Source organism: Mesoplodon densirostris, chromosome 2 (genome assembly GCF_025265405.1).
Source record: "Mesoplodon densirostris isolate mMesDen1 chromosome 2, mMesDen1 primary haplotype, whole genome shotgun sequence".
NCBI classification, from domain to species: Eukaryota; Metazoa; Chordata; class Mammalia; order Artiodactyla; family Ziphiidae; genus Mesoplodon; species Mesoplodon densirostris.
The window spans coordinates 18366402-18484853 of record NC_082662.1 but is presented as its reverse complement, the minus strand read 5'-3'; the positions used below and the strand labels follow the sequence as shown (position 1 = coordinate 18484853).

Here is a 118452-nt window from a genome sequence, read left to right as displayed (position 1 = left end):
CAGCACCGAGGCGGGTGGGGGGGACACGGAGCCCGCACCGCGGACACCGACCCGCGGACACCGACCCGCGGACACCACCGCCCGCCGCCCGTGCGCACGCTCGCCCTCGCCCGCCCTTCGGGGGTGGCGCGCGCCCCACGTCTGCACGTGGACTCAGCCACCGCGCAACCAGCCACGGTTCGGACGCCACGCGACACCGGGACCCACGGACCCACCCGGGGAGGCCCCGCGTGGGCACACGCGGGCACACTCTCTCTTACACACGTGACCCTCAGGTACACGCGCCCCCAGAAAGTGCCTCGTGGGGTGATGCATACGCACTAGTTCACGGACAGAGGCTCAGAGGCAAACTCAGAAGCACTTTTAGTTAAACATTCTCTCCCCTCCCCCACCCCAATGACTGGGCACCCCGGGAGGCCTTAGAGTGCAGTGATCATGAGCTCAGACTCAGGGACCAGATGTTTCAATGCTGGCCTTGGGCAAGTTTCTTATAACTCCCTGAGTCTCAACTTCCATGTCTGTAAAACAGGGACAAGAGTATCTATGTCCTAGGGTGGTTTTGAGAATTATATTCAAGGACCCAGGTAAAGTGCCCGGCATACTGCCAGGCACACAGCCAGGTGGCCAGCTTGGATGATGGTGGTTACTATTCCCTGCTTTCCCCTCCCCTGACTTCATTCACTCCAATTCTGTTCCCAGGATTAGAGATCTCATCCTGGGGAGGCTGCAGTCTGTAGGGGGAGGATGGTGTCGTGGGGCTCCCTCCTGAAGCCTGACCTACCAGCCTCCAGCCCGGTGAGCACCTGGTGGGCCAAGGTGTCCAGGAAGCAGATAAGAGATCTGCAGCTCCTGGGGACTGGCTGGCAAGTGTGTGCCCACTGGGGCAAGTCTCACCACTGCTCTGCCTTTCAGCTGGTGCAGACCACTGCTCAGCCCCGTCTGAATACACTTCCACTCCTGTGTTCACTGGGGAAGAGTTGGACCAACGGCTGGAGGTTACATGGGATGATAAAGGCCATTTGGGGAGTGTGTGCTGTGTACCAGCCCCTGTTTTAGGCGCTTTATAAACTTGCGCTACTTTAAGCCTCACACAGCCCTGCAGGGGAGGTGCAGCTAAGGAAACCGAAGTGCAGAAAGGCCATCATTTGCCTTAGATCACACAGCTGGTTAAATGCCAGAGAGGTGCTCAGATCCAGATCCGCTGGACTCCAAAACCCACTTCTTTCCTGCGCGTCTTTCTTTGTTACAGAAAGGGGAAATCAGCTCGTATTAGGAGCCCTTTTCTAACAGCTCAGACCAACTGCCTCAAAGATGTAGTAAGCCCCCTGTTAGCCGAAGCGTTCAGACCGACACTAGCTAGAGACTGTTCAGGGATGCTGTGAAGGGGGCTGGGGTTCAGGGGAGCAGATTGGATTAGACCCGGAGAGGCAAACTCAAATGCCCATGTGAGACAGGCAGGCAGGCTAATGAAACCTGCCAAGGGAAGTGTTCCCAGCTCCAGTCAACGTTGCCCTGGGGGTATGAGCCCAATTTTCTGCGTTTTCAAGAGAAGCTGTATATCTGGAATTTTTATGTGGTGTCTCCTGATGTTTAAAGTTGGCAGCTAATGGAAACATTTTAATAACAAGTGTGTGCAAACCTGGGGAGAGGTGGCCACAGCCCGCAGGACTCAAGACCTTCCTTCTGGGCTTCTTGTAGACAGAAGAGTCCCTGGCTGGCACCTCACTCCTGGGCCACTGGGGCAGTGGGCAAGGTAGGGCAGAAAGATGCAGACCGTGCAGGATGCAGTCACGGCACTCATGGGCATCCTGTACCCCGGCCAGGGCTCCCAGAAATATTTGCTGGTGGAGGAAGCTTTGTTGGGGGCTGGGGTTCTGCATCCCCAGGTTGAGGTGGAGCCAACCAAACCTGCATTTTGTCCATTTTGCAGGTGAGGAATCTGGGGAATCCTTGAAGGACTTGGTGAGCATGAGGGTCTCTGTCAGGGGCCTGCTCCATATTCTGAATCGTCTTTGACAAAATAAATTCATTTCACCAAACGTTCTGCGGGCTAAGAGCGGTTTGCTTTCAGTTGTATCTCTGCCCCTCTGATACTCCCAGGACACCCCAGCCCAGGTGCACCCTCTCCTGGGCTCTCTCCTCCCACACCTTCCCCTCTGCTTGTCCGGGGTTTCCAAGTAGCAAGTTGCCAGCTTGCCAACGGGGAGGAAGAAGCCATCAGCGCCCCCTGCCAGCTTCACTTCACTTCACTCACTGTGCACCTCCCAGGCTGGACTCTGCATCCCTCTCTCATGGAATCCCTGCAACTTGGGGCTTTCACCCCATTTTAAAGGCAAAGAGAGTGAGGTTTGTGAGGGCCTGACTGACGGAGTGGGAAGCTCTGTGAGGCGCACGAGCGGGACCCGTGATGGTTGTGGAACGTGTCTCCTCTCCGGACTGGGTTCTGAAAGCCCACGGCAGGGTCCCGGCTGGGTCCTGTTGCATCCTCCTGGTGCACAGTAGGTGCTCTGGGGACGTTTGCTGAATGATCCAGCAAATCATGAGCAAACGGGCAGAAGCCCACACCCCGCTGACCCAGTGCTTGAGGCCGTCATTGCTGGAAGGCCGTTTCTGGGTTACAGAACACCTTGCTTTCTGGATTGCTGCACAGCTGTGCTAGCCGGATCTGCTACCTGAGCTTGACCTCAACTCTCCAGGGGGTGAATCTGAGCAGCGCTCACCCCCTCCCATCGGCACACTGGCGCCTTGGGACCTTACTCTATGGAGCAAGGTGGAGGTGGGGCAGAAAGGGCTGGACTTGACCAAGCAGGGAGGCCTCTGAGCCAGTCCTTTCCCACCTGAGGGCCCCTCCCTGACCCTTGTCTTTTCCTTCTGGGAGTTGGAAAGGGAGTTGGAAAGGGAGTTGCAGGAACGTCTGACAAGCCCATTACACTCTCCATTTCCTGGGATAAATACTCTCCCAAGAGTATTTCTGCTCATTGTACCTTTCTGAGCCTCAGTTTCTCCAACTATGTGAGAATAACGAGAATAATGCATAATGATGATATGCCACCAATTCAGAGGGTTGCTGTGAGGCTCATATGAGTTCACAGGTGCAAAGGTGCTTGGATACCTAGAAAGACAGCTAGGATTGGAAGGCATTCTGTACTTTAAAGGAGGGGGCTGGAGCCGGACTGTCCTGCACCCCGAGGGATGAGCTATGCAGGGCGCCACTTCGGGCACAGGTAGAGGAGGTGTCTGGCGGGAGGTGGGTGTGCGTGAGGTGGGTTGGGTTCAGTGGCCAGCGGTTAAACCCCGCTCATCCTTGAGCCACCCTAGCCCCTGCCCTGGATGTCTTATTGCCTCAAACTATCCACTCAGGGCCTAGACTCCTGCAGAGAAACACCACTCCACTGCCCCTCCTCACCCTCCTCCTGGCTCACTCTGTGAGGGGCCTGGAGGGGATGGGCATTCCTCACATTTGCATAGAAACTTCTTCCTCTCCCCCAGGCCTGGACGAGCCATTGGAGATCTTAGCCGGCTTCCTAACATGAAACCCATGTTGCTTCGCTTAGGGCCTCAGTTTTCCCATCTGTGACGTGCCTGCTATACCCGTTTTCCCGAGTTGCAACGGGCATGAAGGGAGCGTGGAGCTGGCCCTCCACTGGGCTGGTGCTGGGGTTCCAAGGTCATAAGATAGTACCCTGCCTGTGATGTGCTCCCAGGCTGGAGGGGAGGCAGCCCCCCAGGAACTAGTGAGGAAGTAGCTTACATTACATAGGAGAGATTCACCCGGACCACGGGGAAGGTGTTTAAACTTTGTACTTCTAGAGCCAGGGCAGGGGTGCCTAAGACAGCCCTGTCAGATAGAAATATAGCATGCGCCACATATGTAACTTAATTTTTTTTCTAGTAGCTATATTAAAAAGTAAAAATAGGGCTTCCCTGATGGCGCAGTGGTTGAGAGTCCGCCTGCCGATGCAGGGGACACGGGTTCATGCCCCGGTCTGGGAAGATCCCACATGCCGCGGAGCGGCTGGGCCCGTGAGCCATGGCCGCTGAGCCTGTGCGTCCGAAGCCTGTGCTCCACAATGGGAGAGGCCACAACAGTGAGAGGCCCGCATACCGCAAAAAAAAAAAAAAAAAAAAAAAAAGTAAAAATAGGTGGAATTAAGTGTAATAATATATTTGTTGAGTGCAATTGCCCAGTATGTAATATTCATTTTGTTAATCAATTCAGTAATTCAACAGCTATGTATAGAGCCCCTCCTGCAGGGCTGTGCCAGATGCTGGGAATAAGATGGGAGTGCCCCCCTGCTCAGAGTTTCCGTCTAATGGGGAAGGAGATCATTAAATAGGCAACTACAAAATCCCCCTCCACATAAGGGAATATTTCAGGAACTGTAGGCACCAAAACTTAAAATAAAATTTACAATTTAAAATATTTCAAAAAAAAAGTCCTCTTGAAGCAGAAAATACCGAATGTAATTCAGCCCTTTCTCAGGGGCTCAGAGTCATTGCTGTGAACACAGAATCATTGAATCTCCATGTGGAAAAAGACCTAGAGATGAGTTAGTCAAGCCACTGCTTGCGGGACAGTAGGAGACAGAGGTGCCTTCAGGGCCACAGAGATGGGTGGACCTATTTTCCCTTGTCCACTAAATGAGCCCGGGCTTCTCTGCTTAATAGCATTTCTGTCTCTTCCCTCACTCTCAGGCTGTCAGCTGCCTCTGCTCTCTGCTGTGGCGCTCCCATCTCTGACAGTTGCCAATTGCCCCCTAAATTGCTGCTTCGAATCTATTGTGGACTTTAAAAAAAGAATGTTTATTAGCATTGCATGTAAGGTAAGAGTCAACGGGTTCTAAGTGAGGGACTTTCCCATGAGTAAAGAACATATGAGGGCTTCCCTGGTGGCGCAGTGGTTGAGAGTCTGCCTGCCGATGCAGGGGACATGGGTTTGTGCCCCGGTCCGGGAAGATCCCACATGCCGCGGAGCGGCTGGGCCCGTGAGCCATGGCTGCTGAGCCTGCGCGTCCGGAGCCTGTGCTCCGCAATGGGAGAGGCCACAGCAGTGAGAGGCCCGCGTACCGCAAAAAAAAAAAAAAAAAAAAAGAATATATGAGATTGGTATCAATGGTTGTGGCTGTTCAGAGGTCTCTTCCGCTTATTCCTGGCTGGTCTCTGGATGTTTGTTCTCAGATTGGAGGGTAAATGAGGTGTTGTTATAAATACATAAGAGGCTTATTAATGACCAGGCATGCACAGACTAATTGCTTCCTCCTGTTTGCATATAATCAATCACTTCCACAGTTTGGAACCACTGGCCAGCAGCAGAACGAAGCAGGGAGATGACAAGATTGGGACGGGCCTCAAAGGTCTGGGCTGCTCCATCCTTCATGCTCAAGTCTTTCCTGTCCTGAAAAAACAGAACCAACCCTTCCTTTATCCCTCATCCCCCTTGGCCATCCCTCTCTCCTCCCCTTCCCAGCAAACTTCTTGAAGGAATCATCTGTCCTCACGGACTCTATTTTTTCCCTCTCTGTTTCTCTTTGTCCATTATCACCTCCACGGTCCCCCAAACACCCCCTGCCCAGATCCACACTCCGTGATTCTCTGTCCCACGCCTGGTCCTTGTCCGACACCACCGTCCACCCAGTTGTATGTGTCAGGAACCTGAGCTTTATCCGCCTTCCTCCTTCTCCATCAGCTGTGTACCCAGGACATCCTCAAGTCCTTTGATTTTACCACTCAAATGTATCTCGACTCCATCTGCCCCTCACTATGGCCAGCAGCCAGGCCTGAACCCCATCAGCTCCAACCGAGACACCTGCGGGGGCCACATCACTGGCCCCCGTGCACACTCTCTAAGCCCCTTCCGTCGTGCACCACACTGCAGCCAGAGAGACTGGTCAGTGCAAAATATCATGGCCGGGCCCTGCCCCATGCCCTCCCCTCGCCTGATTAGAACCTTTCCAGAGCCTTCCAGTACTCTGCTAGATAAAGACCCCAATCCTTACCATGCCTGCAAGGCCCTGTCCAGGTGGTCTGGACTCTGTCACCTCTCCAGGCACCACCGCCTCCCTGTCTGCACTTCCTCGAATGCGCGGTGGTGGTGCCCCCTCCCACGCACAGCCTTTGCCTCTGCAACTCTGTCTTTGGGACGCCCCGCCCCCCACCTCCAGTACCCCCTGCTCGTCCTCAGGGAAGCCATTCTTGAGCCCTGGCCCAAGTCAGCTTTCTTGCAGGACCTCCACACCCTGGCTCAGTTAGGAAACTCACCTGCACCTTCCTGTGGGAGCAGGGACCACCTCTGCTCTTGCTGGACTCCACATCCTCAATATCCAGCTTGTGACCTCTTCCATAAGGATTTTTGCCTTGGTCCTGGCACCTTTTGGGGGCCTGGCCCAGACCTGGAATGGGGGCTGGATTCTCTTTGCCACTACCTGCCTGTGTGACTCCAAGCAAATGACGTTACCTCTCTGGGGCGCTGCTCAACGTGGGGGAGGCCTCCAGGGGCTCTCGACATCTAGGATGATGTGGCAGAGTATTCGCTATTCTTATTCATCTTAATAACAGCCCTTGAAATAAGTTCTATTATTATCTACACTTTATAAATGAGGAGAATCAGGTGGGGGTGGCGGGGACATGATTTGTCCACGATGCCCCAGCTACAAAGCGGCAGACCCGGGATTCAAACCCAGGTCTGTGGTTCCAGAGCCCACGGGCTTCGTCTTGAGGCAGCTGGGAGAGGGGAGAGAGGGGGTACTCAGATGAGTGGGAGGTCCAGACTCGGGGTTGGTTGGCAGCGAGGGAGAGCAGATGCCATACTGGGCAACAATTTGTGGGTTCTCCCTGGGGGCGTGCTGGCCTTTCCTTGAGCTGTGTGTCTTTGGGAGGTCACTTCACCCCTCTGAGCCTCAGGTCCCAGTCTGAAAAATGGGACACCACCGCCTGCTCTTTAAGGTGTATGGTGATTTAAAGGGTGCCTGGCACACAGGAGGCCCTCATGCATCACAGCCCTTTACCCACTCCTCTCCACCCGGCCCCAGGACCTTCCTCAGGGAGGAGGAGGGATCGGGCTGTGGCTCATTATCAGAAAGAGGAGCATTAATATCCCTGATATTAAAAAATAACCTTATCATCATTCTGCCTGTCGGGAGGAGATGAGCCCCCGTCAGCGCTCTGACAGATGGGAGCAGCTCTCTGTGTTTGCGGGAGAGAGTCAGACAGAGAAGGAGGGAGGGAGAGAGACGCAGAGAGACACAGAGAGACACACACACACACAGAGACCCTGTGTGTGTGTGTGTGTGTGTGTGTGTGTGTGTAGGAGAATGAGAGTGCCTGGGTGACATGACTTGCCGGGGGTGGGTGTGAGTGTGGGGCTAGGGGTGGGTGAGTAGTGATGGCACCTCTCCAGAGCAGGGAATAGCTTTAGGAGGGTGACTGGGTAATACCCAATATTGAATGTATTGAAATGCTAAGCAGCTCTAAAGATCTGTGTCTGATTTTCATTAAGGCTGCTGAGGTAGAGGGTGTGACGGGAGGGGCAGGGGCTCCCTCACTGTCTGGGAAGGTCTGATTACAGGAGGCCGAGCCAGGGTCGTGACCAGCACCGAGGTCACTCTCACCCGCACCACGGCTGCCACCTTCCCAGCTGCCACGACCACTGCCTTCACCACGGTCACTGCAGCACAGGGGAAGCCCTGGCCCTACGTTGCTTGGTCACTGAGCAGCCTCAGTCACTGCTCCTCCAAGCCGAAGGGTGCCCCCCAGTGCCGCACCAGGCCTCCTTCCTGGGCCCACGTGCTCCTCTGTCATACGGGCAAGGAACCTGTTGCACTTTCTTTTTATTTATTTACTTTTTTTTTTTTTTTTTTGCGGTACATGGGCCTCTCACTGTTGTGGCCTCTCCCGTTGCGGAGCTCAGGCTCCGGACGCGCAGGCTCAGTAGCCATGGCTCACGGGCCCAGCTGCTCCGTGGCATGTGGGATCTTCCCGGACCGGGACACAAACCCACGTCCCCTGCATCGGCAGGTGGACTCTCAACCACTGTGCCACCAGGGAAGCCCCCTGTTGCACTTTCATCCCATTCTCTCCACCCAATTTTCTGAGGCCCAGAAGTGTTAGGATGGGGAGTGGGTGCTGTGCTGCATGCTGGAGGGGGGGTGCACACCAACAGCGCTGCGGGAACTGCTTGTCTGCCCGTACAGAGAGACCTAGAATAGATCCTTCCATAGCCATGGTGGCAACACCGACAAGCTACTGAAGAGCCCAAAGGAGGGAGAACTAAACAGGGCGGGAATGGTGTGCATGTGGGGAGGAGGAGGGGAGGTGTCACAGGCCCAGAGAAGGCAAACGATTTCCCCAAGGTCACACAGCCAGCAGCCAATCTGGGACCAGAACCCAATCTCCTGGCTCTTTGTCCAGTGCTATGGCCCTCACAGGAGGCCATCTCACCACAGAGCAGCCAGGACATGGAGAGGGGACCAGGCCGTGGGTTTGCTCCCATGCCAGCCTCAGGGACAGGTGGGGTGGATCTACGTGCTGCTTCCCAGTGGCAGGGGAAATGAGCAGCCAGAAGGGGTCGTCATCTATGAGGTGGCAGCTGGGGGCTGGATGCTTTGCAGGTACCCTCTCCAGTCACCCCACATCAAGCTTGCAGGGGTATCATACCATTTACTTTAGGCTCCCTGGAGGCTCGGAGAGGGAGAGCAAGCTGTCCAAGGTCACCCAGCCAGGAAGTAGCCGAAATGAGATGTGAACCCAAGGATATCTGACGCTCAAACCAGTGTATGTCACTCTCAGCCAGATGAGATGACTCCCTGGGGCGGGGTTCTTGGGAAGGAGACAGAGTGTACCTTGGAAGCTGGAGACCCATCTGTGGCTGGGGTCACTTAGAAGGAGCTCCCAAGAGTCCAGTTTAGTTTGTAATTGTCCCAGATGCAGATTTACTCCCTGGGATGTGACTGGAAGAGGGGGTAAGAGCCCAGGGCTGCCGGAGGCCCAGGATGTTTGAATTCCGGCCAAGCTGTTCCCGACCCTGGCCCAAGGTCATTTGTTCGGGGAAGAAAGACAGCTTCTCAGCCCTGTGCGCCCTGCCCTCCCTGCTCTGAGCTGGGAGCTGGGGGAGGCTGAAGGGCAATGTTCCTGGTGAAAGCAGATTACCCAGTGAGGGGCCGGCTGGGCAGGATGGCACTGTGGTGACAGGTCCATCAGGACCTCTCCAGGGGGATATTTCCTGGGGCTGCTGGTGACAGGCCTGGGCTGCGGAGGGAGTGCTGATGAGGGGGAGACAGCCTGGCCCCTCTCCTGGAGACAGCGATGGGCAGGGGCTCAGCCTCTCTCTGAGCCTCCTCCCCAGACGCCCAAGGAATCGCCCAGCCACCATCCCTGTTCTGGTTTGGGACCACCCAGTGAATCCATCCCCCTCTTTAACTCCATCACCTCCCTCTCTCCTTGCCACTCCTCCAGTCCCGCTTCCACCCGCAGGCAGGGTAATCTTTCTAAAGTACAACACTCCCCTGCTTACCAGCTGCAGCCATCCCACTGTCCCAGGAGAAAGCCCTGGCTCCTTGGCCTGAGAAGCGAAGCCCTTCATGGCCTGGCTTCTCCTCTTTGTGGTCACACCCTGCACTCTTCTCCTATCTGCATGGGGCCTTTGCACACGCCTCTGTCTCCTAACACCCACCCCTCGCCCTGCCACTTCCCCAGGGGGCCTAATTCTTCTTCTCCAGTAGGTCTCAGCTTGGACATAGCCTCCTCCTTGAAGCCTTCTCTGCACTGAAGCCCAGAAGTCTGCATTGGGTGCCCCCCTCCCAGTGTCCCTGGCACTTACCCCTCCATCATCCTCATCATCCTAACAGCTCACTGGGGTAACTTCTCAAGGTGTGCAGGGTGTGCGCTGAGTGTGTGTCCATGTTGCCTCATTCCATCCTAGCAGCCACCAGAGTGTGGTAAATGCCTGTTTGTCTGTCTCATCCACCTTATGATTACCTTGAGTGCCTTATGATCACCCACTTTATAAAGGAGGAAATGGGGGCTCCAGGTGGGAATGATGTGCTCAAAGGTACCAGCAGGTAAGTGGCTGCTGAGAGCCAAGAATTCAAGGATCCTGATTACCTATGTTCTAGCTCACATCCTACCCTTGGTATCTCGGCTTCTGGGGGCTGGTCCCGAGCTCTAGCTGGAAGTAGCCCTGGTAAGTCAGACTGTAGCCAGGGCCACCCCTCCCAGCAGCCCTGCGCCTCTGGGCCCTGACAGATCTGAGCAGCTTCTAGCTGGCGGCAGGAAGGGGCCGCTCTTCCCAGTGCGGCCGGGAATTCACAGCCCACTCCTCGGACTCTCTCAGCTCCATTTCTGCAACCCCTCAGCTGACTCTGGAGTTCTTGACCTCACCCAGCTGTGACCTCCTGGCTTCCAGATCGGATCTCGTCTCCCGCTTGGCCCGGATCCCCATCTCCACACTCAGATCTGCCTCTGGCCCAGCCCACCTCCAGCCTGCTGACTCTGCGCCAGCAGCTGGGGATCCCATCCAAGGCCCTGCCCTGCCATCCCGTCTGGCTTTGAACCCCAACATGGGAGCTCAGCGCTCTGACCCCACCTCCTCTCCCTACCACTGCCGAGGGGCTGGGGTGCTGGGGATGATGAAGTCGTCTCCGAAGGAGGAAGCTAAAGATGTAAACGAGCCCGTGAAATCCCGGATGACAGCCGTGACCACTGTGGCCATTAAACACAGAGCTTTAACGGCCCCCGAAACACACCTGGGGCGCTTGTCAGCAGCTCCTGCTGACAAGTCACACGTGCACATGCGAGCCGTGCACAAGTGTGCAAACGCATGCACGCACACAGGCTCAGCGAGCAGCCCACAAGGGTAGGATAGGGAACCCCGGCAGATGGTCTCAGCAGTCCCCTTGGTCTCAGGATGGGGAGAAAGGGGTGCAGGGTGGGTCCCAGGCATCTTTCCATAGTCTGCATCCCTCGTGGTCTCTTCCTCTTTCAGATAGCACTTTATATTTGCATAGCACTCACTCATCCCCTGCATCCTTCTGAAATGGCTTTGATGTGGGTCAGATGCGATCTAATATCCCCCCCTCCCCCTGCTTGTCCCACAGCACAGCCTCCGAATGCACAGCACAGTGCCTGGCACACAGCAGGCACGGGGAGATGTGTGTTGGCTGAATGCATTCAGTTGCTGTAGCCATCAGGGAGATTCCGAACCGAGACCCTTACGCTTTGTCTGAGGCTCATTTGGTTGACTTGAAAGCCCTGGATGGGGAGTCTGGACTCTGAGTTCTGGCCTTGACACTAACTCCTGTGTGACCTTGGCTTCTTGTATGACCAAGGCGTCCCCCTTTTTGGTGTCAGTTTCCTTATCTGAAAAGTTCTTGTCCTGCCCTGGTCATCGGAGCATCCGTGATGGTTGTCTGAATCACGTGGTGAATACTGGCTGGCTTGTGGGCCCTGCAGCCTGGCCTCAGGGCTGAGAAGGCTCTGTGAGGGGTGTTTCCTCTGTTGACAATCATCTTTGTTCACGTAGTGCTAAGTGCACTGCACGTAGTAGATAATCAGGGAAGTCTGGCTAGTCTGAACTCAGCCACCAAATCCTGTAAGAGTGAATTTTCAAGAAGCGTTCAGAAATCCCTTCTTCTGTGTCAATTCCCCACAGAGAGAGTTCTGTGGCCTGGATCTTGCTTACCTCTTCAGACGCAGGTCTCACCACTCCTCCATCCCCACACTAAGCAATAACCACACTGAACTTCAGTTTCCGCAGTCTGCCGTGGTTCCCCAGCGCCCCTCCGCCATTCCCTCGGCTGGCCCCCTCCTCTTCCCCTTGCCCTATCCCTTTGCCTGGTGAACTCAACTTCAAACTACTCAAACTTCAGGTGTCCAAAACGCCTTCCCTGCTTCCCCGCCCTGGGTGGGTGCGTCCTCAGGCTGCTCAGCCTCCCAAACTTCTGCCATCACAGAACTCATCTCTGTGACATGTCCATGCTGGGCGCCTTCTCCAGCCACCTTGAACTTGGGAGAGCTGGGGTGGTGTCCTCTCCAAGAGAAACTCAGGGTTGGGGGGGTTCTGGCATACACTCATGTCCCCCCACTGGTTCCCACTGCATGATTTGAGTGCCCTCCTGGCTCTTCAGGCAGTCGAGGGCCTGCCACATGTGGCTATTTCTGGGGCCAAGACCCCTCCACGGGACTGCTTGCCCAGTGGGCTCCACGCCTATGCCAGAGCCACGCTCAGCTGGGGACTGTGCTTCTACAGTGCCAGGCACAGGGCCGGTGCCCAAATGTCAGCCATGCCCTCCTGGGTGCCTTTTCCAAACACAGCGGGTCCCTCGCACATTCCCAAGGGCCTCGGGGCTCAATCTTCCCATCTCAGTCTCATGACTTTTGCCCTTTTCAGGGATCATCTTTCAGCCATAACGGGAAGAAGAGTCCAAGGACTTTTCAAGTTCCTGAGCAGAAAACTTCCTGTCCTTGCCGGTGGTAGCTTGTGACAAGACCAAACTCAAAGGATTATCTGCAGTGGGAAAGGTCAGACTGGTGGGGGGACAGCAATGGTGGAAAAGCAGGCAGGCCCGGCGGGCAGGGAGGGTGCTCCAGGCAGGCGGCGGGAATAGCGAGGGGCCCACAGACACCTTGTCACAAGGGCGGGCGGAAGGCTGCCGGGGAAACTGAAGTGCAGGCCACCAGCGAAGGGCAGGCTCTGGACAGAGCTCCAGACCCTGGGACTGGGGACGCAGGAGGGCCAGCAGAGGAGGGTGTGGGAGAGCCTCTGGGGAGGAGCCTGAGCTGCTTAACAACTCTGTAAAATGGGGATAATCCCAGCAGCTTCCTCCCAGGGTTGTTCTGAGGATGGAATGAGTGGACATAGACACAGCTCTGAGAGGCAGGCCTGGGGCGTAAGTTGGTGAAGATGCTGGTTGACTACCCACGCTTTTGCTCTGACTGTTGAAGTGATGGTGGTTATTTACTGAGCAGTGTGCTGGCCCTAGTCATGTGATGGCTCATTTCATCCCTGCCACACCGTGTGAGTAAATACTCTCACCCCGGCCCGTGGAGGAAGCCCCGAGGGGTGGAGTCAGCTGCCAGGGAGCAGGAGAGCGACGGGGCCCTGGAAGAAGAATCTGTGCAGAGTCCGCATCACACCTCCTCCCAGGGCCTCAGACTCTCCGTCCAGGACTCCTTCCTCTGTTTCTTGCTGCCTCTCCACAAGTCCATGGCGGGCTGATCCCCTGGGGAGAGGTGGGGAGCCTATGGGGCAGTGGGATCTCAGCCTGGTGAGGCTGGCGGCTGACCCAGGGAGCCCCCAGGGGGAACCATGTGACAGGGCATGTCTGGGGGTGGGGCCCCCACTCCAGGCCCGGGGATGGTGACCCTGCCCAAACCCTCTGCCCAGCCCTCATTTCCAACAGAGACTCATTTAAGAGCAATGACCAGCTTGCTAGGGGACTTCAAAGATAGTATTTGATGTGTTTTAGCAGCTTCAGCAAAACTCTGATTTGAATTTCAGGCGCTGGTGTGTGATTTCCTTGGTGACAGCTCCGAGGGAGGCTTGGGCTCGGCTGTCATCCAGCGGGGCCTCTCGCTGGCTGCCGCTGCCGCCACCCACATTCCCGGGGAGGAGAAACAGGAGGCTGAGAGGAGCCGGGGCTCCACTGAAGCTCAGGGAGGAGGAGAATAAACAAGTGACAGGGAGAGAGGGGAAGGGGGCGGCGAGAGCGGACGCAGAGGGAGCAGAGGGAGTGGGGGATAAGGAGGAAGAGGAAGAGGAGGAGGAGGCTGGAGAGGATGAGGGTGAAGCCAGAGACCTCGGGAGAGACAGAGCCCCAGCGATCAACCCTGAAAGGAGGGGAAAGAGAAGACCCAGAGGGAACAAGGCGAGAGAAGGAGAGAGGGAGAGAGTCAAAGGGGCAGAGAGACAGGCTGGGGGAGCCCAAGGACGGAGGTGGAGACAGAGATGCAAGGACAGGGGAGGGCAGGAAAGAGACAGGGAGGGGAGGATGGACAGACAGATCAGAGCGCTGGGGTGATGCTCGTTCACGAAGCGCCCAGGGCCAGGCCCGGGGCCCCGGGGTCCCAGCGAACACGTGGGGTGCCGGATCCCGGGTGTGTGGAGGGGTGCGTAGCTCAGGGCACTGGGTGGGGCAGGAGAAGAAAGTTCTGCTCCCAGACTCCCTCCGCCTCACACCTTAACTGAGGTGAGGGAGCTGAGTCCTGTGTCTCCCGATCCCAGGGTACTGCTGTGAACCCATCCTCCCTCCACTGCCCCGACCCCCAGCAAAGGGGCAGCTTGCAAGCAGGAATGATAATGCCTAATCCCAAGGCAGTGTGTGTCCCCCAGGGAGATTGTAGTCCCCCCTACCCAAACAAACACAAAGTCGCACATACGCATGATAGCCGGGAAGGAGAGGGAAAGGGAGAGGCAGAATGAGAGAGGGTTCAAGGAGCAAGGAAAAGAGTCACTTCATCTCTCTGAGCCTCAGTTTCCTCCTCGGGGAAAAATCAGGATCAGAATATCACACATCCCCCTGGGCTCTTGGGAGGGTAAATGCGATGATTCACGTAAAGGGTTTAGCCCAGCACCTGGCTCAATTTAAGGGACACACACTCAGAAATGGAACCTGGGTCCTGAGAGCTATTTTCCCCATGACATCACCCCCTCCTGGGGACGAGGAAGGCAGTGCCCTTCTCCCCTCCGTCCTCTCTTCCCATGCTGGGCAGAGAGAAGCCTTACAGGGCTGCGTGTACCTTCAAGCCCTCGTAGGACTCCCCCAGCCTCAGAGGGAGCTCTTGGTGTCACAGGCCCTATAGCTGCTGTCCAGACTGGCTCTCCGCAGGTGGGGAGGGATGGGGAGAGAGAAGGCAGCCCACAGGCCCAGGCAGGGGCCACAGCTCTCCTGGATGCGTGAGAGCAGAGGCTGGGGGTCAGGACAAGGTGAGAACTCCAGCCCAGCACCGTCCAATATGGCAGCCACTAGTCCCACGTGGCTACTGAGCACTTGAAAAGTAGATAGTCTGAACTGAGATGATTTAGTAGGAAAAAAATGTCAAATATCTCATTAGAATTTTTATATTGATTACACATTAAGATGAAAATAATTTGGATGTATTGGGTTAAGTAAAAGATATTGTTAAATTAATTTCACCTGTTTTTTTCTTACCCTTTTCACATGGCTGATAGAAAATTTAAAACGACACTTGTGGCTTGTATCGTATTTCTATTGGTTTCAGACCATCTGAGCTGGAAGGACCATTAGACATCCTAGAAGGGAAGGGACTTGCTCCAGGTCACACAGCCAGAAAGGAGTGTCCAGAAGATGGAACTTAGGTCTCAGGGACAGAATTGGGAAGACAAACACTAGTCTCCTCTGGTGTTACCTGGGCCACTGGACGGGATGAGAAGGCAAAAGTTCCAGGAGTTCTAACAACTGCGAGGTGGATTAGCACCTTGAAATGCTCCTACTACGGCCATCAGAAGATCTTGACCTGAAGCTCTCACCAAGGATGGGGGCCAGAGAATTAATGACGCCACAGCCACTGAAGGGTGTGCTCATTTAAAGAGGGGGGAAAAAAAGGCAAAGCTGAACTCTGGGCAACTGTGAAGGCTGCAGTCCTTACGTGCTTAATAAAAGGCAGAGTGGAAGTACTGCAAATAGGACCCGCTCTAGGCCTCAGGCCCTCAGGGACCCCGCAGAGGGCCGTGCAGAGAACAAAGCCAGTGTCTTCAGGCAGGAGACCGGGGCCAGTCCGTTAGCCTCTCTGGTGCCAGCTTGCTCGTTTCTGGCCTAGTGTCTGAGAGTGCAGCCTTTGGAATCCGATGGACCTGGACACTGGCTACCCTATCAGAGGCCCTGAGCAAATTACTACTTAACGACTCTGAGGCCCCACTTCCTCTCTGAAAAAATGTGCCCAGCTCCTAACTTCAAGGACTGCTGGGAGGATGGGTGGGTGACAGACGTGAAGGGCTCAGGCCCTCTGGGCAGATGGGCCTGGGAAGTATTCATTCGCTCAGCAAGTGCTTTCTGGGCTCCTGCCCTGTCATAGGCCCTGGGAATCCAACGGTGAGCTACACAGGCCAGGTCCCTTGACCCTACGCTGCCTACAGTGTAGGTGAGGAGACAGACCGATGAGTAGAGACATTTGTAAAAATGTAGATGGAGACAAATGCGATGAAAACGACTAAAGGAGGGTGAAAGGATGGAGAGTGATATGGGACCTTTTTAGGCAGGGTGGACAGGGGAGGCTCTCTGGGAAGGTGACACTGAGCTACAATGAATATTATTAGAATCCGAGAACCCCGGTGTTGGGAAGGTCCACCAAGGCTACGGGGCTCCCCCTGCCCCCACCAGGAAGGGGTGCTCTTCCTGCCCAGCTGAGATGGCAGGTCTGGCATTGGACTTCTGGGTCACAACCCCAGTTCCACCTCCTGGTAGCTGTGCGACCTTGGCTAAGTGCCTCCATTTCTTCCCCTGTGCAGTGGGGATGATAACACAGAACGAGGCTGTGCTGGCCTCCTGTGAGAGCCAGTGAGGCAGCTGGTCCACCCGCAGATCCGGACTCTGGCCCGGCCCTGTCCGGCAAGGCAGACCCAGAGACAGCGGCCCCTGGGGTCAGGGAAAGGCTAGGTTGCAGCAGAGGCATGAAGGAGGGCTTCCTGAAAAAGCTGACATCTGAGTCACAGCTCGGAATGCCTTCCAGCGGAAGCAGGCGTCGGCCAGGGAAAGGGGAAGGACAGGCACTCTGGCCTTCGGGACAGCACGAGCAGAGGCTCAGGGAGCGGGGGGCCGCTCCTCCTTCTCGCCCCAGCAGCGGGGTCAGGCACAGTGCGTGTAGGGCTGCTGGCAGTTTGATAACCTGGAGAGTGAGGTTTGAGGCCGGGAATCGTGAGTGATGAGGCTGGAGAGGCTGGCCAAGGTCACGTTGCAGAGAGCCCTGTCTGCCCAGCTGAGTCGCCGGGACTTCATCTTGGGCTCTCTCGGGGGTTGGAGCCAGGGCACGATGTGACCCCATCCATGTCCTAAGCAGATCCCTCTGACAGTTGCAGGTCTGTGAAGACAGCTGTATGGCCCCATGGGCCTTCCTTTTTCCAGCCTGGGATCTCCAGGGCCTCCGGCTGCCCCAAGCCCACCTCTTCAGCGTGTGCTCTGCTTGTAAACGGCGCCCAGAGAGTGAGGGATCGTGGCTCTCAGACGGACATCCCAGGGCTGCCCTGGCTGAGCATCCGGTGCATCTGCCTCCCTAAACCCACCCCTGTCTGTGTCTTCTCACACCCCACGCATGCCTGTTTTCAGCCAGTGGGTTCAAATCTTGGCTCCCCCACTTACTACCTGTGTGGCCTTGGAAAGTGACTAACTTCTCTGTGCCTCAGTCTCCTCACCTATAAAATGGGGAGGAATCTCCTCATCACGGCGGGGTGTGTGAGTAGATGAGCTCATGTGTCCATGGGCTGAGACTGGCGGCTCCTATGTGTCTTCCCATATCCATCACCCTTGTGAAGTAGGCGGGGGCGGGAAGAGATTGTACTTATCTCCCGTTTTAGAGATAGAGGATGCTGACTCAGTACATCAGGGGCACTGCTGGGACCAAGAGTCGGGTATTTTGGCACCTGGTCTGGAATTCTTTCCACCATATCTGCTTGCCATCAAGAGCAATATTTCAAGTTGAGGGATGGAGCTCTCATGGGAGGATTCCAGGCATCTTCCAGTGGTGATGTTATTTTTGAGCTGAGGGTCTGAAAGACGGAAATTCTCAGCCTCCCCTCAACCCATGCTTCACCCTGTTTACCCAAAGGAATCACTCTACATAGGCATCTGCTCACTCGGCCCCTGGAGGGGGAGCTGGGATCCAGCAGGCTGCCCTTGCCCAGAGCTACCTAGTCACCTGTCCAGCCCTGCTTGGCCCTGTCTGTGGAGCCTTCCTGACGCTAGAGCCCCATCCCCACTCCTACCCCTGGCCCCAGCACGGCGCTTGTCATTGGGTATAATGATTGCCTAGTTTCTTGCCTGTCCCACACTAGATTGTAGCTTAAGGGCAGTGTCTCTGAGCTTGGTCACCTCTGTCCCCAGCACCAGGACTGAGCCCTGTTATCGTGTGGCCAAATGAGTGTATGCTCCAAGCCCTGACCCTCCCTCCCTCCTTCTCTTAACCGGTGTTTCTCTTTTGGCTGTGCCATGTGGCTTGTGGGACCTTAGTTCCCTGACTGGGGATCGAACCCAGGCCACGGCAGTGAAAGCGCCGTGTCCTAACCACTGAGCTGCCAGGGACCTCCCCTCACTCTTTTTTTCATTATTGCTCCCCAAGGAGCCTTTTAAGACATCCTTTCCCCTAATCTCCATGCTCATGAAATTTTAATACCATAGATATACTGTATATTTGTGCATGTACTTTTCACATATCTACACTTTATACATGAAAAGAGTCAGATTTTTTTTCACTCTCCAGTTGCCAATTATCTTCCCCCTTAACCTTAACCCACGTCACTCGTAAGTTCTGTGGACTGCAAACCACACTGGCTAGGTTGACTTAATTGCTTCACCACAGTTAATCACTTCTTGGTGGAAGATGAACACAGCAAAATTTAGGTTAGGGCCCATTTTCTGGTCAGATGGGTGTTATGGGAACAGGAAGCCAGTGTGGACCCCAACCCGAGCTCCATCCACCCCAGCTGTGGGGCCCAGCTCAGGGGAGGCTGAGGGAAAGTTGGCCTCATGAGTTTATGGGGGGTCTGAGTTGGTTGAGCTCTTCAAGATTGTCTGGTCTGAACTCATTTTACCAAAGGAGAGATTGAGGCCAAGGGAGGCATGGGGGAGTGGGAGGCCTGGAGAATTTATAACCGGACTGTGAGCCTGATGAGGGGGGGACATGTCTTACTAATTCCTGTATCCCCAGCACCTGACACCATGTCTGACACAGGTTAGATGTGCAGGGCACGGTGGATAAACAGATGAACGGGTGGATGGATGGATGCATGGATGGATGGATGGACAGACAGGTGGAAAGATGCACAAAGGAAGGGCAGATTGTGACACCTGGGTCTCTGGAAGGCTCTGGTGATGCCAGGTGCCACCTGGGCCTCAGAAAACAAAATAGGAATGCTAGACAAGGTGATCACTAACGTCCCTGACTCCAGACCCACGTTCCAACTGCCTACTCTACATCTCTCCTTGGGTGTTTAACTGAAATCTCAAACTTAACATGTCCCCAAGTGAATTCCTTATTTTTCCTCCAAAACCTGCCCCTCACTCTTCTCCCCTCCACAGCATATGGCAACTTCATGCTCCCACTTTCAGACTGAAAATCTTGGGACTCATCCTTAAGTCCTCTTTTTTTTCTCAGATCCCACATCTAATCCATCAGCAAACCCTGTCTGCTCTACTTTCAGCATCTGACCACTCCTCACCAGCACCCTGGTCCAAGCCAACATCATTTTCCTTGCTTGGCTAACAAATGAGCCACTCAGAAACTTATTGAGGTTGCAGCCTTATTTTAATTTTTTATCTTTATGAAATTCTTCTGTGATGCAATATTGCAATAACCCCTAAGTAATCTCCCAGCACCCACCCTTTCTCCCTATATTTATTCTCTACACAGCAGCCGCAGCACTCGATCAAACCCTCCACTGACCAAACCCTCACGATGCCCTAGAAGGTCCTATGTAATCTGGGCCTGACTACGTTTCTAACTTGATCTCCTACTACTCTCTCCCTGGCCCACTCTGCTCCAGCGCACTGGCCTCCTGTGTACCCCTCACACTGGCCGCGTGCACTCGCCTCAGAGCCCTTGCATGGGCTGTTCCCACTGCTGGGGATGCTCTCCCCTAGACATTCACATGGCCAGGCTCTCAAAGCCATCAGGTCTTTGCTGGAATCATTTAATAAGTGAGGCCTTTCCCACCCCCCCTATCAAAACCTCCGCCATGCCTCCAGCCCCCCTGCCAATTTAATTTTTCTCATTGATGCTCAGCAATACCCAACAGACTACATATATACTCATTTATTGTCTGTCTCTTCTACTAAAATATGAGCTCCATGAGAGCAGGGATTTTATTCTGTTCTGTTCACTGTGGTGTCTCCAGCACCTAGAACCCTGTCTCAGCCACAGTGAGTGCTTAATAGATGCCTGTCGTCAAATGAATGAATTCTAGGAGGTTAGCGATGTGAGGGGTGTGGAAGGGCACCAGGCCTGTCTCGGGAAGCCTTAGGCATCACCTTTGTTCTCTGGCTCCTTCATTTGCTGCTTTTACTCAGTCGCTCAGTAGAGGCACAGGGCTCTATGGAGGGTTAAGACATGAACACAGACAGATACTGCATAATTCCACTTCTATGAGAAACTCAGACTAGCCAAAGTCAGAGACAGGAAGCAGAATAGAATGGTGGCTTCCAGGAGGAGTGGGGAATGGGGGGTGATGCTAACAGGAATAGGGCTTCCTTCAGGGGTGATGAAAATGTTCCATGGGGACACAGTTCAGTATGAAATGATGAGAAAGCTCTGGAGATGGACAGTGGTGATGGTTGCACAACAATGTCAATGTAGTTCACACTGAACTTTACACTTAAAAATGGCTAAAATGGGGCTTCGCTGGTGGCGCAGTGGTTGAGAGTCCGCCTGCCGATTCAGGGGACACGGGTTCGTGCCCCGGTCCAGGAAGATTCTACATGCCGCGGAGCGGCTGGGCCTGTGAGCCTGGCCGCTGAGCCTGCGCGTCCGGAGCCTGTGCTCTGCAATGGGAGAGGCCACAACAGTGAGAGGCCCGCGTACCGCAAAAAAAAAAAAAAAAAAAAAAAAAAAAAAAGGTTAAAATGGTGTTATGTATATTTTGCCACAAAAAAAAGTTATGAACACAAATTACCATATGATCAATATTGTGGGTCATACAGGGTATCAGAAAAGTCCAGGGGAAGACAATTTTGGCTGAGGTAACTGAAGGAAACTTTCTAGAGTGAGAGACATTTGGGCTGGGCCTTGAAGGATAGGGAAAAGAAGGGTGGAAAAGGCTGGCAGGGGGCATGGGTGGGTGATGGGGACAGCTTGGGCCAAGGCCTGGAGGTAAGCTTGCCCCTGAGTGTGTATGCTTGGCTGGGGTACACAGGGCTCCATGCTGGGAATCTTGAATCCCTGTCACTTCTCCCTTCCACCTGGCAGCCTGCGCATGAGCCCCCAGGAAGGCTTGTGGGGAAGCTTCTGACCAGAAGATGGGGATAACCTGTGGAATCCAGGGGATCCTATCTCCTCAGGCCTCCTTAGTGGTGGGTTGAGGAACCGCCCCCCCCCCCCCCCGCCATAAACCTGGGGTTCTGGTCTCGATTGCCCAGCCAGCCAGCCAGGCCTCTCTCTGTTAGTGCTAAGGCCACAGCCTAACTAAGGTCAGGGGTGGAACTCCGAGCAGGACTCCCTCCTCCTGTTACCCTGTGGGCATCAGAGTCCAGACTATGAGGCACAGTCTCCTCCTGCAACAGCTGGCCTTTCTGGGGTCAGGTCCAGGGAAGCTAAGAATAACCACTTATGGAGTCCCTTCTCTGCCTGGCACATAAGGGCCTTCACGGGTGTAATTTTATAACCTAAGATGCAGGCGAGGACTATTACCCTTCCCATTTCATAGATAAGGACAGTAAGGGCTCAGAGAGGTTAAGTGCTTTGCCCGGAGCCAGAGAGCTGGGAAGTGGCAGGGCTGACGTTAGACCACGTGACTCCACGGCCCGGACTCTCAGCCCTTGGGCTACCCTAGGCCCTAGGCTTGCTTCAGACCAGGGCTCGCAGGGCCACTGTGCTGATGGCCTTCTAATCCTGGGGCAGCTCCTCCCCACAAGCTCCAGGAAACTTCCCTCTCCCAGGCCTAGATGCTTTTGTCGCCCGCTGTGCGGGCGGTGGGCGCGGCCCCTCCTACTGCGAGGAGAGGCAGGGCTGTACAAGCTGGATGGCGCCACAGGAGGCTCTCTCTGGTATAGCTCTTGGCACCTGCGCCAGTGTCTTGGCCCAAAGAGGACACGTTCCCCTTCTTCCAACTTCTCTTCCTTGAGAGCAGGGCGACAAGGTACTGCTGGGGGTTGTGCGTGCAGCCCCGAAGCCCATCAGGGCCTTCCCTGTGCACTCGCCACATGGCAGCCCCTTGCCCAGCTCAGGCCTCACAGCTCTGTGCGGGCAGCACCAGGACAGGTGAGGAACCAGAGGTTCAGAGGTAAGTCATCACACAATGTGAAAGCAGCAGGGTCAGGCCCAGATCCTGATTTCTCTACTACTTGTGCTATATAAGGAATCATAAAACACCGGAGAAGGGCCCTTAGAGGTCATCTAATCCACTCGCTGGGGTGGGGCTGAAGAGACCTGTCCAAGGTCACGCAGCTCGTGAGTGACAAGGAATTTAGTTTTCCCATGACTCTCATTATAAACATGCTGGCATGTTGCCACATATCTTATTAGCTCCAAGATAAACAACACTTGCATTTAAGATTGTGGTAGGCTTTAAAAAAAATGTGTTTGAGGCCAGTGCCTTCTACTACAATAGTTGTCAGAAAGCCACAGACACACAAAGGTGAGCCTGTCCCCCCAAAGCATGCTTGGCCCCTGCCGCCCCCCTCCTGGACAGTGGACAGTGGCTGGTGCCCAGGCAGTGTGCTCAGTGCAATGTCTTCTCAAGGACAGGACAGGGAGAGGGCTTCCTGGCTGCCTCCATGGCACCTTCTAACTTCAGTTTAGCTCTGGTCTAGAGGTGGAGAGAAACAGGAGCAAGAACTGGGCATTTTGTATTTATACCAGCGTGACTCTTCCAGCAAGAGGTTACCCAGCTTGGACAAGTTTCTCTACCCTTTTGAGCATCAACATGCTCGTCTGAAATGGGGTAACAGTGACGTCACTGTGGAGGAATTAGCAGGATCAGTCACGATGGAGGTAGAGCCCCTGGTACGATAAGCGGTGTAGACAACGACGAGGATGAAGATGGAGGGGGGGGCACAGAGCAGCGATGGCACTAACTGTACGAGTGTAAAGCGAGGGACAGCCTCACTGAACGAAACTAAGTGTTCTGAGCCCCGCAGCCAATGTCTACCGCTCACTCACGTGCACCTCCCTCCTGACACGGCACCAGGGGAAAGGTCGTGGCTGTCGGAGTCTGACAGACCTGGGTTTGAATTTAGGCTCAGCCACTTCCCATATGACGCTCATCCCTGGGGCTCCAGCTAGTTGCCATCCAGACGGTAACCACTAGCCACACACGACTATTTAAATTAAAATGTAAAATTCGGCTTCTCAGTCACACTGGCCATGTCTCAAGTGCTCAAAGCCACATCTGACTAGTGGCTCCCACGTGGCACAGTGCAGAGTAGACCGCTTCCCTCATCACAGGGAGTCCTCTTGGACAGTGCTCACCTGTGCCCTGAATGTGGACACGGCGCCTGCACGGGGGATGCTGCACACAGGGCCTGGCAGGGCAGAGGGCCACAAGGGGCGCTCAGCCCGTCCCTGCTGCGAGCACTCTGGCTGAGTCCCGAGTCTCCTCACTCCCCTGGCCCCCGTTGTGCTCTTTCTTGCAGCGTGGATGTAATGCTGGGCCCAGCTGCTCTGACTGCATTTCTGCTACTGACTCTTCATGTGACGAAGTGACGGCACCTCCTGGAACTTCAATTTCTTCATTTGCAAACTAATAATTCATACCCCTCCAGTCTCAGAGCAATGCTGCCAGTCAAGCAAGTAAATGATGGCAAGTGCTCTGAAATGTGGGGACTATAGCGTCGCAGGGACAGCACAGTGAGATGGGGAAAGCCTCCATCTGGTGTCAAAACCGGATTGCAATCCCACCTATCACTAGCTGAGGACACTTAAGTCCTCAGAGGAGGCCGCGTCTAAATGCCTTCACTGTAAAAGGGTAACAATGAAGATACTGTAGACTTTCATGTTACTGAGAGGATCAATGATGTATCTGAAAGCAGCAGAGTGCTACTCAAGAGCAAGGCATCATGGGACCACTGCTCCTGTACAAAACGAGGGAGGCCCAGCTGAGCCAAGCATCTGCCACCTCCACTCCTTTCTGTGCTCCACTTGCCTGAGAGCCCTGCTCCCACCAGGTGAAACCTGTCCTGCTCCAGGCCAAGAGACCAGGTTGGGACAGAAATGGGGGCACCAAATGGGTCAAGACAGCCTGTTCTGCTGATGCCAGAAGAAGACACCAAGCCTGCTTGGGCCACATGGCCAGGTCACATCTAGGAAGCCTGCTTCCATCTGTGACGTGTCCCTTGGGCTGCAGGATCTCGCTCCAGGTGGCTCCGAGGTCCCAGGCATCCAGAGCCCAGCGCTGCTCCTGGGTTTGCTGCTCACCAGTCACAGAGCAGGTGTTCCCTGGACACCAGACAGGTGCCAGACACCAAGGAAATGGGGATGGAGAGGTGGCTAATACCGGGCCCTGCCCTCCAGGGACTCTGTCCGGCTGGCCCTCTTTTTCATGTTCCACTCCCTCACAGAAGTCCACCCTACCTGAGCTTCAGCAGCACCCAGTGGGGTCTCTACACTGGGATAGGACCACCCGAGGCTTTGGGTCCCTTGATAACATGAGTGGTATTTTTATTGAGCACTTCCTACATGCTATGATCTACACCAGAGTCTTACACGTGTTCTTTTCTTTTTTTTTTTTTTTTTTGCGGTACGCGGGCCTCTCACTGTTGTGGCCTCTCCCGTTGTGGAGCACAGGCTCCGGACACGCAGGCTCAGCGGCCATGGCTCACGGGCCCAGCCGCTCCGCGGCACGTGGGATCTTCCCGGACCCGGGCACAAACCCGTGTCCCCTGCATCGGCAGGCGGACTCTCAACCACTGCGCCACCAGGGAAGCCCCACGTGTTCCTTTTTTTTTTTTTTTTTTTTGCTGTACGCGGGCCTCTCACTGCTGTGGCCTCTCCCGTTGCGGAGCACAGGCTCCGGACACACAGGCTCCGCGGCCATGGCTCGCGGGCCCAGCCGCTCCACGGCATGTGGGATCTTCCGGGATCGGGGCACGAACCCTAGTCCCCTGCATCGGCAGGCGGACTCTCAACCACTGCGCCACCAGGGAAGCCCCACGTGTTCCTTTTAATCTCCACAATTCTTAGAGTTTTTACTACCTCCAATTTACAGATAAGAAAAAAAAAATCAAGGTAAAGAAAAGTTAACGTGCCCAAGCACACATCTAACAAGGGACAGAGCAGGGATTTGAACTCAGATCTGAATACTCTAAAACAGGACACTGAACCACTGCATTTTATATTGTCTTCTGATCCTGTATTCTCCAATGAAATGATTGCTGTTCTAGAAAACATTGTTTCCTTCAGGAGCCCAGGATAAGAGGAGAGATGGGGAAGGCAGAGAGGCCAAGATGCTTCCCTGAGCTGCCTGGTGGGGAACCACCCTCACCCACTTGGGCCAGGCCCAGTGCTGGGCTCAATGGGAGCCGAGGCAGGACCTGTAGCTGTCCTCTGACTCTAAGGAAGAGCCCCACCCGAGCCGTCAAGGGTCGACTGAGGATGGGTGACACTGTGAGGGGCAGTGGGGCACCCAAAAGTGACAGTTCCTAGGCCACAAACAATCTAGTCCCCAAACAAGGCAAAGAACACAACTCTTGCTGCTACTGGACACATTTCCAGCTGAGAAAAGCAGAGTTTCAGGCCTGGCAGGCTGTCTCAGGCAGGATGGATAGAGGGGAAGAGGAAGGAGAGAGGAGCCTGGGAGACATAGTAGGTCCATGACAACAGTCCAGGTGGCACAGACCCGTGGCTGAAGGACTGGGAAGTACGGCTGCCTAGGTATTTTCCGGCTACCTGGGTATTAAGCAAGAAATGCTTGAATGTAGCTTGGTGTTTAAGAGCAAGCTCTGGAGTCAGGCAGCCTGGATCACATCCCAGCTGTGCAGCTCACTGGCCACTTAACTGTCAAGTGGCTTTTCTGGTGTAGGTTTCCTTGCCTGTAACATGCGGTAACAACAGTACCTACATCATGGTGCTGGTGAAATAAAAATTACATAAAGCTCTTTGCCCAGTATCCAACACGTAGTAAGCACCTAATAACAGTAATTATTAATTATGAGAATATTTCTCAAAAATACTAATCCTCTCCCCAAAGAAAAAGACAAAAATAAAAAAGAAACACAGCATTTATAGATATTTAGGTCGTGTGTTTGGACTGGCATGGTGTTTTTGGTTTTTTTTTAATATTTATTTATTTGGTTGTGCCGGGTCTTAGTTGCGTTAGGCAGGCTCCTTAGTTGCGGCTCACCAACTCCTTAGTTGTGGCACACGGGCTCCTTAGTTGTGGCATGCGAACTCTTAGTCGTGGCTTGCATGTGGGATCTAGTTCCCTGACTAGGATTGAACCTGGGCTCCCTGCATTGGGAGCATGGAGTCTTATCCATTGCGCCACCAGGGAAGTCCCTGGAATGGTGTTTTTGGTACTTGTTTCTCATATACAACCCTTGCCTGGCCAACCAGGTTAACAGTCCCCTAGAAGCAGACATCACACACTATTTTAGCTCAATATGGCCCCAACCTCTACAGCATTGGGCATGGGTCCATGCACATAATAGGACCTCAGAGACTCCAGAACTTCAGGACTAAAAGACACCTGCTGTGCCAGGCTAACTGTGTGTGTGTGTGTGTGTGTGTGTGTGTTAAATAAAAGGATAACGCACAGCTCTTGCCCTTGAAAGGGTCACAGTTTAGCGAGGGAGGATCTTAAATCATCCTGTGACAATCTAATAATCCCATGCTCCCAAACCCACATGCACTCTTACCTGACATCTCTCTCACCACCCCCCCAAGTCATGCATGCATGCACATTTCCCCTCAGTTCCCTGGGCTCACAGGTAGCTCTAGCCCTGGCCTCTCTGGAAATGCTAGCTTTGGTCTGGACCCTGCGTGGAGCACAGAGGTTTCAACCTTAAGTGGAGTGAAAAGCCACTTGGCCCCATGCCAGCCTCATGGGTCCCCTTCCCCACCCCCTGCCCATTTTTATCAGACACTCCTGATGGCAGGTCTATGAAATCTCCCCTGGAGAGGGCTGTGGGTCCCTGGACTGACGTGTTTGATCAGCTGTTTCTGGTCTGCGCTGGGGGAACCAGTGCAAGAGCCGACAGGAGTGGTGTTTGATCAGAAAAGCTGGGAAGCTCTGGGCCCAGCTAGCTGCTGTTGGCCTTCTGCTACGCTCTCCTCAGAGGACAAAGAAAGGAGGATGTTCTGATGGATCAGCCCACAGGGAACTTGGGGAACCTGCTCGCTGGCCAGGGTGAGAGGTGGAAGTTGGGCTCTGCCTAAGCGCATGAGGGCTGGTGGGAGGAGCACTGCCCGCTCCTGGCTGAACGGCAGCAACACCTACCAAGCTCCCCAGGCTCACTGTCTGGTGCCAGGTATGTCAGGGAGACAAGTGTCTAGTGGACGTGGGACCTCTGCTCTGGTAGCACTGTGTGACAGAGCAGAGGACGGGACAGATGCACAAGGAAAAGCCTGGAGAACATTCACCAGAAGGTGAGCGCAGCTTCCAAGCCCACGTCCTAGATGCTCTCTTCTCAGTGAAAGCCTGAGTCCTGGAGTGTTTCCCAACAAAGGTCTAGGACGAGTCCACACTGAGCCATAAGCTATTTCTCTTTTTTCACCCAAACACACGCCCGAGTACCAGCTCATGGAGGGGAAGATAAACAATGAATCTGAGAGCTCCAGAGGCAAGGTAGGAAGGCCGGAAATCGTCACAAACGTAGTGCTTCCATTTCCCTCGCTCTCACTGGATGTGCTCCCGCCTGACATCCAGTCTGTCTTTCCTCAGACGTGACCCCTCAGCTGTGGCACCAAGGAGCTCTGAGAGTCCGGCTCCAACCCAGGAGGTCCTGTCCCCCCTCTTATCCCCGTCCACCCTGGCCTGGGACAGAGGCTCTGGGTTATTATATATGATGCAGCCCAGAGAGCTCCACGTGACCTTGGTCTGGGGCTCCCCTAGCCTCCACCCCAGGCCCTCTTAGGGTACCTCAGGCATCCTCCTTTCCTGCCCTCTCTGCCCTCTTCCCTCAGGTTCTTTTAAAGTGTTAGAAACACTAACAGACACCATCTATGAAGCGTCTATACTGTTAGCCATTTTACAGATGTTGCCTATCCTCCTCACTGTCATCATTAGGGACGACTAACCCAAGGTCACAGTCTGCTTAGAGGGGGGCTGCGAAGCTCCCCAGCCCGTGCACTTTGCACCGCGCTGCTCTGCCCCTTGCAGCCAGCCCCATGGCCCAGGCTTAAGGTAACTACACCACCGGGGAATCGCTCGGCCCACATCCTAACTCTGCTCAATCACTCCTGACCCACAGCAGCACTTCACTCTCTGAACACACACACTTTCATGGCCGGAGCCCAGCTGCCTGGGACACTCAGGATTATTGCTCCAGATACGACCGCTCCAGCCCCCTCCAAAGACACCACTTAGGCAGAAAGGCATAACTTCCTAAAGGCCCTGTGGGCTCTGGGCAAGGGTCAGGACTGTCCCAGGAGAAGTGAGCAGAGTCACCCCCAGCCCTGCCTCAGGGCGGACCTGAGCTTAGCGGCTGCAGTATATGATGCCCCCACCCCTGGCCTTACCTGCAGGACTCTTACTGCAGAAAGTACGCACATCCTATCTGTGTGTCTGCCTCTCTTGTCTCCCTGTTGGCTGTCAGCAACATGACATTTTCAGCTGTTCACCATGAATAAGTTTCTGCTTATTTTATAGTTATCTGCTGAGCACTTTGTGCTTTGGGGGCAGTTGAGATTCAAGAGATAAATGAAAAGTGCTGTTATAAAGATCCCTAAGGATGCAGAGAGAGGAAGATGAAAGACACGTAAAGGTGCAGGAATGAACAAGACACGTAAAGGTGCAGGAATGAACAACCTTCCCAGTGCTAGAAAGTGTAGGGAATGGCTGACCTGTAGGTGAAGGACTTTGTTAATTACAAGTAAAATTTTCAACACCAAATTTCAAACACCAAACATTAAACATTAAATCTAGGCTTTTAATTAGTACTACAATTCTGTGGGGTAAATACAATAATTTCCTCCATTTGTGAATGGGAGCTGGAAGGAGGGAGCTCAGAGAGGGTAAGTATCTCACCAAGGTCACACAGTCATAAAGTGGCATAGTTGGGATGTACCGAGGTTGGACACCAAAGCCTGTCTCTGAAACCCTGCACCATACTTGCTCCCTGGGAACGAGGGTTTAGAAAAATGAGACTCCACACGACAGGAGAGTTTTTTTGTCCTTCCCAGGCCATGCTAACATGGCCCACAGGTACACAGTAGCCCCTAGGAAACCAGGCCTATCAAGCCTGGTCCCATCTGACAGCTGCCCAGAACCAAAGAGAAAACAGGTTTATAGCATCACAGGCCATTTGAAACTCATGCGGCATAGTTTTTTTCAAAGTACATATTTTATTTACATATAGTGCAAGTTGAACACGAATAATGGTTTGTAATCCAATTTAAACAGCCACCGTGTGCTGGCTGACCTGGCCGGACATGTGCACCCTGTCCTGACCGCGGGTGGTAGCAGGTGTGACTGGCCTTTGTAAGGGAAATGATGCAACATTTCCATGATTTGGAAGCAATCTAAATTAGCCGATGGGATAAAATTTTTTTTTTTTCAACAATGTAATCCCCGAAGCACAGCAGCTTCTCCCTTCCTTACAGGCCAAGTCATAGGTGTAGCAAGTTTCTGAGTTCTGGCTGTGCTTCTGAGCTTTTGGCCCAAGTCCTACTAGCCCCAAGGTTTTCCATGGCAACAAAATACTCCTTTCAACCCCTAATTTTTCTTTCACTCCCACTTTCTCCCTACTTCCCAAGTATCCCTGCAATACACTAGGCCAAGCGGAGCAGGGCAGGGGCTGCTGAAGTCTTCCTTTGGGAGGACTGATTAAAGCATCCCAGGATTTTCTCCACCACTGTCCAGCTTCCTAGTCCCAATTCAATAGAAATATTGCTTGTCCCCTAGAACCATGCTAGGTAAGGCTGGCAGTTCCTCCAACCCTTAGTCAATTCTTAGATCTCAGGCACATGAGAGTTAAATCCCCCACCCCATATTATTAATAAGTAATCAGCCTATGGTGACCGCAACATCACCTGGGGTAGAGAAACTCTTTGGGCCCATCTCATCTTTCTCCTCGATTTACACCATGAGCAGAGAACAGGGCCCTTGTCTCCCCCATTTACCCCTGTTTGACTGGATCTATTTCACCCTCAGTCCGCAACTCTCAGGGCTCTTCCCTGGGGGATGAAGCTGAAATATATTCCATGGCTGGTGGGAGGGGAGAGTCAGACAGCTTCCTCAGAGAGGACTTGAATGACCAGGGAACCTGGCATTCACACTGTAGACTGTGGCACTTGCTGGACTCAGGTTTTATAAAATAAACAAGTCTCTGCCCCTTTGCTGCACCTCAGGCTCTGCTCACACACTTGCAGTCCCATCTTCCCAGAGCGATCCTCGCTCTTGAGCCATCTACTTGCTGTCTGTCTCACTCACCAGGGATGGGCAAATGCCGTTCCGTAAGTGACCCCCACGGAATCAGACTCCAGCTTGGAATCTGTCTGCCCTTTCCTCCTCAACAGGTGTTTCATAGGCTCTGGGAGCAGAGAAGAGTTGGGGTCTTACCGAATAAATACACGTTCCAACAAGTCCACAGACTCCTCTACACCACTGCCAGCGCCCCCAGGGTTCAGCCCTGAGGCCACAAGGGCAGCACCATGGCAACAAGGCAGAGACCACCACTGCCACATGAGAGCAAGTGATGTGGCCAAGGGGACCCCGATAACATGTCCTCCGTGGCAGCAATTCAGAAGGTCTCTTGGGCAGAAGTGGGAGAAAAGAATAAAATGGCCAAGTAGGGCTAGAAAAAGTCTTCCTACAATAAAATCCATGCTCGGGCGTCTCTAGGGAGCAGCACTGTAACAGCGCTGTTGATGCAGCAGCTTGCCGAGGTCCACTCAGAGCAGAGACGAAATTCAGGGCGGACCTTTCGCTCACGTTGACCAGAACCAGCACAGGCCTCGTGCTCCTGCTGGCTGTGCCACAGGGTGAGGGCGCAGCCAGCAGCATTATCTCACGGCTCTGTCTGCTCTTGGCAAAGTGAGTTGTGAGTCTGGTGATGCTGAAGAAAACGAGTGTCCTGCCACGATCTGGGTCTCCAGCAGAAACCAGAGAAAGGGTGCCTCAGTACTTGAAAGGATCTGGAAGTTGGGTTTAAAGCTTATAGCTTTCTTTATTCATAAGACTTTTTAAAAAGAAAAATCACTTTCCCCTACAGGTCCTCAGCAATTAATTTTTAAAATTTTGTTTTTTTTGGCTGGAAGAAGTTCTGATAACACTGCTATTCCCACCCACCCATGCACTTTTTTTTTTTTTTTTTTTTTTCTGTACGCGGGCCTCTCACTGCTGTGCCCTCTGCCGTTGCAGAGCACAGGCTCTGGATGCGCAGGCTCTGCGGCCATGGCTCACGGGCCCAGCCGCTCGGCGGCATGTGGGATCTTCCCAGACTGGGGCACGAACCCGTGTCCCCTGCATTGGCAGGCGGACTCTCAACCACTGCGCCACCAGGGAAGCCCCACCCATGCACTCTTATCTGCCGGGCTTGGCCTCCATGCCCTGTAAGCAGGGCTGCTCCACTCTTTCAATGGGTTTTATCTGGTGCCAAGGGGAGATTCGGTGCCATTTCATCACTTGCTGATCAAGAGCAATCCTGGTCTGACAGCTCACAGAACTGAAAACCCTTAAGAAGACAGAGACGGCCGTGGCAGAAGCAGTGAGGGCCTCACAGGGAGGCAAAGTCTTAAAGGTTTGAGCACCATCTTCTGGTCAGTTATTGGCCTCTGAAAACTTCGTTTACTTCAGAATGGGACAATCCCTGAGCTGACAAGCTCAAATGATTTGCACATAAAATGAGCACACAACTGGTGGCGGGGTGAGCTGGCCCAGCTGCCTGCACAGAGCAGGATGGACGCCAGCAGACACACTGGCCAGTGTTAAGGTCCCACCTTCTGCCCTTCCAGCAACGTGTGATGGCGACAGAAGTAGCGACCATGACCCAGATCGACCCCTCCCCTGCTGGTACCTGGTGATGTGAAATGTGCTTAGAAAGAAGGGGTGGCCTTGTCTTCTGCCAGCCTGTATTTTGAGGGTGAGTGATCAAACTGGGCAGTACCTTCCGCAGGGGGTCAACCACACGAGGTGGCAGGGAGCCGTGCTGGGTGTGTGAACACGGCCCTAGCAGACTTCAACCTTCTGCCATCAGGGAAAGGAAGATAAATGCTACTCATTCCCTCCATCTAATTGCACTTCATAATGGATTCCATAAACCATTAATTATCAGATTATATTTTAGGAACTGAAGATGAAAAAGCTTTTAAAATTCAGACTCCAAAGGATCACTGACCTGCAGTCATAGTGGCGGCTGGAAAGAGCTCAGACAACAGGCTACTCACAGGCAAGGAAGACCCTGGCAGGAGGAAGACTCAGGGGCCACCATGGGCGCTACTCCACCTGGCGCTGGTTCACTGCTACGTTACATGTATCCCGTGCTCCTCAGGGAGGGGATGAGGCCTCCAGGTTGGGTAGAAGCTTTAGGCTTTGATTAGGGAAAGGGGATTGAGGACACCACAGAAAAGCTATGGATGGGAACCAGCCTCAGGTGCAGAATACCATGAAGAGTTTCCTGGAAAGGCAGAGACGGTTTGCAGCTAGATGGCCTCACATTGAACATTCCCAGAAGAAACACTCCAGAGGCTTCGTTTTGGGAATGGCTGACTATACTGACAAAGTGGGACTCAGCACGGAAATGAAGCCTTCCTGTGTCAGCATGCTGCCACCTGTCCTACCGCCACCATGAGAGGAGGCTGGAAGGGTGACAGACGTGAGGAAGGGGCTGAGTGTGCTCAAGGCTGGGAATCCCCAGATGGTCTGATGGTGCTTTTCTTTTTTTTTTTTCTTTGCGGTACGCGGGCCTCTCACTGTTGTGGCCTCTCCCGTTGAGGAGCACAGGCTCCGGACACGCAGGCCCAGCAGCCATGGCTCACGGGCCCAGCCGTTCCGTGGCATGTGGGAGGATCCTCCCGGACCGGGGCACAAACCCGCGTCCCCTGCATCGGCAGGCGGACTCTCAACCACTGCGCCACCAGGGAAGCCCCCTATTTTCTCTCATTTTTAAATGGCCAGAAGGCACTGGCAGTGCCTGCAGCCCCACTCTGTGGGCCACTGTCTTGCACTGAACTGCTGCTCTGCATGCTGAGGGCTGCCAGCACACCACATCGCTCTGGTTACTCCGGTCACCAGCTCTTATCTCACTGCTCTTTCAGGCTCTGTTTCAGAAGCTATACTCCACTTGGGGATGGACAGTGTCAGAGAAGCCACAGCAGCAGGCCTGCCTGCTACGGAGGGCGGTCGCGTTGGTGTTGATGACTCAGACTTGGTTTTATGAGAACCATGATGCTTCTGTCCGTTTCCCAAGTGAGACCACTTAGGTTGGTGCTAAGCTAAGATGCTCAATACTCAGGACATCGAGGGAGGAAGGGCAAAAGGCAAGTGCGGAGCATTCTCTCTACTGCAAACGTGGGACCCTCCACGATGAGCGGCCGCTCACTTGGCCTCCCCACAGATCAGGGTCACGGCACCGTCTAGCAAGTCCTCCACCGTCACTGCCACAAGCTCAGAGCTGGTCTGCGATGTCTGTGAACCGGGCAATGTCACAAACACCTGCGAACCAGCAAGCTGGGTCTCCTCCAAAGTGATCACCTGCTCCGTCTGGGCCACCGGCTCTGGGGTTTGGATCACCTGAAAGGGAAACACCGTGAGGCTGCTCTGGGCAGTGTCCACAGTTGGCTCCCCAGAATTTACATGGTTTTCATCTCACGCTGTAATGATATTTATGTCTTCACCTGAGGAGAGCAGTTACATGTGCTTAATGGGAAGAGGCAAGTCTCACACCAGTGATGCAAAAGAGAAGGCAGGCAAACAATTTAAGTAAGTCTGTGTGCCAAACTGCTATAATTTAGCTCAGTATGCCACCTCAGGGTGCCTGGACTCTGATTACACACCAGTGAACGCGGGCTCAGTTTCTCACACTGGGTTTTCCTGTCTTGAGGATTACACTGCAGAAGTGCGTGCCGTGCGAAAGGAATGCTACTGAATCAAAGTGGTTCGTGTCAAGCTTGAACCATGGAAATGGGAATGGTTTACCAGAAGCCTCGGGTTGCCAAAGGTGGCATGTCTGGACCTTGATCAGGCTAAGAGCCTTACTTGGAGGCTACGTGGCTACAGAGCTAATGGCTACAGGAAGAAGAACGGGCAGACAAAATGTGGCTTCTGTCAGCTCCCTCACGCAGCTCACCAGGCTGGAGGGCACTGGCTTCTCTCCTCCACAGCCCACACACGCCCCTTCCAAATCTGCAGCATCTGTTAAAGATGCCTTTCCCATCTCAGGGAGAACTAGTCTGGTTAAGTACACCCAGTTCCTGCCTGAACCTCCGAGTTGATGTTTCTGAGCCATGGAGCTCGGAACAGCTGGATGTTTTCAATACAGAGCGCCCGCAGAGGGCACAGCAACCCTGGCTCTTGAGAGCTGCCGAGAGCAGCAAGCGCTTTCCACTAGACCCGAGTGGGCAGAAATGGAGACGCCAAGCTCAGCCACGTCTCTGCTGTAGGAGTGAAGAGACCAATTGTGATGTTCAATAAAAAATCACCTAGGATAGCAGTTTTCAAACTGTTTTTCTTTCTTTTTTTTTTAGCAATGGAATCTTTTTTTTCGCCCCAAAGGACATCTTACCCAGAATCCTAATATATAAAAAAGATAAAAGCAGAGCTGTTCTCATTGAAATGGCAGCAGGATTGGCACCCAGAGGCCTGGCCGCCTGTCTTGCCCTCTGCTCCCCACAGAGGCCTGTAAGAACACGGCTATAAGGGGCTGCTCTACGGGACAGGACTGGGGGCGGCCCAGCCAGCTCACAGTTCCTCTCCCGTCCATTCACAAATTACTGTCAATCAACAGAACGGAGTTTCTTTTCCCTTCCCGCCCACCCTCTCTGGAGAAGACGGGAAGGCAGTAATAGAACTAGAGACACAAAGAGGGGCTGGAGCAAGCACAGCCTTGAAATATCAGAAGAGGGGGGCTTTTCATCCAGGTAAAGGTGAGAAGCCCAGATGTTCAAATGTGCCCTGTGCCCAGCCCAGAGGAGCTACCAAAGCACTTCAGCTGAAGGTGGTCTCAACAAAGAGCTCACCTACCCTCCTCCGAGGTTTCCGGCAACTCTCACCACATCCCATGGTGTTCTGCAGAAGGTGAGGGAGTGTGTGAATTGGGAGGAGAGGCCAATGTCATTCTGCTTTTAAAAATTCTTGTTCCAGCTTCCCTCTACTCAGGGGCCATTTCACATGTAGTCACCAGGAGGCTAGAATTTTCTGTTCTGTTTGGAAAGAGGTCCAGAGACTCTTCTGCAAGATCCTCCTGGTCATGAATGCATCACTCACGGGGCCCTTTGAGAGCCCCGGGGAGAAAGGCTAGCTATCGTGATGGGACTGCCTCCAGAGAAGCCTTAGGAGCCCCGTGTCAGCACCCTCATATCTGATGGCCCCAGAATCACCTGCACCATCTGTGAGGCGGCCGCTTGGCTTTCAGTGCCCGTCACCTTTGGGTGTTCAGACTCCAAGTGACAGTCCAGCTGGGCCTGGGAGGTGAAGAGCTCCCCGCAGAGCTCACAGGGGAAGGTGCTCTCCGACTGCTTGAAGTGCTCAGTGGTGACGTGGTGCTGCAGCGCCCCGGGAAAGCGGAAAGTGGCTGCACAGTACAGACACCGGAACGGCTGTGACCCTGGAGGAGGGGGACAGAGGGAGTGACTGAGGGAAACGAGAGCAGGGAGGGGAGAGGAAGGTGCAAGGTGGGGCGAGGAGCACAGGCAGGTCCAGAGGCAGCTCTTCAGCTCCTGTGGGGCCTGGAGCATGTACAGTTTGGGGAGCCCTCTCTAGGAAAACGGATACAAAATTACACATACAGGATGAGGGGCAGATCTTTGGAAGGGTCCCGCCAAGTGAAAGGCTCCAAGGCGCAGCTTCATTAGCATCAGATTCAGGCTAAATCTGCCTCTGCCAAAGCCCATTATTCATTCAACTGTAATGATGCTGACAATGTTTATTTCGTCAGTTCTAAGATGCACGTTTTAACGTCTCTGAAATGGGATCCGTGGCATCTTACTACTGTTACAGGCCACGGAGGTTGGGTATAATTGTCAGCACGTGCACTTGCACGGACACCTAAAAGGGCAGCATCAAGACTTGCAGAACGCACGTCCACAGTCTGAAAGAAAAGCCCTAAGACAGGAGCGCTGCATGCTTTAAACGCACAGGAAACGAATGGTTTAGGAGGGAGGAGGTGAGGGTTGGACGTGCAGCTACACTCCCAAAGCAGGAATCAGAAGACTAGTTTTGCTAATGCTCGAGACACCAAAGCCACCTTACCGTGCGCTCCATCACCAGTGCTCCTGACGGTGGAGGGCAGCACCATGTGGAATAACACTCACGTCAACAGTCTGAACTGAGAGCTACTTGGGAAGCTGAATTCTTACGTTAATCAACTTATTTCTTACGTTTCCTTTTTTTATGTATGCATACAAGAGTGCATAAAATCTACATCAAATTAAGTCCAAAGCAGCACTTAGGATAACCTGCAAACTCCAAGTGATAAGAAAGCATAGTTTAACTGGCAGCAGTTTTTCTTTCTTAACAGTTCATTAGAAGTGGTGCCTCTTATATAACTGGCATTTTCGATTTGGTAAGATATAGCAGGAACAATGATAATCATGGGCAACGCTTACGAGATGCTTACTGGTGCCAGGCCTTAAGTGTTTTCTGTGTACTAACATATTCAACTCTCACGGTTACGCTATGAAGTAGGTACTGCAATCGTCCCTGTTTTGTAGATGAAGAAACTGAGGCACAAGTTAGTTGTTACTTAGCCTGGGTTGCACAGCTGCAGATGGTGGAGATGAGACCCATCCCTGGGCAGTGCAGCTCAGGAGCATCTTGGAAGGGGCACTGACCTGAATGCTGGCACTTGATGTGAACCTGCAGCAAAGCTGGCGTGGGGAAGAGCTCCTTGCACTGGTCGCATTCATGGAACTTCATATCTGCGAAACACACGAGGAAAGAAGTGGTGGGAAAGAACAAAAGGAAGATTCTCTGAGCCTGGGGAGTAACAGGGCTGGGGGCGGGGTGATGGCTCACACTTAGCGAGCATCTACGAAGTGCCAGGATCCTGATACCTATGCTACATTAGTGCAATCTGTGGTAAAGAGCGCCAGATCTGGATCCAAGTGCCCGGATGCAGAGGGTTTTTGTGAGAATTAAAGGAGAAAACACACACGGGTGCTGAGCATAGCGCCATGTACTCAGGAAACACTTCATAACTGCGAGCTGTTGTGATTATCCCCCAATTTATCTGTAACACAGGTATGAATAATTGACTTTCTGAAGAAAAGGAAACAGGTTCAGAAAGAGAAGTCACTTGCCAAGGTCACACAGCTAGAGTTAGGAGTCCCACCCTGGCCTGTGTGCCACGCTTCCCATGTGACACGACCAATCACCACCGAGGCTGGCAGGAGTCACACTGCTCTACGTCTCCAGTTGCAAGAACTACTGCTACTCAAGCTAGTGTTACTGATGGACTGACGTGGCACCTGCCGGTGTGCTGGGGAGGAAGAGGCTGTCACTGCAGCACACCACACTCTAGCACTAGAAGTCGTGATTTAGGGCTGGAACCCAGGATGCTACGTCACCAAGCCCCTTCCACTCCTCAGCCCCCACTCCCAGTCCAGGGCACCCCAATTCACCTGCATGCTCTGCTTTGATGTGCTTCTTGTGTTCAATGGTGTTGGGAAAGGTTTTGTCACAGGAGCTGCACTGGAGTGACGAGAACTTGGAAGATCGATGGTTCTGAGCAGCAAACACGTCAGGGTGGTGGGTCCGATTGTGGTACCACAAACCAGACAATTGCTAAAAGGAATGTGGCAAATGTTAGGTCTTGGATGTTCTAGCAAGCTGGAGAGTTCACAAAGCCTCATGAGAGAAAAGCGCTCCCAGGGAAGCTTATGGACCTGGAGTCGCACCCTTACCCACCACAGTCAGTGCTGACACGCGAGGGGACGCTGGTGCTCATGGGAACAAGGCACCTGCGTATTTACTGAGGTCACCACAGGGCAGGGCCGGGGCCTTCAGAAACCCATTCCTCACAAGCTTAGGAGGGAGGTATTAGGCTCTTTCCAGTGACGTGGAAGCTGAGGCACAGAGGGGTGAAGTGACTTGCCCAAGGTCACACGATTAGTAAACAGGAGGACCAGGATTCACACCCTGGCCTTCTGAATGGAGAATCTGTGCTTCACCACCGAGCTGTCTTGCTGCCTGTCAGAGGCCCAGGGCACAGCAGGGAAACCCGCTGGAGAGGGGCAGTGCTGTCCCTACTCCGTAAGCCCCTTCTTCCCGGGTTCCAGAGCAGCGCTGCAACACTCTCCGTACAATTCCATGGTTTCCTAGAGACCAAGCCCAGGTTTTACCCAGCTCTGTAACCCTAACGTCACAGCACAATGCTTGGAACAAAGTTAGCTCTCAATTTCTGTTGAGCTGAAATTAGCTGCTGGGTTTCTCTCTCTGTACCCAAATGCTATACATGCCAGCGAGGGCCATTCTTTTCTCTGTGGTCTTAGAGTTTCTCAAAGAAGTGGTTTCTTTTCAGATCTGTATGGGGTTTCCCTTCAATTACATAGCAAACTCTAAGGTAAAAAAGCAGAGCTCTTCCCCAGGAGTTTAAAAAAAAACCCCACAAAACACTAATAATTGTGCTAAACAAGATAATTCCAGGTAGCGTTACACACCCCAGTGTCATTCTCACATCCCTCAACACATGGGATCAATAGGTTCTAAAGAATGTAAATATCCAGGGAAAATGCAGGATTCAGTTCAGGACAAGGCTGAAATCTAAGAGAAGAAGTGCAAGAACTCTTGGCTCCAATTAAAGCTCGCCCACTGACCCCATTCTGACCAGGTCACCACAGAGGATCTGAATAACCTATCAGCTGCATTCTTCATGAGAACCAGCCAAATGGTCATATCCTGGAGACAAGAGGTGTTCTGCAAGCCACAAACACGGGGACCAAGGGAGACCAAAGGGAGACCAAAGGGAGAGTGGATGAGGGCCCAGGAAAGGTGCCCGCAGAAGCTGAGCTCACCTGGTAGGCCTTGTTGCAGATCCCACAGCTGAAGGGCTTCCCTCCGACGTGGGTCACCATGTGCCGCTCCAGCATCGAAGGGGCGCTGAAGATCTTCCCACACGTGGGGCAGGGGTGGTACTCCTTGGAGTGCACCTCGTGGATGTGCTTTCGGTGATCTTGCAGAGTGGGGAAGCTCATCCTGCATTTCTTGCAGTCATACGGATCTTCTATGTCTGGTTCCATGAGGGGAGGGAGGGGGACACCACAGGCAACAATCAGTGACAAGTGGTTTTCAGTGTGCAGCTCCAGAAGCAAGACTGTTTAGAGGTCATGCGGGGTGACAGACTCGAAGGGCCAGAAATCACCGCATCCATCACCTAACTACCTCCTACCTTCATCCTGGGAGGTGGGGTTCCTCTGAGGCTGCTGGATTAACCACCTCTGAGCATTAGTTTACCTCAATTCCTCATCTTACATCTTACAAGTTAAATTCCATCTTAGTACTTTCCAGGGAGTATCACCTTTGCTCTTCCCCTGCCTGCAGTGGGTGTTTTGGGGTTTTCTAATTCTCTACAGAGATTTCCCACATACTCCCCAAAGCATCACTATTTCCTTTTTTGTCAGTAGTACAATGCAGAGGATGAATGCTTCCTTGATCCCCACTTTAGATTCAACAACAAAAATATTTTCAGAAGTAATGTTTATTAAGTGCTATATGACATGCGTGTTTTAAGTGCCTACATATATTAAATCACTTAAAACTTCCAATAACCCTATGTGTAGGTTCTACTACCAGTCCTATTTTATAGATTAGGAAAATCAAGGTTTAGAGAGTGCCCAATGGCACAAGTATGATATTGCTGAGCTGGGTAACAATCCCAGCTTTCACTCCCAAGGTCATGCTCTGAGCTGCATGCTGCACTGGACAAGGCAACTCCTCAGTGGGACTTCAAAAATAAGAACTAGCACTGATGAAGAATACATTTGCCATCCTGTGGCAGGAAAGTTCAGTCTTTTTCTGAAGGTAACAGAAAGTAAAATGTTTGAATAATAAAATCCTTTGCCCACAGAAAGGCCCAGCCCATCAGCCAATCTTATGTGTGCACTGATCCAGGTTCCAGGTTAATTCAGGGATTCTGACACGCAGCAGCACTCGGCATCATTAACTAGTATCCCCGTGGACGTGAGCTCTTGAGATCTCAGTTTCACACTATCTTTTAAGATACTCCGAAGGAATTCTCCATAAGCAATGATGTGATCCTATGAAACAGGCAAGGAACAGTCAATGAGAGAGGGGCCTGGATGCTGGGCCTGCTTTGGGTGATCCATTCCAAGTCATGGCAAAGTGTTTTGGGTCTTTTCTATTCTGAAAATTGATAATGTCTTCCCCTTTCCTGACTTCGTGTGATGCTACTGGGAAAAGGAGACTAAAGCGGAATGTCATTTAAAGAGATTGAGAGGACTTCAAAGTTGTGGCACTGGATCCAAGCCAAATCCCACTCACCTGGAAGTCTACTGCAACTGGATTTTCTGGACAACCTTGTAAACTCCTTGTGGGGAGTGGGGGGCAGCACTTTATGTTTTCCTGTATTGCCCAGTGCCCAGCCACATGCTGGGCACATACAAGCTCTGGCGAAGTGCCTTGTTGGCTGGCTGACAACAGGCTTGAATGTGTTGACAGAAAGCACATGTCTGTGAGATACTGTATTTGCCAACAGCTAGAAACTGGTGTGTGGGGAACAGAAGTAGGGAGGGGAAAAGGGAAGAAGGGTATGCAAGGTGCATGGCATGAAAACAAAAGGCAGGCTCTTATGGTGACAGATGGCACTGGAGAAGGCTGCTCTTGTCACCAATACTCTCTGGCATTTACTGAGCATTTTCTATGTGGCAGGCATGGAGCTTCATGCTTTATGTGTGATATCTCTTTTATTCTCACAACAGCCCAATGTGGTAGTATTACTATTTTCTCTACCTTACAGAAGGGGCATAAGAGGCTTAAAAAGGTAAAGAAATTTGTCTAAGGCCTCAAAGAAGTAAATGGCAGAGTAATCAAGATTCAAGCCCAGGCCCGTGTGATTCCAGAGCCCAAGCTCTTAACCACCCTGCTGGGCTGTGCTGATCACACGACTGCTACAACAAGAGCAGCTGAAGATGATGTGACGTGACCAGCGGACGCCTCCTTGGCGATTTCCTGATGATGTGATGAGGAATCACAAAATCTCCTCTTCCTCCCCTGTGTGTGTTGAATGGAAGTGTGTTTTTGACTGTATCAGTTCTAGTAGAAGGGGACAAAGATGGGGGCAGACACTACTAACTGGGTGAATACAAGGCATTTGGAAGAGAATGCTGGGCAGAAGGCTTTTTAAGGGAACATGACCAGGGACCACTCACAGTGGTACACATTAACTCAGAAAGTGTCCAGGCTGCTCCTATGGGGAAAGGCAGGTTATGACCATAAGATGAGAGTGGGAGTAGGAAAAAGAAGCTCAGCGGACAAATGGAAATATGCTGGTGCTCTGCGAGCCTGTCTGTTATAGAGACGCTTTCCTTCAAACATAATGGGCCTCCGTCAGCCAAAAAGAGCCAGGTGGGCGAAAACGGAAGACAAGGAAAACAGCCTGGACAGAGAATCACACAATGACACGTTAAAATGGGATTCTTCTTGAAATAGGAATGAGGGACTCTGGCTTTTGCAGGAAAATAGGAGAGGGGAAGGCACTGAACGGGGCCCAGCTCTGGTGGGAGTGATGACTGTTACGACTGCTGCACGCCTTCCCAGCGCCAGGCCTGGTGCCGAGTGCCTAATACCCACAAACTCAGTACATACTGTGAAAGGTGTGCAGGTGGATGGAGAGGCCATTGGCTTGCCGGAAGCCCTTGCCACAATCTCTGCAGACATATGGCTTGTCCCCGGTGTGGGTCCTCACGTGGCGGGACAGCTCAATGGACTGGGCAAACACAGCATCACAGTACTGGCACGCATACATTTTTCCTGGAAATATACATGAGTTTCTTAGAGGCAGCACTAAACATTTAGGGCATTCATAAAAACAAAGTCACATTCTAAGGCACACAGCAGGGAAATATAACCTGGGAGATGACAGTAAAACACGAGGCAATTTGTAATACACTGGGTGAGAGGTCTGAGCCATCCTATCAGATGGTACCTCACAAACACAGTTGATCACACAGAGGGGGTATCAGTGTCTCCCTACCCTGAGGGATAAGGACAGAGTTCTCATCACACAAGACCAGCCATCTGTTAATCTGGCCACTACAAGTATGTAAGAGCTCATTCCATTCCCAGGGAACAGATATATCCTTGAGCCCAGAAATACGGGAGTCTGGATCCCGTGAAAAACACACAGGGCAGAAATGCAACTGCACGTAAAAATGACAGACATGGATTCAGAAAAGAATGACAGCTTTCTGCCAGTGACTTGCTATAAAGATTCTCTTGGCTTCTCTATTTTCTCATGCACTAATGAAAATACAATGACTAGACTGCCAGAGAGTATTAGAAAATACCGGTAAAGAGCAAGTCTGGAAAATCGGCATTTGTAAAAAAATGCTAGACCAAATGTACCTTCAATCTCCCTTATGGGCCAACAGAGAAATGGGAAAATCAATAAGGTGAGAGTCCAGACAGCCCAGATCCTAGGGCTGACCTCAACTAGGGCAATCTATCTCATTTTCATTTTTTATATGTTACACTTTGGAATAAGATTTTGTTAAGAAAAAAAGGGTTTCTTACCATTTCCTCTAAGATCAGAACAAGACAAGGGTGCCCACTCTCACCACTATTATTCAACATAGTTTTGAAAGTTTTAGCCATGGCAATCAGAGAAGAAAAAGAAATAAGGAATCCAAATTGGAAAAGAAGTAAAACTGTCACTGTTTGCAGATGACATGATACGATACATAGAGAATCCTGAAGATGCTACCAGAAAACTACTAGAGCTAATCAATGAACTTGGCAAAGGATACAAAATTAATGCACAGAAATCTCTTGCATTCCTATACACTAACAACGAAAAATCTGAAAGAGAAATTAAAGAAACAATCCCATTTACCATTGCAACAAAGAGAATAAAATACCTAGGAATAAACCTACCTAAGGAGACAAAAGATCTGTATTCAGAAAACTATAAGACACTGATGAAAGAAATCAAAGATGATACAAACAGATGGAGAGATATACCATGTTCTTGGATAGAAGAATCAACTTTGTGAAAATGACTATACTACCCAAAGCAATCTACAGATTCAGTGCAATTCCTATCAAACTACCAATGGCATTTTTCACAGAACTAGAACAAAAAATTTTACAATTTGTATGGAAACACAAAAGACCCCGAATAGCCAAAGCAACCCTGAGAAAGAAAAACAGAGCTGGAGGAATCAGGCTCTCTGACTTCAGATTATACTACGAAGCTACAGTAATCAAGACAGTATGGTACTGGCACAGAAACAGAAATATAGATCAATGGAACAGGACAGAAAGCCCAGAGATAAACCCACACACATACGGTCACCTTATCTTTGATAAAGGAATTAAGAATATACAAAGGAGAAAAGACAGCCTCTTCAATAAGTGGTGCTGGGAAAACTAGACAGCAACATGTTAAAGAATGAAACTAGAACACCCCCTAACACCATACACAAAAATAAACTCAAAATGGATTGAAGACCTAAATGTAAGGACAGACACTATAGAACTCTTAGAGGAAAACATAGGCCGAACACTCTACGACATAAATCACAGCAAGATCCTTTTTGACCCACCTTCTAGAGAAATGGAAATAAAAACAAAAATAAACAAATGGGACCTAATGAAACTTAAAAGCTTTTGCACAGCAAAGGAAACAACAAGACTAAAAGACAACCCTCAGAATAGGAGAAAATATTTGCACATGAAGCAACTGACAAAGGATTAATCTCCCAAATACACAAGCAGCTCATGCAGCTCAGTATCAAAAAAACAAACAACCAATCCAAAAACAGGCAGAAGAGCTAAGTAGACATTTCTCCAAAGAAGATATACAGATTGCCAACAAACACATGAAAGGATGCTCAACATCACTAATCATTAAAGAAATGGGAATCAAAACCGCAACGAGGTATCACCTCACAGCAGTCAGAATGGCCATCATCAAAACATCTACAAACAATAACTGCTGGAGAGGGTGTGGAGAAAAGGAAACCCTCTTGCACTGTTGGTGGGAATGTAAATTGATCCAGCCACTATGGAGAACAGTATGGAGGTTCCTCCAAAAACTAAAACAGAACTACCATATGACCCAGCAATCCCACTATCGGGCATATACCCTGAGAAAACCATAGTTCAAAAAGAGTCATGTCCCACAATGTTCACTGCAGCACTATTTACAACAGCCAGGACATGGAAGCAACCCAAGTGTCCATCAACAGACGAATGGATAAAGAAGATGTGGTACATATATACAATGGAATATTACTGAGCCATAAAAAGAAACAAAATTGAGTTATTTGTCGTGAGGTGGATGGACCTAGAGTCTGTCATACAGAGTGAAGTAAGTCAGAAGGAGAAAACAAATACCATATGGTAACACATATATATGGAATCTAAAAAAAAAAAAAAAGGTTCTGATGAACCTAGGGGCAGGACAGGAATAAAAACACAGACGTAGAGAATGGACTTGAGGACACCAGGGGGCAGGGAGAGGAAGCTGGGACGAAGTGAGAGAGTGGCAATGGACATATATCACTACCAGATGTAAAATAGCTAGCTAGTGGGAAGCAGCCACATAGCACAGGGAGATCAGCTCGGTGCTCTGTGACCACCTAGAGGGGTGGGAAAGGGAGGGTGGGAGGGAGGGAGATGCAAGAGGGAGGGGATATAGGGATATATGTATACATATAGCTGATTCGCCTTGTTATACAACAGAAACTAACATAATATTGTAAAGCAATTATACTCTAATCAAGATGTAAAAAATAAATAAATAAAGTAGCAGTACAACAGGGAAAAAAAAAAAAAGAAAAAAGAAAAACAGGGTTTCTTGAATCAAGAGTTGAAATTATTGAGAAGCCCAGGACTCAGCCTTTGGCCTTCTTCTCTGTCTCCACTTTCTAGATGATCTTATCTCAGAGCCTTACATTCCACCTGTACATTGCTAGCTCCCACATTCTCTCTAGCTCCCACATTTACATCTCTATCTCCCAGCTGTCCCTAAAACTTCAGACTTATATCCACTGCCTATCAGCCTAGTTGTCCAGCTGGAGGTCCAAGAGTAGCTCAAATTTACCACCATGCCAAAACAGAGTTCCTGAGTCCACCGCCACCACCCCCACAACCCACCCACCTATACATACACACACACTCCAGTTTCCCCTGTTTCAGTAAATGGCAGCATCATTTACCTGGCTGCTCATGCCAAAACCCCCAAAGCTACCCTTAATTCCTCTCTTTCCCTCATATCCCACATCTAATCCATTATCAGTCCTGTCACTTCCACTTTCAACAACATATCCCCAAACTTGAACATTTTTTTACAACCCCTCCAACACAGCTTCGTAAGACCCATTCTGGATTTTTAACCTCCAAAGTGATGAGACAATACATTTGCACTGTTTTAAGCCACTGTTCCTGGTAATTTTTTACAGCAGCAATAGAAACGAACACACCTCACATAAAAACCAAAGTCTTTACCTTGGCTTAGAAGATCCTATAAGATCTGGCCTTTTGGTTTCTTTTTTAAAAAATAAACTTATTTATTTTTATTTTTATTTTTTTTGCTGTATGCGGGCCTCTCACTGTTGTGGCCTCTCCCGCTGCGGAGCACAGGCTCCGGACGCGCAGGCTCAGCAGCCATGGCTCACGGGCCCAGCCGCTCCACGGCACGTGGGATCCTCCCGGACCGGGGCACGAACCCGCGTCCCCTGCATCGGCAGGCGGACTCCCAACAACTGCGCCACCAGGGAAGCCCCAACTTGTTTATTTTTATTTATTTATTTTTGGGTCTTTGTTGCTGAGCACAGGCTTCCTCTAGTTGCGGCGAGCGGGGGCTACTCTTCATTGTGGTGCATGGGCTTCTCACTGCGGTGGCGTCTCTTGTTGCAGATGACTTCTCTTGTTGCAGAGCATGGGCTCTAGGCACGTGGGCTTCAGTAGTTGTGGCACGTGGGCTCTAGAGCGCAAGCTCAGTAGTTGTGGCGCACAGGTTTAGTTGCCCCGCGGTGTGTGGGATCTTCCTGGACCGGGACACGAACCCGCGTCCCCTGCATTGGCAGGCGGACTCTCAACCACTGCGCTACCAGGGAAGTCCCAAGATCCGCCCTTTGGTGACCTCTCTGACCTTATCTCTCAACCCTTTTCCCTCATTTACTGTGCTTTAGCCCCTTCTAGTTGTCTTCGGTCCCTCCAACAGGTAAGTCTCATTCGTTCCCACTTGGAGAGGGGGTGCTCTGTACTCGTGATGTTCTCCTCCTAGATCTTCCATTGGTTCTGTCTCTCACTGTGTTCAGGTTTCTATTCAAATCTCCTCTGCTCTCTCTGATGAAACAAATATTAATAAATAGTTCCCAATCCCTACCCCTGCTGCTTATTCTGCTTTATTTTTCCTCATTGCAATGACTACTACCTGAATTTATATTACACATTTTTATATGGTCTGTTTTACCCGCTGGAAAGTTAGCTCCGTGGGCTTGTGTATAGTTACACTATCCCTAGTGCCTGGAATAATGCTCAAGAAATTCATTCACTCAGTAAATGTTTATTGAGGACCTCCTATTGCTAAGTACTATTCTAAGTTCCACAGATATAGCAGAGGGAAGGAAAACAAAAGACGAAGAGCTTTACCCTCATGGAGCTTGTATTCTAACAGGGGGAGACTAACTATAAACAAAATAAATTAATACGTAGATGACAGATCCTATGATAAGTGAGAGGGAGAAAAATAATGCAGGGGAACTGGGGCTGGGGCACTGAGATTTTACACAGGGTGGTCAGGAAAGGCCTAACAGAGAACGTGAGGTGTGTGTAAAGACTTGAAGGCAGTGAGGAAGTGAAGCCTGGAGAAGTCTGAAGGGAAAGCATTCCAAGCAGAGGAACAGCAGGAACACAGGTCCTGCAGCAGGTGCCCTGCAGGTGAGAGGCCTTGCAAGGAGGCTGCAACGGGTAGAACAGGGCAAGCGAGGGGGAGAGCAGTAAGAGATAAGGTTGGAGAGGTAACGGGGACTTGATCATGCGGGGCCTGGCAGGCTACCCTTCAGATTTTACACTGAATGAGGTGAAAAGCTTTTGCAGGGTTTTGAGCAGAGATGACCTAACGTGGTTTAGCTTTAGAAGGATCACTTGGGCCTGTGTACTGAGGACACTGTCCAGAGAAAGGGTGAGAGGAGGAGACCAGTTAGGAGGCTACAACGACAATCCAGGCAAGATGATGGTGGCATTTGTGCTCACACATAAATGCTCCAAATGATGTACAGAATCCTCCGAGTAGCCTTCCCTGACAACACACCGCGCCCCGCCCCCCCCCCCCCCCCCCCCGCCAACAACTGGACTAGAAACCCCTACTTCATTCTTCTGTATCTCCCTGTAATGGTATTATTCCATATCACACCTCTGATCGATGACCCTGACCCTGCACGGTAACTGCCTCTATACTAGAGATACGCTGGACCGTCAGCTCTGTGATCCCAGGTATTCCAGGTAGATCATTTAGTGTCTGCCATTGCCTGATCCACAGCAGGTGCTCAACCAAGGGTTTTCTTATGCTTGAACTCCACCTCAAAGCCCAAAGAATTCCTGGCTTTATGTAAATTCTATAACTAGAAAGTCATAATATTATGTTAGCCAGCCTCTCTTCAGAAACTCTCACCAAAAGCATTTTACATGTCTGTGCACATATGTATTCCCAGCAACTGTGCACCTAGAGAGTCCATGTCTGTTTCTGTTTTTGACCTCTTTGAGACATATATCACGCCTAATCCCAAATAGGTTTTTAGGCAGCTCACAGTGTGAACGTTGGCAGGAAAAGTGAAGAAATTCTCCACACCTTACCTTCTGAGTGCTTCTTCTTGGTGTGGTAGGCCAGGGCAGAGGCCTGGGTGAAGGTCATGAGGCAGTGCTTGCACATGAACGGACGGTCCCCAGTGTGAAGGCGAAGGTGGTTCTTCAGGGTAGAATTGGCCGCAAACTTTGCCCCACACTCTTCACAGGAGAACGGCTTCTCGTCAAAATGCTCCGTCAGTTTGTGGTACTGCATGCCTAGGGAAGCCATGCCAGGGACCAGAGATGCTAGTGATCAATGTTATGAATTCAGCAGGAGGATACACCCGAGCACTGTCTCAGGCCAGGCCTCGAGAGGAAGCACAGCGTGAGCCACAGGACGCCAGGCCATGCTGCTCATCAGCCCACCACCCAGCGCTCCAAGCCACCTTGGTCCCTTCCTGGCTGGGTCAGGCATCAAGTGTTCCGGGTTTATCTTGTCTATCTCCTCTCTCTCTCTTAAATAGGACCCAGTCACCCAGAAGGAGTGAAACAAAACTCACTTTTCTGTTTCATCAGGTTTGGGGCAACGGAAAACAATTCAAATTCTACATCCCCTGGTTTCTAGGACTCTTGTTTACTATCAAGAAACAAGTGATGCATGGAAACCTAAGAGTCAGGTGTGAAATAGCTGACTATTATTATTAATAGTTATTATTATTATTATGAATAATAATAGCCACAATTTACTGAGTACTAACTCTATTGAAGGCACTGTACTAGGTGTTCAGCTGTATTATCTTAAATCTTCATAGCAATTCAAAAAAGTAGATGGTATCAGGGTGCCTATTTAACAGGGGGAAATTAAAATTCAGGGAGCTGATTCCAAAGCTCATGCTCTTCTCAAAACATTACCCTGCCTCTGCCCTATTTTCTAAGCCTTTCCTCTGCTCTGTTTTCTAAGCCTTTCCACAGCCCTTATTGCATACTGGAGGCAAGGCCTGGAATCCAAACTACAATATCTGAATTATCATCCTCTATTACTTCGCCTTCTTGAATGTACCTGAGGCATGAGCAAATTCTCTTCCACAGAGGTCACAGGTCACTGGAAGCCTCTTCTTCTTCTTCTTGGGGACGTCAGGCTCTCCACCTGTACCATGGGCCTCCAGCTGATGTTTCTCCAGCTCTTTCTTAGAGTCCTTGGTCTCGTTACACTCCTTACACTGCACCTGTTTGCTCTTGGCCACCCGACAGCGCTTCATGTGCACCTTGAGGCGGCAGTAGAAGTGGAAGCTCTTGTCGCAGGCCTTACAGACGAAGCTCTTCTTGGCAGAGTCTGGGGAGGCAGAAGTATCTTTCTCTTGTTGTTCTGGCAAGGAACCAGTCTCTCCTTGACCGTTCTGTCTCCCAGGCTGGCAGTTTTCTTCAGCTGGCTCAGCTGCCTTTCCATCCGCTTTGTCCTTGGCTTCAAGGTGAAATTTATTACTCACCATCCACCTTTCCTTCTCTCCCTTTTCCTGAGTAAGGAAACCTGCACAGGAGAGAGATCTGATGGCTCCGAGAATTTCCTATGTTTCTACTTTGCTTTCAACTTTCCTTCTTAGGGGAGAATGGAGACTACTTGGGACTGTCATCTTTACTCTCTGATAAACACAGATAGCATCATTGTACATCTATGTCTGTGACTTTTCTAAGCATTTGAGAGCGTATGAGATAAAGCAGCGATGGGTGGACTCTTAAATGAACTGCCGCCTCTTCTCTCCAATAAGGAAACAACCTGGGGGCCTAAGAGGACCCCACCCACCCTGTTTCTTACCGGCATACGCCAACTCCTGCATGACAGGCTGCAGGCCTGGGAAAGATCTGTGGATGCTGCACAGGAGCTGACATATTTCAATGGCCGAGATGGATTTTTCCATGGCTCTGCTCAGCAATGCTCTCAGGGAAGCTTCAGGGCTGGCTGTCTCAGAGGAAATGCTCAGAATCTAAATGAATACCGTGAGACAAAGGTTTGCGGTTAATATCAGCAGATTTTCTCCATGGTTTTCAACGTAGAAAACAAAGCTAATTTCAGGGAGGCATTGCTCCATCTGTAACAAGTATACATTTCGTGCCATAAATATAGCAGAGAGCCCTCTTTCTCCAAGAGCAGGGAAATTAACAAAATTTTAACAAGGAGGCACATATGAGACAAATGTGCAAATATAAAGGTGCAAGCAAGGAAGCACTGAGGATTTTCTGTGAGAAGTATCTTCTCAGAAACCAGGAGTCTCCCAAAGGACTTTTCTAGAGCTTAGTATTATATGCTTGGAAAGCTATAGGACTTGGTTGTTGGCATTTCTGTCTTGATGATCAAGATAATTTTTCATAATATATAACTGTTTCAATGTTGGGAAGTAATTCTGCATGATCACTGGCTTCACATTTTTAGATACTTAGATGTACCCTTTTAAACATCATTTTCTTTCATAAAGAAACTCAGGTTTTTAAAGAAGGTTCAAATAGGGGCTTTAAAGAGGCCAAGAATATTATTTCAAAGCCATCCTCTCAGAATTTTAGAGCTATCAGCAGAAAAGAGTCAGTACACTGAGAAAATAAAGCTAAACCATCCACAGATGGCCAAATGGAATTTTCATTTTGGAAGATATTTTATTTCTGCTCTTTTCAAGTCTATCTAAATAAACCTGATGTCCCTGGAGGCAGGCTTGAGACTAATTAGCGAGGCTAAAACTGATCAACGGCAGAAGCCCCATCTCTGAAGTGCGAGGCACGCTGGAGAGAGTCTAGCAGACGAATCTCTCCTCTGAAGCCCCACAGAAATGTGTGCCATCTTCTGCCCATCTGAGAGTCAGACCAAGGTGGGGCTGTCACCTGTGTGGACAGAGTTAGGACAGCCTTTCTACACACCACCCATGCCTACTTGGATCAAAAAGCATGACAGGTGAATCTGTAGTTTAATTTTATGTTCCTTTATAATTCTTTCCCACTCAAGATGCACATGATCCTGGGATGAACATCCGTGAATTCCCCCTGCAATCCCCACCTGGTTTTTCTGGGATGCTGGCCACACTGTGAGAAGCCTTACAGAAAATGAGTTGGCACTATTTGTTATCCCATATGGGCAAAACCTTTGTTCTTTCTATGTTTATTTTGGCTCTTTCTAGAAGCCAGAATAGAGCATGTAATAAGACCAATTTTACTTTTCTTCCTCTGAAAAAAGTTGCTTCTTAGAACATGTGAGAGACGAGTATCATGGTTCCCTTTGAGTTTTCCTAGATTTAAACAAATGGAATAAATCTGGGTTTGAGTCACTTGAACCTGAGTTCCAGTCCTGGCTGCTTCGCTGACTAGCTGGTACATCCTAGATACATCACTGACCCCTCAGAGCACAAGCTCCCTTATCTGTAAAATGTGGGTGGTATCACCTGTCACCCAGAGTTGGGAGGATTATAAGAGCAAAAGCATGACAAGTGCTGCTTAGCCTGGGCCTGCCCGCAGCAGGTGCTCCAAGGAGCTGGTTCCTCCCTTAGGAGTGAAGACAGTACCGGGCATCAACGCTGTAAAACTCCCCCAAACACTGTGTTGTTATCCCCACCACACCTCTTTCACAGTCTCTGCCAGGCGCTCTTCCTCTGAGGCCAAGCACTTGAGTTCAGCCCTTTGCTGGATGGCCTCTAGGATCAACCTGTGATGCCTCAGGATGGTTTCGAAGGCAGCACTTTCTGGGGTCATCACTGAACAAAGAGGGATTGAAAACTCATTAGTAAAACTATGAGCACCATTTTTCCCTTTCATCTTTTCTCAACTCAGTTCTTCATAATGAGAATATACTTCATCTATCTCCCACCCGGAGTTGGGAGTGAAGAAGATGGCAAACATCACTGTAATCAGAGTATAATTAATATAAGCTTAGAAGAATTGCTGCACATTTTACTTTGAAAGGTTTACAAACTCCCATGTCCTTGAACAAAATTGCCAGTCCTTACTTCTACTGGTCAGGATGTGGAAGACTACCGTAAGAGAGCTGTTTTCTGCAAAGACTGACAATAATCTCTGGTGGGGGCAAAGCCAGCACAGAGGCCAGGCAACCTACCTGCCCGGAAGAAAGCGTCTGCGCCAGGCTCCCTTCGTATTTCCTCCGTGAGCAGGTTCAATGGGCAGGCCTTTGTCTCCTGAACCACCAGCAGCAGTTGCCAAATGGCTGCTGCAGAGAGAGTCTGCTCTTCTAGAGCTGCTGACATCAAAGAACTGAAACCACCTGAACCAGAGTCACGTTTCACAAGCTTCTCCATGACCTTCAAGATGCGGCACAAACATACACATAAGGGACTTTCTAGCCACTGGCCCAGCTGCAGAGCTGCAAGTCTGAGCACTGGGTCGTAGTGAACGTATTTCTGGGGAGGAGTTTTTCAACAGCCTTCACTTCTTTCAACCTGAGAGATGTTTATACACGAGAAGCTTCTTCATTCCTCCTTTTGAATGCTTTTCCTTATCACTGCAGAAGTTACAACTATCCTTCTTGTCACTCTGCCTTAGAAATTGAATCACCTACTATCTCCTTCTCTGCTGACCCCTTAGCGTTTCTCAACATGGCTGTGTGTGTGCATGTTTATATAAAATAGAAATACATTAAAAAATATATATGTTAATCTTTTTTCTTCTCTCTCAATTTTGCCCACCCCTCCTCCCTCTCTCTCTTACCTCTCTTTCTCCAGGGGCTAAATTCTTCACATGTGGGATCATTTTTTGTAACATCTGGTTGTCTGTGAAAATCTCTGAGAGGTTTTCGTGATACCGCCTCAATAGTTCAATCCCATAATCATCAGGGCTTGCTTGGACTGTAAGGATATTAGCAAAACAACAACAAAACCTCCTTAAGGCCTTTTCTACACGACATGAGGGGAGTTACAAATGCGGACAGAAGAACAGATCAGCACAGGAGCTCTGTCTCCTCTGGAGCACAAGTGCAGCTCGTGGCTTGGGGCCTCACACATGTGTGCTCACGTCTCCTCTGGTCTACACTTAATCACTCAGTGCTGCAGGGTCACAAAACCACCAACACTTTGAAAGTTAGCGCCCAGTGGTAGAAACTAGTGATTGCTCAACCAGGGGGTAATTAGAAGGCTGCACTTGTAAGAGGTGCAGATGTAGAGATTCAAGGGATGTTATCCACCAGGCCTGAGGTAAAGGATCCACGCGGCGATCCAAAGTACAGGCAGGCACGAGTCAGGACAGCGGTAGCAAAGCTGACCCATTGTTCTTCTGTTTATATGCCCTCTGAGCCAATCTGTTAGTTACTTTCTTTTAAGAGGTTATATTTATTTGAAAGTAAAGAAAAATCAAAACTATCAGGCATTCCCCTTAGCTTTGCAGATATTTAAAAATTTATTTTCCTCTCTGGCCCAGTAACTCCACTTCTGGGAATCTAGCCTTAAGAAATGATCTGAAGGCAAAAAAAAAATCTGTGTACAAAGATATTTGCCACTGAGAAGCTTGTGATGATAACAACTAATATTTACTGAGTGCGTATTATGTGCTGAGCACTGTGCTCCATCTTTACATATATTATCTCACAGTAGCCACAAAAATGAAGGTGGAAGTTACCATTCTTACCAACATCTCACAGAGGAGACAATGAGGTTCAGAAGGGTTAAGTCACTTACTCAGGGTCACAGAGCTACCAAAGAAGTCAGGATGCAAATCCCAGTAATCTTGATAGTCTTAACCATTATGCTACATGTGCCCCTAGACAAGGGCATGAGTAAGACAACGTAAGTATACCTATGATAGAAACTACATAGCCCTAAAAAAATAGAATTCTAGGGAGTGTTCTGAAATGTGGAGGAGAATGTTTGTTATATTGATAAGTGGGGGAAATGGTAAAATATGGTAGAGTATCTCAACATTGTAAAAATAATGTGATAGATAAAATATGTCAATGTGTTAATACTGAAATTATCAAGTGGTGGGATTTGAGGTTTTCTTCTTTATTTTTTAAACTGTTCAAGTTTGTATAAGTACATATTATTCTTACAAGCTAGTTAGAAAGTTCTCTCATTTCCCAAATAGGCTTCTTCTGAAAACCACTTCATTCTCAAACGTCCTGGGATGGGGGATGATTGGCTAGAGTTGGGTTGTTTTTCTAAGGGATAGTCCCAAACTGGCTGGACACGAGAGGTGGTTAATTCTGGGCACTGCTGGGACCGAACAGCACTCCAGTGGGAGTGGTGATGTCAGGACCTGAGTTCCTGCTGCTCACACGTGTGAGCGCTGTGCGTCCATCTGCTCCACAGGCGTTCACAGGTGGCACGTGACAGCCCCGGGAAAGCCACACTTTTAGACCCTGAACCACGGGAACATCACGGGGGAGCTTAACGGAGAAGAAATTCTTAGATTTCCGATCCTAACTCCAGAGATATCGAGAATCACTGATTTGTGACAGCTAGTTTCTCTTTCACAATGGCCTTTCTTAACATTGTCTTATCTCCCCAGCAAGGAGCCAAAAGGGTGTTTTAAGCTATAATTTTCTGTAGGAGTGGTTCCAGTCCAGAGAGTCAATAATTAACTAATACCTGTGGTGCTCGGCAAAGCAGCTAATTTCTGCAAATTCTCCAGCAGAAGGCCCAAGTTTGGGAACGTCATCTTCATAGCCTGAAGGAGTTTTACCAAACTCTCAGCGCTCAGGGTCTTCTCTTCAGCCATTCTGTGCAACAAATTTTCTATTGCCTCCTTGGGTGTTCCACCTTCACAGCAATTCAGAATCACCTGCAGTGGCAAGCAATCAACCCGACACCAGTTACTGGAAATTCTAAATGCATCTGACACACCACTGGAAAGACCAGCAAGACAGCATTACAAGCCGCCCCGACGCCAGGTCCTCTTCTGCTTGTCTCTAGCGCTAGTTTTGCCATAGTCTCTTCCTTATTCTGTTTCAATAAAAATCCAAAACATTCTCCAAACAAACAGCTCCATGAAAATCTTTCTTTCTCAATTGCGGGTCTGTGCATATTCTTTGCCTCTGACAGTTTGCATTTTGTGAAAATATTCTAACGCTAGGCCTATATGATAGAGCAAGCAGCTTACATCTAAGCTTTAGACTGAGTTTGTTCAGACACTAAGATTGCAAAACTGACTGGCAATTAAGAAATACAGTTACAGTGTTTTTCATCTCTGTTCAGTAAAGTACATGACAGTGGCAGAGGCTGCAAGTTCAGAGCAATTCTATTACTTTACTTCCTTTTACTTTATTTGCATTGCAATTTGAATACCCAGATACTTCATACATTTGTCTGTGGCCTCCAAAATAATAGATTTAAAGTGCACTTCAGGATCATTTTTCTAGCGGATTCCTCATTATCTAGCCCTCTCCTCCCCAGTGGCCACATGCACCAGCTCCAGTCATCATCCCACAGTTCTACCTGCTTGTTCTTCCCTGGTATGCTAGAGGGTTTTCTGAGTCAAGAGGGCACAGGCCTCCAGCAAAAGGCTGAAAAATCAAACACCTGACAGTTATTTTAAAGATATTTTCCAATTACAATAGAACTAGCCTTAATGGACTGCAACTAAATATGTATAACTCGGCTCTTGTGGATAATGCAGGGGATTATTTCAATACATGTAATCTACAGGTTCACAGTAACTGAATTTTGAACTTTCCTTTGGGAAAATGCCAGCTCTCCGGAGAAAGAGTCAAGCAGATGGTCACGGTAGCATGCCAGAGGATGCTATTATCAAATTACTTCTGTTTTAAAATAATACATTTAGCTATAAAACCAAATTGGTTTTATATACGTAAAAGAAATACCTATATTACATATATGAAAGGCATGTGTATATTATAAATTAAGTTGTCACATACCTTGTCCATACAGAATATAGTCTTTCTCTTTGTTTAAGGTCTAATATATATTAGATTTCTATTAAATGAGCCATAATTTAAAACTTAAGGGCTTGTATCTAAAAACCGTACTGATTTCTGTGCTATCTCTTAGCTCATAAACAATAACCTGATACAAAACGAGGCAGCCAGATACTGTAAAGAGTCGGTATGAACTTTAAAGCCAGACAGGCCTAGTTTGAAACCCAGTGCTAAAATGTATGGCCTGTGTGACCTTGGGCAAGTTATTGAAGTCTTTAAACCTTATTCTTCTCATCTGCAAAAGAAGATAACAATACCAGCTCTTGCACTGTCAGTATGACAGTTCTCTAAAATGAAGTTGCCATTTGTAGAGTCGACATAACTCCTAGGACATATGTGACTGTTAATAAATAATAGTGGTTATTGATATCATTAGGAAGCAGGATGCACAGTGGTTAAGAGATGGGCTTTGTTTACAAGTCTGGGTTCCAGTGCTGGCCCCAAGCAGCTGCGCCTTCGGGTATACTGCTTACCATTCTTAGCTTCTGTTTCTTCATCTTTAAAGTTAGGGTATTAACCATAACTTCATAAAGTTGCTGCGAGGGTAGGATTTAGTAATGCTTTAAAGGTCCTCAGCACGCTACTTGGCACACAGTAAACAATAAATAAATGGCAGCTATAGCAATTACTATTTTTGTATCTGTTTCCAATCCTGAAGTGAAAAAATGCCTATTTATCCCCAGAACCCAAGGTATGTTTACAGAAGGGCCATGGTACCTATGATTAGCATCATTCCATAAGAGAGAAAAAGTTCCAAAAGGCCTGAGAGCATGTTCCACATGGTGTAAAAACACTGTGCCTATGCGATCAACATTCACCTCTACACTCCTACTTTATCATTTTCCTTCAATTTTCATGAGAAAGAGTAGCCTAATGAAGCTCTGGCGGAACCCCAATCCTAAGAAGTGGTTTTGTGATTTACAACTAATTTAAGTTTTTCTGCTTCAGCCCTTTCTGTCAAGGAAACTGAAAGTGACAGAAGAAAATGACAGCATGGTCTGCCTGGCTGCAGGGAATGGGGCTGAGTTTGGGCTCTACCTATAAATGCTATTTTATCAAGATAATGAAACAGTTCAAAGGACACATTCAATCCAGCTAATAAGGAAAAAGTTTGAATGAGTAATTGAATGAAATCACTAAACAAGGAATGAGATATTTCTAGAGCTATAAGCAACTTACTTAAACTGAGGGCCTGAAATTAAGCTTAATCTGAAGTCTAAGGAGAAAACAGGGGTTTAATCTTACTCTGTTCGTATATTATCTTTCTCAAGAAGTGCAAAGGAGTTAAACTTTTAAAAACATAATTTGCAAAATATAATTTTGAGATTAAAGGTTTTCCCATTTTATATGAAAAAAAGAGCAATATAAGATCGAGAAGAAGAAAATCTAGGATCCAGTCCTCACTATCAATCCAGTACTCAGCCATCACACCAGTGGTTTCTAAACATTTTCTCTCCTGAACGTTTAAGCCGCTTCCCACAGTTCGATACCACAAAAGTTCTCTGTCCCTGTTCCTTCCTTCCAGATATAAAAATATTTTTAGCACAAAGTTGAAATCAATAACACCAACAAATACAGTTATCTACTTGACCTGAGGAGTCATGCCAGCAGTTTTATGAGGATTTTAGCAGCTGGCTGGTGGGAGTGTAAATTGGTACAACCTTCCTGAAGGGCAATTTGGCAATATATATCAAACATTTGAAAAATTTTACTTTCTATTCCAAAATATCACTTCTTAGAAATTATCCTGAGAAAATAATCTGAGAAGTATGCAACGATTTGTGTGTAAAATGTTCCCCTGTAACATTATTTATAATAGCAAAACACTAAATAGCAATAACTAAGAAACAAATGCCCCCAAATAATTAATGAATTATGGTATATCCATTAGACAATACAATGCAGCTACCAAAATCCGTATGTAGGTATGGAAATATATTCACAATATATTCAATTAAAAAATAAAGTTACAAAGCTATATGATAATCCCATCCCAGGATGATTCAAACGAGAAAAAGTGGGAGCACATGTTCCAAAATGTTAGTAGTGATCATTTCTGGGTGGTGAGATGGTGGAAGATTTGGACTTTTTTCTTTCTGCTTGTTTTCCCAATTTTCTAAAGATGAACAGTGTATCATTTCTGTAAAAAGTGTCATAACAATTAGAAATGTGCCTAAACACTTTAACTCTTGGGGCAAATGTTTTATATCAAAATCCCACGGAGTCAGAGCAGGAATAGCCATCCATCCATGCATCTAAAGATGTAATGTCTGACTACAGTATGCAAGGCAAGCTGGTGCAGGGGATACACGGAGGTATGAAGCATGAACCTGAGCTTCAAGGTGCTTACTATGTAGTATGTGAAGAAATACTGCAAGGTAAAAAGTGCTCTGTGTCACAAAAGAGGTTTAAAACAAAGTGCTGCAGAAAGGAGGAAGAGATACTCGACGGTTACCCTTTTCTCAGAGCCAGTCAGGAATTCCTCCTCGCCTGTTTCCAGGAACTCCAAAATAGGTCTCAGCTGTGTTACACACCGGATCAGGTCCTCTTTGTGTTCTAGTAACAGAACAGACAAGGTCTTTCCCTCCTCTGTGCTCCCTGGGGGAGAAAGAGCTAGAGACGAATGAGAGAAGCTCGTCAATTTGAAGAAAATGACAGCATGGTTTGTCAAGAGAGATCTAACAGAATAGTAAAGTGATTCTCAGCCAATTCTGAGCACCCAAATGCAGAATCTCTTTTTGGAGAGGAAAATACTTTATTATTCTGTTTAAACTCTATGAAAGGAAAAATGTTTCATGTATCTGTTGAAACACAAAGCTGTAGAGCCAGCCAGAGGTTAACCTCTGGTTGGCAAGGCCACTGCTTTGTGTCTAACTCAAATGAGAGAAACTTCAGCCTTTAAGTGCTGTCAGCAAACCAGTTCACGGTGGGCACCCAAAACACTGATTTGGATGTGTGGCTTTCTGAAGGGCAGGAGAACACTGATGGTATTCTCCAACTAAAAGGTGTCAGATTAGTTAACTAGGGGGTAGAAATGAAGACTCAAAATCAGTTTGTATATATTAACATGCAGTCTCTGGAACTACAGGTAGAATTTATGTGAAAATCACTTTAACAATAACTAAGCCATTGAAGAAATGTATCACTGGAGCAAGCTTTACAGCATCTTCCCAGAATAAAATTCAGTCACTCAGGTGGATAAGGTTTCTCGTACCTTTTGGCTGCACTGCTTCTACAGCCTCTGGCTGTCTGTCTAACAGTGCTGTCTTTACCACAGGATTAGAATCTTGGAACAGCCTCAAAAGGGACACGACAGTCTGAACATCCAGGCTTGCACTTCTTACTTTATCCAGGATTCTCTGGAATGCTGACTGTCCTTCTTCACCCACAAGACATCCCATTACGGTCTGTAGAACACAAGTGCCCAGAAAGACAGATTAGCCAGCCAAAAGAACTCCATGCTCCTTGGATTTGGCAAGTGGGCCCTCAACAGTTTGATCCCCACCTACTTGACCTTTCTATGGCATTTGACGGTACTGTCACCTCTGCAGCACAATTCTCCTCTGACTTCTTGACACCAAAGCATTTTGGGTAAGAACTCACCTTTCTGACCACTCTTTTTCTGCCTTCCTCACTTCCAAATCCATAAGCAAAAGCAGTACCTAAGACTGATTTCAACTCTTTATTTTTTCTCACTTTATATACTCTCCTTTTGAAAAGCTCTCACACATATAGCTGTAACTATCACCTTTATGAAGACAACCCTGAAAACCAGTGCACTAATCCTGAACTCTGTCTCAATCCAGAGCCACAGTGTTTGTTAGATGTGCCTTATCCTCCAGGGGTCTCAGCACCATTTGCCTAAAACCCAACTCCCTTCATGACTTTTCAAAACCTAGAGCATTAAAATATCAACAACTCCAGGGGTAAAATAAAACAACATTAGCATTCCTTTCTTCGGTCTGACAGAGCATCTCTCACACAAATGGGAGGGATGCCAACTGGAAGGCAGAATTAATATTTCTATCTCAGCAATAAGGAAAAATCTGGTAATCGAAACTTAATTTCATGAGTATAGTCTTATGTCTAATCTTCATATTTCTACTTGGCAAAACCACAACTTACCTCTGATGTTTTTTAGTGTCAATACTATAAAAGAAAATAGTTTTCTCATGAGAGTCTTTAGAGAGCAAAAAGGTTTTCTAGACACACACATGCACACACAGCCACATACACAACACAAAAGCATCTCTTGAATATGTACACTGGCAAAGTTCACCTAGATAGTTATTATATATTCTGACAGTAATTATATGTTTAAAATTGTTGTTTAGAGGGACTTTATCTTCTTCTCTCCTCCCAAATAAACAGAATTATAAATGAGCTAGACTTTGTGTTTCTTGAGTTTGTTCTAGCTTGTTTCCTGATCAGAGAGCTAAGTTAAACTTAAAAAAAAGGTTCCTATGAATTTTGGTCATCTCCAAAAGTAAACGTAGATAAAACACAATTTAATAATCCTTATTAAGTTTTTACTGGAATAAGTAACTTCCATGAACATAAGATAAACTCATTTTGTCTCTATTTTAAAAATAATAAACAAATGAGATAAAAATGTAAGTTGAATGCTTAATTCTCTTTGGTCACATTTATTCATCCTTTCTTGCTTTTATTAGTTGGCCTAAAATCTCTTTAGAATGCCTCTTCCCTGACAGCAGTAGGGACCTGAGGTAGGCAGCCTCAGGTTCCCAGTATGCCTCCAGGTTTTCATGCCCTTGAGCTGAACCTAATGACTTGCTTCTAAGGAAAAGAATATGGTAAAAGTAATGGGACACCATTTGTGAGGCTAGGTTACTCTGACTTCCATCTTGCCCATGTGTGGACTCCCTCAGTGTCTTTCTTCTATGGGATGCAAGGTGCCATGTTGAGAGGTACCCTATAGAGAGGCCCATGTGGCAAGGAACTCACATCCTGGGTCAACAGTCAGTGAGTGAGCTTAGAAAGAGACACTCACCAGCTGAGCCTCGACATGTCTGCAGCGCAGGCTGACACCCTGAGTACAGCCCTGTGAGGGACCCTGAGCCAGGGACTCAGGTAAGCTATGCCTGGATTTCTGACCCACAGAAACTGTGAGGTCATAAACATTTGTTCTTTTAAGCTGCTAAATTTTAAGACTAATTTGTTCAACACAGGAATAGGTATCTTATAAAGACCCACTATTGCTAACGCCCTTAGTTTTAAACCTGTTTTTTCCTCTTTATTTTCCATTTCTATCCTCCCTCCCTCCCTCCCTCTTGTGCACTTAACTGATACAGCATACAGCTATCTCATTCTATCCTAGGCCAGTTTTCTTCCCCCCGAAGCTCTCCGAATACCCCAGATCCACATTTCTCAGTATCCAATTTGTCTGGCATTATCGTTTGAGCCAGTGGGGAAGAGAAGCTTCCATCAATGGTGGCATCTGATGCGCTTCTCATTATCCTCTCTGCTGTTCCCTCCTCTGCAGAACTGCTCAGCAGTGAAATTAAAACATTTGTTAACTTCATTGCTCAGCAGTGACACCAGGGTGACCATCTGGGAAGAGAAGCAGGGGTAGGTTGATGAAAGGGCCAGGAGGGAGCAGACAGATGCCTGGAAAGCCCTGCTCTCTGCTCTTTCTTCCAGTACCTACTGGGGACCTGTACCAGAGCCAGTGCTGTAGCTTACTCCACCAGCCCCCTAAGCTGCCTGGGGCTCCACAGTGGAGTGAGCCCTTTTCTGAAATAGGGGATCTGACTAAACAGAAGGGTGTCACATATTGCAACAGGCTGGAATTCACTGATTGCTATCACGTAACAGAACTCTAAGAAGTGGACAAAAACAGAGTTTTATTCTCTAACCAGACATTTGGAACTCCTTTGATTCTTAGAGTTAAAGGTACTTCAATAAATTTGTATCAATTCATGGTCACAGAAGTACTCAAAGTACTTTTATCTATGAGTGAAATATAGGTCAATATGTTTAAAGATGGGACAGTTTTCTTTCCCTCTGTTATATGTGAAAAAACCATTTAATCTTTCCCTTACACTCAGATCTTTTAATTGAATTTACTTATTTTCCCAACCATATGCCTACTGCCGCCTTTGGATTTGTCTTTGTTACACTATATTCTTGTTTGCGCATGCCTTCCTGAATGCTGAGGGCCAGGCAATGGTAATAATGAGACAGACCACAATAGCTCAATACCATCCCAGATACCGTGCATACTTGCCATCTACTTTACTCCTTACATCAGATCCTGGAGGCATTACTAAGACTACTTAAAGGAGAGTCAGAGAGCTGAAGTAACTTGCCCAAGTTTGCATGGCTAGTGAGCAGAATACCCGGATGAAACACTGAACTCATTCCAATGACCTGGCACGCCTTTCACCCAGTTCCATCTCCCAAACTTTGAGTGTAACCAAATCCATTTCACTGGATTTTATTGGACTTACTAGAATCAACATCACTTGAACACTGGGTAGCATTTAGACAATCTGTACCATTCCTCCTGGTCTCACTGATTAGTGAAGAGACTGGTATAAAATAGGTACTTAATAAATGTTTGTTTAACAATGAAATTCCCTTCCCATAAGACCACTAGCCCTTCTAGCTATAGCTGCAAATCTTAGATTTAATAATTAGCAGAGAGGAGATCTGAAAAAAACAACTTAAGTTCATCTCTCATAGACCTGTAAAGTGAACCCTATCCACTCACTTCTCAAGAAGGTTACCCTATACTGTGTCAGTGAACACAGTCCACAAAACACAGACCTACAGATCTTGACAAACCTCTGAAGTAGTAACACAGATGAAAAACATCAGATTCACGTAAGAGCCTTCACTGTTGTTTGCCTTTGAAACAAAGTTGAAGGAAAAAAGGATGCTACCAGGTCTTCAGCTTTGGGAGTCTGTCTAGAACTTTAGGTGAAAAGTGGATCAAACAGCAAGGAAATCAATAGTAGAAAAAGTTATCTCCTTACTCTAGTCAAACACTCACCTTGCTATCTACACAATTAATTAAAAGCAGGGACACGGCTAGGAATAAAGCAAGTAGACAATTAAAAGTTCTAGCATAAAAGGTGAAAAAAGTATAAGTTTGCCTTTAAATACAGGTTTTTACTCAGCTCAGCCAGAGAAGCCTCTTAGGTCGGTATCAGCTTTTTCTAATGGAAGAGATACTACACTGAGATAAAGACAAGGGGAAGCCACTTTCCCATCCCGGCACCCAGGAGATTTCTCCTTAATCAGTTTTGGTTTCACGCAATTCAAGCTGCCCAGGTTCTTCTCCTATTGCTGCAATCACTGCTCAGGGAATGGCTTTGCCACCTTTCATCATTTATCTCAGGAAAGAAAATAATCAGGACACTGGTTCATGATGTCCTCCCTTAATGCAATCCAGGCCAGGTACATACCTCATATCTGTTTTTAAGAAAAGGAACAGGCCGGTCCATCTCAGTCAGAACATCACTCACAAGCCTTAACAGGCCTCAAAATTACACACCTAAGTGTAGATTATAGTTAACGTTGAGCCATCTTTTTAATTTATGATGATGAACCAAATAACAGCCAACAACAACAAAAAACATTCAAAGCTCTCTGGGAGCTAAAGATGTATAAACAGAACAGTGACAAACAAAACCCCCAAACAACCTTTACAACTGTAGCTGAAATGCAGAATGATGTTCCAAGTGAACAGTTCTAATAAATACATTTGACACTGAAGTCTTTTGGGGATTCCTGTAGTTGGGTGACTTCTGTATACACTTCCCCAAAATTACATACGTGGCAGGATTTCTTTGCTGTCAAGACATTCTATAAGGATAGGGGTCCAGTCTTATTTATGTTTATTTTCCTAGCAACCAGCTCAATGCCTGGCACATACCAGTTGCTCAGTAAATATTTGCTGAATCAAGGAGAAAACAAAGAATAACACTTGGGAAATGGGTATTCAGCAGCTACTCAAAACACTGAGATCTGTCAGCATAGACACTGTGACATCTGCCATCATACATTAAGAATTTTGTTAAGCCATTAACTTCTCCAGCAATGCTTCTCAAAATGTAGTCTAGGGCTTCCCTGGTGGCGCAGTGGTTGAGAGTCCACCTGATGATGCAGGGGACACGGGTTCATGCCCCGGTCCGGGAAGATCCCATATGCCGCGGAGCGACTGGGCCCGTGAGCCACGGCTGCTGAGCCTGCGCGTCTGGAGCCTGTGCTCCGCAACGGGAGAGGCCACAACAGTGAGAGGCCCACATACCGCTAGAAAAAAAAAAATGTAGTCTAGAGATACCAAAAAAGCAGTCCATGGGGAACTTGTTACAGATGGAGATTCCCAAGCTCTACCACAACGTAAGAATCAGACTCTGGAAATGCGGTCTGGAGGTGTATATTTTAACAAATCCACCATTTTAACAAGTGCATCATTTTTATATATACTGAACTGCTGTTCTAGAGACTGATGGCTTTGTACGGGACACCACACCTGCAGTTCAGGAAGCTACTTCCAAGGGTAACGGTACCTATTTGAAAGCATGACTTGCAAATTAAGCTTAAACATCAACAGCAAACCGTCTCATGTCAGAGTAAGTGACCACAGCACTAGGATATTATAAGGCATTAAGTGAAAAAGGAGTTTCAAGACTCACTGAGTCTAAAAATGATTTTTTTAATGACTTTTAATTTTTAATAATATTTTTTAAATTTTAATCACTTTATTTTATTATTTTTTTCTTTCTTTCTTTTTTTTCTCTCTTTTCTTCTGAGCGATGTGGCTGACAGGGCCTTGGTACTCCAGCCGGGTGTCAGGCCTGAGCCTCTTAGGTGGGAGAGCTGAGTTCAGGATATTGGTCCACCAGAGACCTCCCAGCCCCATGTAATAGCAATGGCAAAAGCTCCCCCAGAGATCTCCATCTCAACACTAAGACTCAGCTCCACTCAACGACCAGCAAACTACAGTGCTGGACACCCAATGCCAAACAACTAGCAAGACAGGAACACAACCCCACCCATTAGCAGAGGGGCTGCCTAAAATCATAATACGGTCACAGACACCCCAAAACACACCACCGGACATGGTCCTGCCCACCAGAAAGATCCAGCTTCACCCACCAGAACACAGGCACTAGTCCCCTCCACCAGGAAGCCTACACAACCCACTGAACCAACCTTAGCCACTGGGGGCAGACACCAAAAACAACGAGAACTACGAACCTGCAGCCTGCAAAAAGGAGACCCCAAACAGAGTAAGTTAAGCAAAATGAGAAGACAGCGAAACACGCAGCAGATGAAGGAGCAAGGTAAAAAACCACCAGACCAAACAAATGAAGAGGAAATAGGCAGTCTACCTGAAGAAGAATTCAGTAATGATAGTAAAACTGATCCAAAATCTTGGAAATACAATGGAGAAAATAGAAGAAACGTTTAACAAGGACCTAGAAGAACTAAAGAGCCCAAAGCAATGATGAACAACACAATAAATGAAATTAAAAATTCTCTAGAAGGGATCAATAGCAGAATAACTGAGGCAGAAGAACAGATAAGTGACATGGAAGATAAAATAGTGGAAATAACTACCACAGAGCAGAATAAAGAAAAAAGAATGAAAAGAATTGAGGACAGTCTCAGAGACCTCTGGGGCAACATTAAATGCACCAACATTCGAATTATAGGGGTCCCAGAAGAAGAAGAGAAAAAGAAAGGGACGAGAAAATATTTGACAAGATTATAGTTGAAAACTTCCCATATGGGAAAGGAAATAGTCAATCAAGCCCAGGAAGCACAGAGAGTCCCATACAGGATAAATCCAAGGAGAAACACGCCAAGACACATATTCATCAAACTATTAAAAATTAAATACAAAGAAAAAATATTAAAAGCAGCAAGGGAAAAACAACAAATAACATACAAGGGAATCCCCATAAGGTTAACAGCTGACCTTTCAGCAGAAACTCTGCAAGCCAGAAGGAAGTGGCAAGACATATTTAAAGTGATGAAAGGGAAAAACTACAACCAAGATTACTCTACCCAGCAAGGATCTCATTCAGATTTGATGGAGAAATTAAAACCTTTGCAGACAAGCAAAAGCTGAGAGAGTTCAGCACCACCAAACCAGCTTTACAACAAATGCTTAAGGAACTTCTCTAGGCAGGAAACACAAGAGAAGGAAAAGACCTATAATAACAAACCCAAAACATTTAAGAAAATGGTAATAGGAACATACATATCAATAATTACCTTAAATGTAAATGGATTAAATGCTCCCACCAAAAGACACAGACTGGCTGAATGGATACAAAAACAAGACCCGTACATACATTGTCTACAAGAGATGCACTTCAGACCTAGAGACACATACAGACTGAAAGTGAGGGGATGGAAAAAGAGATTCCATGCAAATGGAAACCAAAATAAAGCTGGAGTAGCAATCCTCTTATCAGACAAAATAGACTTTAAAACAAAGACCATTACAAGAGACAAAGGAGGACACACATAATAATGATCAAGGGATCAATCCAAGATGAAGATAAAACAATTGTAAATATTTATGCACTCAACATAGGATCACCTCAATACATAAGGCAAATGCTAACAGCCATAAAAGGGGAAATCAACAGTAACACAATAATAGTAACACCCCACTTTCACCAATGGACAGATCATCCAAAATGAAAATAAATAAGGAAACACAAGCTTTAAATGACACATTCAACAAGAGGGACTTAATTGATATTTATAGGACATTTCAGCCAAAAACAACAGAATACACTTTCTTCTCAAGTGCTCATGGAACATTCTCCAGGATAGATCATATCTGGGGTCACAAATCAAGCCTTGGTAAAATTAAGAAAATTGAATCGTATCAAGTATCTTTTCCGACCACAACTCTATGAGACTAGATACCAATTACAGGGGAAAATCTGTAAAAAATACAAACACATGGAGGCTAAACAGTACACTACTAAATAACCAAGAGATCACTGAAGAAATCAAAGAGGAAATCAAAAAGTACCTAGAGACAAATGACAATGAAAACATGACGGCCCAAAACCTATGGGATGCAGCAAAAGCAGTTCTAAGAGGGAATTTATAGCAATACAACCCTACCTCAAGAAACAAGAAACATCTCAAATAAACAACCTAACCTTACACCTAAAGCAATTAGAGAAAGAAGAACAAAAAAACCCCAAAGTTAGCAGAAGGAAAGAAATCATAAAGATCAGATCAGAAATAAATGAAAAAGAAATGAAGGAAATGATAGCAAAGATCAATAAAACTAAAAGCTGGTTCTTTGAGAAGATAAACAAAATTGATAAACCATTAGCCAGACTCATCAAGAAAAAAAGGGAGAAGTCTCAAATCAACAGAATTAGAAATGAAAAAGGAGAAATAACAACTGACACTGCAGAAATACAAAGGATCATGAGAGATTACTACAAGCAACTCTATGCCAATAAAATGGACAACCTGGAAGAAACGGACAAATTCTTAGAAAAGCATAACCTTCCGAGACTGAACCAGGAAGAAACGGAAAATATAAACAGACCAATCACAAGCAGTGAAATTGAAACTGTGATTAAAAATCTTCCAACAAACAAAAGCCCAGGACCAGATGGCTTCACAGGTGAATTCTATCAAACATTTAGAGAAGAGCTGACACCTATCCTTCTCAAACTCTTCCAAAATAGAGCAGAGTGAGGAACACTCCCAAACTCATTCTACGAGGGCACCATCACCCTCATACCAAAACCAGACAAAGATGTCACAAAAAAAGAAAATTATAGGCTAATATCACTGATGAACATAGATGCAAAAATCCTCAACAAAATACTAGCAAACAGAATCCAACAGCACATTAAAAGGATCATACACCATGACCAAGTGGGGTTTATCTAAGGAATGCAAGGATTCTTCAATATATGCAAATCAATCAATGTCATAAGCCATATTAATAAACTGAAGGACAAAAATCATACGATCATCTCAAAAGATGCCAAAAAGTCTTTCGACAAAATTCAACACCCATTTATGATAAAAAACCCTCCAGAAAGTAGGCATAGAGGGAACTTACATCAACATAATAAAGGCCATATATGAGAAACCCACAGCCAGCATTGTTCTCAATGATGAAAACCTGAAATCATTTCCACGAAGATCAGGAACAAGACAATGTTATCCATTCTCACCACTATTATTCAACATAGTTTTGGAAGTTTTAGCCACAGCAATCAGAGAAGAAAAAGAAATAAAAGGAATCCAAACTGGAAAAGAAGAAGTAAAGCTTTCACTGTTTGCAGATGACATGATACTATACATAGAGAATCCTAAAGATGCTACCAGAAAACTACTAGAGCTAATCAATGAATTTGGTAAAGAAGCAGGATACAAAATTAGTGCACAGAAATCTCTTGCATTCCTATACACTAATGATGAAAAATCTGAAAGAGAAATTAAGGAAACACTCCCATTTACCACTGCAACAAAAAGAATAAAATACCTAGGAATAAATCTACCTAAGGAGACAAAAGACCTATAACTATAAGACACTGATGAAAGAAATTAAAGATGATACAAACAGATGGAGAGATATACCATGTTCTTGGATTGGAAGAATCAACATTGTGAAAATGATTCTACTATCCAAAGCAATCTACAAATCCAATGCAATCCCTATCAAACTACCAATGGCATTTTTCATAGAACTAGAACAAAAAATTTCACAATTTGTATGCAAACACAAAAGACCTGAAATAGCCATAGCAACCTTGAGAAAGAAAAAAGGAGCTGGAAGAATCAGGCTCCCTGACTTCAGACTATGCTACAAAGCTACAGTAATCAAGACAGTATGGTACTGGCACAAAAACAGAAATACAGATTAATGGAACAAGACAGAAAGCTCAGAGATAAACCCACACACATATGGTCACCTTACCTTTGATAAACGAGGCAAGAACACACAATGGAGAAAAGACAGCCTTTCAATAAGTGGTGCTGGGAAAACTGGACAGCTACATGTAAAAGAATGAAATTAGAACACCCCCTAATACCATACACAAAAATAAACTCAAAATGGATTAAAGACCTAAATGTAAGACCAGACACTATAAAACTCTTAGAGGAAAACATAGGCCGAACACTCTACGACATAAATCACAGCAAGATTCTTTTTGATCCACCTCCTAGAGTAATGGAAATAAAAACAAAAATAAACAAATGGGACCTAATGAAACTTTAAAGCTTTTGCACAGCAAAGGAAACCACAAACAAGACGAAAAGACAACCCTCAGAATGGGAGAAAATATTTGCCAACAAAGCAACTGACAAAGGATTAATCTCCCAAATATACAACCAGCTCATGCAGCTCAATATCAAAGAAACAAATAACCCAATCCCAAAATGGGCAGAAGACCTAAATAGACATTTCTCCAAAGGAGATATACAGATTGCCAACAAACACATGAAAGGATGCTCAACATCACTAATCATTAGAGAAACGCAAATCAAAACTGCAATGAGATATCACCTCACACCGCTCAGAATGGCCATAATCAAAATATCTACAAACAATAAATGCTGGAGAGGGTGTGGAAAAAAGGAAACCCTCTTGCACTGTTGGTGGGAATGTAAATTGATACAGCCACTATGGAGAACAGTATGGAGGTTCCTTCAAAAACTAAAATCAGGGCCTCCCTGGTGGCGCAGTGGTTGAGAGTCCGCCTGCCGATGCAGGGGATACGGGTTCGTGCCCCGGTCCGGGAAGATCCCACATGCCGCGGAGCGGCTGGGCCCGTGAGCCATGGCCGCTGGGCCTGCGCATCCGGAGCCTGTGCTCCGCAACGGGAGAGGCCACAACAGTGAGAGGCCCGCATACCGCAAAAAAAAAAAAAAAAAAAAAACGAAAATCAGAACTACCATATGACCCAGCAATCCCACTACTGGGCATATACCCTGAGAAAACCATAATTCAAAAAGAGACATGCACCACAATGTTATTGCAACTCTATTTACAATAGTCAGGACATGGAAGCAACCTAAATGTCCATCGACAGATGAATGGATAAAGAAGATATGGCACATATATACAATGGAATATTACTCAGCCATAAAAAGAAACAAAATTGAGTTATTTGTAGTGAGGTGGATGGACTTAGAGACTGTCATACAGAGTGAAGTAAGTCAAAAAGAGAAAAACAAATACTGTATGGTAACACATAGATATGGAATCTAAAAAAAAAAAAAAAACGGTTCTGGGGTTCCCTGGTGGCGCAGTGGTTGAGAGTCCGCCTGCCGATGCAGGGGACAAGGGTTCGTGCCCTGGTCTGGGAAGATCCCACATGCCACGGAGCAGCTAGGCCCGTGAGCCATGGCCGCTAAGCCTGTGCATCCGGAGCCTGTGCTCCGCAACGGGAGAGGCCACAACAGTGAGAGGTCCACGTACTGCAAAAAAAAAAAAAAAAAAAGGTTCTGAAGAACCTATGGGCAGGACAGGAATAAAGATGCAGACATAGAGAATGAACTTGAGGACACAGGGAGGGGGAAGGGTAGGCTGGGATGAAGTAAGAGAGTGGCATGGACATATATACACTACCAAATGTAAAACAGATAGCTAGTGGGAAGTTGCCACATAGCACAGGGAGATCAGCTCAGTGCTCTGTGACCACCTAGAGGGGTGGGATAGAGAGGGTGGGAGGGAGACCCAAGAGGGAGGTGATATGGGGATATATATATACATACAGCTGATTCACTTTGTTATACAGCAGAAACTAACACACCATGGTAAAGCAATTATACTCCAATAGAGATGTTAAAAATAAATAAATTAAATAAATAAATAAAATTAAAAAAAATTAAAAATACTGAGTTAATGTATCAGTCACCTACTGAGCTCCTTCTATGTGCCTGGCGTTTTAATGTGAGTTTTACATAAATCTTAATTAATTTCACAATGACCCTATGATGTAGGTGATAACACTCCCAAATTTTACAAATTAGGAAATTGAGGTTTTCAGAGATTCAGCTGCTGAAGCTAACAATACTAGTAAATGGTAGAGCTGGATAAATAAATGGTATATCCATACAATGGAACCCTGCTCAGCAATAAAAAGGAATGAACATGCAACAACTTGGGTGAACCTCAAAATAGTTATGCTGAATGCAAGAAGCCAGACCGAAAGGAATACAGATTATATGATTCCATTTATAAAATACTCTAGAAAATGCACATTCATCTAGAGAGAGAGAAAGCAGACAAGTGCTACCTGGGGAAGAGCAAGTGAGTGGAAAGGGGCAGGATGGAGGGATTACAAAGGGATGTGAAAACATTTTTAGGGGTGATGGATATGTTCACTATCTTGATTGTGATGATGATTTCAGGTTTCAAAACTTAGCAAACTATAACCTTTAAATGTGTACAGTTTGCTGTACATCAATCATACCTCAAGCTGTCTAAAATAGAGTGAGAGAGAAAGAGAGAAGTACAGGCCTACATACAAAGCAGTACCTCCCAACTCTATATTTAATTTAATCTTACGTTCTTAAAGTATTTTTCCCTTTTTCTTTCTGTAGCTGAACAATTTATTATAGAATAAAACAGAATCAGTTTTAAATATAGCTACCAAGTGATCTGTAGTGCTCTTACTCTGACCTCTAAAACCGAGGAAGAAATAACATAAGCCTATAATGATCACCAACAGTGAATCAGTGTTATTGCAAAGTACTATTAACGTTATTGCCATCAAATGATCAGGACAAGCAGTGGGGGGGAAATGCTGAATGAATCCCTGTACAGCAAACATTTCTTGAACACCTGTTATGTGCCAGACACTTTTAGGTACCAGTGTTAGGAAAAAAAATGCATAAGACACAGTTTAAGTTAGTACAGAGGTGACACTAATAATTTGAGTATTGCTGATCTAAGGAATGATGTTGCTCCTCTGTAACCAAAGTTAAGTGGAGAGGAAGTCTTAAGAGAGAAAATAAAGAGGTGTGTCTATAAGCTATTGAGGTAACAAACTAGTGACAAAATGATGGATTGAACAGTTAACAGAACATCCAAGTGCAAAAATATCAAACCATAATGTCCTTCAGCATAATCAGTACAAAGAGTACCAAGGATTTACCACTTGAAACCTCCCCTAAGAGAGTCATCAGGGCCAGTCCAGTCTTGTAAACAGCTTATCTCTCAAAAAAAACAATTTATAGCCAACTGTCGATAAACCATGGTTAAAGTAAACACTTGACCCTGAATTTGTTTTTTTTTAAAGTAACCTGCTATGAATCAGGGAACTATTTAAATAGTAGAAGGCATTTATTGCTTGGATTAATAGTAACTAACAGACACTAAATTGTCTACAGCAACATGGGAGGCCTCCCCACACTACCCCCTCAGTCAGATGAGCAAGCCTACAGGGGCAGTGCCCGCTCACTCTGCCAGCACCTCTCAGAATGGGAGGCATGGCCGGGAGAAAGGGGAAGCAAGGGAGTCCTCAGGTGGCAGGGCAGTCAACCCTGCAGCGTCCAGTGTGAGGAACTGGGTAGTGAGGGAGCCCACAGGTGGGGATGCACCTCACTGAGATAATGAAAAAAACAGAAAACATCAGCTAAGAAATAGAGCATGATAACCATTTGACAGTTTTCTGTCAGGTGATGCCTATGTACGTTTATACATACAAGACATACACGTATCATTTTTACCCCTTTGGGAGGCAGTAACTCAATGTGTAAGAGAACAGCTCTAAAGTCAGAATGCTTAGGTTTGAATTCTTGCTCAGAGTTTAGTTTTATGAGCTCTGCAACCTTGGCCAAGTTACATCACCTCTTTGAGACAGTTCTTCTCATCCATAAAACAGTGATAAAAAATAATAAAATAGTATCCACCTCAATGATTTTTGTGAGGATTAGATAACATTTGTATTGATACCAAGTGTATCAAAGTAAGTATTCAATAAGTGTTCACCATTATTGTTTTTATGTCTGAAAATGACCACTGTATTCCTAAACACGATGCAATTTACTGTGTGAGTCCATATTAAATCCTTTTCGTACCATGTTTTGAGTATTTATTGTTGTTTGGTTTTTTGTTTTTATTACTTGATCTCTGATTTGGGGTTATCCATGACTACCTTCTGCCCCATTTTATTCCTGATTAATCAGGAGGAAATGGTAAGCCCAGTTAAGTATCCTGGATCAAAACCGGTTATAAGCTGGGATCCACCTAGTGATCAAAATATAACTTCGTTTTGAAAGTCTCTTGCCTAGCACTTTTTTTTTTTTTTTTGCGGTATGCGGGCCTCTCACTGTTGTGGCCTCTCCCGTTGCGGAGCACAGGCTCCGGATGCGCAGGCTCAGCGGCCATGGCTCACGGGCCCAGCCACTCCGCGGCATGCGGGATCCTCCCAGACCAGGGCATGAACGCATGTCCCCTGCATCGGCAGGCGGACTCCCAACCACTGCGCCACCAAGGAAGCCCTTGCCTAGCACTTTTGCATGACTGTCCTTTAGGGGATAAATGTCAAAAAAAAAATTTAAAGTTTGAAAAAAATTGAGACCCTGATAACTGATCTGCTATCCTGAGAACATTAAACCAGCAAACAAATAAAACTCATGGTACCTACCTCCTTTTGTGTACCTTTAATTTCTGAACATTCTTCTAGTCTTTTTAAAACATCCTGGGTAATCAAGAGTGCATCTGAGAAGATTTTTTCATTTTCTAGAAGAAAATTCAGCTGGTAATGTTTCCCCTCATACTCTGAATGTAAAACAAAACAAAATTTTAAAAAATCAGTGATTGATTACTTGAAATGATTTTTTAAAGTTTAAGCTGTCTGAGAACCATTAGGTCATGTACTGCATTTGTAAATAACAGCTAATGTATCAGTTATGAGTAATAGCAAACAGCATCTCTAATAGCTTCCTCCTTTGTGCCATCATCATCCTGGTTAAAATAATGGTAAGAATCAAAGATGGTACATGCTTATTTCAATACAGCTTTTCTGCTCTGTGGTTCATCTTCAGGCTTGCAACACTTAAAACCACCGACACTTTTAAAAGAAAAATGTCCTAGTACAAGTATTGCATTGGATTTTGGTTTCCAATCTAACAGTGGTCTTTGATAAATTTATCAGTGAAACAAACAAACAAACAAAAAACTCATAAAGATCACTGAATCTAGTAACTGACAACAGGATAGATTACAAAACAACTATTAAATGAATATTACCTGGTTCTGGGCTTGCTTCCTTTGCCTCACTAAAGGTTTGTACAACAGGAGAAGGGGAAAAAACTTCAGCTGTCAGAGGAGTCTCCACTGGGGTGTCTGCATTCCCCTGAATCCCCTGGGCAGTGGAAGGATCCACACTCATTTCTTGCACAACTGTTTGGATCACTTCCCCCATCCCGGCTTTCACAGCGCTCCCTGGAGGGGTGGAAACCTCCGGGGAAGAATGAAGCTCTCCAGCACCCTCGGAGGAAAGGATTTCTACTTCAGGCTTCTCCAACTCCTTCCTGGATGACTCTGAGGATGGTGTGGAGACATCCTTCACCACCTGACCCTGAACGGAGCAGTTTACAAGGCTAGTTAGAAGATTTTTACAGCTAACAGCCACATCAAACATCTGTAGGCTGTCGGCTAAGGAGATGATTTTGGAGAAGTTGTGCTTGCCCACAGGTAGTTTGCCAGTGTACATCATTTCTAACAAGAGGGCAAACTCCTCAGGGCTCACGACAGATGCATCGATGGAGATGGTGTCTGTGTTGTCCAGCAGGGTTTTGAAGAGGAGGCTGGCAGCAGCCAGGACAAGTTTGTGGGCCCTGAAGTAAATGGTACCAATGGAAATGGTGCAGTCACAGAACTGCTGCTCCTTGCACAGCGTGTAGAGCTGCTGCAGCAGCTGCCGGCTATAGTTGGGGAGCTCCATCGCATCAGCTCTGTCTGAGGACTTCCTTTCCTCTCTTCTTGCAGGATCACTTTGTGAAGATCAGCACTAGATCCTGGAGAAACCCCAAAAATGTCATGTTAATACTTCATAAGCACATAGGGAAATGCCCTGAATGAAATATTAAAATGAACAGGCAATTCATTGGTTCATTCAGCAAATGCTGCTGAATAGGAAGGGGTACTGTGCCAGGTATACTGAATTAATCATGATAATAACTGGCATGGGTTTAACTGCATGAACAGGACTATGCTTAGTGTGTCATCTGGATGATCTCATTTGATCCTCACAAAAACTCACTGGAAAAGTACTGTATCCTCCCCATTTTATAGATGAGACTGAAGCTCAAAGAGACTGAGAGAACCAGCTTAAGGAAAAACAGTCATTAAGTGGCATGCCCATGTCTCACTGATTTCAAAGCTGTAAGTAACTACATTGCTAAATGCATTCTGCTCTCTAGTTCTCAGCCAAATGAAGGAGACCTATATATATAAACAGATTTATAATACAATGTCCTCCTATTACTTGACCTATCTGCAGCACTGAATACAGGTCGTCATTCCCTCCCCTTTAAAATGGATTTTTCACTTGATCCTGCGCTCCCTGGTTCCTTTGCTGGGTTCTCTGCATCACTTTGGCCTCTAAAGTTTGCTGTGCTCCAGGACTGTCATCTCATTGCTCTCTCATCTGCTTCCATGCCTTTGAAATATCTAAATGTTAAGAGCTTTCAGATTTATATTTCCAGCTCAGCCCTTTCCTCTGAACTGCAGACGCACACTTCCAACTACCTACTGAACATCTCTAATTGGAGGCCTGTTAGGTTTCTTAAACTTAAATCCAAACTCCCCTGCCATCTTCCCCACTTCACAGCAATTCTGTCCCTTCTAGTTGTTCAGACCAAAAACCTAGAAATCATCCTTGACTCCTGTTTTTTCTCATATCCCTTACCCAATCCTTTACAAATCCTGTTGGCTCTACCTTCAAAATATATCCAAAACCCAATCACTTATTTACTACCTCCACTGGTTCTACTCTGGTCAGCCCAAGCCACCATCACCTTTTATTTGGATATTGCAACAATGTCCTAACTGGTCCCCCATGCCTCCACCCCTTCCTAGCCCTACCCCTACCCTACTCTATCTTCAACCCAGTAGTCAGAGTGATCTTTTTAGCACGTAGCCATATATGTCACTTTGCACAAAAGCCTCCATGGTACCTGGTCTCAGAGTAAAAGCCAAAAGCCAAAATTCTTACTCTGGCTGTCATTAGCTCTAAAACCTCATCTTCTGCCTCGCTCACCCATTCTGCTGTAAGCACCATGCCCTCCTTGCTGATTGTGGAACACGCTAAGCATATTCACCTGTAGGTTTCTTCACATGTGTGCAAGGCTCACTCACTCCCATCAGGACTCTGCTCAATGGCCACATGATCAATGAGGTCTTCCCTGACCATGTTCTTTATTTTATTTATTTATTTTTTAATGATTTAGAACATTTAATCAAATCTGACCATGTTCTTTAAATAGCAACCTCCTCTCCAACCTCAGAACATTCCATCCCTCTTACTCTATTTTTTATCATAGGCTCCTGACACATATTTTTACTTACTTATCATGTACCCCCTTCACTAGAATATAAACTCCATTAGGGAAGGAACTTATTTTTTGGTCATCTGCTGCATCCCAGTGCTTAAAATTCTGCCTGACACAAACACTGTTGGTTAGTTGGTGGAATGAATAAATGAATGGCAGGAAATGTAATGATAGAGATTTGTACTTAGAAGCCCCGTTTGGGGAACAGGGATATCCAAGAGTTAGAGTAAGGTTTTTGTGGAAGAGCTAACAGCTAACCTGCCTTAATAAATGAGCAGGCACTGATGAGGTGAAAAGAGTGGGAGAAAAAGGCACTCCAAGCAGGGAAGTCTGCGTGAGGCACACAGATACGAAAACATCACATGGCAGGAAGGAGGCTTAGGAGGGGGGGATTATAAGGAGTTCAGTGCTACTAGAACATATAGAAAGGGACAGGGAGTGTCAGGAGATGAATCTGGAGAGGCAGGCAGAGGTTCTGGCCACAGAAAGATGCATGGGCCATGCTTAGGAGCTTGGATTTATCCTAAAGACAATGAGGAGTCAATGAAGGGTTTGAGGGGCTTTAAGCAGGAAAGTCACATGGTCTTTGACATTTGTCAAAATAACACTGGTTGCCTTTGTTACCTTTCCACTCCACCACTATTCCTTATTTTCCCACATTTGAAACTGACAAATAAAAATAAAAATGAAAATATTTCCGAGTTCTGGTTTCCAGGTTTCTGGTCTGGCATGGAAGGAGCTTAAAAGTCACCATTCTAACTTGACAGGTAAAAAGGTAAACAGATGGAAAAATCAACAACTCTTCTTAGCTCTGTCAGAGAAGTGAGGTCACAGGGCAAAACTACTGCTCCCAAAATTGGAGCAACAGGCAGAGAATCACAACTTCTCAGAGCAGAAACCCACCAAGAGAAATCCATGGGAAGCAGTGCCAGAATAGGAAAACTAAACCTAAGTTAACGAATTGATGGAGGTTCAGGGTGGATAAGTCTGAGAGTTAAAAACTCCAGAGGGACAGAGTCATAATTTTGTGAGTTTTAACTCCAGGAGCTCTACTGGGTACTCACAGTGAATACTGGGGGAAAATTCCCTTCTGCTTCTGGCAGGAGGAAGGAGAAAGTAACCATTTTAAAATATGATAGAGGATTCTGTTCTTCTCAACAAGGCCTAGAATCAGAAGAAACTATTTTACCAGAGTCTAACCTAACTGGAGGAAAGGAAATACCCAACGTCAGCCCACTCTAGCCATCCTGTAGCACTTAAGGAGGTGGGGAGGGGGAGACTGAAAAGTATCAGTGAAGTTCACAGTCCAGGGGCACAGACTTACCAAAAGACTGAGACCTAATAATAGGTCTATAAAACACACTTCCTCCCTTCACACCTTACCACTCCATCACTATAGGCATATTTACCACAGTTCCTTTTACCCAGTACTTTATGTCTACCTCTAAAGAAAAAACTACAAGGCATATATTAAAAGGCAAAAAACACACTTCAAAGAGACTGAACAAGCACCACAGTCAGATATGTCAGGAATTATCAGACAAGGAATTTTTTAAAAATGATTAATAAGATAAGGGATTTAAAGGAAAAAGTAGACAACATGCAAAAACAGATGGCAATGTAAGCAGAGAGATGGAAATTCTAAGAAAGAATGAAAAAGAAAAGCTAGAGGTTAAGAACACTGTAACAGAAATAAAGAATGCCTCTGATGCACTTACTAGTAGACTAGATATGGTTGAGTGAAGAATCTCAGACCTTGAGGATATAACAATAAGAAACTTCCAAAACTGAAAAGCAAAGTGAAAAAGGTCTGAAAAGAACAGAACCAAATATCCAAGAACTGTGAGACAACCACAAAAGGTAAAACATATGTGCATGGGAATATCTGAAGGAGAAGAGAAAAAGAAATAGAAGCAATATTTGAAGCAATAATGACTAAGAATTTCTCCAAATTAATGTTAGACACCAAACCACAGGTCTAAGAAGCTCAGAACCCCAAGCAGGATAAATGCTCTTAATAACTATACTTAAGCATATCATATTCAAGCTATAGAAAAATCAAAGTTTAAAAAACAAATCTTGGGCTTCCCTGGTGGCACAGTGGTTGAGAGTCTGCCTGCCAATGCAGGGGACACAGGTTCGTGCCCTGGTCCAGGAAGATCCCACATGCCACGGAGCGGCTGGGCCCGTGAGCCGTGGCTGCTGAGCCTGCGCGTCTGGAGCCTGTGCTCTGCAACGGGAGAGGCCACAACAGTGAGAGGCCCACGTACCGCAAAAAAAAAAAAACCAAAACCAAAAACAAATCTTGAAAAAAGCCAGAGGATAAAGCACCTTTCCTTCAGAGAAGATAGGAACTTACATCTAATTTCAGATAGGAATTCAGATAGGAATTACATCTAATTTCTCCTCAGAAACCATGCAGGCAAGAGAAGAGTGGAGTGAAATATTCAAAATGTTGAGAGAAGAAAACAAACAAACTACCAACCTAGAATTCTACCCTGAAATTTTTTCCTTTAACAGTGAATGTAAAATAAAGACTTTCTCAGACCAGCAAGATTGAGGGACTTGCTTGCCAGTAGACCTGCCTTCCAAGTAATGTTAAAGAAGTTACTCAGAGAGAAGGAAATGATAAAATACAGAAATATGGATCTACATAAACTAATGAATAGCACTGAAGAATGAATAGGTGAAGGTAAAACAAAAACTGACATAGATAGCAGTTTTATTTTTTATTCTTAACTGACATAGATAGCAGTTTGTTCAAAATAAAAACAGCAACAATGTATGTGATTATGTATGCTTATGTTTATACAGGTAACCCTTGAACAACACAGGTTTGAGCTGTGAAGATCCACTTACATGTGGATTTTTTCAATACTAAATACTACAGTACCATGAAATCTGCAGTTGGTTGAATCCACAGATACAGAGGGCTCACTACAAAGTTATATGCAGATTTTTGCCTGTGCCAGGGGTCAGTGTCCCTAACCCCTGCATTGTTCAAGGGTCAATTCTATATGCTTATGTATAAATGAAATGAATGACAGCAATGATACAAGGGAGAGAAGGGAAGGATTAAGATTACGTTATTATTATTATAAGGTACTTATAATACATGTGAAGTAGTACAGTGTCATTTGAAAGTGGATTTAGATTAGTTGTAAATCTATTGCAAACTATAGGACACCACTAAAATAAGTTTTAAAAAGAAGTATAACTGATATGGTAAAAAGAAGTGAAAATGGAATCACGTCAAATGCTCAATTAAAACTACAAAAGAATGAAACAGTATGTTAGACAAAAGTAGGGACAAAGAACAAGGGCAACATATAGACAACATTAACAACTATGGTAGATCAATGCTCTAAATATACTAATTAAAAGACAGATTGTCAGAGTGGATCAGAAAACAAGACCCACTCTCATGTTGTCTATAAGAAACCCACCTAAAGATGTATATAGATGAAAAATAAATGCATGGAGAATGATATACCATGTTAACAGTAATCAAAAGAAAGCAGGGGAGCTATATTAGTTTCAGATAGAGCAGACTTCAAGTAAGGAAAGATATTAGGGATAAAGGGGAGTTACTTAATGAAAAAGGGGTCAATACTCTAACAAGACATAATAATCCTTATTGTGTAGGCAACTAACAAAAGAACATCAAAACATGTAAGGCAAACTGAAAGAAATACAAAGAGAAATAGGTGCATCACTATTATACTTGGAGACTTTAAACACCTCTCTATCAGAAATGGATAGAGCCTGAAGGCAGAAAATCAGTAAGGACACCGGTGAAGTTAATAGCACCATCAATCAATTGACTATAGATTACTTCATCTATAGCAGATTACATATTCTTCTTAATATCACATGGAACATTCAACAAGATAGACCACATTCTGGGCCATAAGTTACCTTTCACAAATTGAAAAGAATAGAAACCATACACTCTGTTCTCAGACCAGGATGGAATTAAACTAGAAATCAATGACAAAAAGATAGCTGGAAAAATCTCCAAATACTTGGAGATTAAACAACACACTTCTAAATAACACATAAGAAGAAATCTTAAGACAAATTCAAAAATATTCTAAACTAAATGAAAATGTAAATACAACTTATCAAAATTTATGGGGGCCTCCCTGGTGGCGCAAGTGGTTGAGAGTCCGCCTGCCGATGCAGGGGATACGGGTTCGTGCCCCGGTCTGGGAGGATCCCATGTGCCGCGGAGCGGCTGGGCCCGTGAGCCATGGCCGCTGAGCCTGCGCGTCCGGAGCCTGCGCGTCCGGAGCCTGTGCTCCGCAGCGGGGGAGGCCACGGCAGTGAGAGGCCCGCATACCGCAAAAAAAAAAAAAATTTATGGGATGCAGCAAAAGCAGTGCTTAGAGGGAAACTTATAGCACTGAATGCATACATTAGAAAAGAAGAAAGATCTAAAACCAATAATTTAAGCCTCTGCTTTGGGATACTAAAACAAGAACAAAGTAAATCCAAAGTAAGCAGGAGAAAAAGAAAATAGTGGACAAATAAATGAAACTGAGAAAAGGAAATCAAGAGAAAAAAAAAACAAACCTAAAAGCTGGTTCTTTGAGAAGATCAATAAAATCAATAAGCCTCTACCAGGCTAACTAAGAAAAAAGAGAGAACACAGATTTCTAATATCAGAAATGAGAAAGGGGACATCAGTACAGATCCCATGCACAATAAAAGGATAAAAAAGGAATAATATAATAATATGCCCACAAATTTGGTAACTTTAATGAAATGGAGCAATTACTTGAAAGACACAATCTGCCAAAACTCACACAAGGAGAACTAGACATCTGAATAGGCCTAATCTATCAAAGATGCTGAGTCAATAATTAATAACTTTCCAACACTTGAAGCAGCAGGCCCAGATAGGTTCACTGGTAAATTCTACGAAACCGTTTAGGAAGAAATTATACCAAATATCCACACTCTCTTCCAGAAAACAGAAGCAGAGGGAATACTTCCTAACTCATTCTATGAGTCTAGCGTTACACTAACAGCAAAACCAGACAAAGACATTATAAGAAAAACACAGACCAAAATACAAAAATCTTCAACAAAATATTAGGAAATCAAATTCAACAATAATAAAAAGAATTTAACACCATGACCAAGTGGGATTTATCCCAGGTACTCAAGGCTGGTTCAACCTTTGAAAATCAGTAAATGTAATCCATTGTAACAACAGGCTAAAAAAGAAAAATCGCATGTTCATATCAATAGATGCAGAAAAAGCATTTGACAAAATCCACAAAATTCATGATAAAAACTCTCATCTAACTAGGAATAGAGGGGAACCTCCTCAACCTGATAAAGAACAGCTACAAAAACCAACAGCTAACATTAGAATCGAAGCTTTCTGCCTAAGATCAGGAACAAGGCAGGGATGTCTCATTTCACCACTGCTTTTCAATATCATTCTGGAATTCCTAGCTAAAAGGTATACAGACTGGGAAGGAAGGTGCAAAACGGTCTTTGTTCACAGATGATATGACTGTGATGAGATATGTAGAAAATCCAAAAGAACTGACAAAAAATTTAATAATAATAACAAGCAATAGCAGCAAGGTTGCAGGATACAAGGTAAATATGAAAAACTTAATCGCTCTCCTGTCTATCAGCAATGAATAAGTCGAATTTGAAATGAAAACATTACCTTTTAATTGGCACCCCCAAAAAAGAAATTAAAAATGTGAAAATAGGGCTTCCCTGGTGGTGCAGTGGTTGAGAGTCCGCCTGCCGATGCAGGTGACACGGGTTTGTGCCCCGGTCCAGGAGGATCCCACATGCCGCAGAGCGGCTGGGCCCGTGAGCCATGGCCACTGAGCCTGTGCGTCCAGAGCCTGTGCTCCGCAATGGGAGAGGCCACAGCAGTGAGAGGTCTGCGTACCGCAAAGAAAAACAAAAACAAAAACAAAAAACAAAAAAAAAGTGAAAATACTTGAGGATAAGTCTAACAAAATACATACAAGATGTATATGAGAAAAACTACAAAACTCTAATGAAAGATATCAAAGAAAAACTAAGTAAATGGAGGGATATTCCATGTTCATGGATAGGAAGACTCAGTAGTGTCAAAATTTCAGTTCTTCCCAAATAGATCTATAAATTCAACACAATCCTAATCAAAATCCCAGCGAGTTATTTTGTGGATACTAACAAACTGATTCTAAAGTTTATATGGAGAGGCAAAAGATTCAGAATAGTCAAATCAATATCAGGGTAGAGGAATGAAGTAGGAGGACTGACACTACTCAATACTCAACTTCAATACTTACCTACAAAGCTACAGTAACCAAAACAGTGTGGTACTGGTGAAAGAATAGATAAATAGACCTACGAAAGTACAGTCAACTGATCTTTGATAATGGAGCAAAGACAGTATTTTCAACAAATGGTGCTGGAACAACAGAACATCCACATGTAGAAAAATGAATCTAGACACAGACCTCATAGCCTTCACAAATTTAGCTCAAGTTGGATCACAGACTTAAATGTGACTTAAAAACACAACACTATAAAACCTATAGAAAATACAAAGAAGAAAACCTAGGTGACCTTGGGTATAGCAATGACTTTTTAGATACACCTCCAAAGGCATGATCCCTGAAAGAAATAATGGATAAGCTGGACTTCATTAAACTTAAAGAACTTCTGCTCTATGAATGATAATGTCAAGAGACTGAGAAGACAAGTCATAGACTGGGAGAAAATATTTGCAAGAGATATATCTGTTAAATGACTATTATCCAAAACATACAAGGAATTCTTGAAACTCAACAGTAAGAAAACAACCTGATTTAAAAATGCACCAAAGACCTTAACAGACATCCCACCAAGGAAGAGACGCAGATAGCAAGTAAGCATACAAAAAGATGTTCAACGTCATATGTCATATGGGAATTACAAATAAAACCTATTAGAAATGACAAAACCCAAATCACTAACAACACCAAATGCAGGTGAGGATGTATAGCAACAGGAACTGCTATTCATTGCTGGTGAGAATACAAAATGGTACAGCACTTTGTAAGACAGATTAGGAGTTTCTTATAAAACTAAGCATATCCTTATTATACAATCCTGCAATTGTGCTCCTTGATATTTACCTAAAAAAACTGAAAACTTACGTCCACACAAAAACCTGCATGCAGATGTTTATAGCAGCTCTATTCATAATTGCTGAAAAGTCTTTCACCAGATAAATGGATAAACAAACTGTGGTACATCCAGACAATAGAATATTATTTAGTGCAAAAAGAAATGAGCTATCAAGCAATGGGAAGACACGGAGAACACTTAAATGCATATTAGTAAGTGAAAGAATCCAATATAAAAAGTCTCTATATTGTATGAATACAACAATATGACATTCTGGAAAAGGCAAAACGATGAAGATAGTCAAAAGATCAGTGGTTGCCAGTGGTTGGGAGTAAGGAGGGATGAATAGGTGAAACATGGAGGATCTTTAGGGCAGTGAAATTATCGTGTATAAAACTACAATGGTGAATTCATGTATCATATACATGTCAAATTCCAGAGACTGTATGAAACCAAAAGTGTACCCTAATGAAAACTATGGACTTTGAGTGACAATTACGTATCCATGTAGGTTCACTGATTGTAACAAATGTATCACTGTGTTGTGGGACAGTGGGAGAGGTTGTGTGGGGACAAGATTATATGGGAACTCTGCACTTTACTCTCAATTTTGCAGTGAACCTAAAACTGCTATAAAGTTCATCTATTAAAAAATTTTTCCTTTTAGGAATGTAAATTTTCAGTACTAATCACCCCAAACCCTATCTATACCATGGTATAGATACTAAAAACATGGTTATAAACTTGAGCAATAAAAGGAGAATGGGGATAGTTAAGGCAGAATAAAGGTTACTTAATGAATGTAAGCTGGTAAAGTTGAAACGAAATTTTACTGAGATTAATAGGAATACTAATTAAAGGAAAGACTTTTGGCAAAATGGCACACTGAACTGATGTAAATGGACCTTTTCCTCCTACTTCACACATAGAAATGCTGGATAAAATGTAACAAAAATGCTTAAAAAATATATAGTCAAGCTAGGGCTTCCCTGATGGCGCAGTGGTTAAGAAGAATCCGCCTGCCAATGCAAGGGACATGGGTTCGAGCCCTGGTCTGGGAAGATCCCACATGCTGCGGAGCAACTAAGCCCGTGCGCCACAACTACTGAGCCTGTGCTCTAGAGCCCGCGAGCCACAACTACTGAAGCCCACGTGCCTAGAGCCCATGCTCTGCAACAAGAGAAGCCACCGCAATGAGAAGCCTGAGTACCACAACGAAGAGTCACTCACGACAACTAGAGAAAGCCCGTGGGCAGCAACAAGACCTAACGCAGCCAAAAATAAATAAAATAAATTAAAAAATATATATATATAGACAAGCAAAAAAAAAAAAAAAAAGGGAATCCCCAGGTACCTGAAATGGAAGTAACATCAAAATCAAAGCTGAAACAGTAAAGTGGGCGTTCAGACCATGATGGCCCATAGGGGTTTCAAACTCCAATACAGGCCCTAGGCTTGGAGGAGAAAGCATTAATGCTCACATGGAGACTGGAAATATAGCTTCAGGCAGGTAGAAGGTGGGAGAATTGGAACTGAGACCCTTGCACAAAGCACAGAGCCTCAAACAACTATCCCTCCTTTATGTGCAGTCTGAAAAATCTCTGCTCACTGGCTCAGGGAAACAGAATAAAAGTTGCTAATTATCTGGGCCTTGAGTAGAAGAAATGGCACCCACAAGAAATCTAAAATGTAGGCTTATGACATACAGAGGTGAAGGATCCAAATTTATATATTATATCACATAAGAATCTTGGGCTGAGAAATTAACATAAAAATTGGTCTTTGACATGCAGGAGAAAAAAACAGAATACTTTCAAAACCCAAGGCACAGAGACTCTCACAGGAAAAAAGAAAAACATAGAAAGAAATGAGCTCACTATTACAAACCATATGAGGAAGACCTGAATGTGAAAGGTAAATTTATAAAAGCTAACAGTAGAAAATGTCAGAGGGTATCTTTGAAGCAGGGGTTGGGAAACTTCTTAAACATTGCCCCAAAAGCTTAAAAAAAGAAAAGATGAATATGATTATACTGATATTAAAGGTTTCTGTCAAAGAACTCTATAGTCTATAGATATGATTAACAGACAATGGACAAATGGTAGAACCAGGAGATATTTATAAAGTTTAAAGACAACAAGGAGTTAATATCTAGAATACATAAGAAATTCCTGGAAACCTTAGGGAAAAAAATCCAATGGGGAGAAAAATGGGCAAATGACGTAACTAGGCAATTCAAAGAAGGAGAAGCTTACTTAACTGGCTAACAAGTAAGAGTAGTTGTTACAATAGCAGTAAAAGCAGCTAACATTTATTATATATTCAGGAAGTGCTTATTATATTCAGGAATATGCTTTACATATATTAACTCATTTCATTCTCTTAACAACTTGATGATGCAGATGCTGTTACTATTCCCTTTTACTGATGGGGAGACTAAGGCCCAGAGAGGTTAAGTAATTTCTCTAAGGTCTTACAGTAAAATGTGGTAGAACATAAATTTGAATCTAGAGTAAAACTGGTGGTATATAAAATTGATATAGCTATTCTGGAAAAACACTCTAGTAATATTTAGTGAAATTTTCTGTGCATGTATGCCTTGTGGCCCGAGAATCATATTTCTGTGTACATTTCCCAGAAAAGTTCTCACATAGGTTCATAAGGACACATGGCCAGAAAGATCATTGGGCCATTGTTTTTGGTAGCAGGGAAATGAGAGGTAATTTAGATGTCCATCACAAAAAGAATTTAAGTAAATATGCAGAATGTATCCTATAGAATATAGTGCATTAGAAAGAAGCAACAACTGACTGTTCAGACAGAAACAGGGACAGATCTTAAATACCCAGTTAAGTGAAACAATAACAACCAGAATGAGATCTAGAGCATAATGTCATTTATGTAAGTTAAAAACACAAAAACAAAACAATGAATAACAATAAGGTAAAGCTACATTGTAGCAAAACACATTTTATCAAATACATTAGAGTAAGTGCTGTAAAGGGGAGGGGAATAGGAGTAGGGGTCGGAGGTGAAGGAGGAAAAAAATCAAACGAGAAGGGCCTTGCCAAGATAGATGCTAGAGTGTCTCAGATGAGGAGGATTCCTGTGCCACCCCCAAAAGGCAAACAGTAAAAACAAAAAGTCACATGAAGAAATGAATCACCACAACGGAAAGACATTAGATGCAAGAAAGAGCACAAATAGCATCTACAAGATTGAAAACCCTAAAAATTATAGAATACTATGAAAAATGCTACAAATTAATTGTTTCATTTTAATAAACAGGCAAAATGAAGGGAAGCCATAATCAAAGAAAAAGATAATATGAAAAAAGAATAGGCAGATGTGAAAAAGAACCAAAAGAACTTCTAGGAATAAAAGTTAAGTCACTGAAATTCATCTATCAATGAATTAAACAGATTAGATACAGCTGAAGAGAAAATGATTGATTAGGAAAAGAAGTCTGAGAAAATTACTCAGAAGGTAGCAGAGAGGTAAAAAAACAAAACAAAACCCAAAAACAGAAATATGAAAGAGAGGTTAAAGGACATGGAAAACAGAATATGAAGGTTTCACATGCATCTAAATAGGTGTTCCGGATAGAGATAATGAAGAACATGTGGGAGAAGCAATTTGAAGATATAATATCTGAGAATGTTCTAGGATTAAAGTCAGACAGGAGTCTTCAGAATAAAAACTTTGAGGTATCAACAACACTGAGAAAAAGAAATTGTAAGCAAACCAAAAGAAAAGATTATTACTTAATCAAAGAAGACGGTTTGACTGGTACAGACTTCTCATTAATAACAATAGATATCAGAAGAAAATGGAGTAACAGTTTTCAAATATTAAGGAAAATAACAATCAACCATGTATCTATATACAAGTTGAAACAAAATCACCTTCAAACAAAGATAAGAGGCTCAGAGACTGTCACTGAAAGAATTACTATAAGAAGCAAATTGAACCAGAAAGAAAGGATAGAATGTAAGAAAAAATAGCAAGTAGCAAGCAAAGAAACTCCTAAACATATCCACTAGAAAAGTTAAAATCAGAAAAACTGATAATACCAAATGTTGGTGAGGATGTGGAATGACTAGAACTTGCATACATTACTGCTGAAAGTGCAAAATGGTACAACTACTTTGAAGAACTGTGTGGAGGTTTCTTATAATAAAAGATTAACCATCGATACAAGCAACAACATGGATAAACCCTAAAAACAGTATGTTAGGTCAAAGAAGCCAGGCACAAAAGAGCACATATATATGACTAAATCTATAGGAAAGAGACCTACAGAAAAAACTAATCTATAGTGATAGCAACCAGGTACTGTAGTGGTTGTGGAGGCTGTGGGGTGGTGTGGGGGAAGGGAATTAAACAGGAAGAGACACAAGGAAACCTTCTCGGGGAATAGAAATGTTCTGTGCCTTATTTTGGATGGTGGTTGAAGAGTAGATATCTGTCAAAACTCTTCAAATAGAATTCATTGAACTGTATGTTAATTATATCTTAATAAAAAAGAAATTAAGAAATGTGTTTTAAAATGCACTGGCTATTTTAAAATGGATATGGGAAGTGGAGGTTAAAAACAAAGTAGAATAATGACAACCATAGTAGCTACCACTTATTTAATGCTTACTATGTGCCAGGCACTGTTCTAAATGCTTTGCATCTATTAACCATTTAATCTTTTCAACAACCCTGTGAAGTAGGTACTCTTATCATCCCCATTTTACATATAAGAAAATGTGGCACAGAGAGGTTATATAACTTACCTAAGGTCACACAACTAGTGTGTGGCAGACCTGGGCTCCAAACTCAGGCAGTCTGGCTCTGAGGTCTATATTCTTAAAAATCCACTGCCTCTCTGAAATTAAAAATCAACAAGGGCCTCCCTGGTGGCGCAGTGGTTGAGAGTCCGCCTGCCGATGCAGGGGATACGGGTTCGTGCCCCGGTCTGGGAGGATCCCATATGCCGCGGAGCGGCTGGGCCCGTGAGCCATGGCCGCTGGGCCTGCGCATCCGGAGCCTGTGCTCCGCAACGGGGGAGGCCACAACAGTGAGAGGCCCACATACCGCAAAAAAAAAAAAAAAAAAAAAAAAATCAACAAGAACATGGAAGATGAGAGAAGGAGAACTAGAGTTAGGATGTTCTAAGAGTCAAGGGGATGGCAAAAATAATGATTAACTTTAGCTTTTAGCCTAAGTAAAGTATGTATGTTAACAGGTAAGGATATAAGGGAACAGAAACTGAACAAATATTTGCAAACAAGAGGTATAAAAGGGAATTAAGAAAATGCAATTAATACAATAGCAAGTGGAAAAGGGGGAAAAGAAAGGCAAAGAAAGTGTGGTAAATAGAAAAAAACTTAAGACGGTAGAAATAAGTCCAAATGTATTAGTAATCACAATAAAGAAGCAGATTAAACTTTCCTGTTAAATGGCAGAGATTCTCTGACTGGATTCTTAAAACAAACAGCCATATGCTACTTATAAGAGAATTAACGTGTAGGTGTGTTTACACTTAAAACAGTGCCTAGCACATAGTAAATACTATATGTGCTAGCTGTATTATTATTACCAAGAAAGACTGAATTTTCCTCATTAAATGGTTTTGAAACTAGCAATCTGACATGACAGCTAAAGTACCTACCTGTAAATAAACAGTTAAACTATATAATCTTTGTAGACCACTTTCAGGTACAGAATACCGTTATTAAATAAATCTAATATATAATCATGAGGGCTACATTAGTGACTTGGGGGCTACTGAAATGTACTATAGAGGCTAAACTACACTTTGTTGATCGCATAACTAAAATGTAAAAGACTAACATATATTTTACTGTTTCCCTCTAACTCCCTTTGTAAGGAAGTTAAATGGAGGGGAGAGAATACAGCACTAAATATAATGTCACAAAAGCATGCTTTTCAGAGTTAAGAAACTATAGTGGAACACAGCATGTTGGAATCTTTAAGTGAAGTCCTGTAGATTCCTGTATAGAGGCAACCTAAATTATGTTATTAAGCACTTAACTGAAATCACTAGGCTTGGGAAAACTGTCAAAGGTCCCAAGGGAAGAACATTTAAACAACAAAAGAGCACCAGAAAGATGGATGTTCCTCAAAGCAACAATATTTTTTTTTATTAGTTTCTTCTTTATAACAAAGTGAATCAGTCATACATATACATCTGTTCCCACATCCCTTCCCTCTTGCGTCTCCCTCCCTCCCACCCTCCCTATCCCACCCCTCCAGGCGGTCACAAAGCACCGAGCTGATCTCCCTGAAAGCAACAATATTAAAGCCTCAAGAAAAGACTATACTGATATAGAATAAAGATACTTAGAAAGAAAAAACTTAATTGGCTGAACCAAGTGCTGCATAATGACCCAAAACACAAATGGGAATTCAACACAAAGTGGAAACTAGGCCAGCTTTCTAAAAGAAGCACAAAGATTTTATTTATTTATTTAAAATTTTATTTTGTCTACTTCCAAAAAGAATCTGAAAGTTTGAGGATTCTTTAAGTTACAAAGAAACAACAGTTACACACAGGGGAAAAAACAAAACAAAACCAAAAAACCAGAAAAAGCACAAGTGAGAACTTAAGTCAGAGCTGGTAAGAAACATGGAATCCCTTCCATGAACAAGAAGGAAAGTAACACTAAAGACTTACAGTCTCTTATATACATCAGTTAATTAAATAAAGTAGATGTTCTGAAATCCACAACTGCTGGCAATGTCCTCAGCAAGACACTCAAACAAAAGACTTTGCTGCCACTGATGAAGGGTAAGAAACTTTTTTCTGGGCCTCAGGAACTGGACCTGCCATTCCCCAATTTACTGTACTTATTTCCCCATAAGTCTTCAGCCAGCAATACACACATGTCAATTAACAACTATTTATGGGTCAACTGCCTACCAATTACTCAGCCCACTGCTAGGTGCTGTGTGGGAGCCAAGTGAAATATAAAACAAGGTCCTTGTTCACAGAGAGCTTGCAATAAAGTTGACTCAACTTATTTCAACTAGAATGACTGAAAACAGAAGTCTTAGAAGGACTCAATACACAAGAGCAAGAAGAGGGAAAGGAAGAAGAGAGAAGGGAAAAAAACAGATTGATCCCAGTGAGTGGAAAGGAAAAGGGAAGGACTGGAGTTGGTAAATGCAAGTTAGGTACAATTTCAACAGGTAAGGGTGAAAAGGGAGGGAGAGTGCTCTGGAATCATTTATGTGCACAGGCAGTTAGCACTGGACCCATTGGAAAGGCACTGGAAAGCCCTCCAGTAAGTTGCTGCCATCATTATTATGGACACTGGGCTGGCTAGGGTGGGTCTCCAAAATTACCCATGTAAGAGGAAATGTGGAACACTAGGCTGCCTAGGTTAGGGAGGCCAGAAAATGAGCAGAGGAATTTAACCTGCTTTGAGGGAGGAGCTTCTGAAATACAGCACAATTAAAGCAGAGCTATTCCAGTGACAGATGGCATGGTCTAATAGAAAAAAGTGACTAGCAATGGGAAGGAAGAACAAGCATCCTATATATATTGTCTAATAATAAATAAAGCTCCATAGGAGCAGAAGTTGAACACACATCTGCCTAGATTTCTATATCCCAATACCCAAGAAAGAAAAGCCATCCTAATACTTGATCAAGGGTCCTCCATTCCAGTTCTCCTAACAATTCTGCACTCTCCTTTGGGCACATCTATCTCATAGTCTGAGACATCTCTCATATGGCCTGGCTCAATGCAACCTTATCTGCTTAAAGTCTATTTTGTTTTTACTGTTGCTATTGATAATCCCTATCTCCAGAATATAATCTTTACTTCTGTCTTGATTTCTGGGCTCTGCTGGAACCAGAGAGCTGGGAGGGACCTTGGAGAGCCCTATTCATTGCTTTCAGCAAACAGAAGTTCATTACTTTATCTATCACGTACTCTTGTCGAATGACCAAATGACCTTAGTCCAATCCCTCCCTTTTTTAACAGAGGAAACTGAGGTCCTGAGAGGCTGAGTTGCTCTTTGATCCGAGTCAGCTTTAACCCCATGGCTATTTAGTATCTCACAAACAACCAGAATCAGGTGAAATAACAGGCACTCTCAACATAATTAGAGCAAAGATCACACACTCAGAGACAAGAAATGGGGCATTTGCTACACACAAAAAGATGATTTAAAATGTAACATATCTAAGGAATCAGCTAAGTTAAAAGAGAACCACTAGCAATTATTTCTGAGAATGCAAGGAGGATTGGTGAGGTTAGAAAAGGGTGACCGTAGCTTTTAGCAGGCCCACATTGCTCAAGTTCAAAAGCAGCTGTCATTTGGTTTCTTCTCTTACACTGCAGGCCTGAAAGGCAGCAATATATAGTGTAAGGGATGGAGATTTTTGTATTTGATACTCCTGGGTTCATGGTAGTACCTTTTTATATGTATTATCATTGTTGTTTCTAATATTATTATCATCACTATCATCATCATTCCATCCCAAATGCTAGTCTACTACTGTTCCAATCTTTGAGATTTGTAGCAATACCTGAACAGCCTGTGTGCTTTCCTAAGGTACGTTCTGGTCACTGGGAAATCCAGGTAGCCAGAACAGCTCTGAAGAATTTCAGATTCTAAGAGTCACCTTTGGGGATTTGGGAAGCTGTCTACCGAGCTCTATGGTACATATCAAGTAGGGATAATACCTTGCTATATTCTGGGATTTACACCTCATTCTTCCATTTACCTTTGTTTTACAGATGAAGACTAAGGCTCAGGGATGTTAAATGGCTTGTTAAGGGCCACAGAGTTAACAAGGGGCATAACTCAGCCCACGTCTCAATTCTCAAGCCATAGTTCTTTTCTCTATAATATGAAGGCCTCACTGGAGGCCAAGACTTAGCTACCACTTCTGCAGATTATTCTCCCTTCCAAGAGCTCAGTAGCCATTAAGAAGTATAGCTGTCAACTCTTGGTTACTTTACAAGTACACTTACAGTCTCACCCTGAGGGGAACTGTTTAGTGAGCCAACCACATCCACTGGCCCATCGGCTCAGGAAACTGTACTTCTCTCAATTACCAATTCATGTCTCGTGAACAGAGTTAGCTGTAATGGTATCCTGCTCTCTCTTTTCATATTCTATCAAGGATATTATTTATCAAATAATCACAAATAAGAGCTACTAATAAGCACATTTTACATGTCACCCCCTTTAATACTAATAACCCAGCAAGATAGTTAAACCCAATTTATAATTAAGTCCCAATAGTGGAGAGGTTAAGGAACAGGCCCAAGATCACATACAAAATCAGTAGAGGAACTGAGATTTTAATCCAGTCTAACTGAGTCTTTTAAAGCTCATGCCCTTTTACCCACTAGAACAATTTCTCATACTTTAGTGTGCATAAGAATCACCTGGGGATCTTGTCAAAGAAAAGATTCTGACCCAGAAGGTCTGCAGTGGGATCTGAATTCTGCATTTCTAATAAGCTCTGGGTTGATTCAGGTGTTGGTAGTCCAAGGAATCCTCTCTGAATAGCAAAGCACTATACAACATTGCCTGTTCTCAAATCACATTTTTTCACATCTAATTATTATCAAATATGTTTTAAGCAACCCTTTACCTCTAAAAAGTTCCAAGTCATCCTCAAAACCTTCCCTTTTGCACCTGCCCTTGCTCCAGTCAGAACAGCTTTAAGAATAAAACCTACAAAATACGAAAGATTCTAATAACCAGGCCTTAGGTGAATAGCTCTGTGGCCTGGCACCAACCAAAACTCCTTTAGAATGCATTCCAGCAACCCGGACTTCCAGGGCTAGACAAGCTTCCCTGGCTGCTGCCAAAGTAAATGGAGGTCAAACTGTTCCTGATCTAGAGTAAAGTGGTCACCTGAACCTGGTTAAGCCTTGGCAGGTCCTAGGATGGTACAGCCAATCAATAAATGTATGCTGAACTGGACACAGTGAAGAGATCTGGGCTCATGACACTATATATGACCTACTGTGACATTTCCATTCTAACTACTATGCCCATCTGTCTTCCCCCACAGAACAGGACAACTCTGCTTGTCTTCCATAGCCTTCCATACCCAGATCCCCTAAAAGCCGTATCGAACAGCATTTCAAGGCCTATATTCTCTTTTGTGGTATAAAGTCTAAATAAAGATTAAGGCTTAATATTATGTGCTGCCTTGACAGCTGGTAAAATCAAGAAGGCCTCAAATGTCCTAACCACAAATTCCAGTACCCACTCTGCTCCCGTGGACAAGGTCCCCTAGACAAACAATCCTCCTTATCAGAGGGGCCAGGAACTGTTCCTGTTTATTCCTGGGTAGTGGGTTTCAGTTCCCTGCCAGCCCCCAAAATTATTCAAACAAGCCAATCACATCCTCTGGCATAAACCAGAAAGCACCCACCTTCTTGATACTACAAGCCTGCCTCCCACAGCCCCTGGCTGTTAACTCTGCTCCTGAGTACACCCTCTGTGTCCTCCTCTGGGGCTGTGAGTATAAACTGCTTTCAGTCTCATCTGCCAGTGTTGTGTGCTTAGCCATCCCCACAACCCTAGGGTAGGAATCCCTCCCTTATCAACGAGGTGAAGAGGAGGTGATTAAAACATCGTTTTTTGCCCAATCCACTGATCTCTGCTCTTTTTCCTATCCTTGAATCTCCTGAATGCCTTTAGTAAGGTCATTAACTACTCTATGATGGTAATGATGTCCAGCATTTGTTCTAAGCTCTGTCCATACATTTTCCCACTTAATTCCCCAAACATCCCTATGAGGTAGACACCATTATTATCCCTAATACACAGATGAGGAAACTAATGTCCAACAAGGTTATGCAACTTGCCCAAGACCATACAGGTATTGAGTGAGAGCAAAGCTCAAATGCAGATCTACCTGGCTCCCTGTTCTTAATTACTACCTTAGTCTTGGGAGGATTTCGGGGCTCAGTGCTATCATTCCTCAACTCCTCTCACAGACAGAGATGTGTGGCTAGATGCCCTGACAGGATCACCTGCGTTTGAGATGCCATGGAAATGCATATCTGGGAAACAGTGTTATTGGAACAGGCCAGCTGGCTTGCCAGGAAGAGACTGGCAAGAGACTTCCCTCGACGGCTTGAACTTAATTTACTAAAGGTCTAGTCTGGTTATCAACCTCATAGATACAAACACCCTATCCTGTAAAAGTCTCAAAATTAATCAGACTTGGGGAGTTTGGATAGTACTGTCTAAACTTATTGTATAAGAGAAGAAATATAAATCAGAAAGTCAATTTATTAGTTCATTTATTAGTGAAATATGCCTACTCTCTGCAGTCATCTGTGAAAAAATTCCAGCAGCAAGGTCAAGTATAATCAGAAAGCCTTTTAGGAATCACAGAAGAGACTACATCTCTCAACATTCAGTGGTGGCCTGGTGCATCTATTTTTGTCATGGAAGTAAATGCTTGGGCCCCAGACTGGGCAGGTAGAGTCTGAGGGTCAATGTCCACTGCATGGGCACTGCCAACTGACATTCTGTCTCGTCCCTTCCAATACCAAGTTCCTGGACTCTTCTGCGGCTCCAGCCTCTCTTCTGATACAGTTAAACTTAGCTTTGTCTTTGAGGTGACCTTGTGCACTTCACTAATAGCACTGACCACATGCTAATTTTTCAGTCTCTCAGAATGTAAGGAGTGCCCTCTGGTTGCTCCCGCCCTCAGGCTTTTCTTCCCGTGCTCCAAACCTCTATCCATAGCAGATCAGAACTATTCCTCCTTCAAGGAGCCTAAGCCCAATGAAGCGCTCAACTCCGAACTTATCCACCTTCTAACTTCCATCTGGGTCATCTGCCTGACACCATGGTACCAGATTCAGTCCTTACTCCTTTTCCCTTGGTCCGCTCACTTCCTCCTTCCTTCCTCCCATGCACTTCTTTCACCTATTACTCTGCATTCCTTCAGGTCATTCTGCCACAGATCACTAAAACTTAAAAAAAAAAAATTATTTATCAATCACAAACATGAATGATTCCTGATCAGAAGGATAATAAAAATCCGAGAATTTTGCAACTAGAATTATCTGTAGAGACTATGTAATTCAGCCCACTCATTTTCCAGATGAAGAAGCTGATAGAAATTCAGTGACATGGCAAGTCACGTATCTAGGCAATGGTAGGGCCAGACCCAGGACCCAGGTTTCTGGCCTTTCAAGCTAGCACCTGAACCAAAGTACCAAACTCCTAAGTATATACAACAGGCCGTCAGTAGGGAGGGCTTCCTATGTACCTGACAGACTGGCAGCCACTAGCACCAGGCGTGTTATATAGTTTACTATCTTTTTCTTTGAATGTTGATTAAATATCAGTCATTGATAGATCTTTCAATAAGAAAATATTTATCCTCAAGCCATAAAACTGCCCAAAAGTATCTTAGGGAATATATATGATGGCAAATTTCCCAATCCACTGTCATTAGTAGAACTGTAAGGGAGGTTTGTGACTTAACAAAAACAACAAAAACAAGGGACTTCCCTGGCGGCCCAATGGTTAAGATTTCACCTTCCAGGGCAGGGGGTATGGTTTGATCCCTGGTTGGGGAGCTAAGATCCCACATGCCTCCCAGCCAAAAAACCAAAACACAAAACAGAAGCAATATTGTAACAAACTCAATAAAGACTTTAAAAATGGTCCACATCAAAAAAAAAAAAAAAATTTAAGTAACTATTTAAGATATTTAAAAGATAATATATTCACGAATAACTTAACTGAGGTCAGGATGGAGAAGGCCTTTCTATGCATAAAGAAAACAATAAATTTACAAGTGATCAATAGATTTGACTATATATAAATGAAAACTTCCCCAAAAACCACCACTAACAAAATTAAAAGATAAATGATAAACCAGTGAACACTTCATGTCATATGAAGTGAAAAATAAGCAGTTAATATTAGAATAGAAAGATGATACAAAAATAAGAAAAAAATTAACATTTAAATTTTTTAATGGACAAAGAAAAACAGATAATTCATAAAAGAAATAAACAGTCAATAATCCAATAAAAAGTTCACCCTGATGAATAAAGAAATGCAAATTAAAACATTAATACTATTTAGGGGCAAGCAAATTGGAAAAGTTTTCAATGACAATATTTCATTGGGAAACAGTGGTTTTAGACTATGGATTCTGATTAAGCAGACTTTGGTTTGAAGCCTAACTTGGACATTTACTCAGTGACCCTGGGCAGGTCACTTTAATCACCGTGAGCCTTAACGTCTTTACAGTTTTGGTGTGAAGATGAAATGAGATAATGCATCTTAAATGTTTCAGCAAAGTGCCTGTCAACAGCAAATGCTCAATAAGTGTTAGCTATTATGATAAAAATAATATTTGCATTAATAAGGCAGGGAAGGGAGCAATGAGGTACCTACACAGTGCTGATGGGAGTGTAAACTGGTAAAAATCATTCAGGGAAGTAATCTAGTAAGTAATCTGCTCATGTAGAGCTATAAAAAATGTCCTTGGAGAGGGACATGAGAATTTGGGGGGATTGAGGAGGATATACTTTACGTGCACTGTTTGAATGTTTTACCAGGATGTGTTTTACAGAATATATCTGTAATATATATCAGTTGTATAATTACAAATTAAAAAAAGAATGAGACTCCTATGATATTAGAAGAAAAAAAAATTGTTAGTTTATTCCTTTAGACCCACTTCTAAGTATCTATCTATAAAGAGATAATAATTAGAGATATAATAAAATATTTATGTACACTGTATTCAGAGCAATAGATTTAATGGTAAAAAACTGGAAACTTAGATGTATAATATGAGATTTTTAAAGTAAACATGGTATATGGACATATTATAGAATATCGTGTAACCATTAAAAATCAGGCTCTCTATATGGTACCTACAAGCACAAGTAACCAAAGGAAAAAAAATAAATTGGACTTCATCAAATTTAAAAACTTCTGTGTATCAAAGGACACTATTATGAAAGTAAAAAGACAATCCACAAAATGGGTACAAATATTCACAAATCATATATCTGATAAGGGTCTGGTATCCAGAATATATAAACACAGTGTATCAGAATAAGGTATTCAGAACTCTTACAACTCAAAAATAAAAGGACAAATATGCCCATTTTAAAATGGGCAAAGGATCTGCACATATATCTCTCCAAAGAAGATATAAAAAATGGCAAATAAGCACATGAAAAATGCTCAACATCAGTAGTCACTGGGGAAATGCAGATCAAAACCACAATGAGATATCACTCCACACCTACTAGGATGCTATAATAAAACAAACAAACAAACAAAAAATACAAGCATTGCTGAGGATGTGGAGACACTGGAAATCCTATACATCGCTGGTGGGAATGTAAAATGGTAGCCCCATTGTGAAAAATAGTTTGTCAGTTCCTCAAAAAGTTAAATACAGATGCAGCAATTCCACTCCTAGGTATATACCCAAGAGAAATGAAAACATATGTCTACACAAAAACTTGTACACTAATGTTCACTGCAGCATTACACATAACAGCCAAAAAGTGGAAACAACTCAAGCATCCATCAACTGATAAATGGACAAACAAAATTGTGTTTATCCATACAATGGAATATTATTCAGTCATAAAAAGGAATGAAATAATGATAGTGCTACAAACACGGGTAAACCTTGAAAACATGCTAAGTTAAAGAAGCCAGACACAAAAGGCCACATAGGGTATGATCCCCTTTATATAAAATGTCTAGAATAGGCAAATCCATAGAGACAGAAAGATTAGTGATTGCTAGAGGTTGGGAGGAGGACTGGGGAGTGAATGCTAATGAGTATGGGGTATTTTTTTGGAGTGATGAAAATGATCTAGAATTAGGAAGTGGTGATAGTTACACAGACTTTGAATTGTATACTTTAAAACAGTAAATTGTATAGTATGTGAATTATATCTAAATAAAAAAATTTTAATTAGGCTCTTGAAGATTTTTAACAATGTGGTGAAATGCTCTCAACATACTAAAAGGAAAAAAAAACAGGATGCAACTGTATATATAATTCCAACTTGGTTTAAAAATATATGTACATGCATACATACATTTGCATTGAAAAAGACAGAAAATATATTAAAATGCTAATGGTGGTTATCCCTAGGTAGTATCACTATGGGGGACTTATTTTCTTCTTCATATATTTCAAATTTTTTCTACAGTAAACATGCATTATTTTTATAACCTGCAAATTAAAAAACCCAGGTAGGTTTGTTTGGCTTCAAAGCTAGTGTCATTTCCAACATACTATATACTCATAAGACATTTATTTAGCTCCTACCATGTACCAAGCAAAGTTAAATAAGATATAATCTCTGCCCACAAGGAATTTACTTAACTCTAGGGTGGGGTCTGATCCCAAGTCCAAGGACTGGGAAGGGGAAAAGGCATCTATAATGCTCTTTACATTACTGGACACACAGTGTTATTCAACTGCACACTTTCTGGGAGACAGGTCGTGAGCAGCAGTGTAGCTCAGCGGTTAAAGGCCGGAGCTAGAGCCAGACTACCTGAGTGTGAAGCTTAAATGCCCAATTACAAAGTGTGACCTTGGGAAAATCGCCTAAACTCCATGGGGCATAGTTTCCTCATCTACAAAATAGGGGTAATAATAGTACCTCTCTCACTGGGTTGTTGGAAGATTAAATGAATTAACACAGCTAAAGCACCAGCATTGTATGCTGGGGACACAGCAAGTGCTCAATAAACTGATTAGCTGCTAGCTGCCAGCATCAGCGTCAGCGTCACAGTCATCATGATCAGCACTACCACCACCTCACCACCATATTCTCAAGGAGGTAGAGACAGGAGATTAAGGACCACTAGAAACGTTGATTTTCACGTCTCAAAACTGGCAGCTAGCATCTGATTCTTGATAAGCCTATAATAACCATTACATTCAACTAATTTCTTTTTCCAGATTCTCTCAATCTCTAATGAAACTCTTCTTTTGAGGTGTTCAAAACAATGAGGCAAAACATCAAACTGTTTGGCATAACAAACTGCTTGTGTCCTCTTATCTTTTGTCTAATTCATAGAAACAAGCAAGTTTTCAAGGCTATTATAATGGAAGGAGGCTTTGAGAGACTTATCTGCCTTTCCCCTGCCTTTCCGGGCCATGCTGCTTTGATCCAGTAGTTCATCAACGATGACTCTTCACAGGCCAAACTGCAAAATCTCCTGAGCGACATATTCATCTAATGAGTGGCTGGGGATTGTGACTGCATTACACCTAATGCCGACTCTTCCATCCTGCAGTCAAGACTCTCAACAAGCAATCATCACTTCAGTGCTTTCACATTCAACCTCTTAGGTGTTACAAAAGACCCTTGGCTTCATCACTGACACTTCTGTCCTGACCTGAAAATGTGGATGAGTTCTGCGTTTTCACCAATCTGATTATGATAATACACTTTTCTTCAGGGGGGAATAAATCTCAACCACACAGTAGCAAATTCCAAAATCAAAGATACCCATCTAATGTAAAAGTAAAGAGCTCAAGCAACTGAAGAATACCAAAACAGGCCTTGTGACTCCGGAGGCTGTGTGTTTAACAGTAAAGGTTTAGGGCACAGGCTGTAGAGACAGCTCGCCCGTGGGTGAATCACAGCTCTGCCTCTCTTACCAGCTATACAACTTGAGGCAAGTTGCTTAACTCTCTGGGCCTCAGTTTCCTCATATGTAAAATGAGGATAATATTAGTTTTATCTCATGGGGTAGCTGTAAGCATTAATAAGCCTCTGTTAGTGAGTCAATGCACATGAAAGGCATTTCCTGTAACATTGTAAATATTCATTAAATGTTAAAAGGAAGCATAAAAATACACCTGCCAAAATATTTGTTTTTACAGTTTTGGGCTGTGTGATCAGTTCACAGATATACTGTTTTTCATTTTTTAAAATATTTATTTATTTATGGCTGTGTTGGGTCTTCATTGCTGCACATAGGTTTTCTCTAGTTGCAGCGAGCAGGGACTACTTTTTGCTACAGTGTGCAGGCTTCTCATTGCAGCGGCTTCTCACTGTGGAGCACGGGCTCTAGGTGCATGGGCTTCAGTAGTTGTGACACACGGGCTCAGGAGTTCTGGCTCGCAGGCTCTAGAGCACAGGCTCAGTAGTTGTGGCGCACAGGCTTAGCTGCTCTGCAGCATGTGGGATCTTCCGGATCAGGGATCGAACCCGTGTTCCCTGCATTGGCAGGCGGATTCTTAACCACTGACCACCAGGGAAGTCCGATATACTTGTTTTTAATCACTCTGCCTCATCACTTATATAAGTTACATATGTATCTTCTATATACTATATGTCAAATATTACATAATTTTTTTAAAAGAATTTATAGACAATCACATTGCAAGTTTCACAGCTGAGTCAAGCTAGGAAAGGGAGAGGGTTAAGCCTCTCATAACAGCATGCTGGACTATATAATCTGAGAGATTTCACACAAAGCCTTTAACTCACTGAAATTTAATAGGAGATACAAAGAACTTTTGAAATCACCTGCTCCAATTCCCTCATTTGTAGATGAAGAAACTGAGGCCCTGAGAAGTGTTATAAGATCTTCCAGTTCACTAATAACAGAAATCAGACTCTTCTGTTAACTATGACTCAGATATATATTTTTAAGTGGAAAGTAATGAGGAAGACATTATGGAAAGGGGGAAAAGAAAGACATAGTTTGGAAGGGTTAAGGTAGCAACCTAACAATGGGAGCTAACATTTTATGAAGATTTATTATATCCCCGACACTGTGACAAGCATTTTGCATGGGTGCGCCTATATAATTTTTGCAAAATCTGGGAGGTAGTTAATATTATTAACTCCACTTTAACTGAGAAAGTGGAGACCTAGAGAGATTAAATGACTTGCCCCAAATCATAAAGCCAGTGAGCAGTAGAGTCAGTAAATGAACCCATGCTGTCTGACTCTGGAGCCGGAACCTTTACCACTGGATATTGCCCAAGCTTAAGAATTTAAAAAGCAGTGAAGCGCTTGATCCTTGAGTCTTTCTCCTACATTTTTGGTAACTTCTCTGTTCAGAGGCAGTGCAAAGATACACAGTAAATGAAGTAGTTTTTAAGGAAGAACAGATGACCTTGATTTAGAGCCTACTTATTCCCCGCTATATGAGGCACCATACACACATTACTCTGGCCCCCTGACTTGTCCAAGGCCATACAGCTGCTAATAGTGCCACTGGGGGATGTGGAGCCCATGCCGTCCCAGCAAACCTCCAGGACCCATTTCCCAGCCTAGTCAGTGGACAGTGTGTGCTTGTCTGTCCAGCAGATCTTTACTGAGCTCAGCCAAATGGCCTTAACTGACTTGAAACTACACAGAGAAGAAATCAGCATACTCCCTGCTCTCAAGGAGTTTATGGCACAGCTGGGAAGGAGAGACCACTTTCAGCTTAAAATCCTTCTTTTCTTCTACATTGTAGTTAAGCAGCAGAAGCACTGAAGAGTCTATGGAGCCCCAACTTCCTGTGAGACTGTCCTATTGCCCTACTCAGATCACCCAGCCTTCAGGACACTTCTGTGTATATTTCATACACGAACTCCATTCTCTTCTCCCCTTAGTACTGTAAGCTTTTCCTCTTGCCTTTGAAGAAGTGGGAATTATTTTCATCTCTATCTTCCTCCCATCCATCACCAGGGATTATGACAAGAGGGTTAACTTAAGAAACTAACATCCAAAAAAAAAAAAGCAAAAGATGATAACTTCTCTATTGTCTTTAACGTTTGGAAAGAGCCTATGGGATTCCATAGTATTTGCTCAAAAATGTTCAAAGAAATACATGGAAAACTTCATTTTCTGCCGCCCAGGAAAAAAAAATCCAGAACTCTAGGGACCAATTATTCTGCTGTCTTGGACTTTGACCTTAGAAAGTCTCCCTCTGGTTTAAATCTGACTGGAACTGAGGGCAGTTGACAGCAGAGTACCAGGTATAAGAGCAGCTTGTGTCTAGGTGGTCAAATTTAATGACTGCCAGGGCTTCTGAGCATGATTCAGAAGTTATAGTACCGTACCAAACCTACGGGCTAAATGAATAAGAGCAGCAAGTTTCACTGTTGTTTAAATTTATACATTCTTACTACTTTCCCAACATCATGCTAGGAGCTGGGTACTCAAAACAGTGACAGGCCTTTAAAAATGAACTAAGATCAGATTGCACTAACAAAACTCTAAGATAAAGAGAAAGCAGAGCAAAAGCAGAGAACATAAGAGAAGCAATAAAGAGGGAGAGAGAGGAGGGTTTACTGTTTGCAAACAGCAGAAGTGAGGGAAATATTTGTGATGTGAATTAGAAGGGAAGATTTATATAATACTACTACCAGTTACAGTTTAGAAGAGTAGCTCTTGACCATCTCCCTTGCTTCTGCTTTTCCCTGGCCAGCTGGAGTTTAAAATTTTAAAAACGGGCTTCCCTGGTGGCGCAGTGGTTGTGAGTCCACCTGCCGATGCAGGGGACGCGAGTTCCTGCCCCAGTCCGGGAAGATCCCACATGCCGCAGAGCGGCTGGGCCCGTGAGCCATGTCCACTGAGCCTGCGCGTCTGGAGCCTGTGCTCCGCAACAGGAAAGGCCACAGCAGTGAGAGGCCCGCGTACCGCAGAAATAAATAAATAAATAAATAAAATTAAAAAAAAATTTTTTTTAAACAATCTTAAGGAGCTAAAAAGAGTTGGGTTCTACACCTGACTTTAGCTCTGTAACCTTGAGTTACTTAATCTTTCAAAACCTGTTTTCCCAAGTGCAAAATGAGTGAACATGTATATGGGAGCTCATAATGCTATTCTCACTTTTATGTTTGAAATTTCCATAACAATTTTTTAAATGGGGATAATAGTATCTATTGCTTAGTTGCTGTGAGGATACAAGAAATTGTGTAAAACACTTAGTACAGTGCGTGGCACTTTTTAGGTGTTCATTAAATGCTAACTATTATTATCAACATGGTATTTTTTAAGTTCTGGGATGGGGATAAGGAGGAGAGCAAAATGCTATGTACCAGTGAATTAAGGCTACAGACTGCAGACTGAGGAACAACTGTGCAAGGAAAACCTTCCCAAATATACTCTTATAGGCTTCTCACTCTTTTATTCACTTTTTCCCCTTACTGCTTTATTCATTCCATTCAACAAACATGTACTGACTGCCTACAGTATGCAGGACACAGAGCTAGGTATTGAGAATGGGAAAGAGAGGGAGACAGACAACAGAAGGGGTTTGGAGGGGACAATATAATGGGATGGGCTTTTGGAGGAGGGTATCTATGAACCACCAGAAACCATATGCAAAAATTTTTGAGTACGTGGGTGTATATAACTTCTCTGAGAAGTTCTGGAGGGATTCTTAAAGGAATTATTTATTTTTAAAAAAGTTAAGAATGAAAGTCTAATAAACTGAGCAAGAAGCAAACAAACTTTATATAAGGAAAAACATAAAATACTCTTGAAAAATCACAAAAGTAGCCTTGAGCAAATGGAAAGACAGACCATGATCTTGGATAGAAATATTCAACATCATAAAGATGTCAGTTCTCCCTAAGCTAATTTATAAATTTATCATAATCTCAATAAAAATACCATCAAGTTGTTTCATCCGGAAATTAGACAAATTTATTACAAAGCTCATATGGCAGAATAAACAAGCAAAACAGCCAGGAAAACTCTGAAAAGGAGCAATATGAAAAAACTAGCCCCTCCAGACAGTAAAACAAATTACAAAGCCTCTAAAATTAAGATAGTTTTGTAATGGCATATGAATTGACAATCAATGGAACAAAACAGAAAATCCAGTAGGAAACCCAAATGCACATAAGAGTTTAGTATCTGCTAAAGACAGCATCTCAAATCAGTGGAGAAAAGATAAGAGCTTTTAATAAGTAGTGCTGGGACACCTGGCTGGCCACTAGAAAAAAGATAAAATTGGATCCTTCCTCAAACCAAATGCCAAGATAAATTCCAAATGGATCAGAGTCTTAGATACTAAAAAAAAAAAAAGAAAAAAAAAGTGAAACCATATAGGTACTACAAGAAAACACTAATGAATTCCTCATAAATTGAGAGTGGTGCAAACTTCCTAACTCTGACTCAAAATCTAAAGTAATACACTGAAAGACTGATCATTATGACTATGTAAAGATGTAAATTTCTGTACAGCAATAACACTACATATGTAAAGTCAGACACGTGACAAACTGGAAAAAATATTTTTGTAACTTATACCACAGACATTGGGCAGATATTCTGTAACTCATAAAAGGAGAAAATAAAATTAAACTATACTGAAATATTATTTCTCACCTAACATACTGACAAAACCCCAAAACTCTGGCAGCAAGACTCAAGAGAAACAGAAAAGAAGGGTCAGGCATGAAATAAAAACTTCTATGAATACACCTTGCTGTACAGTTTTGATTCTGGAACCATGTAAATGGTTTTCATAGTTAAAAAAACAAAATTAGATTTTTAAAATCAATTCTTAAGTTTTAAAACAAATGAGTCTGTTTATCAAGTTGGTGGCATAACCACATAGAGAAAATAATTACATGAAGTGACTTTAGGACAATGTTTGACTATACAACTCAAATAGCATATATTCTAAGGACAAAAGGAACCACATAGAAAACTAAAACAACATTCAGTAATCTAATGGTCAGGACAGACAGCAGCATTGCTACTTGCCTGGTTAATAACATGGCCAGGGAAATCCAGAGAGAAGGAACAGCCCAGAAGCCCCAGAGCATGGCCCACGGTCCAGGAAGGGTGAAGTTCCATGTTGCCCATGGAGTGTTAATGACTGACGCTCAAGTAGAAGGGTAAGAGGGGAGTGGAGAAAGCGCTAAGAGTTGAGGCTTGAGGTGGGCACAGCCAGGGCTTGAGGGCAGCCCAAGCCATGCCAAGGAACCACACAGAGGGCAGGCAAGCCATCTTGGAGTTTTAGCCTGGAGAGTACCGTGTTCCCATCTGTGCTTTATAAAGATCACTGGCAACAGTGTACAAAATAGATTGGATCGGAACAAAGGTGGAAAGCTGGCTGGCCAGCTACAGACTGCTGCCGCAGTAATCCAAGACAAGAGATTACAGCGGCTTTAGCCAAAAGAGAAAGGGGACATCAACAGGCTTGCAGTCTAAAAAATGTGTGCCATTTGTGGGTGGGGAGTGGAAGGGGGTGGAGAGTTGAGAGAAGGGGAAGAACACTGGATGACTCGCGGGTTTCTGCCTCTGGCAGCTCCGTGGTGCCATCCACTGAGACCAGGAACCCAAGAGAAGTACCAGATGGAAGAAAACTGCTAAGTTCACTGCTGCCAGAGCCCCTCGTGGGGGCAGGGAGCTAAGGGAGTCAAGAAGGAAGACCCAACTGTCAGGCCACAGTCCTAGAAAGTTGAGAAACAGATGAAACTGCAGAGTTAGATTACCTCTTGTAAAATTTTCTCAAAGTCAGAAATAGAATCATATACTGTTCATTTTTGTTTTTTATATTAAAAAAAGTCAAGTAACCAGTATTTGGAGCCTCAAAAGCTATTATTCACACTTATAATCCTTTGTTTCTAACCTCCCTCAACCTAGTTGGGCCCTTTCCTTCATAAAACATGCCCTATTGTATGTCCCAAAACCAGATTCTAGAGCTTATAGCAGAAGTCACTCATGCAAACACCTTCAGGGGTCAGACAGATGTAAAATCTCTCATGTTTAAATGTAAGCAACTAATTGGTAAACACAACACGGGCCAAACTCTGGCCTAAGCCATTTTCTATTGAGGTCCCATTTTTACAAAATATCCTAACATAAAGATTTAAAAGATATTTCCTTCCTTTTTTTTTTTTCCTTTTGGGTACTAATAAAACCAGAAATTATATCACAAACTGACTTTTTCAGAGGTCCTAATATTAGACAAGTTCTGAGATAAGTCTGGTTTCAAAATAGCAGCTCTCCTGTCACAGATACAGAGGGTCTCCAGGACAAATGCAGGGGAAGCATCCTTGCCTCCTGTCTCTGCTTCCTTGAATCTATCCCTCTCCTCCTCTCTCCCTTTTAACCCTACTTTCCTAACCCTGAGGAACTGACTCCACCTGCAAAAAGTTGATGCCTAGAGCCAAAGTACTGAGCTTCTACTACTCTTCCTTTCACCTGTCAGAAGAAACAAATACGTTCATCTGCTAACCAGGTTGTCAAGACAACACGTCCCCATTTCACCAGTCTCATGTAAAATAATGACAATGATCTCTAAGGTATCCCTGAAGCACCTCACTGGGTGAATGCCCATGTTATACACAAACATTCAACTATGTTTGACCAGTTTAGACAGGAAACAAAGCAAGAAAATATACTTTTACATCTTTGAGGTCATGGTCCCAGAACAACAGAAAGTACTAGTTTTAGGGGGATTCTCCTCACTGTTTCGGTTCAGTGGTGTTACATATTCATTGTTGGCTCAGTACCTTTTGAAAGGTCAAGGACCCCTCTGAGACCTGACTACAGTACAAGCATACCTCATTTTATTGTGCTTTGAAGATAGTGCACAATTTTTACAAATTAAAGTTTTGTGGCAACCATGTGTTGTCAGATGATGGTTAGCATTTTTTAGCAATAAAGTATTTTCTACGTGACTCGCTTTATTACAATATTCACTTTACTGCAGTGGTCTGGAACTGAACCTGCCACATCTCCAAGCTATGCCTGTAACGGGCTCTCTTCCCAGAAAAAAAAAATGGCATTCACACAAATCTGCAGGCAAATTCAAAGGATTCATGGATCCCTTGCAACTTGACCATTTACCCCAGATTAACAAGCTAATGTGGATCAGCAATAACATATTTACTTTATCTATGGAAGAAATGAAATACTTGATGTCATGATTTTGAGGATATGGAGTTAAATAACAACATTAGGGAAATGTAAGGAAAGATAGCTTTCTTTCCCTACCTTTCTCTCCCTTGAGAGCTGTAGGAGTCTTACAACTGCACACTCTCTGCGAATGAAATACCGCACCCTCTGCATGACTTAAAGTGACAACCTCATCTCTGAATTTAAATGCCCTTAATATTTAATTATTTCCTCTATAGGTTATAGCTTGCTTTCTCCACATTATCAAGATGATGGCTTTAGAAGGCAGGCTATTGGAGATCCAGAAAACAATATATCCCAATTCAGTTTCCTTGTGAAAATCAAAGAGCTCACTCGTTTGAAGAGTTGAAAGAGGCTGAAGGGTCACCGCTTCCCCCCAGGGTGCTGGTACAGGCAGTACTCCAGAAGGGTAATGTAAATACTCAGTATGAGGCAACAAGGCATACCAATTTGTTTTTCAATCTGTTTTATTTCAGTTCAAAGCACCTTTGCAGATAGATAGTCCAGGAAAATAAGCCACACTTTGGTTATACTCAGTCTTCCTCAATCTCCAAAAGCAGGTGAGTATTGCCAAAGTGTGGCTTGTTTCCCTGCGCTGCCTGTCTGCAATGATGCTTTGAACTGAAATAAAATAGACTGAAAAACAAATTGGTATGCCCTGGCTCTTCCTGCAGTTTTATATTATCCTTCAAAGCTAGTGTTACCACCTACTCTTTACTGGAATCCAACAGACCCAAATCACAGAGTAAAACTGCAATACTTTAAATGTGAAGGTCCCACCCAAACCTAAAATAGCAATTTAATTCAGGGCTTGTTGGTTAACATTGCATTAACATGCCACTCTCCGTCCAGTTCCTTGCTCCATTTGCTAGGCTGGATTACATCTTCTGATGACACGTGCAATATGCTTACTGGATACAGTTTAAAACAAAACTTGACATTGCTGATCTTCCTATATGGTTTGCTCAATTTATTACTGCCTCTGTAATTTTTCATGTTCATGAGCCCAAACATCATTTATTTTTACCTATTCAAAAAGTCTACCGGCTCTAAAGCATTCAACATTCTGCTTAAAGTATGCAACATTATTTTGAAAACTTTTAGAGGAAACCCCAAATCATTTGCAAACAAATTCTAAAATTACTACCAACTAGAAGAAGCCTATCATTTTCTTAGAATGAAGGAATGCAAATAGTTTCAAGCTTAAAACACTAAAATGATGAAAAACGCTCTCCACAGACAGTTGTATAGTTTTGTTTAAAAACTTAATTCCTATTTGGAAAAGATCCTCTCTTAACAAAACATTAAGAAAAAAATAAGATCTGTTCTCCTCCCCCCAAAGACAGAAACACACACACACATACCCATGCACACACACACCCCCCCCCACACACACGCTCATCTGTAACATACTTCTGAATTTTTGTCATTATTTATCACTTTAAGTAAGTTTCCATTTGGGGTCAAATTTGGTTAGTTTTCTCTAATTGGAATTCAGCAATATGTGTGTAACAAAAAGAAAACACACAACAATCCTTTGAGAAGGTACCATTATCCACATTTGACAAATTAGACAATAACCTGTAACTGGCCCAAGAGCATGCAGCTCTATCAGCAGTAAAGCTGGGTACAGGGCTGGGACTCAGAGCACAAGACTGTGAATCACAACACATTCACTGGCTTCTTCTAGTTCTGTAACTCTCCAAGTTCTTGCCATCTCACAGTCTCTGAACCTACCGAAAAGTTCTTCCTCTCCAGTTCTCTCCCCTTTCCCTTCCTTTGGACTGGATCCTTGTCACTCAACAAGTTTCAGCTTAAACTATCCAGAAGAGAGGTCTTTGGGGACTATCCTGGTAATAATAGGTGGTCTCCCAGGTCAACACTGTTTTGTTTGCTTTATAGCAGTTGCCACAATCTGGAGTAACTTTGTTACCTCTTTACCGTGTTAAGACACTCGGTTTTGGGTCCATGTTTCACCCTGATAATCATAGCCACAGTGGTGCCTGGTAAATAGCAGACACTCAAATATTTGTTCAGTGAATAGCCCGGCTTTATTTACTATTTACCAAATACCAGGTTGTGGGCACTGGCTAGCAGCTGATACAAGAAGAGGTGAAGTGTGGTCCCTGCCCTTCAAGACCTCCCTAGTAGGAAAGATAACAAACAGATGGAATAATTCAGGGTGGTCAGTGTGATCAGTTTAGGTTCAGATCGCAGCTCCCTTATGCATTAGCTATGTAACCTTGGTCATCTCTCCTGACTGTTTCCTCATCTTTAAAATGGGAATATTAATACTACCTATGTCATAGTGTTGGTGTGAGGATTAAAAGATAAACCATGGAAATAACGCACATAGTGAAGTCCTTAGCACACAGGAATCACTCAATAAATATTAACTACTGATTTTATTATTATGATGCAATGACAGCTATATATGAAATTATCTTTGTTTACCTGTATGCCACCTGTCCAAGCCCCTACAGAATTTAAATTGCATGGAAGGGCAGAGATTACGTTGATCTTGTTCACCACTGTATTTTCAGGGATTTGAATCATCGCTAGTATATTCTAGGTGCTCGATAAATACTGAATGATAAACAAATGTATGCATGCAAGCATGGGTGCTCTGAATCTATTTGTTAGTTAAACTAGTGATGAATAGTTAGGTTTGGGAACAACTCTTATAAAAGAACAATGTCTACTAAGTAGACATGTCTCCAAAGAAGATATACAGATTGCCAACAAACACATGAAAGGATGCTCAACATCATTAATCATTAGAGACACACAAATCAAAACTACAATGAAGTATCACCTCACACCGGTCAGAATGGCCATCATCAAAGTCTACAAACAATAAATGCTGCAGAGGGTGTGGAGAAAAGGGAACCCTCTTGCACTGTTGGTGGGAATATAAATTGATACAGCCACTATGGAGAACCGTATGGAGGTTTCTTAAAAAACTAAAAACAGAACTACCATATGACCCAGCAATGCCACTACTGGGCATATACCCTGAGAAAACCATAATTCAAAAAGAGTCATGTACCACAATGTTCATTGCATCACTATTTACAATAACCAGGACATGGAAGCAACCTAAGTGTCCATAGACAGATGAATGGATAAAAAAGATATGGCACATATATACAATGGAATATTACTCAGCCATAAAAAGAAACGAAATTTGGAACTATTTGTAGTGAGGTGGATGGACCTAGAGTCTGTCATACACAGTGAAGTAAGTCAGAAAGAGAAAAACAAATACCGTATGCTGACCCATATATATGGAATGTAAAAAAAAAAAAGTGGTTCTGAAGAACCTAGGGGCAGGACAGGAATAAAGATGCAGATGTAGAGAACGGACATGAGGACACGGGAGGGGGAAGGGTAATCTGGGACGAAGTGAGAGAGTGGCATGGACATATATACACTACCAAATGTAAAACAGATAGCTAGTGGGAAGCAGCCACATAGCACAGGGAGATCAGCTCGGTGCTTTGTGACTACCTAGAGGGGTGGGATAGAGAGGGTGGGAGGGAGGGAGACGCAAGAGGGAGGAGATACGGGGATATATGTATACGTATAACTGATTCACTTTGTGATACAGCAGAAACTAACACACCATTGTAAAGCAATTATACTCCAATGAAGATGTTAAAAACAAAAAATAAAAATAAAAACAACGTCTAAATTAGAAAGTGGGGAGTGGCAGAAGTTTGATGATTTAGCCAAGTAGAGAAAATTTTCAGTTGAGGCTGTAATTAAATCTCCACAAGCCATACAAAGATTTGGATTCGATTCCAAGGAAGAACCAATAGTCCCAGTTTGAGAGATGTGAAAGAATGAAGTCCAAGCAGAACAACATGGGTCCCCAGGCAGGGCGCTCCCAGGGAAGAGCTCGATTTGCCAGACCTATACTCTATTACACTCTTAGACAGCTTAACCTCTCAGAACCTGGGCTTCCTCCTCTTACACAAAACAGACACGGACACTTCTAAAAAGTTGTTCGTACAAAAAACCTGTGTATGAAAATAAATAAGCAACTGGCTTACCGTAGGCGCTCGGTAGAACGGTATTATTGTTATTCAAAGTAGGAGAAACAATTCCATTTTGAATAATACACCAATAAGACCAGAAAAGGTAATGGAAGCCAGAGTGGTTGGTCAAATAAAGAGCTCTGGGTGCACAGGGCAGTTGTAACTCGAGTTTCCCACTCCGTGAGAAGGGACCTGAGGAATCCCTGAAGGACAACACTGACCCGGTCTACTTGCGTCTAGAGCTGGGGCCGCCACAGTTTTTCTGTGAAAGGCCAAAAACATTTTCGGCTTCGTGCGCCAAGGGATCAAAGCCATCAGATATCTGTTGCAACTACTCAACTTTGCTCTTGTAGAAGGAAAGCAGTCATAGGCAATACATAAACCATGAACACGGCTGTGTTCCAATAAAACTTCATTTACGGACATGAGAATCTAATTTCATACAACTGTCACAAATTATGTGAAATATTCTTCACAGCCACTGAAAAAAATGTAAAACCTTCTTAGCTCCCGGCTGACAAAAACGGGGGAGGGAGGAGGGGCGGATTTAGCCCAAGACCCTAACTTGCTGGGGCCCGGGGTCGGGATTTGGCAGGAGGGGAGGAGGGATGAGAGTGCGAGAAGCAGCTGCGAGGAGTGGCCTCCGGTCGCGCCGAGGAGCAGGCGGCGAGGGTTGAGGGCAGGTCCCAGGCGGAGAACAGGCCCCAAGCGGGGACTAGGCCCGGCCGAGCGTCCCGGCCGGGACCCCGTGGCCTCTCCCCGCCACAGACGACAGCGGAGCCTGCGCTCGGGGTGTAGGCCGCCCCAGGGCTCCACGTCCCGGGGCGGGGAGAGACGGCCGGGACTTGGCAGAGCGCAGCGGACTTCGCCACGCCGAGGGGTCTCTGTTCGCCCCTCATTCGGGGCGCCTCTTAGGCCACAGCTGCAAAAGGGGTCTCCACGCTGAGTCCCAGCCCCGTTTCTATGGTTACCTGTTCAGCACCGATTCAAACTGCGGTTCTTTATTGACAGCGCCATAAAGGACACGAACACTCCTGCCCGAAGGGAACAATAAAGCTTTCTCCATTCAACAGCGCCAGAGACGCCAGCAGGCGGCCATTTTAAGGCCGGCGCGGAAGAGGTATAAGCAAGGAAGCGGCAGCCCGGCCTGCCCCGCGCGCCACAGTCACGTGCTGGGGGCGGGCCTCACGGGGGCGGGGCACGAGCTCTCCACCAATGCTAGCACGCTGGGATAAACCCGTTGCTAGCCGCTTCTCTGACCTCTGACCCTTGACCACTCCTTACCCTCCCCACACTCCCTTAGAAAAGTTCTAATCGGTTTCTAACGTCCCTCGCCCGGCAGCACTAAAGTTGAGATCTTATCTCAAACAACGGCAGAGAATTAGGCACAAAAGATTTCTTTCCATTTTTCCAAAACAAGTTCACGTGCAAGGCGGAGACGTGACGTGAGCCGCGCCCCAGACGCATTCTCATTGGTGGAGAGGCTTGGCTCGGACGTAATAGGCTAACAGACCCGTATCAACCAATCGTGGCATCTTGAAGGCATTTTGGTCCCGCCTCTCCTTCCTCCCCATTTTGGGATGTAGAGGCTTGTGGGTAAATGCGTTAGTTATGGTTGTGCTCGGTTTTCTTGTCACGTGCGTTCCATGTTGGAATTCCTCTTGCCACCTTCACACAGCCAAACAAATGAAGTCATATCCATACAGTATCAAATTAAGTCACATCGGCTCTGGCCCACTGAGCCTCACAATGTCTGTCTGTCCCTGACACGCAATTTTTCTGTCACTGACAGTCATGCCGCCCAAATCCAGTTGTCTCAGTACAAAGACAAGTTCCCTCTTTGGTTACAGCTGTTGCATCCACAGGGTCGATAGTGAGTCGTTCTGAGGGATGTCATTGTCGGACTGACTCCCATCACCGTTTTAATCACAAATTCAATCTACTGGGCAAAACTGTCATTTGCATTGTTGCTGTCATCCAGTTAATAATTTTTTTTACTGTCACTGTCCAGTATGCGACCCCTCTCCATAACCACAAATTTCAAACAGTTCTGTACAATATAGCAGTTGGAATGTGTGCACAGCTGTCACCCTTTCAGTTGTTTTCACCATCATTATCACTCAACTACTTTCACTGCCACAAAATCAAGTCAATATTAGTAGACCCTAACAGGGTAAACAGCTGTCCTTGTTACTGACCATTTAGTCACTTTCACTATTATACTCACATGTCACTGTCACATTCAGGGTCAAATTTACTGTCAGTAACAGTCACTTATGTAGTCACTAGAGTCACACCTACAGCTATTGTGTCTCCTAATCACTCATTTCCACCATCTCTGCATTCTCCTTTAGTGGGAGCCCTCAATACCGTCTTGACAGATTTAACAAACAAACACATAGAATGGTGCTTGGTACATAGTAGGTGCTCAGGAAATATTTATCCAATCAGTGGATTTTTGAAAAGCAGTATTATTGCCAATATACTGTATGGGAATGTGGACGGCTTGATGCTTATCATTCTTAAACAACAGGAATAAGTGCAGACACCATCTGTCCTCCCTATTTAATTTAACAAGACTCTGCATCTTATAGGGACAAGAAGGAGAAAGCAGGAGAAATGTGGATATGCTGAATTCCTGGGACCATGGTTATAAAGAATTGGATGGTTTTTTTGAAGTTTTCATTTCTTACTTTAAAAGGAATATATGTTTGTTGTAGAGTATTTAGAAAATATAGGAAGGACTTTTTCCTTCTAAAGGATTGTTTTATTTTTTTAAATTTTATTGAAGTATAGTTGATTTACAATGTTGTGTTAATTTCTGCTGTACAGCAAAGAGATTCAGTTATATATATATTCTTTTTCATATTCTTTTCCATTATGGTTTATTACAGGATATTGAATATAGTTCCTTGTGCTATACAGTAGGACCTTGTTGTTTATCCATTCTACATATAATAGTTTGCATCTGCTAATCCCAAACTCCCAATCCATCCTTCCCCTACCCCCACCCCACCCCTTGGCAACCACATATCTGTTCTCTACATCTGTGAGTCTGTTTCTGTTGTACATAAGTTCATTTGTGTCATATTTTAGATTCCACATATGAGTGATATCATATGGTATTTGTCTTTCTCTTTCTGACTTACTCTACTTAGTATGCTAATCTCTAGTTCCATCCATGTTACTGCAAATGGCATTATTTCATTCTTTTTATGGCTGAGTAGTATTCCATTACATATATATATATATATATATATATATATATATATATATATGCCACATCTTCTTTATCCACTCATCTGCCAATGGACAGTTAGGTTGCTTCCATGTCCTGGCTGTAGTAAATAGTGCTGCTATGAACATAAGGGTGCATGTATCTTTTCAAATTATTGTTTTTTCCAGATATATGCCCATAAGTGGGATTGCTGGATTACATGGCAACTATATTTTTAGTTTTTTGAGGAACCTCCATACTGTTTTTCATAGTGGCTGCACCAATTTATTTAATACATTCCCACCAACAGTGTAGGAGGGTCCCCTTTTCTCCACACCCTCTCCCGCATTTATTATTTGTAGACTTTTTAATCATGGCCATTCTGACCGGTGTGAGGTGATACCTCATTATAGTTTTGATTCGCATTTCTCTAATAATTAGCGATGATGAGCAAGCATCTTCTCATGTGCCTATTTGTCATCTGTATGTTGAAGGATTGTTTTAGACATAACAAAGAATGACATTCCCCAACACGCTCACACACAGTCAATGGAAAATGGCTGCAGTTCCCTTGTAATTGTTCACCTGAGGTTTTACATTATTAGAAACTCTCCTGGAAATGACTTGCCTACAGTCCATGAAGAACAGCAGAAGGTGATGGAGAGCAATGGCCCTGGCTTCTGGCTAGCCATCATATGGAAGAGTAAGAAACCAATGGTGAGATGCAAGAGAGAGGAGATATGGGGATATACGTATATGTATAGCTGATTCACTTTGTTATAAAGCAGAAACTAACACACCATTGTAAAGCAATTATACTCCAATAAAGATGTTTAAAAAATTCAAAGGAAAAAGAAAAGAAACCAATGATGGACCCTCTAAGCACCTCATCTCTTGGGAGAGTCTCAAGAGTTTTGGAGAAATAACTTGTGCTTCCCAATCACCAAAAGGAAGGACCCAACCCTTGACCATGAGGGGGAAGGTGCTTGAGGTCTTTTCACTCTTTTTTCTACCTTGACAAAGAATATTCCCAGGCTGATGCCTGAGGTGGCCCCAGCTAAACTACCAACTGTTTCCAGAGTGACTACTACATGCCAAGAACACTGAAGTAAATAGAACATGATCCTTGCCCAAGAAGGAAATAACACAGCCAGGACCACTTCTACTGCTAGTAGTAACAGTCATTATTTATCTCAGTCTTACTCTCTGCCAGGTACCATGCCAAGCTCTACCTAGATTATCTCCTTTAATTCCCATAACCACCAAATGAGGTAAGTAACATTATTACCCCCTTCTATACAGGAGAAAACAGACTCAGAGGAGGTAAATAATTTGCTCAGGGTCACATAGCTATTAATCAGTGGAGTTGGGGTGAAACCTAGGAAGTCTGACTCCAGAGCCTTCACTTTTCCCCCCATGATAATGACTTGTGGTTTTTACAAAATATTTGTGCTCATTATAAAGAATTCAAGGATTACAGAAAAATACAAAGAAGAAAGTGAAAAACATACTCACTATAAATCCGACCACTTAGCAATAACATATCATTATAGATGAGCATTTCTCCATCTCTGGGCAAATATATGTAGGTAGGTAGATTGGGAGATAATGATGGTAATAATGACAGTTTCCCTTCAATAAGCACTATGAGCTGGATACTGTTCCAAGCACTTTCCATGAATTAACACACTTAATTTACTCAGAGAGAGATGGTTAGACATATTTTTATTAAAATGAACTCATTTAAATATTCAGTGTTCATATCAGCAGCTAACCACCTGGTGATGTTTCTCCCCAAATCTGGTTCTTTCGTCAGTCTTTGCTGTCTTGACTCTGCCTTCCAATCAAATCCTAAGCCTGGAGTCCTTGGGCTGCAAAAGCTGAGTCTTTAAATAGCACTCTCTGCACAGCTGCTGCCTGGTCAAATGTCTCTGCTGTTCCCCAAGGCGGTGGTGTTATTTGTAGAAGTGAAGTTTGCTAGAGGCTCAGCATATGCTTTTCATCTGCTAGGGTAGGTATCTGGGCCTTAGCATTCTTCTTCCTGGCTTTCTAAGTGTTAGACTTTCCCTACCCTTTTCTCCAATCCAAATGAAGCTTGGTCTTCAGATCTTGCCCAGTGGAGGCCAGAGAGTCTCAGATGAGGATGTTGTTGGAATTTGCTAAATGACTCAGAAAGGTCAGCTTGCTCATCCATCTGAGATGGCAAAAGACCAGGAGAGACTGCCTCGCTCCGAAGGGGCTCCCAACCAATCAGAGTCTCGGGTACTTCCGTGGGGTCTGGTCCTACCAATATCTTGTATTGTGAATGAATCTCTTGCCCCAGTTTCCCCTGAGACAAAAGGCTCTGCTGCATTCAGAATGACAAAATCAACATCTTTGGAGATGGCTCACAGCCCATCATAACCATCTAATCCAAAACAGAAGCTGTAATTTTCCGGCCAAACCTGCTTCTCCCCTCCAGCTCCTCAGCTCAGAGAGGACAGCCCACCCACCACTCTGCCTGATTGCTGCAGTTAGACAGCTGGGAGCTGTCCTTGACACTTCTGTCACTCGCCCTCGACCAGTCACCAAGTCTTGTTGATTTTACCTCTAAATATACTCTCTCTATTTCCACAGCCAAAGTGCAAATGACTTTTATCCCTCACCTACTGTATATCCTCCTCCTGCAGTCTCTTTTATTATCCTTTACTTTGTTCTGCAAACAGCAGGCCAGTGTAATCTTTCATCTCATTTAGAATCAACTTTATTAAATATAATTTACATAAAAGAAAATGTACTAATTTAAAGTGCATTTTGGCAAATTCATACACCCATGTAACCACCACCATAACAAGATATAGAATATTTTTACTTTTTAGAGCAGTTTTAGGTTCACAGCAAAATTGAGAGGAAGGTACATAGATTTCCTGTGATACCCTGCCCCAGCAGTCCCCACCACAATGGTGCATTTGTTACAATTGATATACCTACATTCACAGATCCTTATCACCCAAAGTCCATAGTTTATGTTAGGGTTCACTCTTGGTGTTGTACATTCTGTGGGTTTGGTCAAATGTGTAACATGTATCCACCACTATAGCATTATACAAAGTAGTTTCGCTGCTCTAAAAATCCTTTGCTGTACACCTGAAACGAACACAACATTGTTAATCACCTATACTCCAATGTAAAATAGAAAGTTAAAAAAAAACACGAATAGGGTCTTCCCTGGTGGCGCAGTGGTTGAGAGTCCGCCTACCGATGCAGAGAACGCGGGTTCGTGCCCCGGTCCAGGAAGATCCCACATGCCGCAGAGCGGCTGGGCCCATGAGCCATGGCCACTGAGCCTGCGCGTCCGGAGCCTGTGCTCCGCAACGGCAGAGGCCACAACAGTGAGAGGCCCGCATAACGAAAAAAAAAAAAAACCCACAAATATATGTACTGTTAATAGGATTTTCTTCAAGGGAAAGGAATTTAATTGCTGGAAACAGGGAAGGAAAGAGACAATTTTCCCTATAAACTACTTGGTAACTTTTGAATTTTGAACTATTTGCATATATTTCCTATTCAAAAGTTATTATA

At 44.9% G+C, this 118452-nt stretch overlaps 1 protein-coding gene across 3 annotated transcripts; it reads right to left on the bottom strand.

Moving 5' to 3' along the window:
- Positions 1-28961: 28961 nt before the first annotated feature.
- ZBTB40 (zinc finger and BTB domain containing 40) lies at positions 28962-112779 on the bottom strand. Of its 3 annotated transcripts, none has more exons than XM_060089125.1 (18): positions 112646-112779; positions 74302-75071; positions 73697-73830; positions 59284-59476; positions 58525-58682; positions 54724-54916; positions 52853-52989; positions 52245-52446; positions 51752-51885; positions 49968-50136; positions 49215-49682; positions 48224-48430; positions 42008-42172; positions 39199-39413; positions 37807-37969; positions 37018-37104; positions 35566-35792; positions 28962-33760 (listed from the first exon to the last, which is right to left on the bottom strand). In XM_060089125.1, exons 2-18 carry the CDS (start codon positions 74996-74998, stop codon positions 33566-33568), a joined length of 3744 nt encoding a protein of 1247 aa, XP_059945108.1. In that variant the 5' UTR covers positions 74999-75071; positions 112646-112779; the 3' UTR covers positions 28962-33565. The 3 variants fall into 3 exon arrangements, with proteins under 3 accessions (XP_059945108.1, XP_059945109.1, XP_059945110.1); XM_060089126.1 differs by lacking the exon at positions 112646-112779 and adding an exon at positions 111690-111732; XM_060089127.1 differs by lacking the exons at positions 58525-58682; positions 59284-59476.
- Between the last annotated feature and the right edge of the window lie 5673 nt (positions 112780-118452).

Excerpts from the sequence above, each read along its gene's own strand:
- ZBTB40 (XM_060089125.1), bottom strand. The coding sequence starts at position 74,998 with ATGGAGCTCCCCAACTATAGCCGGCAGCTGCTGCAGCAGCTCTACACG. Across the intron at positions 73,831-74,301 it reads GGAAGCAAGCCCAGAACCAG|AGTATGAGGGGAAACATTAC; the intron begins GTAATATTCATT and ends TTTTACATTCAG. Across the intron at positions 39,414-42,007 it reads CCACCTGCACACCTTTCACA|ACATAGAAGATCCGTATGAC; the intron begins GTATGTACTGAG and ends TCATGGAACCAG.